This window comes from Barbatula barbatula (assembly GCF_947034865.1).
Source record: "Barbatula barbatula genome assembly, chromosome: 1".
Taxonomy (NCBI): Eukaryota; Metazoa; Chordata; class Actinopteri; order Cypriniformes; family Nemacheilidae; genus Barbatula; species Barbatula barbatula.
In genome coordinates this window covers 35,045,449-35,150,254 of record NC_136766.1, presented here as the reverse complement: position 1 = coordinate 35,150,254, position 104,806 = coordinate 35,045,449, and the positions used below count along the sequence as shown (strand labels likewise).

At 40.1% G+C, this 104,806-nt stretch overlaps 4 protein-coding genes across 4 annotated transcripts; all 4 read right to left on the bottom strand.

The window, feature by feature from the left end:
- Window positions 1-7,308: 7,308 nt before the first annotated feature.
- On the bottom strand, window positions 7,309-51,189 carry chsy1 (chondroitin sulfate synthase 1). Its single transcript, XM_079462663.1, has 3 exons — window positions 50,513-51,189; window positions 47,568-48,063; window positions 7,309-10,042 (listed from the first exon to the last, which is right to left on the bottom strand). Exons 1-3 carry the CDS (start codon window positions 50,815-50,817, stop codon window positions 8,447-8,449), a joined length of 2,397 nt encoding a protein of 798 aa, XP_079318789.1. The 5' UTR covers window positions 50,818-51,189; the 3' UTR covers window positions 7,309-8,446.
- Window positions 51,190-51,619: 430 nt separating this feature from the next.
- selenos (selenoprotein S) lies at window positions 51,620-55,156 on the bottom strand. The gene is made up of 6 exons (XM_079463186.1): window positions 54,897-55,156; window positions 53,715-53,846; window positions 53,534-53,640; window positions 53,362-53,451; window positions 53,212-53,278; window positions 51,620-52,624 (listed from the first exon to the last, which is right to left on the bottom strand). Exons 1-6 carry the CDS (start codon window positions 54,976-54,978, stop codon window positions 52,545-52,547), a joined length of 558 nt encoding a protein of 185 aa, XP_079319312.1. The 5' UTR covers window positions 54,979-55,156; the 3' UTR covers window positions 51,620-52,544.
- Window positions 55,157-55,404: 248 nt separating this feature from the next.
- Window positions 55,405-58,681, bottom strand: snrpa1 (small nuclear ribonucleoprotein polypeptide A'). Its single transcript, XM_079463054.1, has 10 exons — window positions 58,423-58,681; window positions 58,051-58,304; window positions 57,817-57,964; window positions 57,479-57,557; window positions 57,354-57,400; window positions 57,171-57,273; window positions 56,811-56,890; window positions 56,413-56,485; window positions 56,086-56,179; window positions 55,405-55,696 (listed from the first exon to the last, which is right to left on the bottom strand). Exons 2-10 carry the CDS (start codon window positions 58,130-58,132, stop codon window positions 55,548-55,550), a joined length of 855 nt encoding a protein of 284 aa, XP_079319180.1. The 5' UTR covers window positions 58,133-58,304; window positions 58,423-58,681; the 3' UTR covers window positions 55,405-55,547.
- A 4,072-nt stretch (window positions 58,682-62,753) lies between these two features.
- On the bottom strand, window positions 62,754-104,371 carry pcsk6 (proprotein convertase subtilisin/kexin type 6). Its single transcript, XM_079464717.1, has 21 exons — window positions 103,880-104,371; window positions 99,571-99,675; window positions 95,088-95,192; window positions 93,721-93,864; window positions 93,491-93,567; window positions 92,085-92,173; window positions 89,456-89,628; window positions 87,414-87,626; window positions 86,449-86,549; window positions 86,070-86,173; window positions 85,324-85,441; window positions 80,776-80,964; window positions 76,748-76,884; window positions 71,119-71,301; window positions 70,558-70,660; window positions 70,244-70,440; window positions 69,498-69,585; window positions 67,386-67,489; window positions 65,864-65,993; window positions 64,163-64,275; window positions 62,754-63,342 (listed from the first exon to the last, which is right to left on the bottom strand). The coding sequence occupies exons 1-21, from the start codon at window positions 104,036-104,038 to the stop codon at window positions 63,242-63,244; spliced, it is 2,733 nt and encodes a 910-aa protein (XP_079320843.1). The 5' UTR covers window positions 104,039-104,371; the 3' UTR covers window positions 62,754-63,241.
- Between the last annotated feature and the right edge of the window lie 435 nt (window positions 104,372-104,806).

Here is a 104,806-nt window from a genome sequence, read left to right as displayed (position 1 = left end):
CAAACTAGCTTTAGCAGCCTTTAAAAACGTCCTGGTGCACGTCCTGAAATAAAAGGAAGTCAAGTCCACTGAACTGTGAGTGAATGTATTTATCACGACAGTAAAACCGGCTGACTGCTGCAGTCGCTGCCGTAAGAGACTTGACGTTTGTTTAGTTTGGTGCTTGAAAGAATGATTGTGTTTTTACTGATATTTATTTATAGAATAGTTCGCTACTCCTAAAAGGGAAAAATTGTAACGGGGTTGACGTTTGTATATTTTTGACATTCTCGGATATGGGACTCAAACAAGTATAACCAAACAAGTATGTTCAGACAGATGTGCTCACGTCTGTGGTCTGATGTTAAAGCGATGATGACAGGACACACAAGCACCTGGAGGAACGTCTGCAGGCGCTGAAATTACAGAGCACCATCACAACTGTTGAGAAGTCGACACACTCCGGATTGATTTTTGTGATCGGGGGAAATGGAAGGAAGGTTATAACCCAATTGAAAGTAAAGACTGCCTGATTCTTTGTAAACCAGCGGCTGGATTCACTGCCAGAGGTTCACTTAACACTGAACACGCTGGCCTAGAGACTTCAGACTGGATGAATCACACCTCGTGACCCGCCGCTGTCTAGAAACATAAGAACCATGTCATAACTTAAACTTAGGCAAGGCTGAAATGTCCATGAGTTCTCTTTTCACTGAACATTTAACCCAAATTAGTTTTTACACTGAAAACGAATACAGTACAGTACGGTTACTTTACATCAAGAATGCGTTGAAGTCAAGTTTGGCTATACTTCGTTACTACCAAAGTTTATGAAAGTGTATTGTTAAGCAATCTTAGTGTAACAGTGGTAGTCTACACAACTAGTTTACTACACAACTAGAAGAGAACATTCACAAAATTTTGTAAATTTTTTATTTTAAATAAAATAAGACAAAGATAAATACATTGCTGTTATGCAGTTACCTTTACAAGAGGCTGAGGGTGTTCATTGTTTTTCTGAGGGTAATATTTGTCCCTTTAATAGATTTTCAGGGTCCTTTGGTTATTGTGTGTAGTTCAGTTTAATCATTGAAACCATCACTGTTGTCTAAACCCATATGTAGGCCTTAAATAAAACATTTTCAAATCTATCGTTCGATGACATTTCTATCATCACCGTATAGAAATATCATCATAGCCCACAAGCGCACTCAATAAAACAGACGTCCAAATTCAATTCCCACTGTGAACATGAGACATCTATTAAACGTGAAGCTGTAACTCCGAGTGAAATTTAAGCATGTCGGAAAGATCAAGGGCTTCAGAGAGTCTGAAGGAGCGATGCGTTACACCCTGCTGTACGTCACTGTAAACATCTTTCTGTAGGTGCAAAAGCAGATGTTTGCTTTATTTATGAGCCAAAGAACACAGTTCCGTCCAAAGCTTCGTGTTTAACATCAGGGGTCCTCAACCTTTTTGACTCAATATGACTCAACAATATTCAAAGGCCTCCCCCTTGCAATCACAAAAACCCAAACAAATATTTTAGAGCTTGTCGTTAGTAGGAGAAACGCTTGTTCATTATAAAAGTGGTCGAATAATAATTATATATGTATTTTTTATGTATTTCAATGCTCAAGAATTTAGAGGCCCCCTTGGAAGTCAGCAAGGGCCCCCCTGAGGGCCTCGGCCCCCCTGTTGAGAATCACTGTTCGACACCGTACGTGATTTACTCTGGCCTCACAGGTTGTAGATTTCACACTGTAATTTGTAAATGTTGGGTTAATGTTCTCTTGGCAGAAATGCAACGTTTAAATAACACTGATTTTACAAGGATTTCCTATCTGCTGGATATACTGTACAGCCAAGTAAATCTTTAAAGAGCACGAGAGGAAAACTTCATAGGAAAGAATGGTCACAACTTTGAAAACTTGTTTCTGTAAAACCACAAATCAATGTCATTCATTTACAGAGTGGCCCAAATCCCTGTGATCAACGCTTGTTTAAACTGTAATCCCAAGGAGTCTGGTTGGTTTGATTCATGGTAAGATTGAATGATGTTGAATTGATTCGCTTAGTTTCAACATTATTTTTAAAGCGTCTGATTCATTAACACGAAAAGTAAAACGTAGAGAGCGTTGAGTAAACGTCCCACTACCCCAGTGACCTTGGCATGAGCGGTGCTTTGAGAAGCGGAAAACTCATTGCCATTCCCTTCAGTCAGCTCCTTTTCCACGGCTCTATTCGGCCGTATAACTATTCTCTCGCTGCCTGGAGCCGTGTCAAGCTCTACCAGAGGCCTGTCCACATGAAGAGGGGCGGAGATTCACAACGCCACAGTAATGGAGTCCAGGTGCGTGGCAGCCGGTCCTGGGGAACCAAATAATAAAGACTCAGGCCTGTTGGGTAAAAGAAGCAATGAGAACTGAATACACTACAAACACACAAAAATCTCTTAAAGGAACAGTTCGTCGATAAAGTGAAATGATGACAATGTCTATGAGTGACTTTCCTTAGAGAAAAGGAGAAATCTACTTGAAGTAGGATCATTTTCAATGAGCTGCCAATCATCATTCATGTTTATAAAGTCGTTTTTACAGTTTGTCTGCTAAATGCCGAAATGTATTGTAGATTATACAATTATACAGCATTTGTATTGTTCTGTGTGCATGGAAATACATCTGAAAACAATTATATTACAGAATATTTTGGCTTTCATTTGTTTAGTCGAAGTCTACAAACAGGGCCCAATATGAGCATCACAATATACTGCTCTGTATTATTTGGATGGAAACTTACACCTGTTGAGAGTTCCTTTGACATTTTTTACCACCGAATTTACTTTGCAAAGCTGAATTAGACTCACATTCATGACCACGGTACAGTATATTTCACACCAGTAGCCCAAAACCCTCACGTATGCAAAACATCACACAGCCTTCTTCTTGAACGCCGGCCAAAAAACACTGTTTAATCTTTATCAGCACTAACTGTTTCCTTCACATGACCCCTACAACGATTCAATTGAACACAGATATTTGACATCACAGCATACAACAAACACGTGTTTCACATTGACGAAACATACAGGCATTTCACTGTACATGTAACACGAGGAGAAGGCTTTACATACAGTTTCGCCATGTCTTCCACGTAAAGTCTTACCAATGAAACACTTAAAGATTTAATCCGTTATACTTTACTATCTACAGCTAGTGTAAACAGCACGAACGTTGTCTAGACAAAATGCAAAAATCCTTTGCGTTTAAGACATTGATATAGCAGATTTCCATGGATTTTTCATTCAAGCCTTCAGTGTACAGTCTGATGTCTGGATGTGGCGTCAGGCTTTGTGTCGAGAATGAAGAGGAAATGTTTGGCTGGCACTGATGTGTAAGACGAGCGCTGATTCACAGGGACTTAAAGCCACATCAATAAAGATCTTTGCATATCCTCAGACAGAAACAATGACACTGTTGTTTAACGGTATAATGTGGGTATGGGGGGGTTGGCGGGCTACATGAGCAGATTGCCCCCTGGATGCTAATAACCTACTCCAATGACCGTGATGACATCAGTGTGTGTGTGTGTGTGTGTTGAACTTCATGACTTCATGAGCGTGTGAAACGATCCCATACAGTCGGTAAATACAAGAATCAAGATCTTTGTAGAAGTCTGTATCCTAAAATCCTAAAAAATTTGGGTTATTTCAACCCAGCAAATGGTTTGAGCCAACAATCCGAGCATTTTGGGTTAAAACATCCCAGCATAACGGGTTGTTTCAATATTCTGGGTTCATTTAACCCAAACGTTTGGTATGTCCATACTTGACTCAACGATGGGTTGAAATAACCCCCAAAAAATGTGAGTAGAAATGAAATAAAATGGCAAGTTGGGTATAATACATAGAAATTTAATAGAATTTTAACAGAATTTAGTATTGTACAATTATTCCCAATTTTTGTGTGATGCTTTGGATCCTTGTGTTTTATTAGAAGTCTCTTGTTGCCAGATTTTATTTCAATTCGATATACACACACAAAGAGAATTGATTTTAATGTTGAATAAGTTGTAAAATGGATGTTTTCTCAAACTTGATTGAACATTAAATCACTAAAACAAAACACCGAATAGATAAAACAAAAATGTACAATTAGCAGATACTGAAGCCAGACTCCAGTTTTTCTTAAACACATAAATGAGATCGTATGAATTCATAGAAATTAGCCATCTCACAAAACAACTAGAAATGATCACGAGATTGTGTTTGAATTAACAATGTTTAAAGAACAGTTTCTTTAAAAAACACAGATACATGTTGAAGCACAGTAACCTTTGATGTGGGACCTGGAGAACAATGCCATAACATTTCATCCAAATTAGAGGGATGAAGAGAGTCGCCTTTGAGGACCAGTTCATTTTGCCGTCGACTCTTTCATGAAAGAATATCACACAACTACATTACACGAGCTTGCAGACCTGAGCTCATGGAAAGAGTCGAGGGTTTTCAGCTCTTGTTACTCATTCATTACTGAACATCATGCGCTCGCTCGCTCGCTCGGCCGGCCGGTTGTATCACTTTCAGTTAAACCACAGAACATACTGCAATTACAAAACACTGCAGTTAACAGATGTTCAGGAGACCTGGTGAAATAAAGACAAGCAACATTACAACACAACGCCATCAGACTCACTCATGTATGTGTGTTACAGAGAAATGTCACTTCAAGATATGGACACATTAACGGCACGTCTTACAAACACAAAAATCAAGAGTGTACTTCGTTTACTTGTCGTTTACGTTAATGTACTTCGAGTATACTTCAGTGTCATTTAAAGTATATTTGCTCTATACTCAATGTTGTGATGGTACTCTTAAAGGCATTATGATGTACAATATATAAAAGCACATGTTCACGATTACAGGTAAATAGCAAACTAGTTTAGCGTTGGAATACTTACAAATAAAATGTGTGAAATCAATTGACTCAAGTAAACTTTAAGGTATCATTTAAGTATTCAAATGAATACCTACATAGGAACATATGAACTGTGATGTTAAGTGCACTTACAGTAAAGAAAGCTTACAAGTATGCTTGAAGTATACAAAATACTAAACTAGTAGTTTGCTGACAGTATACTGAAAGGTGTACTTGTAATAATTAAAACCTAAAAGTAACATAGAAGTAAAACATTTCTGTTTACTACTTTTACACTTAATGTCTACTTGAAAGTGTACTTTCATAACCTAAAAAGTGAGACTATTTTTACATGTATATTACTATAACCAAAGACCGCTTACGGAAGTCTGTTTACCAAAAGGCGGGACTTCCTTCGCTAGAGCGGCCATCTTGAGCGTTGCATTCCTCGCCCTTCATTGTTGTAACTACAGTGGTGCATCTTGTTAATATTAATATCTTTGATGTATTACTGATATTTGTATACTCAAACTTACTAAAGTTCTGGAAGTATTTGTGTAAGTGACCTAAAGCACCATGTGATTGTAGATTTTTGTGGGCACATATGTTTTATAAATTCTTAGCACAGCCGTATCGTATGTTCACATTTAGGATGCTTTCACGCATGTCATGATAATTACAATGCCAGATTGTGAACCACTCGGCTGCATCAACTCAATAAAAACACCAAAGTATTGAAGTATTCTAGCCGAACGCTCCAAACACACGAGGACCAACCTCAGTAAAGATATGCCAGGAAATATGATGGAAATCAGAGCCCAGCGCTACACAGAATACATCAAATCCAATTGAAGGGTGCTGAAGCGTGACCTTATGAGGGCCGGTCTTCATTATTAATGTTATTCAGAAAGAGTTTGTGTACTGGTCAGCATCAGTGATGGGTGATGAGGATGAGGATGGTCTTCTTTTTAGGCCTATGTATATTACCATTTAGACAGTTTCCAGTGTTGTGCTAGAATGTGTGATCAATTAACAATTTGCCCCATTGTGAGAGAAAATGATCTCTGATAAATTCACATCGTGACTTACTGTTTTATTTCAACCAAAAATTTGAAGAAATGTGTGTGTGTTCTGAATTTCACTAACTAGACATTTGAAAAGGAGGTCTCAGCTCAATGTGGTTCTGTATTAATGATGGGTGTAACCAAACGTCAAAAAGAAAATAAACTCACTAAACTGATACAGTTTGAAAGCCGCGGATATTTCAAGTACAGACAAGTGTTCCACTCACACACACACGTGCACACACACCTTTAAAATAACATTCCTGAGGTGTGTAAGCCCCTCGCCGGAGGACAGAAGTGGGTCAAATATTGAGATATGTGCTGAATCACGACTATAAAAAGCATTAAACAATCACCGCTGTGAAGAGATGACGCAGGTTAGAAGATCAGAAACCATTCCTGACGTGTGAATAAAGGACTTTGGCTTTGCAAATGGTAACCGTCCAAAAACACGGTTGCTACACCTAAAGGGCGGGTTTGTGGGAGAGGCCGTGTGGATGAAAATAACGGTTCATTTGGAAAATTAGCAGCAGACTCAGAAGACACACGTTTGCTTTGAATTGATCTGCAGATGTTTCTGCCATGAGCCTTACGGTCACACGTGTGTCTGTCAAAGCAGAGAATCCATGAAAGTGATGCTTGTGTGCCAACTTCAGATCGTGAGCCTCCTTCCCAGCTAGCACGGGTACGTCTGATAAAGATATGGGGCGTCCTTTATAAAATGTTGCGTGGAAACCGTCCTAAATTAGATTTTGCGATCATTCCTCGATTCACAGAACGAACATAGGCACAGAAGACACATGTACGCCTCTCTATCAGATAATCGTGCAGAATGAACGCAGATCAGACAGTTTCAGATCTCCATCTTTTAAAGATGTTGAATTAATATCAATGATATATGAACGAGCATCTGTCGGACAAGACGTAGTGCTGAGCACTTTTTCACGTAAAAGACCGTTTTTATAAATATGAACGTTGCCGTGGATTTTTTAATCACATTTGATATGTTTAGATTCAACACCATGTTGATAGTTTACGATACTATGATACGTGTACAATAACACTATATATATAATTGTGCTAATTACTATTACGATTTTTGACGGGATGTGTATATTGCGACACTCTTAATTGTAATTGTGTATAACTGTAAACATGATTTACTCACATTAAATGAAGGAATCAAGATGATTGTCTGCGGTAATGAAACTCTGATGCTGCCAATGGTTTAAAACACTAAATGTTCATTTAAAGTTGCTTCCTTGCTTTTCCATGCTCAACAAATGATGAAATCTTCAGTCAACAAAGTAGAATGGTAAAAACATGCACAAGACAAAGGTTGATAAACATTTCTCATTTTATTAAATATAAAACTTTTTTCCCAGTTGTATGGAGGCTAACAGAGAACAGAAGAATGCCGACGCCCCAAAAACCCCCAAAGAAACAAACAAGAGATCTGTGTTTAAATGTGATCAGAGGGATGAACGGCCTGTGTGTATCCTTACATAACAATTCAAGAACAAAACAGGAGTGAAGTACTCGTCCATCAGATTACACAAGAAAAGAGTTTTCTTCATTTTGTTAAGTGGCTTGTCGTGGGTATACTTTCAGAGAGCTGTGTGGTATAGAAATCTGATCAAACGTACCGCTTATCCTACAGTACAACATCCTGCTCCATCACTACACGCACACACACAAACACAAACACACGCAAGCATTCTCAAACCTACAGCAACTGTGCAAAAAAGTCTTTGGTAATCAAAGGAACTTGAGATAGAAAGAGTTAAACAAAAACATCATCCATGACTGAAACGGTTATACAATCTCTAATATACACAACCTCAGTCTGATATCAAACGAGACTAAACCATCAATAAATTAAACAGTGGGAATGAGTTGGAAAGATCTACATCCAGCAGTTTCGTTCACAGAAGTCAATAAAAAATGAAGAACAAAACAGTGTTATTACGCGTCGTGACAAATAAAAAACCAATGCAACCCCCCAGAAAAAAAAACTCAACAGGGAACAAACGAAATAAAGGAAATTTTCGATCAATGGCCCTTAATTGTCACAATTAAGATTGTTGTTTTTGTGTTCGAAATCACTTGTTCATAGCTCTCTGTAAACATTCACGAAAAACATTTACCGTTTTGCTGGACACCACATCATATCTCAAACTCTTTTGTGATGCATTGACTGGTGCGCAGACAGCGAGGTACACAGCAGTCATAAATATAATGCTCAGTATTGGATTCGTAAAATAGATCTCTTACGCCGTACTCCCGTGTTCCTTTCATTTTTTGCAATTTGCAACATGGCTAAAAAAGGTTGAGTCTGAATACTCGGGATTTGCTCTTTGCTCCTGTATACGTTACAAAACAAGTCTTTTCAAAATAGATCCACAGTCTTTTCTGTAAAAATAAATAAGGTAGTAAAAAAAAACATCATGAAGAGGAAGACAGACAAATAGGTATACGGCGGGTCTATTCTGTCCTCGTGGATCCATTATTAGAGTTCGTGATCCTTCGGAATCCCTGGTCGTTCTTCTCCAACCACAGCTCGGCGAGTTGCTGCGTGGAGCCGTGTGAGGACGCTTTGGAACCCAGGCACATTTTGTACTGTTTGGGATCTAGATTGGGGTCGCAAATGACGGTGTGATGGACGTGAACGATACCGTTGTCCGTGCTCCGGAACAGCTTAATCCTGGACTGTACGAACTTGTTGAAAAGGTCTACGTCCTCCAGTCCCCAACCTTGAATGGAGACGTCAAAGCCGCCCGCTCGAATCAGGTCTCCTTTGTATACGCAGACGATGCCAAAACCGTAGTGTCTCCACAAGCCCGTTTTGGATGTGAACACGTAATGGTTGTCGCTGGGGACCTTGCCCGCGTAGACAACCTTGGGGTCGTACTGGCTGAAGATGATGGGAAAGTACGTCTGCTCCCCGAGCACAGTGTTTCCCCGACACCTGCTCAAATAGTCAGGAGTGAACAGTAAGTCCACGTCACAGTAGAAGAGCAAGGAATCGTTGGTGAAGTGGGCCGAGCCGACCTCCAGGGCCAGGGCACGAGAGAAGGGGCCGGAAACCGGCTTGATCTCCATGTCTGCTTTGGGATACTTCATGTGGTACTCCCTCATGAGCTCGATCTGTTTGACGCGCTCCGTATTGTTGTCCGTGCTAAAGAGCAGAATGAGAAGCTTGACGTTCTGGTTGGGGATGAGGCAGACCTTCTCAAAATTGGCCATGAAGCGGGCGAAAATCTCGAAGCGTCCCGCCAGCGGTACAAGAATGTTGATCTTCTTCTCTTTGGGTTCATGCGGTTCTACGCCGGGACCGCTAAGCTTGAACGGAACGAGCATCTTCAGAGAGTTGGACAGGAAGGAGAGCGAGTCCGAGTCCTGGTTGATCCTGGCGGCTAGCACCCTGGCGTCCATCTCTTCCTCCTCCCGGAACTGAATCTTGCTGAAGGTCTGCTGAAGGTAGGCATGTCTCCTGACAGGCACCGTCATGGTCTTGCCTTTGTGCTTTTTGTAAAGCAGCAGCAAATCGAGCACGTACTCTGCCCCATACATGGGGTTGACCCTCCGGTAGCCGTACTGGATTTCTTTGAAGTCGATGACTCTGCCTCGCGTCTTGGCATTGGCATTGATCATCTCCATAACCTGCATGATGATGTCGTCCAGCGCCATCTTTTGCGAGGAGTCGATGCCGCGGCGTGGAGGCTGTCCGTCCGATGAAGAGAAGATGTACTTGCCCGTGAGGAACTCCCATTCTAGGACCTCGTCTCGTTGATGGGGATGGAAGCGCATGAAAGACGGAGGCATTCCCAGCTCTAGGTCTTCCTTGTGCACTTCTGTGTTGCTGTAGCGACTCATCTGCACGATCTCGCGGTGGAGCTGGATGGTGCGGTGCCGCAGTTGGGCGATCTTGCGGCTCAGTATGTAGCTGTGCAGTCGGTACTGGTATGGTGGGTTCTTGTTGGGGTGAAGAGTAATGGCCCTGTGTATTTTACTGTTGTGGAGATCACGGATGTAGCCTTTCTTGTTTGGCTCATAGTTCTCGTAAAACAGTTGCTGCATCTAGAAAAAAAACAAAGGAAACGAGTATTAATACTTGGAAATGTGTTAACTTTCTACACAGGGTAGACTTGAATGTTTTAGAGAACGGACAAAATCATTGTTAACATTTACAAAAAAATCTACTTAAGACATAGGAGAAGGATGGAAAGTGGCCACAAGGCCAATTGTGGATTTAAAAGTGCTCCAGTGATATGGGTAGAATTACAAGACAAGGCCTGTCTGAGGACTTTGGAAGTTGATACACACACTAGAAAAGTCAGAGGACCTGAGTGACCCATTTTTATGCCAGTCTTACTACTGTGTGTGCTTCTAAAGACCAAGAAACACAAAAGAGACCAAACTTCTTCCGGACACTGGTGCTACATATGCCAAAACAAGACAAAAGATAAGAGAATATAGATTTAAGTAAGCGGGCATGTGTGCAAACAGCATAAGACGGTCCTGAATCGATAAACAGAATCAGAACAAAACAATTCCAATGACACCCAACCCTAGTCACATTACACGATGTTGGATGCAGGGTAAAGATCTCCCTACTAAGTAATAATGTACCATACCTAAAGACAAAAACAGGTGTTTGTAAGTCATGCTTTATTGAGCGGAAAGCATTAACGGTTGGGAAGAACACATTGTCAATGATGAAGGTTAGGCTGACCTGAGAAAGCCTGGGAAAAGTCACTGCATCATTAACAACCCCTCATTTCCCAACACCCCGGGTCACTTCTTCATTCTTAAACCACTTTATGACTCGTTATTAAAATTCCATCAATCATGTTCATTAAAGCTGCAGGTAAAACACCATTAAGCAGAATCACAGTAATCCAGATCAACAGCCAAACACCAAAATAAACCCAAGAGCTCTTAGTGGAACTAACTGTTCCAACTCAAATCTGAGCTTCACATGCCAGGACAAACAGCATGACTGTTATTAACAGAATTACACAATCTTCTCTGTGCCCTAAAGCAACCACTTACAACTCACTCTTTTATCTCTCAAGTACACTGCATTATTATTAGAACGGGTTCCCACACTTCTGACCCACTTTTCTATCCATTGTCTAGTTATTGGTGACTTGGAAATAAGATGTTTTAAAACTATATTTAAAGATTTGTATGTATAGCTTGGAATCCATCTCTTTTGATTTTGCAGCTCAACTCCAGCTGTCATTACCATCTGTTGCGGTAATGATGCAAGTTACATCCTGAAGGTTCAAAGCACATCACCTATCGAGCAACGAGATGGATAAACTCTTCACTGTTCTCTAGAAAGATTTTCCCATCCACATCACAGCGGTAGACACAAATGAAAACATCACCTTGACGCTCAGATAGCGCACTCATCTTTATAATAAACAATGCCAGAGAAATGAAGTACATGCGCGTCATGGAGCGAATATGCTGTCGCTGTGATAGGACCGTCATCCAACGTCCTGGAGCCTAAACAAATATATTACAACAAGACACAATCACTTTCAACAGATAAGACTATGAATTCCCACGGCTACATGATGACATCGCTCTGCTTTTCGTCAAGGGATGCCAGGTTTCCATTTCAGTACGCTTAAAGGTGAAAAATCCCGTCCAGTTGTTCCAAATCTGTATAAATGTGTTTGTTCTGATAAACACAGAGAAAGATATTTGGAAGAATGTTTATAACCAGACAGTTTTTCCCCCCATTGACTCCCATAGTAGTTACAATGGTTGTCAAAAGTGCCGCAGAACTGTTTGCTGTCCCACAGTCTTCAAAATATCGTCTTGTGTGTTCAACCGAACACAAAAAGTGATAAAGTATTTTTTCCTACCATGGGAGTCAATTGGGGGCAAAATCTGTCTGGTTATAAGCATTCTTACAAATACAGACTTGGAACAACTCAAAGGTGAGGAAAGGATGAATGAACCAAAACTTTAAAGTGAAAACCTATTTTTGATTTAGCCGGTTTACACCTTCACACTGACCCATTGACTTTGTCGTAAACCACTGTATTTATACATTTGCTGTGAAATACTTCAGTATATTTATAAAGCCCTTGTTATACGATGCATGCGCAAAGCATTTATTTTCTTGCTAGTTTGCAAAAAAAAAAACAATCCGATGAGCATCAGACAAAAATGGAGCGCTACCTTATCTGACACGGTCCGGAACATTCACACAGAATCAGGCTAAACCGGCTCAGACAGGGACACGTGTATTACTCTTACCCAGGAAAACTCAGTTGCCCTTTTAATTCGGATCTGAACGTTAACCACATAAAAACACAAAACCGGCCCCATTTATGTTCTTAACACACATTCATGGTTTTATGTTTAACCAAAACCTCTCCAACTGCCTTGATTCTAGTACATAATCCCACTGTTCATGACCCATACAAATCCAGATTATCCAGACTAGATTACAGAATGGGTCGTAACTGCATTTTCGTGAAATGCATAAAAAGAATCTTCTGGCGTGTAATCTCTCTCTCTCTCTCCTGTTGGATGATATCTGAAGGCTCCGCAGCCAGCGACAGACAGACGTCTGCTCATCTGTGTCGGGTGGATTTGTTCTGGCATGGTAATGTACGGTGAGTAATATCTGACATGGAGAAGCGCGTTGCGCCTCTCAGGCTTGTGATTCAAGATTACACCTCTGATTCAATTCACATTAACTGACTACAGATCAGATAACAGTCGTTCGAGAGTCACTGAGATAACTGCACATTTAACCCATACCACTTCCTTAAAATAAGATTAAACATTGCGTCGTTATATAATGTAATTCTCTCATAATTTTGATGGTTTGGTCTACAACCTACATTAGATTTGTGTTCTAAAAGGGTCTTTAAAAGCTTTTCGAGTCTTATATGATTTTTCATATAAATTAAACAATTTATCCAATTGAACGGTTTGTATATTTATCATTAAACTGCATGACTCAAGAAAAAAATACTGAAGCATATATCATATTTGCTGGCATTGAATTGCAGCTTTAAAACGGAGGTAAAGAAACTTTCAGATGCGAGGGACCCCCAAATATGTTGAACGCTTTGTGAAGACCCTCTTCCTGAAATACATATCCATCCATGTTTATTTTGTAGATAGAAACAATGGCGCTTTTTTTTGATAAATAATACGTGTGATATCGAGACGACATAATAATTGGCAATTATAAGAGTAATGTTGGCTGTACTAACCTGAGGAGAAACATTATCAATTCAAATGATTTTGAAGATTCCCAAATGAGAGAAATCTGTTTTTGAACCGTTTCAAAAATCTTGTTTTTTTTATTGTGCATTCCAATGAATATCAATCAAACGGCAGTCGGTTTGGTTTGATTTAAGCCGTTATAACTCAAAATATACAGCCAACTAACACAATAAAGCATGATGATATCATAAACTCTGGGGGTCTCAGGACCCCTGCTCTTAAAGAAGGGTTTCCATCTTTTACAAGCATGACCATACTTATGTGAGGGAACACTATCCTAAAATTGAAAAGCCTTTCATCTATTTTTAAGCGGACAATTAATATATCAAAAAAACGATTTAACACGTCAATTTAGCTTGTCCGACATTTTCTTCTCAAAACTTCAATGTACTAATAAATGATTCATTACTTGTGTTTATTTAATTTCAATACATTTTTATTCAAATGAATCTGTTTTATTGTTTGCATGATGCTTATTGTTAATCTTTTTGTTTGAATCATGTGTTAACTCGATAACTTCAATGAAAAAACAAGCTTTCCGTAACAAATAGCAATTGAGCGTACAATGAGGAATTGAGATATAAACAGGCCCTTCAGTATCATTACTTGTGAAATGTGTTCATCTTTCTATTTCCTCTGTGTGTGTTAGAGGAGTCTGTCTCATAAGGTCACATTAGTCACCCGTCCCACGGCTGTAATGAAATTTATCAGCAAAGTCTTAAAACTGCCAGAATAAACACAACCACATCAGGATTTATCTGCTCACGAAGAAACAACAACAACACAACCGTCTATAAAACAGAAGCGACCAAAATCACATATAACCAAACAACTTCACTGGAAAAGATACAGATAGAGAACACGAACATTCACTGGAGTATGAAAGACGATGATAAATGTTTCCACTCTTTAATTGGAAGCGATTACCTCTGATGTTAAACACATGTCTGATCTGACGTCCTACGACTTTACACTTCTGCTGAGCATCAAAAACACATGTTTCTCTAAAATATCTGATGAAGAATTACTGTACGAAAACAAAAATACTTCATTTACTTTCCAAACCTGTATGACTTACTTTTCCTGCAGAACACAAAAGAAGATATTTTGAAGAATGTTGGTAACCAAACAACACTGACTTCCATTGACTTCCATTGTATGAACACAAACAACACGGACGCTTCTCAAAAGAGGAAGTTCATCCAAAAATCTACTTTGACACGTATCGTCATAGCCAGAAGTTCTCTAAACATGTTTAACGTCACGTGTCAAAGTAGATTTTTTGCTGAACGTCCCCTTTAAGAATTGTCAATGCGTTTTACCAACTGCCTCAAATGAAGAAAAACTCTTCAATAACAACTCAAGGACATTTTCCACAATATTTTAACAAAATGTATCTTTTCATTCTTTACATCAGCCATTTTCAAAAGGGATATGAAATACAGCCACAAACTTGCGATGCAACTACTTTTACACTCCATGCAAACTTTGAAACATGTTTAAACACCAAAAACAATCATGATGTGTTGTGCTCCGAAGAACATAAATACAGATGATCTCACAGCTGCTGTCATTCTGTGATCCATCACGTCGGTCGGGGAGGTTTTGACGCTATTTTCCTTTCTTGCTCTCTCATGAAAACACTTCAGCGAGCCATATTTAAACACATGGTTATGCAACAGCTGCGATGACGCAACGCAACACATGAAGCAGCTTTCATCGCATTACTTTAAAAAAGGATTGTTGACAAGAAATGTCCTTCCTCATCCACACAACAAACATCGACATGATACAGAATGTCAGAAAGAATCACTTTTAGACGTCTTTTCTGGCCAGAAATACAACTGCCAAGGTGAATGAAACCGAGAATACCCAAATTGAAGTGTGTAATTTCTTACGTTAAATCTGCCGTTCGTAACTTTGGCCTCTCTATCGCCATCTCTGTTTGAAATAAAAAGTATTTTACGCGTGTTAGTCAAATGATGGCAAACTGACATTTCACAAGATTATAATCCCTATATGAATAAGAATCGCCAACCTTCTTCATGATACAGTATCTAATCCTCAAGTACAAAGACTGTCTTTGAACAAAAAGCCAATAAATGATCCATCAATGTTTATGGATGGGATCACTGCGGGCCTTAATCGGCCTCATTGACAGGCCGCGGGTCTCTTGACAAAGGACAGACTCAGAAAGTAATGAATGGTGATGAAGAGATGCCCAGCAGACGTGGCCGTTTCTGTCACTGCCCTCTTTATTGAATCAATTCACAGATCTGGACACAAATACGCACCTCGGACAACTGATGGCCTCATCCAACACCTATCAACTAAACGCTGAGGAAAGAGCAGCGGAGCGGGACGATAATAGATATGGATTCCTGAAGGCCGAGCGGACAGTCAAGGTCTCGCGCGTAACATCCGCTGTAGCACAAATCAATTGTGAAACGTCAGGTGGGTGTTACTGATGTGACCCGCATTCACTGGTGTGTATTAAAAAACTTGTTCTTAACCTATTGGGGGCGGGAGCCTCATAAAAATGCACAATATAATCACCTAAATTATCAATCGGTGTGAGAACGGAAGACAGAGTCGCTCCTGAAATTATAAGGATTTATATTCAAAGCCACATTTTGTGTTACATTTAAAGGTGCTGTCTGGATTTTTTTAGAGAATCTATTGGCAGAAATGCAATATAATATACATAACTATGTCTTCAGAGGTGAAGAAAGACCTTACATAATGAAGTGTTATGCTTTTTCATGATCTTAGAATGAGCATTTCTATCTACATACCCCGCGGGTCCCCCTTCATGGAGTTCACCATGTTGTTTCTACAGTAGCTCTAAAAGGACAAACTGCTCTACAGAACGCGTTTCGTAAATACGTGATCTCCTTCGGCCAAGAAGTGAAAACGCGACGTCATCTTTGTCCAGTTGTCAGCCACCGTAGGGCTTCGAAAGAGAGGGGTGGAGTGAGCCGTTGGTTGGGATTCGCTACCTCGCCACTAGATGTCGCTAAATTTCGCACACTGGGCCTTTCAAATCTAAACCATCTGATTCTCAGAATTGAAGAATGCAGAGCCCAGACAAAGACACCAGATGCCACCATGAATACAAGTGTTACGGTACAGCCAAATTTAGGTTTGACAGACAGGACATCTAAATCAAATCCCTATCTCTAGAGATAAATTGAGTATTGTCTTCATAGTAAACTTAAGATAAGCAACATGGAACAAGATAAGCAGCCAATGAGTAGAGGTCTCACGAGGTCTGGTCTTCAGACACTATATCACGTCATTCTAAACACTCGACCCGAATGTCCCGATGCCTAAACACACACTGATAACTGTGAGCACGACAACCCATTCAGATAGCACAACAGGGTAACTATGATGATACGCCCAAACCGCTGGCAATCTCAATCTATTGTGAATTGTGAAGAGGGTCTGATGGTCAGCTCAGGACTCAATTCACAACTACTCACATGTGATCAGTAATAATGGACAAAATAATAAAATGCTAACAATATGAAACCACAATATCTTTAAAAACAAGCGCTATATCATGTGTGTAGTTTCACGGTATGGATAGACATAGTTATTGGTATCACGGTTATCGCCGGAGAGGGTATATTGTGACACCCCTAATTCCCAGATGTGTAAATTAACTATTTCAGCACGGCTTTAAATGTGATTTGTCCATTTTTAAATTTGATATTTTAAATACAATTCAATATTTGACAAAAGGGATGATAAATGTAAAAACCTTTTGTTTATTATAAATTACAGCTTTTAATTTGCATCCAGTTTTATAATAAAAACAACAAAAGATCTTTCATTTGGAAACTAAATTACTTGAAAATAAACATATCTGCATGCTTTACTTAATCTTTAAACCGTTTTCACTGAATTTCCAGCTGAAACAACTCGATCATGAGTTAAAATGACTATGATAGAGCTTTTCATTACACATCACCGCTAAAAGCCACTTAAACTGAAGATGTGCATTCAGTCTCAGAATCAGGGCAGACGCAGGGCATTTGACTCTACATTACTCACAATGATGGAGGCTTTTCGTTTTGTACCGGCGGCCCGTACCATAGCAATCCATTTTTAAAACAACTGAGAATTTTCTCAGTCGACAGAACGAATACTCGAGCTGGTTCTGCTTTTTATCTTTAGCTAATTGAGTTACAAAGCACTTTAATTTGTGATAAACACCTCGGTGGGACAGTGCCGTACTCCTAAAAATACAGTCAGATCGCTGTTCTTGGCAGTCGTGACATCCGCAGAGGGAACACAAAATCTATTAGACTGCGGGAGTAACGGGAGACGAGATTAAAAAAGAATAAAAAGCACAACTTTGGAAAGTCTGACCGGTCAAGAGAGAATAAAGGAAATTCCATATCATCACAAAGGCTGAAATTGAACCGCAAGCCGGACAGGCAGAAAAAAGAACGGTAGCTACATGATTGGTGGTGACTGAATTTGTCTAAAAACAGTCAGGAGTAGGAAAACGCACGAAAGAAAAATAAACTGTTGCCTGGTGTGGATTTCAAAGCGGCGGCATGAATCACCAGATACATATCAAAACAATGGAAAGCGACCAAGCTCTGTGCTTCATGATGCCTTCAATACAGAGAAAAAGGCATTTTATTTCATCTGACAGGTTTCCGAGTCATCGCCATATTGGAACGATAAAAGATAATGAAGATTTTGTTTTCTTTTAAGAGGAATGCGTCCAATACATTGGAAATTGAATATCAATAGAGCATTAAAGCGGCCCTAACTCAGACAGTTTCTGTATATCTCATGTTAATCTTGAGTACTTACAGAATAGTATCACACCCTTCAAATATCGGAAGAGTCTTTAGTTTGATCACATTTATAAAAGACAGATACAGCTGTAGGATTATTTCAGAAAACACGCAACTCGTGTGGGGGGCGGAACTAAAGCACATGCGCACTCAATGCCAACAAAACCCGGACATCAGTTTCCCTTACAGCGTGCGGCTCCTGTTCAGCATCTTTTAGCTCCATTTAAAACCATCTCTAGTTCTGTCAGGACCACCACCGTCAAAGATTTAAACAATAGCAATATTTAAGTTTGGCGGGATGAAACTGTTCTGGGCAAACTCGCTTCCTGTCCATGCACAGAGCAGGAGGACAGCAATAATAATATCCCCCCCCCACACGGGGAACCAGAACAATCCCTTGCGCATCAGCGATATGCAAAATGAATATATTAAAAGGATATACCTGTCAGAAGGGAAAATAAAAAAATCTGGATGAATACAGGATATAATTAAAGGTTAGCTGATAGATGCAGTCGGATGAGGAGTTGGGGATGGAGGTGGGTTTTTTTAAATCCTTTCACAGGAGAAACTGGATAAAATGTTGATCTGTTCACCACAAAAAACCTCAAAAAAACTCCCAATCTATCTGGATGTTGTCTGAGCTTCTGTGTTTTTGATGAAAGAAAGTGTCACACTAATGACGACCAAATTTCCATTTTTTAATGAGCTATTCCTTCAAATCTCAAGTGCATGTTATTAAGACATCATGAAAAGGAGCTTGTTAGTCAGCGAGGTCTGAAACGATACCTCAAACATGTGTTATCTGACAGCAAATGATGAATCAGTCTAACTGACCATGAGGAAAGAGAGAAAAGAAGGGAAGACTGGAATGAAGTAAAGCTTACAGGCTCATCATTCAGGTTAAAACCCAAAGAGAGCTGGTTCCGGAAATGAGATCACACTGCACAAAGGTACATTACATTTTTCATTTCATGGTGGGCTGAAGCGATACGCAATAAACGCATTGCATCCAATATAATTTATGACTGCCTCACGCTTCCCTCGCTTCTTGAATATCTGGACCTGGATTTCAGCCTGAAGGGTGTTCGCTGGTGGATCGACGTGATCAGATTTAGAACATTCACAACTGGCCACCAACTGAAGAGTCCTGAAGCCCAAGTTTCATTTCAGGTTTGGTTGTAAGGTGGCCTGACTGGTTTCATGTGAAATGAGGAAGATGAAAACCAGATTGTGAGTGAAAATAGGGCGTCATAAATCTTCAGAACTAGTGATTTAAGGTCTCAAAGTCACAGTCTTCTTTCAACTTTAGAAGTTAGCAGTTGCTATAAAACTCAAGCACATACTAGCCTTGAGTGTGTCAGAGAATTTTAAAACCCAAATACGCCCGATATACAAAGACAAGTTATTCAATAACCAGAAATCCCTTTTGTCCTCTCTGGCTCTTAAATGCCTTTGACAAACAGGGTGAGAAAGATACCCATAAACCCACAGAACACCCGCGAGTGTAATATATGATGCATTAAACTTTTGTTGTTGTTCCTCTGAAGTGTTTGTCAAAGACACGCCATCAATCGTCACCATGCCGAGACCAGATCGAACAATGTTAGCTAAAAGACACGTACAACAGCAAAAGCAATATCAGGTTTTATCTCTTTGGTAATAATTTACAAACGTTCCTACCGTCTTACAAACTAAAGCAATAAGGTACATGTACTGCTTAAGGGCGTCATCCACTGTGACTATTCTTCATAGCGTGTGGCCTCCTAAAGGAATATTTAAGGCAGCACACGTTCTAAGAAATCATTACATGTATCCTCTATAAAGAAAGCGACCCCAAAATGCATTTCATGATCGACGAGGCAAAATCAATATTGAAAATGTTAATATTCCTTCAATTCAGTCATTCAACTATGACGACTGACAAAACAGAAAAGAAAAGTTTACAATGTCAATTTTGAATGGGGCTTAATTTCAACTGTGTGTTGTTTATTTATTGTTTACATGCTAACACAGTGCACTTCACATAAAGAAAACCGTTTGATGTTGTATGGAGTTGTTATGTACAGAATATAGTACGTTCTCATTTAAAAAAAGGATTCTGCCTCAAGGCCTGTTCAGACCAAGGACGAGACTAAACTTATAACAAGGATTCAAAAATTGTTCTACATTTAAGATAATAGCTGCGTCGACATCACAGCTATAACGATAACGATAAAGAGGAATGATATCAGTGGAAACACTTGAGCGCTTTTAAGCCGATGAACGGTACGATTCAATTCAATGTTATTTATATAGCGCTTTTCACAATGTGCATTGTTCCAAAGCAGCTTTACAGGAGAAAATAAGAAAAAACGAAAAACATAAAAAAGGTCAAACACAGTACACGGTGTTTAAATAGCTAAATCATTCTAGTAAACAATACATAATATATATAAACGGCCAAAATTAATGTCACGTTAAAACAGCAGTTTGCAAATAACCATAAGCTCAGAATATTCAATATTTATCATTTTAGTTGTAGTTATCACTCTCATTGGCCAGTTGGCACACACCCATCTAGGAGATCTCTACTGTATATGATGTTTGCATTTACGTCTTCAAGACGTATTCTTTTATTGTTTGCTCATCTCCAATAAGTCTCTGAGATGTCTCCAGTCAGATGTCTGTGTGATGTTTATGATTAAGAGTCTGTATAAAACTGATGTTTATGTTTTTACAGGGCAAATCTCCAGATCTTCAACAGACGTCCCTGTGCTATGTAAACAGTGCTCATGGCTTTTATGAAACTGCTTAAACATTACCAAAATATGAAGTACGCAAATATTAATACAAAATTCTCATTGGGCGCGTGCACCTTCCATTGGCTTACATTTGTCACAAACATGTTATAAAAAAGTACCACATTGTTTCGAACAGACATCTTACAGATAAACCTGCATGAGTCTTTGAAACGGGGTTTAAACGTTAAAGTCGGTTCTGTTCTTTTATTGAGAGCAGTAATAACAGTGTAGAGGAAAGCTGTGGCACACACTGACGCTCTGTTGGTCTGCTTTGAGAGGTGCCGCCCATGGAAAGGAGGAGGACGGGGACCGAAACTGCTGCTGGGAGAACTGAAATGATTAAAGCGAAACAAAGAGGGAAATGCAGTTTAGAAAAGAGTCCCAATTGCATATAATCGGTTTAAGTGCGTCGCTGACTTCACTCCCACAACCAAACTTTTGGAGTTTGCCTCAAGTGCTAAGTTTATAAAGTCTAAATGTAAACCGAGAGAAGACCACCACAAATGGAAGATTTGTTTATATAGCTGCAAGCTGGACAAAGTTGGATGATTATATCACTGTCACTTTCCAGCTCTCATATATTCCATTGTGAAAGGGTGGCAAAAACTTCTGTTTTAATATTAGTCGCAGCCTCTGGCTCGGTTTCGGTATGGCAAGGATTCACAGTTGAGCGCATTGTTAATATCTCAAAACTTTTTCTTTCAGGTAGACAAACAGTCGATGGTCTTTGCGTGTTGCATTTTAGGGCGGTGCGCCCAGTTGAAAATGGTGCTGCTTATGGTAAAAATAGTTTTAAGGAATGCTTTCGTTCTTTTGAGCTGATCCAGCTGTTTGTGACCTCAGAAAGGTAACAGCTTATGTGTTGTCTAAAACAAGTCCTCAGAGATTTAGAAAGCAAAGGTATGAGGAACTTTTGTAATGCAACACAAATCCTCATAGCCCACTCCAAGACCAAAATAATATTTACATACTAGTATAAACTGAGTCTTTGTTATTTATTTTAAAGTGTAGTTTTATTTTGCTTCCTGCCTTAACTGTAATATGGCCGAGCTGAAAAGTACACGAACCTTTCAGACTTGTTGTATTTTGTGAGGCGCAGGAGGATTACGCTGCTAAAGTTGACATTTTCCATTTAAACTCACAAAACAGATTAACTCTAAATCCCACAATGCTTGCGCAAAAACCGGCTCTGTGCGTAATAAAAAGGTTTCATTGAAACCATGAATACGTGCCTGTTTGATTCGGCACGTCAGCAGATGTGACACGATTTGAAGAGTCAGACGTGTTTAACACATCCTGAATCTGTGGTGTGTAAACGGAACGTCAAACTCACGTTAAAATATCAAACTGTCGACGTTTGTGTTGCGTAACTGCTGCGACACTATACAGACGGCATTGCCACATCCACTTTTTCCTTTCCCAACCAGCATTAGAAATGATCTACTGGGAATCATTACAAACTCAACCGTTGTGAAATATCACTTAAACAATTAATTTAATCCAAATTCAAACCCAAAAGCGGCCGTCTGGATTCATTCAGACCGGATAAACAGAAAACACTTGTGACGGGTGTCTTCTTTCAAGCGATGGCTTGAGTCGTAAACCCCGTTATGTGCCGATTCACCAAAGCCAAGCCTATTGAAAAACGTTGTGTTTACAGACAGATTCCGGCTGCGTTCACAATTCGGCCGTATTTCCAGCACAGCCACAAAACAGACAGAGATTCAGTGTGAAAACTGAAAACTGCTAATACACATCAATTAACCTCTATGAACAACATCTGTGAAACTATTCCCTTCAAAGAGACAGCACAGGTGCACAGGTGAGAGGTCAGCATGATGAACCGCCGGTTAGACGGGCAGGTGGCTGATGGGAGGTCAAAGGTTTTGCCGTTTAATCAGAGGAGACACTGAACTGTTTGACAACAGAACAATCGACGCTGTTGTAATCTCCACAGGGGCTAAAACGGATCAACAGCCGATATCGCAATACGTGTGTTTCTCACTGATCTATAAAGTGCCACGACATATCGCTCAGACATATTGCACGTTTGCACTTCCGGTTTTGATTGTTAGTCATTCATTTAATCTTACATATATAGTTAAATCTTAAAGATGTTTAACGTTTAAATTGGTTATAAATATATTCTTGGTTATATTTCGTTCATCTGGACCAGCCTTATTTACATCATCCGGCGTTGTCTTTAAAGCTACGATTATTTGTTTCTACATCATGACATCTGGTCGTATCAACATTTTTATTGGATTTTGAGCTTGTACCACTATATTCCCGGTTAGGGTTTAGCTTTCTTAATTCCGTTTTCATTTTATTTTAAGTTGCAATAAGCAACAGTGGCAGATCTTGTCAGAAGGTTGAATAAAACCTTGAACACAATACAATTCTAGTAATTCAAGGATTTATTCTAAATGTAAATTCTTGTAATGCTGAACCCAGTGCCATGTATCGTGTCCAACAGTGAAATAAATCAGACAGATTGATTACTATGATTCAGTACAGCTTTCTTGATGAATAATTTAAAAACAAAAATATATCAAAATATTGACTGAAACTGTCTTTAGTCAAAAAAGTGTGTACTTTCCATCAACATAAGATAGTATGTTGAAAATGTTATGATGGAAAATGCATTAGCTGTGTCTGATGGCATGCCCATGACAGGAAAAGAAGGTCGAGAGATGCTGACGGTAATGATGCCAGATGAGGACACAGAACTAACTGACAGGGATGAATTTACCAGACATTCCCGAACATGCAAATGCTTTCTCTACCTCACCAAATGTCACGGGCGATATGCAAAACTGTGACCGCTATGCAAAACTACCGCAGGAAACAGCGCAGGCAGACATACAGCGTTTTCTACACCATTACTCACCAACATTAATTCATAAGGTTAGGAGAGAAGTGTGTTAATATGCATTCCTTTAATAATATATATGATTCTGTCCGCTTAAGACTGACAAAGTCCACACAAGCACGTGACGTGAACCACTACGGTTTTTAAGAAGTAATAAATATTCACATTGGTATTAGGGGCCGTTTACACGAGACAGGTTTCAAGTGAACGAGCAAAACAATTTATACGTTATGGCTGTCTGTTTACATGGAAACAGCGTTTTAGGGGACTGAAAACGCAACAAAGTGCAAATTTTTGAAAACAAGCCGCTTTCCTTTCCATGTAAACTGCAAGACGGAATTATTGGAAGACGATGACGTCACGCGTATGTGTATTCGTATGTGTATTCGTATGTGTATTCGTATGCGTATTACGCAGGCAGTTGCGCAAGTATGGCCAAAACAATATAGCGGAGTCCCGTCCTCTCGCTGCTCGACTATGTATGAGTGTTTCCTCAGCAAAATGTGGATCTAGTGCACCAATAAGACCAGCAGAAACACGCTATTTACATTCGCCTGACTTTAAACACACATATATGTGCCAAGGCACGTCCTATTTCTAACAACATCGCCCTCCACTGGCCTGGCGTGCATACTACAGTGTTTTATCGTTTTTCCTTAATCTGTGTTAACGCAGACCGATTTGATAACGCTGTCATGTGTATGTGACATTTTTCAAAAACGGAAAGGAAAACCTTCTCGTTTTCCATGTTGTAATCGTGGCCTTATGTACATAAATGTATTTGGTGGCTAAAAGTAAATCCCTTGGCAAACAGAGATGCATTTAAATTTTAACAGATAAAAAGAAACACGACCGGCCAGCTGTGCTCCACAGGTTCCTCGCGGTGGAAAAGTAAAGCCTAATGAATGGTGTTTATCAGCGTTCACGTAAAGCCGCATTCAATGAGCCTCCAGCTGTGTCCGAGGTACGAGCGGCATAAAGAGCGATAAGCTGCTTTCCATCCCACCTGCCGTCGTCTCACCTCCCGAGAAGGTGAATTGCTAATTTAATTTCTTGTAACACAGGCCAGGGCATTTAAGGGCTGTTGGCTGTGTGTTTGGGGGGGACAGCTGTGTGTTATCAAACGCAGCCGGATGCACACGTTCTCATATTTTAACAGTTCTCGGCCTTTTTCCAAGAGCGTTTCCAAAGGAGTCCCAGAAAACGAGAGGAAAGACGTTGTGAGCGAGTTGGAAGTGGGGCACTTTGAGTAACCTTAAAAAATTTTAACGTGGTATTTGACAGAACAAATTTATAGACATAACAAAACGCGAAGTCGCCATACTATTATGAAGTACGAGGTCCAGATATATTGACAAATTAATTCAACATAGCAAATAAAAAGTTTAGATTTCTAACTTCTTGCAAAATGTAAATAGCAATGTGTGGTTGTAAAACTTTTTTTACAGTAAACGACCATCAAATAAAAGTAAAAGACTGCAAATTTACAAAAAAAATGCCAGCTGCCAGATTTGTCACAGGATTTATTTACAGGATTACACAAGTCAAGACACAAAAAGCGATTTAGGCCAAGAAAAGTGCATATTGTGCTTTTTTAATAAGGTTAATTGTTTATCGTTAATTGTAATTGCACTTTATCAAGTAAATGGTTGGTGGAGGTCCTTACCCGTTCCTAACAGAAGATACGTTTCGGGTACTGACCGCCCTTGAAAATCTCCTCTACATATTTGTCATACTTGGAGAGATGTCAAGCTGGCAGTGAATTAAGAAACAAAACGTGTTAGGAAGTTGGCTGACCTTTGAAAAAGAATGCAGTCGCTGGACGTAGGCGAAATCCATCTCGTGCCAGAGTAGTTACTAGCTTTTAATATGATATAAAGGCTGGAGTTAAAAACATCACAAACAGAGATACAGTAGAGAAATCGGCTTGGCTCACACTTATCTCTGTAAAACAGTTTGCCAAAAAGCGTGGCATGAATTAGCCGAGGGACCCGGCGTACCTCTCTCTCTCCCTCTCTATCTCTCTATCTGTCTGAGTTGGTGCTCTCTACCTGAGCAGAAACCCATTTGGATGCGGCTCATGAGAGGCGTACGAGCATCAGACATCCATCTTTCTGTCAGGACACAGACACGGCGGTCTCTCCACGCGCAGGTGAAATCAAATAACGTGCCAAGACGCGGAAACAAAAGACAATGGCTCTCAGTATGAGCCATGTTATTTCATAATACCGATGCTGAAAGTGAAGTAAGAAATTTGTATTCTTTCTTCATGATATAATTATAAATAATTATCTTTAACAGACCCAAAGCTGATCTGCTCAATATTTATTAGCATTTTGTGAGCTGTTCTGAGTAGGAAGACCAAATTAGGTTTTTGCGTCTGACTGAAATCAGATCGGATCACATTTAGCAAGTGTGGATAAAAATTAAAAGTCTGCTTTATAAGTTCAATGAGTGGTTTATAATTCTATTGAAATCGTTTTTGGAAACCTGTTTCACCCTCTGGGTTTTTCCAGCATAGAAACATTGGAGAAGGCCGCCTCTGTAAAATGTCGTGCCGCCTCCGTCTTGCCCCAAAATGATGTCAGGTGTCTTCACAAAAAACACTGAATCAGTGTTTTATTGTAAACAGCACATTCCGAACAGAACGACTCACAAACAAATGACTCCTTTGAACAGATTAGTTTAAACTGATGAAGCTTCAGTCCCTGCTGAATATAAATCGGTGAATCATTTTCAATTCCATTTTTGAGTCATTTGCAAATTTACTGGTTACTTTAGTTGTGTATTGTGTATATTTCTGTTTGGTGTTTTATATAACTTAATAATTGTCATTTTCATCTCATTTTCATGTTTTATTATGTAAAGTGTTTGGTTATGGCACTTAAAGGTACGGTAGGACATCCATCGCCGCCTCATTTGGAGCCAGGAAAAACTTCAAAAGTTGTTTTGTTTGCACAATGTAAAACGTTTTGGTGAACGGCATTGACATAAACACCAATGTATTCTAATAACGAAATGACACAAATCATGACGTACAGTGTGACCGATCAATAATTTACATGAAAAATGAAATCAGATCTGGACTGACAGTGTGAACACAGTCAAAATGATGAAATGGCGAAAGTGTTAAGGACCTCAGGACTGAACACGCAGAATCACATGTGATAACCAGAAGGCCAAAAATAACAATCTGTTCATCATCGCTGCATTAGACAGCATTGATTCCATCATACAAAACCACAGAGATATCTCAAAAATATTTTCTGTGTTTCACAGAATGAACGGTCACATGCATCTGCTAATACACAAACATAAAGAACATCCCTTGTGAACAAACCTTTAGTGTGGAACCAGTATGAACACATCACATCTTTCATAACCACAGTCAGAGACAGCACCAGAATATTCTTTGTTTGATGTTGCTTAAGGCGTATTTATTTTTGTTTAATTTCTTTAATACCGTCAGAGACTACATCAACGGTGCCATGATTCTGTTAGCAGTCGTTCTGCCCTACTTCTAGGTTTTTGGCACTTTCAGCAGTGATTCAGAAACACAGAAAGGAAACCAACGTCTCCACATGAGATGAAAATATCATCACTACGTCTGACACATTAAGAGACAACCACAGACTGGACGATTGAAGACAACATCAAATATATCTACATCCCTGTCTGCTACATTTATGTCATTTACCTCGAAGCGCAATAGTAGAATCCTGCTCCTTACAGTAAAAAGAAAGGCCTAAAGAAATACATATTTAGGATGCGTATCGATGAATGGCACTCTGTCATTAAGCTTTAGATTCAAAGCTCGCGGAAAAAGATTGCAAAATCGCTAAATGTTAGACTCTGAAAATACCACAGTAAACAGATTCTGCAGGCCAACGTCAAGATTACAGGGAACACGAAAACGCTTTTGATGAACAAGCAGATGCACATTACGCTGCATTTATGTTATTTTTCCTTTCAAAATGCTTTGATAACCTCTTGGGAAAAAGCAAACGTCTTGACATTTTTATATGGGAATAAAGGAAAGATGACATCACAACAGCCTTTGATAAAACTTATAAACAGCAACAATGGCTCTGTTACTAACCAAATGTAAGCACGATAGAAACAAAACCTCGGTATTTGAGTATAATTCAACACCCCAAAAAAGATCTGAATAGTTTATAAAAAACTCATCTGACCCTTAGATATTTATATCTCAATATCACTCATATTTTGATCATAAAGAATATCAATCATCTTTTGAATATTTTGAAAATGTTGCGAACCAAACGACATTTAACCAATTGACTTTCACTGTATGAACACAAAACCTCTCAGACATACATTCTGAAAATATCTTCTGTCGTGTTCAACTGAAGATTCATATTCAGATTTTAAATGACATGAAAGGTGAATAAATGACAGCATTTTGATATCTGGGTGAAACATCATGATATGCTACGGTCCAAACGTTTCCACGTCATCTTTGCTCAGCTTCTCTCAAAACCATATTAGTGACCATGGGATGCCCTAAATTCTCAGCCGGTTTTGAGTATCGAGCGCCGCTTCATCGCATCCAGTGGGATTTGGTGAGACGGCACTTTCCGAGCAGGCGGATGAGAAAAGCCTGGAAAAAGTGAGCGAGGGTTGAGGCTATCCTCGTTGGAAAAGGGAAAGTGCCGTGTTTTTCCTGGAGGTGTGCGGCAGGTGCCATGCTGGCACTGCAGACAACATGACGCACCGCTTCCACTGTCATTATCGTTTAAATACATAAACACTTTGATGACATTCACATTTCAGCACGTCTGAAGTGGCCAGACGTGTAGATTTATTAACCTCGATGAACCGTGACTGTATTTTACTGTCTGAAGGAAATTGCTTTTATTACATACGAGGATGTTCATTTTTTTCTTTTGCAGTAGCAGATCGTCTGGCACGCTGGAAACAAAGACTTCATTCTCTTCTGGTGTCACAATCTGAGGTCTTTTGTTGAGAGCGACAGCGAGGACGTTTGAGGAATCATCTCAAAGACAGACGACATAATGAACATCACCAGTTCATCAATATGAACCCGTCCGTCACATTCAACACAACCGGCTTTCGTGTGTCCTTCAGTCTGACTGTCAAAAGGGAATCTCAGACAGTAAGTCGGTCTTTTGAATTTCAGATTACACAGACCATAATATTGCTCTCGGTACCACGTAACTACGCTTCTATATACAGTATGAGAGCATTATAGATATAAGGCTCGAACAGATTAAACACTTAAGGACAAATAAATAGAGACCATTCATTCAAGTACAAGAAAAACACAGTTAAACTCATCTACATCCAGTTGTGTGGCATATCAACAATCTGTAAGGAGGAAGTATTCATGGTCACGTACAGCCAATTCGTGTTCAGCCAACACTGAAATGCCATTATCACGCTTCGCAATAAACAGGCCGAGTTGAACGAGTATGATGTACGGCGTCTGTTTTCAAAATGAAACATTTTCCTGTTGAACCGCTTCACTCTGTGATTACCGCACGCGTGAAGACGTTTCATTATCAAAGCCATTAACAGTGATTGTAATTAAAAGGGTTTGTCGTAAGAAGCTGATATCACGCTGTGCTACCACACATTGGCACCATCTCGCAGACCAACACACAAGGTTATCCCAGCGTGGGCTCTGATAAAACTGAAGGTAATCTAAGGAATTAAAGGATAAACGGGATCTTCTTCACAGCAGGGAATGAGTTACGGTCCCTGCAACTAATAAAAACATCGTAGCTAAGCTCGGGCAAACAACAACTTGGCTCTTTTGAAAAGCAAGTCAAAGCCAGGACTATATGATGTTTATTTCATGAAGAGCTGAAGAAACGTGTCCGATCAGTTTTCAGTTTCGAGTATTTCACTTTTTTCAACTTCGTAATGTATAGAATTCATATTGACCTCCCACCTTCGATACCCTAGACATTCTAGTTAGGAAAAACTCAAATGAAATAAAACATTACAGGAGCTACAACTGTACCCAAAACATCGAAAGATTTTCAACAGGGAATAAGACTTTTCTTATATAGACTTGATGACAAATGATTTGCAATTTCCACTCAACTCTTTGATGCGAGCGACTACACATGAAACGGTCGTGTCCACGTTTCGTTTGAAGAGCTTCGGAGGAAACTCTGGGATATATTCTCTCCTCTGTGTGTAAGAAGTGTAAAGTTACAGATGGAAGCAAGGGGTCGAAAGTTAAGAAAACAAAGCAAACCCTGGGAAGGTACGCAAATATGCCCGGGGCTTTTAGTTCACTTATCCCAACAAATCACCCACAATGACAACAGACCCACCACATCTCAACACACATTAATAGAGTATATCACAACAGCAAGAATGAACGACCGGTGACTTCTCTTGTCAAGTCGTTTTATTCGAAGTTATCTTTAGGTTGTGAACATGCGCAATGAAGTCATTATTACAAACTAAAATCAACATAATAACGTAACAAGCCCTTTCGTAATAATACAATAAAATATATAGCCTGCTTTTTCTTGCAGTAAAATATATAAATATGGTCTTGACATGCACCTTTTCTGTTGGTTCAAATGAATTCAGAGTCATTTTCAGAGTTCAGTTGCATGAATCAACAACAACACTTCTCTGCCTCTTTTTAAATAAGCAGAACCAAAGCTGCTGTCATCTGCCTTTAAATGCATAGACCGGCAGCATTTGTGTAAAAACACGTTTAAAACGGTTCTGTGGAATTCTGCAGATTTTTCCCAAAGTTTAGTGTGGTACAAACAAAAAAGACTGTATATCCCGCTTGACCCTGCTAATGAGGGAAGAAAAACTCGATGTGAGCCCAACCTATAATAGGGAAGATTTACACAAAACAGGATAACAAAGTATGCGAAAGCAGGTGCCAAATTCGTTTTTTAAGAGCCAATGTGAGCCAATGGCTCTTTAACTGATCTGTTTGTCTGGAGCCCTGCTATCATTACCAATACAGGTAGCTTTCCACATTTAAAATTTTAAGACATCGTTAATGTCTTAAAATGACATTTCTGTGTTGTTTTGAGAAACGTAAAATGAATGCTTTTACCCATGTCAGGCCTTGTTTTTAATGCCTAAAAGGATTGTCATCTTGGAAACCAAGATTTCGGGAGAATCACCTTAAGACAAATGGACTGTCTTGTGTCTACAGATGGATTCGTGTCTCTAATGACTGAGGATTGACGGTGATAAATCTGTGCCAGACTTTTCCAGCGGGTCTGAATTGCAAGAGCCGGACAAAGTCATGTTTTCTTTTACATGCTTGAGTGCATGTTTAAAAACAAAGGCTTCGATCTTTCACACTTGGACGATCACCGGCCAGCTGAACCTAAACGTCGATGGAGCATGAAGACCTTAATGGATGCCTGTGTGTTGCATTACAATGAGGCTAATGGGATGAAATTGTTCCGACTGGTTCTTATATTGTGAATTGAGCTGTCTGTATAGCAGAGACACCTGGTGAACAGCCTGTGTGCTGTAAGACTCTTACGGAGTAATCCTGTTTAATAGGATCCAGAGTTTAACCGTTACACAGCGACTGCTACCAAACAATGTCATAGCCAAGCAACATTTAAACTGATGGACGAATGGCCTCAGCAATGGTTCACGGGTTTATAAATTGCGACGGTGCACAATGGGTACACAAAACCGGGCGAAGCTCAGTTTAAAGGTATAGATCACCCAAAACAAACAATCAGTCTCATTTATTCACCCTCATGTGGTTGTAAACCTGTTTATGACTCTTTTAGTTGAACACAAAAGAAGATATTTTGAGAAATGTCTCCTTGGTTTTGTGTCCATACAATTGGAAGTCAACGGGGTTCTGCAGAAGAAACATACGGGTTTGAAATGACACGAGAAAGAACTTTCATTTTGGCTGAACAATTGTACATTTCAGCTACACTGCAGAGGAAATGAGGAAAAAATGATTTTTTTCCTAAAACGTTCATCGCTGAAAGAGCTGGCACTATGTTGAAGCATATTTTAAGGTAGGACATTGGAGTGCCCATCTGTCGCAGTGCCAAAAAAGGAATGAGATCCCCCTCCTCTCCAGGACGAATGCTGCTGCGGAATACGGGACATTCGACAGAAAGGTGGAACAATGCTGTCGCTGGTTTGTGTTTATCCTGCTGCGAAGGTAATTACACTGCTGAGATTCACACGCTCGTGACAAGTGGAAGTCACACACAGCATCATAAGCTCCTGACGTCTAAAGGACAGCCCTAAAGATAAACTTCGGCCGTCTGACCCACAAACATCTGGACTGACGGATAGGAAGGATTCCAACATTAAGTATTACACTTGTTAAACCAAGTACTTGTGACTCTCCCCACACCATGTGTGGAATATATTGTATTCAAATATATGTGACCCTGGATCACACAACCAGTCTTAAGCAGCATGCCAACATTTTAAGGATATCATTAATGAAGGAAATCATTAGGACATTAAGTAAAGATCATGTTCCATGAATATATTTTGGAAATGTACTACCATAGATTACAACTTAACTTTTGTGAGTAATATGCTATGCTGAGGACTTGATTTAGACTACTTTATAGTTGATTTTTGCACCTACAGATTTCAGAATTTCAAATATTTGTTGTAGCTCGGCCACATATTGTCCGATTCTAACAAACCACATATCGATGGAACGCTTATTTATCAGCTTTCAGTTGATGTATAAATCTCAATTTAAAAAAATTACCCTCAAGACTGGTTTTGTTGTCCAGGGTCACATATTTAAAAACTAAATATCAGAAAACTAACATCTTGTTTTACATTCATTCTTGGAAAGAATCACTCTCTGTTCAGTTGTTTTGAAATCTTGCAGCCCTAAAGTAGATGATTTTAAGATGAGCTTAAGCAGTAAAGTGGTACACAATCTCTAGAATCAAATCCACATGATGGTCATTACAATCAAGCTGCCAACAAGACTGAGATGTAATTCTGCATAAGTGTAATTAAAATGACTGCAAAAAACTCCATCTTATATATTGTGAAGTGGACACAATGCAGAGGTTTCCCAAATGTGGGAAAGATTCACACTTGAATTCGACAAGTACTCTAAAAGCTCGTCTTCAAAATGCCATTGTCATTGGTGAAAGCTCTTTTTTAACATGCCAGCAAGTAGGAATTTCAAGGAAGTCCCATATTATATGGAGCAAAGACACCACACATCGCCCTTGAAATGCCACAACGTCAAAAAAGTCGGTCTTAATATGAAACAGGCAGCTGCACACATGGGGACTTGAACTGAAGAAATGTGAAGAGAATACACAAAATAAAATGGTTACCAATGCTACATTTAGTTCATTTATTTAGTTACTGAATCGGATTGGTCTACATGCGTCACTTGTTAAACTCCAAGCAGCTATTCACAAATTCACATTCTTGAACCTTTTAATCAAGACTCTGGGAACTGGTGTCCTATAGACATATTAATAGCGGATTATAAAACCTGGCTGCATTATCCTAGCAGTACCATCAGCCCTTTTTTCCTCATGGAATCTAAATATAAAATATTGCAGAAGATGAGCGTCGCTCAAAGGCCAAAGAGAAAATGATTCACCTAGAATTACCCTTTATTTAATGTTCCTCCTTTTTATAACTGAATTATCCACTCCCACGGAGGCTTTAGACAAGCTTGCCTTTATAGTCTGTACGTAGCCACTTTTGATCATGTGAGGGATGGTACAAATGCAAGCCAGCGACGGAAGCGAAGACTTAACTGTTTATTATTGAAAGGAAATGTTAGAGTCTTTATTTTAGATATCTTGATTCCACCAAGTAGGCAAAGAAAACATAATGTTGCTTTAGGATTACAAGGACCCTTCGAACTGACAACCGACCGTACTAGTAAGATCAGACCGAAGAAAGAAAGTTCCTGCAGGTTTACTAAAACTCTTAGGCCCGGTTTCACAGACAAGGTTTAGCTTAAACAAGGACTGTGCCTTAGTTGGATTAGGATATTTAAGTCACTTTTTTTAAAATGCTTTAGCAAGAAACGTTACTTTTGTGCACCTTTACACAAAACAATAGCACTGACACATTTTAAGACATGTTAGGGCACGTTATTTTCAGTTGAGACCGCTCGAACATTCATTTAAGTCAGGGACCAGCCTTAAGCATTTCAACATGAGGGTTAGCAAAACACATATAAACATTGGCATTTAAACATTTAAAAACAATAAAGACATTAAAAATACATCAAGGGAAAGTACGGTAGGGGGGCAGCACAAAGAGCTTCCACGGTTTTATGCTAATGAGCATCCGGTCTCGCTATCCAATCGAATTGAACTCTTTTGTGTTTGTCCAACAGCAACACACATGAGAGATTGAGAGGATGAAGGAATGAGGAGACTGGAGCAGCAGGAAGACAAGAAAGATCTGGAAAAACAAAGGCTCTCAGGGCTTTGCTGGTGAACTGCTAGCACACTTTCTGACCGTCGTGACTCTCAACAGACTGTCAGTCTCACACCTCCATACATAGCTGAAAGAAAACCTGAGCAGGATGTCACCACTCTCTAATTCACTCTCCTCCGAGAGTTCACTCCAATCCCGACTCTGAAGGGCTGACTTTGTTTTCCACAACACACACACAGATGGCAGCACACCCACCCACACATACGTGCCGCAGATAACAACACATCCCCTCATCCGCATGTTCTTCTGCCGCCACCGGGCGCCAGATGTTGCCTGACTGGCTGCATCGTCCCACAGATGTACAGATCGAGTGAGAAGTCAGCCCCCTCCATCACTGTCACAGCCCGGCTGGCGCTCGACCCGTCGTCGACAGATTTAAACAGAACAATCTCTGCCTATTAGATCAGCATGCAGGTGGACGCGGGCATGTAACGCTCCCGCTGGGAAGCAGCACTCAATGCGGCACATTTGCATTTTACAGCTCTCGCTCTATTGACGATCTCAGTAAGTGACTGATTTGGAGTTAGTCATAAGACAGCAGGAGGATTGCTCGCCTTTTACCACAATCTGCACTAAATTATCCTCCAAACACACAGAGTATTCTGCATACTATGCAAAATAAATGTGGACGCCAATTGGTTAAAGACCTTCGACTGTGTCTCCAGACACACTCTGTGGGAAATCTGTCAAAATGGCAAGCTGCCTAAAAAATTTAAGTAAAGGAAAGTGTATAATACAATATATTAATAATAAAACGCGTTTGTAGTAATAGCAAAACAGTTGAATTAAATAACCACTTCAAATAAACTTTCTTGTGAATGACTTCGGTTCCAATTTTGCAGAACCTGCGGAGCTTTCTACCATGTAACTAGCAATAAATCATTCAGCAAAAAGGCAAAGCCTCAAGTCATCAAGTTTAAAGCTCCATCACAATGCAGAGTGTGACAAACATCAGTAATTGAATGACTGCAGTATTTCAGCTACACTTCTGTAGGTACACAGGGAGCTGAGCTGCCACTGGCGGGAACTCTGCCAAAACTTTAATGGCCCTATAACATAGCCTGCTCCTCAAACCCTCTTAAAACTCACAACCACTGGCTACAACGTTCTACAGCACCTCTTAAAATATCAGAACTCCATGCTTAAAGTTGCCCAACATTTCCAGCATTGCATTAGACACTTTTAGACATGTAGAAGTAGGGCATTGCAAAGGGCATTAAGGGCACTCCATCCTCCTTTTCGGTTTCTCACTTGTAAGAAACTAAATTCTGTCAACTAAGCAAGACATACGCAATGGAAGACGGGAGAAATGAGGCTGTGGTTGGGGTGTGCCAGTAAGATGCCGGTCTTATACCCACAAAGATGTGCCAACACATCGCCATTGCCAGTCAGTCTCTGGGGCATGAGCGCCAGGGAAGAAAAGCCACCGGACCTTTTTATGCAACTCCTAAACGTACTCTTAACAAGGCTGCCCAGGAATGAAAGGAGACTGTTAAAGCCGAAAAAGAGACAAGCAGGATGAGTAACTTGGCAAAGCCTGACTGCGCTAAAAGCGGGAGACTTGGAAGACATGAGTGAAAGTCTGAGACTTTGCCAGCGAAACTTTCAGAGATTGGGGAGATACAGGACGGTATGTACCCACTAATATTCTGAAATCATGCAAGGCTCTTTGAAGACGACGAATATCTGATACGTGTGGTTTTACGAAAAATTTATTCGGAAACCCAAAGTAAGCGCAGAACATATTTATTTTTGTGTCAGAAAAATAAGAGTATGAATGTGAGCTGTTTGCACAGCCAGCAGTGGTAGCCAGGCTCCACATGTAAGAATATTTAATCCCGAAACTAATGGGTTTCACCTGCTTCAAATTAATTAGAATTTTTGAAGGAAGCAGGGCACTTCCAGAAAAATTATTATCTTGCGTGTCTTTGCTCAAATGTCTGCCATGCATAAAGAAAAACAAACAAACAAACAGAAACTCGTTTTCTCTGGCATGGGAATGACCTCGACGGTGCAGAGTAAAGGTGATTATAGTTCTCTATGCTAGTAGAGCGAGCCAAGAAGCACATTAGATTTGGTAGTAATCCGATCCGTAGTCTTATTTCCTGAGGCTTTGTGGCCTTTAAAGCAGATCCAGATCACAGTGTTCCTCAAGCCTACCGCTGTGAAACGCGGCAACGGCTTTTACAAACAGATCGGTTTCAATGTAGATACAGTAGGAATCAAACCATCATCGAGCTTCGCTTCTACCCTTTAAAAGCTAATCCAATCTTTCCTGATCCCCTCACCAGCTTAATCCCAGGCAAGATGACACCCATACAAACCTTTTGTGGCCATGGATAGCGACCATTTATAAAGAAGTGAATGCAATGGCCTAATTCACGACTGGGTGACTGCGTGTCTGTATAAAAGGTTCGGTTGCGTGAACTGCACACGTAATGCAGCGGCCCGTCAAAATAAAAGTCTGGTTAACTTGAATACGTTTTAACACCATATTGTTAACCCATATTTGACCACAAAATCACGATTACTTTTTTTATAGAATTCGAATATTATTTAATTTAGTGAAGGTGGTTAATGTGCTAGTAATATGAGAAGAATTTTACTAATTTTTATAAAATATTACTTTCTTAAAAATACTCCAAGTTTAAGTAGACCTGAAAAAAAAGAAAATGTACTGTTGAGATGGTTTATTAACCTAGCATTCAGCTGGAGAAGCAGACGATTTCTAAAAGAGGAAGAGGGAGTGACCGGGAGCGCAACTAAACATGGACAAACACTGAGACGTGCTGACCTCAGCATCTCCACGGAGCCTCTTTTTTTCCTTCTCCTGCTTTAAGATCCCTCACTTTCTGCTTCTTTCTCATCTCTTAGATTGTCCGTTTCACCTGTCTGGCGTGACATCCATCTCGTTTGTATTTTCTCTGCGTCCTGCTTGACTTTCTCTAAACTGGCCGGATCGCTCGGATCTTTTGTTCACATTCTTCTGTCTGACCCTGTCTGGTCCTCAACAGGTCAGACGTGATCCAAATAGTCCAGTGCTGGGACTCGGGAACAGGGGTTTTACTAGCTCAATGGCGCTCATTCCCAAAGAAATCTTAATAAAATGATTAAAATAAGCATTAATTGAACGTGTTTGTAGTTTAAAGACGGAAACTACAAATAAGGTGGATAAGCATATATGACTTAGTTTGTGAAACTTCTCATAATCATAAGCCACACTAACCATAAATGAACTATGGTTTTAGCCATGACTTCAGCTCGATATGTGTATGAACAACGATAAAAACTTTCACTAGAATTAAACCCTTCACATATTAGGCTTCACATTAAATATGAGCTAAAGACAGACCAAAATACACATGGAATAATAATTTCTCCTTTATACCATTGAATGAACCATTTTGAAAAGCAAAACACAAACAAATATTAATGACCCTGTTGAATCTCTAATGCGAGTTATAAAACCCCAAAAGAGTACAACGGCCTTATTTATTTGCTTTGGTTGTGACTTGCGTCTTTGGATAAACTATGGAAATGGCAAGATAAACTTCGGCAAAGCCGTATCAGAAGTTTAGTCGATCTCTGACCGAACAATGCAGAAAAAGAACCAAAGAGAAATATAAACTCGCCCAAACATGAAGCTGCAGCTCCGGGCCGAGTTCTGATAAAGCGGCAGGACTTAATAAAGCCGGCGGAGGAAAAGGCGGCTTCCAATGGCTTCCTCTAAAACAAGGTGTCAAACAGCAAGAAATATCTGTGAACACAGCTAACAAACCAACACCAGAAGTACTTTATTGACCAAAGCCATCCGTACAAATAAACCAGAGATGAGGCCTGGCTATTGCATTTCTACATGAGCATGAGATATTGAGAATCGTGATAAAGCAGATGATTAAAAAGTATAATCTACCGATACTTCCTCTCAGACAAACTCTTAAAACCACAGGGCTGTTCAAACCAATGCCTGTTTCAGAACAAACGACATTGTGTCATTACACAAGTCATGTTACACAAGTTCCTCAAAAAACAAAACCACTGTATTACAGAAACAAAAGAGATTTTCAATATTCTTCAATACAAATAGAAACATAGCTGCAAGCAGCGATTCCCGGGTTAGAGCAGTCTAAAGCGTCAAGATTGTTCAGAATGAAGAGAACTAGTGGCCAAAAGGCGCTGCCTTTAGTAGGTGACCTCGGAGCTAGTTCTTTAGTTATGGCCATTTTAATGTAAAAGGCTCCGCCTATTTAGAACTTTTGGCGTGCGTCCCTTATCGACCTTGAAAGGAAATTTCAACTTTTTTTCGATAGTTATTGACATTCACACTCCACAGAAGTCATCTGCTTTGGTTTGGTTCCGATCGGTCGAAAAAGCAAGGACTAGTTCGCGAAAGTAGGTTTTTGATAACTCACGAAAGTGGTTCCAGAGGCAAAGTTGTTCAAAATGAGAAGAGCTATCATATGATGTAAATAGTTTGAGTATATGTCAAATGTCACGTGATACACAATTGTTTTTGCAACCAAAAACAGGTCAATTACGCCATTTTTACTGTTTTAGCGCCACCTAGTGTCCAAACGCCGCGGCCTTAGGTTTGTGACCTCAGAGTGATGGTCTTCACATATGTTTCAAGCCCCATGATGAAATCTCATATAGTTATTGAGTTATGCCCATTTAAAATGTAATAGGCCCCGCCTATTTTTTTATTTTGATGCCCCTAAGCAACCTTGGAAGGAAATTTCAACTTTTTTTCGATAATTATTGATATTCACACTCCACAGAAGTCATCTGAATCGGTTTGGTTCCAGACAAGCGAAAAACCTAGGACGAGAAACCTAATAAAACTAACAAATACAATAGGTTTCTGGCCCAAATATAAAGAGTACAGAAACTTCTGGAGCTACACGATGTATAGAAAGCGTTTTTTGCGTTTGTCTTCAATATTGTGCAGCAATATGGATGTTGTTGTTTTTAAACGCTTTTATTGGCCGGATAGAACGTCTATTACCGTTAACATTCACGTCAAAATAAATCCCTCTACTAAGGTCAACCTGTATTGTTGCCGCACATGATGTGTAGGTCACATTTTCACATCAGCGTCAAGTTCATAATTGAGGAAGTAAAGTGAAGTCAATCTGTCGTCAGCTAACAGCCATCGGCTCATTTCCTCTCAGCATTCCTGAATCACCAAACACTGAACTCACTGTGAGAGAGAGAACCGACGGGACCACCGAATGACACAAAGTCAAGTTTAGCGATTGTCTATATATACGACGAGCCATATTCAACGCTTCTGTAGACCGAAAACACAATTTGTAAAAATGCACACTTACAAGCGGAAATGTTAAATGACACCTCGTCCACCACTCCTTGGACAAACAGGTAATCCCGCCCAACACTTGTGCCATTGGTTAAGCCAGTATATTTGGGCTGGACAATAAGATGATAAATGTGCATGTATTTACACATGATGTATAAGTAATACAGTGAAGTTATGCAGTATTTTACTATACAAAACAGATCGAAATCGTTCTGATTTGCAAAAGAATCAGAAACGTATATTTTAGAAGCAAAGCACATTTCAAGAAATGTTAACTTCACTGAAAAACATCATAATATTTATGTTTCTATTTCATCTTTTTCCACATGAAGCGGTGTGGTTAATCATTCCTTTTGCTTTGCCATCGAAAATAACGATGATTTTTTTACCGGTTTTGGCATAAAACACTGACGTTTTGGTTTTGAGAAGTGCACTACCCGTCCAAAAAGCTTTAAGAAAAATACTAATTAATAAACGTAACAACAGTGAAATGTGAAATAACTCATTCCTCCAGGCGTCCAATCAAAACCAAGCATGACCTCAATCGTCGTATATTAGACTCCGGTGCAAAAACAGCCAATCGCGTGACGTTTTTATCTCGAATCAGGTTGTGTATTATATCAGTTTATGACTCCATGTACACGTTTCTCTTTTGACCTCCACCCCTGATTAAAGGACAGAAAAACCTGAAACGAAAGACACAAGGTTAGCGCTTAAGAGGTAAAGTACACTAGTGAGGGAAAGTAGCGGGTAGGCCAGTGCCACAAAGACGCTCTTGTTTGAGAGTTTGGCCATGGAAACGAAAGAGAGAGAGACAGCGTGTGGGGTGAGACGTGCAGAGGGTCAACAGATGCTGAAGAAAACAGAAGCTGATGATTTTCATTAGCTGGTGCCACGCGCTAAAAACAACAACCAATCCTGATTCACCGTTTTACTCCAGCATACGGGGACTTTTAACTTGTATAATAAAGTCAAGACATCACACAGACCTTCATACAAACTAGAAAACATCAAACAAAGTATTTGTTATTTATTTAAGGTTTTTAAAAATAAATAAAACAAATGAAATAGAATAATAAAAACAGAAATAAAAGCATTAAAGTGGTTAATATAAAAAGCTAGAGCAATAATAGAAAGTAAATAATGACAAATTCTGTAGAAGCAGTGCCGTTATGTTAAGATGCACTCAAATGTGAACTTAACCTTCAGTTTCACATCACCTTTCAGTTTCCAACTCAAATAAATACGACCTCGTTTCAAGGAGACATCTTTCAGCCATTCCATGAAATACTCCAAATGTGCATTTTGGCTCTGAATGCTGACATTTCAAAATCCAGTGAATTCTGACGATTAAAAGTCCTTTCCTCTTAAAGAATTATTACTCATTGAACTTATTTACTTTGAAAAACATCCCAATCCCATTACAAAGAAGTAAAATAGTTTGCAGAAAAAATTATGGACTTGATTTTAACCATCAAGAATGAATTGGACTATCAAAAAGCAGCAATTACATAACAGAACAAAGCCAGGTGGTTGGAGGGGAGGAGCTGAAAACGTGGGAGGATTTTGTGATGTAATTTCACAGGGGGAGCGAGTCTTACATTTAAACTCACCATGAACTGAATGATTGTTTTTATTTCCGAATTTTGGGGTATTTCCGAGTGAAACTGGATTTCTAATGAGAACAATGCTCGGCGTGGCTTTTTGTCTTTCTCTGCGATTTGATTGGATGCATAAAAGCAGCCGTTTCATTTTGAAATTGAACTGCCAGCAGACTGACAGTTGAAAGGGAGGAGTTAACGGATGCCCCGCCCAAGCCGTCTAACATACGTCATTTAAGATGGATAGTCATTACAGGAAGTGCATCTTCAGATTAGAAATTTCACTGGGACTTTAAAGCAAGAATGCACAGATAATCATTTGTTTCTTTTGAATAACATGCGCCATGAACATATGAATAGCGCAGAGTATAGACAAAACATTTAATGTTGAGCGTTAGTGCAAATATCCAACTATTTATTTTAAAAATAATTATTGTACTTCACAAAAGCTTTTTACACAGAAATCACGTGGGCAAGGATGACGCGACATGAATGATGGAGATATCGTTACTGCATGACAATAAAAAGAGCCGTTCAGACTAGAAAATGATCAAGTGCAGAATGATAACCCCGCAGGCAAGTGAAGACACAGCTTGAGTCTCTCTGTAAACCCTGAATAACGTCCGGTGGACCCAGAGGGGGTAAGGACATACTGAGACCGTTTCCTGGAGTAAATGCCAAAACTCCCTCAACGTGCCGGACTAAAAGTGTTACGCTCATTTTCAAAAGCTTTAACAAAAATGGATGTGCTGTGATGAACAAACCAACGTTTATTCTAAATTTTACCTTCGACGACATTGCCCGTAAAATAAGAGATTTTTTTATTTCCTGGAAGCTGTTTCCGTTTAAAACCAACACAGTAAACTCATAAAGCACATTTTCTGAAATGCGCGCAAACAGCTGGCGAAGTGTCCTCCGTTATTCCCTCTTCTTTCATTTCAATCGATTTAATTGACATGCAGAGAAGTTTGTGTTTGTTTGTGTTTATTTTTGAATAAAGCTAGTAAACATGTATGTGCTTACTCCAACAACAGTTCTTGCATTTTACGAGGGTGCGCTGAGGAGAAACAGAATAACAGTCCAGCTGCCACCGGATGTCTGAAAATACACGAGGTTCACCACATACACGGCACACTGCTGCTAGGAGAGAACCACCCTCAGACCTTTCATTCTGAAGGTGAAGATGCTCGGGTGTCATCTTCACAACTTGTAAAGCCTGATTACGGAGTATTAATCCAGGTCACGCAGTCCTGGTGAACCCAATTGCGTCTGAATTGTGGGGGAATTGGAAACTAATATAAACCACAAGAAAGCAAAGATATGAATGGATGACGCTGTAACTTTAAACGGTCAAATAAAAATCCCACTCATAGAAGCAAATAGTCAATTGCTCGGTTATAGACCTGGGTGAGTTGCCGTGCTGTCTACATGGACAACTACCTACTACCCAGGGCTAAAGAAGTCAAAAGTGACAGATTTGGAACGCTCACATCAACTTTATGTTAAGACACGGAGCCGTGTCAAGCCCTTCTTTGATTGATGGATGTACTTTTTGGAGCTTCAAAAAATTGTCCCCCGTTCACTCCCATTCTGCTAAATGGAAGAAAAAATATACCTGGTATTATAACTCCAACTGCATTATTCTTCAAAAAGAGAGTCATATTCAGTCAGGATGCCTTGTGTGTGAGTAAAACATGTGGAAATATTGTATTGCCTGTGAAATAACGCTTTAAACTGAATTAATGGCAATCAGTCTACCAAAAACAGTGTTAAAGGACTTTTACTATAATAAAACCATGGTCAATTTCATTACTTGATTTATCATTACCTTCAAGAAGATTTGCTTCACTTGCTGTGTTGATCTGATTCAGTTGCTGAACTCCTGCAGACTGACACACTGAACACTTTACGAATGCGGATCAGACCAGGCTGCACTTCCATTTCTCGCCACAGATTTACATTGGAGAATCATGGGGCGCTTTCAAGCAGTTCATTTAAACTGTTAATTTAATTAACTGTTTTCGGAGAGACAAAAATGATGCGGTTTTAAGTGGGCATGCTCAGTGGATGTCTCTGCCCTGCTTGTTCATTATATTGCTAACCTATCTGCGGCAGCAAAGCACTAAAATTCTGCGTATATTCGTCTAATTTAATAACTTAAAAGGACAAAGGAGCCCCGAATCTTTTTTGTTGAATTCACAACACATTTTGAGTTAACAAATTAGATTCAGTTTATATACAGTTCTATATTTCTGTGGAGTAATATTGTGGAGGGACACTGCCCCACCTGCCCATACAGATGTTTTACTTTTTATTTATTTGTCTATTTTTATGTGCGTTGTGAACACCAACAGCGGCAGCGCTCCTAGTGCTGTTGTATACAAGGCAATACAAGCACTAGATTAAGCTCAATTATCTGTGAAGAAAAATGTTAAAAGTTGGCCAAAACAAGGTACATTATCTCACACATTCTGAGCATTCCAAGGAGCAATCCATCCATCATTACAACGCCACAACAACACATAAAAATGTGCAAAAATCTAAGAATTGTTTTACCATTACATGGGTTAAACATAGCTGCAAAATATAGAGCCGAGACACTATTCGTGCTTTTATGAAGAGTTGCCTCCGATCCTCAAAATACTATAACGGAGCGCAATAATGACCCATCTCATATAAATGTCCAAAAAAAGATTCCATGAAAATACCCACAAAATACCGGACTGCACTGGCTGGATAATTCCTGCCCTCGCTGTGGGGCAACAAATAGACACGACTACAGGCAGTTGTTTGCGAGGCCTCGAAGAACAGAATGTGTGTGTGGGAGTTTGACTTCCTGTAAACGTCTGACCAGAAAAAAAATGATATCTTATCTACACGCTGTCATACAAGAGGAATGTGAGATACGGATTTTCATTTTTGGGTGAACTATGCCAATAAGAAAGTATTTAGGTACATTTTAGGATACACTTTGAGTTTTCCTTGCATACTTAGACTGTAAAAGCAGACACACACATGCAGTCACAGCCTTAACGTTATGTGCCGAGTAAGCGCAGAGAGGTGAATCAGCATCCAGAATTGAGAATTCACAGATAGGTGCAACTATCATATCACTGGAACAGGAAACCAATAAGACGCATCATCGCTGCAGTGTGGTGACAGAAACCACAATGACCGGAGGCCTCACATGACAAAAAAATGAAGGCCCTTTCACACCAACTGTGACGATAAAGAAACTTCAAAAGTCAAAAATTGCAAAGCAGAAGGATTGGCTATTATTCTTTGACTAAATAAATCCACACTGACAGTTTAGTGACACACGCCATAAATCAAGATGGCAGACGGAACAAATTTGGAACTCAATACTAACTTGGCGCTTCCATTCTTTGGTTGTCATTTACAGCCGTTTTCAGCAAACAGATGGGCTGACAACTGAATAATGGGTGAACAACAGCTTGTCAAAATCAATCAGAATGTAAACGTTCATTTAAAATCACACGACAAGACGTGAAACAGGATGAGCATCGTCAAACATTGTTCTCGCTTCAGATCTTCAATGGGTCGAACTACCACTTTATCACACTCTTAATTGCCGCATTTGTTTGTAATAACGAAGACGTTTGTAATGTGTGTCTTTCTGTGCAGGCCTACAGTACCTTTAAGTGGCAAACAAACAACTTGTTAACGCCCGGTTTCACAGACACTTAGCTTAAGCCAGGACTAAGCCTTAGTTAAATTAAGATTTTTATGTCGCTTTTATAAAAAAGCCTTGGAAGAATACATTACTGGTGTGAACCTTGAGACAAAACAATGGCACTGATATATTTTAAGATATTTCTGGGCAAGTTATATTGAGTTAAGACAGGTCACACATTCATTTTAGTCTGGGACTAGCCATGAGCCTAGAAAAGCCACTGATTCTTGGGGCTTATTACTTTAATAAACCATATTCAGTGATAAGAGCATCAAAATGGACAAGTTTGTGTGATTGAACGGTTCGGGAAATCCCTCACAATGCATTTAACAGATTCAAGGAAATATACAAAAAGAATAAAGTGTGACTATTAGAATATGAATTTGATATACAACTGTATTTACAAAAGTGTCGCTCCGAACCCAAGGCAGAGGTCAAATTAGACCGTTTACACTTAGCCCATAAACAAACTGAATTTGTCCAGCACCACAGACACAAACACGTCTCAAAAGCTCCAACAGGACAAAATTGCTTAATATCAGTATTTAAGAGTGTAATAGGCTGCCATTTTCAACCGTGAGGTCTTTGAGGTCACTTTACAAGGCCCTTATTGGACGTGTTCAGACGTGCCGTGCAGTAGGTCTCTGCTGTTTCCATAAAGAACACAAGGCTAAATGTGCCAACATTAATAGCAGGTTGCCCAGCTGTGCCGTCTCTAGCTAATCCGGCACGGCTGTAATTAAAGTACACATCAAATGCACATAAAAATCCCAGCGGCCCCAGTCACAGCGGAGACTCATTAAAGCTGCCAATTCCGCCCCATTCCACAAGCCCGAAAAGATTCATCCAACACCTCTGATAACTTTCCAACCCCTTTCATTTTCCATTTTGGCGAATTTGTGAAAACAAGCGATGACGAATTATGCGTATGGCTCGTGCAAGTGGAATGGATGGAAAAGAGAGATAATCTTGCCTTGATGGATGATAGTAGCAGACTAAACGGTACACAAAGACTTATTGAAGATGTTAGCGAAAAATGCACCTCTCAAAGCCAATTGTGGCAAATGAATAGACACAAAGGAAATCCAGATAAAACATAAAACCCTGCAGAAATATCCAGATCAAACATAAATAATCTTCCATGGTTTCCGCTCCCTTTTCCATAGTAAACATCTTCATAATCTTCCATTTCACCCCGTAATCAAAATCAAATGAAGCGAATGTTTTCCCTAAACTAAACAGAAGATGCATCAGTTCATTGACAATTGAGCACAATACCTAAATTGACACATTACCGTAATGTTGTGTAATTACTTTGATTATCAATAGCGATTCATTTTAACAACCACATTACAATAAACAAAAAATACTGAAAGTTATTTTATTTTAATTCCCTTAAATGAAATGGAACGCATGCTAAATGTTTAAATAGGGGTCATATGGCACGAATGTGTGTTTTTCTGTGTCTTTGGTGTGTTATAAGTTGCCCATGAATGTATTAGACATGTAAAATAGCAAAAATTTAAGTGTCGGAAATGCCTCAAATCTACGTCAGTTTCGTGGTATGATTTGACCGTCCAAATGTAGACGCGCGTAAGGAGGGTGTACCTGTCAGTAAAATTGCTTTGGAACCTGATATTTCCAAATATGGAAAGAGGCGTTACATTTCCATCACACGCTTGCAGTATTCGACCAATCACTATGCACTGGTTAACTGGCCAATCATAGCAAACCTCGCTTTTCAGAGTGATGAGCTTTGTAACAAATCTGCGCGGAGCAAAGATAAAAACAAAGATGCAGGGTATGTGGAAAATGATAACATTCGTTTTAGCCATGCATATTACTCATTTAAATACAGGTTTTATTGTATAACAGACAGCAAGAGTTGAAGCGAGAATGAAAAAATAGGAATTACACAAAAATTCAAGTGTAAAAAAACACATTACGGTAATGACAACTTGGAGACGATCTGTGCCACAAAAGTCCTAAAATAGACTTCTTTTGATGCTCTTGACAGGTTTGGAGATGTTTACCTGTCCACACAAGCACGGGTATGTTTTCAATACGGATTGGCCGTTCGTCCACACGCAAACATAGTACTCACCGAACTGAACTTTTTTAAAAACTCCTGCCAGGGAGAAGATTTATAGAAACTCTGGTTTCAGTGTTGTCGTGTAGACGGAGATTTAGCGTTTGACGTTGGAATGCGTGCCATTATCTACTTTGTTTGACATCAGATTCCAGGCCTCTGATTGGCCAACACCTGTTGGTTTGGCATGCTTTTGAAAGCGTTTTATAGCGTGTTTTCGCGAATGTAAGAAACCATCACACTTCATCTCGTAGAGAGCTGATGACTCATCTAAGGTCCAAAGGTCAGCCTCTCTCAAAATGGCAGCGTCCAAAGCTTCATTTCCTATGACTCAAAACCTTTATAAAGAGCCGATGTGAAGAAAACAACCCTGTACAGCTGAAACGCACAACATTATTACACTGTCATCCAGCTCTGATGTCTGCTCAGGTATGGCTGAACTCTTTAGATGGATCAAAGCACTGGAGAGGCCTTTCTACTGACAGCCAACCTATAATTTACCAGCCTGAAAATTGCAGCTCTTTGAACGATCGCTGATTTTTAAACAACGTGCATTATAAACCCGTACCCTGGAGGCAATAGAGGACACTGATAATTATGGGAAAGGTCACCGTTCGCCCCGAGCATGTTATCCCACCATAATCATCTTCAAGCATGAAAGAAAAGCGGGTCCATAACCTTCATAAATCTGACTTCAACATCACACGTCACATTTACCTCATAGGACCAGACGCACTGCACGCCGGCGAAACGTCGCACGCAGCGGCCCACCTCCACATCCTCGTGTGTGGTGTACATCTCCTGCAGACACTGGCGGATGTGTGGCACCATCCTGCGCAGCACCTCCCGGCTCATGATGACGCCAGGGCCGCCCATGCAGAAGTTCTCCCCGGGCTCCAACGCCAGCTTGCCCAGTTCGTCGCGGGCGCCCATGCCCGTCTGGCCTAGAAAGATGGCCTCGCTGCTGTTCAGACTCCTCAGGAAGCTCTCCAGCTTCTCGCTTTTGATGTAGACGTCGTCGTCGGCTCGCATGAACCACTCGTACTGGTCCAGGTAGTGGTCGTGCATGTACTTGAGCATCATGAAGGACTTCTTCTGCGGAGGGTACGAGTCGTCCACGTTCTGCAGCGCCACGATGGGGATGGGGATCGACGTGTCGGAACCCTCGCTGGAGAAAAACTCCACTTTGCCGGGAACGGTTTTGGCCCAGGTCCTACGCAAAAGATAAGGCAGAAAAATAGATGTGTGATGTTCTTCCGTTAAACTGTTTTACTCTGTGACCTGAGATTGTCTGTATCAGACCAGTTCAACAACCTTATTGACAGATAATAAACATCTTCTGTAAATAACATGTTTGGGATTTTTTGGATAAATATAAGGCGGCTCGGTTGTGACAAAAATCATTATCACTGTTATTTTCGAAACGACAGATTACAATTATAATTTTTTTAATGTATAAATGTAAAGAGATAGCACAGCTGTAGCGCTGTAAAGGAAAGGTGGATTTATATCACAAGAAAAGAGCAAAACGGAATGCTGCACAATAATCGTTGTACCTCGATTCTTTTGTTTTTGTAATTGTTGAAGGCCAAAATTGACAATTTACATAAAGTTTGGATTAATTGCACAGCCCTAAATAACTCCAATCGATTCAGTTTTGTATACGTCTCATATTATCAGACATCCCCTATTATTAATTTTAGCACAAATACAAATAATATGTCTGATCGTGTTCAATTGTATCAATTATTTAATGGCAAGATATGAAAACAAAAATTTCACGAATTATTATTCAAAATTAAGGCACGAACCAAGACTGAAATATTCCCTTTCAATCGAATTCTGAAACAAAGTGTTTTATTCACAACAAGTAATCTATTTATTTGTTTTTGTATTCAGTTTTCACTAAATGCATACAAATAGTAGAAACAACTATAAAAACAGGAAATGATGAAATGTTTACAAGGACAAAGAATAACATCACCCGGCAATAAAATGATTCATAAACTGATTTACTAGTAACAAAAAATGTGAACAAATCAATAATCCAAATGCAGTTGACAAAAGGATATAAAGTGAAAGAATGCCATAAGCTCCATGCTGCTGTGACCCTTCTTGGCAAAACTGAATAAATCAGAATCAAATCTACTCTGTGCAGTCAAGCATTACAGATGCATTTAATGCAACATTCCTGTCCGGACAACATGTGAAAAGGCAGCATTGCGTGTTCAGATAACGTCTGTTCTTCTCGCCAACACCTAATTGTACCAAAATCCCGCTTCCAGCAAAAGGGAAATCCAATGATACGCATGTTAACCTTTTGCACACGTCTGCAGTTAAGACACGGTGTCGACCTGACATTGACATCTTCACACACAGACACACACACACGCATCCAAACGAATTTGGCAATCTCTTCTATACAGAAGAACGGAGGATGAGCTCTCTTCAGCATTTCTTAGTCGCCCGTGCAATTTAATTAGTGCACTTTTAATAGAACGCCATCTCAAACTGCAAACCAGGGTGAGCAGTATGACATCATTCTCTCATCTCACCCTCGTGTCATTTCAACCCGTTACGACTTTATTTCTTCCGCAGAGCACAAGAGAAGAAATTTTGAGAAAGGCTGATAACCAAACAACACTCAACCCCATTGACTTCCGTTCCGTACCGATATGTACCTTTTTTGCCGATAACCGATCATTCTTTAACATTAGAAGTCGATAACAGATTTATTGGCCGCCATACAGTATCTAAATATGAATAAAAAATTCCCTAAGACTGAAACAAAAGGCAGAAAGTGGACGACTGCTTTTGTTTGAAAACATTCACAGCAGAAAACAAGGTAACCCTTGAAAAATCTGCCTACTTTTCGCTAGTTAAAGATTCTTTAACCTTCAAACTTTTCTGGTTTATTTAATAAACATATTATAGATGTTCTCTTCCAGGGAAATGTTTTCAATAGGTCTCAAGACAGACAGCGGTCGTATTCAAGCAACATGCGTCCTATAATTCACACATTCATAAATACTTGATCTACATCAACAGTGCTTTGCTAATAGCAGCTAGTGAATGATCACGACAGAAAGATACAGTACTGTACCGTTTTTGAACTGCGAGCAGATCGCAGATGAAGTACTTTAACCAGAGGAAATTATTGAATATAACGGCCTTCATGTTATTATCGGTCGATAGCGAGAACTTTAAAAATGTCAATTTATCGGCCGATACCGATATTTATCGCGCCCCCCTCATATTTCCATTGCGTGAACACAAAATATTTTCTTTCGTGTTCCACCGAGGTTGCATGAATGCAAATAAATATCGCCAATCGTTCGAAAGGATTACAGACAGACACACATTCACAAGAAATACAACGTCAGGCTTCTCCAGCAAGGGTCATCCTGGCCATTCACCAAAATATAAACTCGCTGGCAAGAAATGACTGGCGATTTAACACCTCAAATAAAATGCTGGTCTCAGCAGAACTGTCTCCAAATCCTTCCAGAAATGAACCATGGCAACCCAAAAATGACCCACCGGGTAACATCCCACCCAACGCATCACCCGCAGAGATTCCCACTGTAACCATTGACACCAATGCACTGCGATGCTTTCTATTGTTCATTTCAACACGGTTCCCATGGTGATTTTTGTATTACCTATATGCGGCCACGGCGCGGTTGTTCAGGTACTTCTGCGCGGTCATGACGCCCACGAACAGGAAACTGCCGGAGCGGGACACCGACGGCTTCTCCGTGGCGGGCACCAGCAGCCCTCCGTGCTGCTTCTTCATCATCATCATCATCGCTCCTCCGCAGCCGCCCGCGCCGCCGCTCGCCCTCCGCTTCTGTCCCGCTTTCTTCAGCTCGCTGGCCCGGGGCAAGATGAGCCTGGACGCAAGGGTGAACCCGACCACCAGACCCAGCAGTACGCTAAACCAAGACCTCCGACTTCTGCCTGCCATGTTCGCACCTCCGACCCGAGTCTTGGGCTCTTTAATTCGTCTTCGAGACGTGTGTTTAAACGCCAGTAGAAGCAGCAGTCCCGTCCAGAACGCTGGGTTCGGGTCCGAGCATGGTCACCGCTGCCAATCGCCGTTTACCGCCGCCGCCGTCTGCTTACGTTGCATCGCTCCAGTCCCCATATATCACCACCCACTGCCATCTAATCGCCGAATATCCGCTCCGCGCGAGTCATGGCCGGATTTACGAAGGTCGCTTTCGAGCCTCAGTCGACGGTTAGTCGCGGGGATTTAACAGTCGGTCGTGTAACGGATCGCGGCTGCATCCTCCTCGTCGCCGTTTACCTCGCCATTGAGCGAACGCGTCTGCGGTTTGACCGCGAGAGGCTTTCTGACCCGCTTGAGGCGCCGTAGCCTGATCCCGATTGGACGGAGAGCGTGACGTCGCGCTGTAGGCGGGGGGAAAGCGTCGCGTTTTTCCTCTCTGACTGTACGATAGGATTGAACACACGTCTTTAATAATAGTTTTACGGTTGTAAATTCATGCGAATTGACGAAAAACGTTGATAAAATGCGCTGACCGTACAGCGATGCGATTTTAGTATTAGTCACTCGTCATAAAAAAACGTCGAATAAATCATAACGTGTTTCAAAATAGTTGAATCAAATGTTCGATTAATCTAAATAAACATGTCGATTCATACTGTAATATATAAAAAGAGGAAATGTCTGAAGTATGTTATTTTTTTAGAGTTATTTCTGATAAAAAGTATTTGATTTCGTTTCGACTTTTATGTGATATGATCATCATTTTGTCATTTGTAAGAGTATCACGTGCCACATCATGTCGTAATCATGCCACCTAGTGGACCTCACATCTGTACACTCGCATGTTTTCTGCTTTACCATCACATATAATAATAGATTTCTACAATATATAGAAGTTATTCAAAATTGAAATAAGAATGGGTTTAATGTGTTATTGATACAAAGATTCAAGACTACACTATAGTCCTGGTGACTGTTCTCAATGTACCTATACTTTGAATACACCATTTTTTATCTAAAAATCGATATAAAAGCTCAGTTTGATACTCTGATGGTGTCTGCTCCATAAAACACAAGAGCGAATTTTATTACTGTGACAAATAAAGACGAACACTGAGCGAGAATGACTTTATTCAGAGAAACACAGTGAAATAATCTGTGACACGACAACTTAATTTCCTAAACAAATCACTCAAAAAACACCGCTAAAGATGCTATATTACCAACAACCGCATGATTTGATTTGTTGTAAAACATGTTTTGTATAACCGAAGACAAGCACTTTAAAGATATGAATGCAGTCCTTGAAGCGTTTTCTTACTACTGCACAGGAACATATTTAATAACTGAAAGTCATCAGCCTGCCACACTGGTATTAATACCTTTACTGAGGAGGCATCATTACAAGCTGTCAATCACACACAGACACATAACGTCTAAGAATAGGCACAAATAAGAGTCTTTTTTCACCACTATTTCTGTTCTCAACCAAAAATGTAACACAAACCATGTTTTGGAAGTTGCTTTTTTAGTTGTTCTCGTGAGTGCCTACCAGAAACTAAAAGCGTGAAGATGATGATGTTCCGTATAGCGTGCTAATGTCACTGACAGCTTCATTCAGTTATTTATATGTTCCTGTATGTCAAAGGGTCAGAGGTTTGGGTCCGACCCTCACTTTAACCTCATCCACCAGCGGAAGGCCCTCTCCTGCCGGGTCTCCAGGAGCACGTTCCTCCTCCATCTCCAGTCAGAGGATTATATCCTGAACGAAAGAAACAGAATAAACCTAATAAGACTAATAATACACAACACATTGACTCATTTAGGGATTCAGCCTTTTATAGAGATGTTAAATTTAGAAACTGGGACAACAATCTTCCGCTGTGAAATGTAGGGCTACGCTGAAAGAGAAACAGACCTCTCGGATAATAGAAATAGTATAATAGTGCTCTGGTATCCAAAAGGTACAAAGTAAAACACATGACCCCTTTACAGTGTTTATACATCGACTATTTTACGAAAGCGTGACTCAACTAATCAGTCTTTAAAGAACTACATGCTTAGTTATTCTGTTTTTAACTTGTGAAGTAATATTCACGCCCATTCACTGGATTATCCCAAAAAGGATATTTTTCTAAAAAACGTCTTTCTCATGAATAACAAAATGAGTAATATATATTACACTAACTTAAAAACTACAGTATGAGGCGTAAGGCATGTCCTTCATAACACTCATGGTATATAATGATATTGTGAACTTTATCTGGTACACTTAAATAATTATATAATTGTAAGTGTCTGAGTTTTACAACTTTGTCCGGACTTTTCTGGGATATCAGAAATGCATACCACTGTTACGAAGCCTTTGATCTGTCTTTGGTTTCAAAACGGTGGAGGACGAGGCCTCTTCAGTGTTCTGCAGGAAATAAGAAAGATTATGTAAAACCAAAGGCCTGCAGATTTAAGTCTCAGAACGGCGCAAAGTCCCAAACGTCTTACTTGTGCAACTTTTGCGTTGCCTTTGAAACTCTTTCCTTCCTTCATACTTTCCCACTTCTCGATTTTCTGTCGTCTTTTCTCGTCCTCGAGCTACAAAGATCAGATAAACCAGCATGAGCACTAATCACAAGATCTCAAATGCATGGCATGATAACACGTTTCTGCAGCTCACCCTCTTTTGCTTCTCTTTGAATTCTTCAGCTCTGGCGTTCAGTTCTTCTTGCATTCTCTGCCTGGACACCTCGAGAGCCTCCTGACGTCTCGCCACAGATGAGGGGTCTGCGGATAAACGCTAACATGTTCATGTCTGAAATATTTTACGTTTTTCGAGATCAGACATTCTTTATTCTGACCTTGGTTCACCGCTGAGGCAGACTGGCTCTCATTTCCTCCGGATCGCTTCTTACTGAGATGTTGGATGAGAAGATAGACTCCCACGCCGAGAAACAAAAGATACCAGCCATAGTCAGATAGATAAGCAGCAACTGTTGAAAGCGAAATATTATTACAGTAAAGTTTGTTTTTGCAGTACATGTTTGTAGAATATCTTGAAAATAATATACTGTCCAGTTTTTATATAATATAAAGTATGAGAGACTGTGTTAGTCTGACTTTTAGTTAAACTATTATGAATCCAAGCCTTATTCACTATAAAACAGATGAATTATTATAAAGCCATTAGGAACATTAACCAGGTGTGCTTGCACCACTATTAAGAAAAAGACAGAAAATTATAAAATAGTGAAGGTGTGCCAAAAATGATTAAATATTTGTAATAATTAAAAATAAAAACTTGAAGAAAATAAGTATTTTTTTTGGAAAGAGAGGATTCAACAACAATACCTATAAAATATTGAGTTTTTTTGCTAAATGAGAGAACTCTCTTTTTAACATTTTTCATGTTTATTTACTGTGCATTCCAATCAATATCGATCAAACCGCAGTTGGTTTGCCATAATAACAAAAATACAGTTAACTAACACAGTTAAAACATGATTTTAGATTTTTTGAGTCATCTCATTTTGGAAACAAACACATCATATATATATATATATATATATAAAACCAGTTCAATACAAAAATACCTTTGCTAAAACTTTTTTGTATTATATTCATTTAAATTGTTTTTGTTGTGGTATAGTGAACAAAAAGCACCCAACAAGTGTCTATAGTATACTGGACCTAGTGTCCACAGTATTACACTTAGATTTAGAGATCGATGTCATTATTGAATATAGTATTAAAGTAAGAATAACACCGAAATCATGTCGATTAAAGACGTGTTTATACACGTCAATGAAGTGATGTAATGCAGTGTATACTTCAGCTTTACTGTTTATGTGCAAGTCATTCCGTAGTTCATCTCTGCATCCATCTAAAAGTGATGCTAACATTCGAGCCCTTTATAACCCACATCCGTAGAGACGATATCAAACCACCTGATATATATATATTAGATAACTTCATATTATTTGATATCTTAATCAATGCTAAACTGACGCTCGAGTGAACGGCGCTCGCTCGTGTTTACATACCGGATGTGTGAATTAAAGTCAGATCTTGGTTTTGAGGAGGCACATCTTCATTTCTCACATGTGTATCGTCTGTCGCTTCCATCCTCAAATGTGTTATTGTGTTGTTATGAAAATATGTAATAATCACCACATGTTTACAGCCGACGGTTTTAACGATGCTAAACTAAACGCAGCATGGACTTCCGTAGCCGAGACCTCTCAACCAATCAGCTGTGAGATGACGTGTGGCACGCGCGCCAGCTGTACAGATGCCAGCTGGAGACATTACACCGAATACGCACTACATATTATACCTTATAGATTTTTGTCATTATTTATTTTTCCTAATATTTACATATTTTTAGCTTAATGTAGATTATAGAATTAATTCAAATTGAACAAAAATATTAAGGTCTAATGAAACGCCTGGATTCTATTCCTAGTCTTTATTCCCGTTAATGACCCTTAATATCCTATATGGTTTTAATAAAGAACTGTCTTGGAAGGACACCATGTAGTTAAAAACAGCTCATCAAGCATAAATCAGTTTATTTTGCCCAGATTTAAACCAAACAAAATTCACATTATTTTAATAAAAAAAAGTTTAATACACTTTAATTTACAACCAAAACATGTACTGCGTCTCACACAGCTTTGAAAACAACAAAATCACTATGATCCATTAACATGCATTTCTTGCTGCATGTCCTCGCCGTCTCCATTCTCTCCCTCTCCCGCGCCCTGCATGTCACCAAACATCATGACTGATTCCTGCATTTCCTCCTGCATTTCCTCCTCTTCCTCAACCATGTTTGGAGCTCCTAAAAAACAGCAAAAGGTTCAAGAAAAGCCAAATTGCCATTTGATTCGATACTGTCGGGGTGGACACATAGTGATAGTTCGCCTTTCATCTCAATACTTTCTTCCACAGAACACAAAATATATTTTGAAATTGGTAACCGAACGGCACTGGCAACCAGTCACTTCTATTATATGGACGCAAAACCAATACGGGTGCCAGTTAACAACATTCTTCAAAATATCTTATTTTGTGTTCTGTGGAAGAAAGACACTTCGAATGTACATGAGGGCGAGTAAATGATGAACAAATGTTTATCTTTGGGTAAACTAGCACTCTAATGACTTGTATGTTCATTGCCACATGCTCACAAATATAAAAAGTGTTTTTAATCGAGCGTGATAACTTTACCTGATTTCATTTCTCGTCCAGGAATTTGTCCGGACTGCAGAAATCCCTTTAAACGCTCCACTTCAGCCAGTGACGTGGCATTAGCAATAGCATTCTACAGGCACACAAAGCGATACACAAATATGAATAACCCATTACACTAACATTTCAGACAGATATGCACATCTCAGAGGTTGCATCCACTTTTTAGAGAGGTTTCTAAACCCTGCACCTGCATATTGTATAGTCAAATGATCGTTCTATAGTATCACACTATAAAAAGGTTCCCCGTGTTTCACAACTCAGTCCATCACAGTGAGCAACAATTATTTGCATATAATGCCATGCCTTGATAGCTTCAACATCTGCAGCCGAAGGTCCTGTTTTCTTCTCAGCCTGAAGTCCAGCTCCCGGTGTGAACCTAAAAACAGAGCAAATATGGGCTTGAAATCACACACCAGCGTTTCCTTTTACAGCCTTTCAACTTCTGTTCTCCCAACCACAGTGTAGTATCTTCACTTTCTTATCAATATTAATAAACAGATACAAGAGAGAAATGCCTTGAGCTAGCTCTCCTGAGAAACACAGTCGTGTTGTGATTGTTTTGTGTAAGCTTCATTATGTTTCAGGTGGAAATGTGAGCATTGGGTGGCCAAATCTGCACAGATTTTAAAGTGCGTTTACAACCCACTTCCACAGTCCGGTCATTCGGGAGAGCTGAGCTCGATCAAGGACTTTCGTCTTACGTTTTGGTTCGCTTGGCAATATCCTTCGCAAGCTGAGCACCGCGTTTGCCTTTGAACATTTGTTCGGCCTCTTCACGTTCCTACGGCGATACATCAGAAGGTTCAAGCAAACGTTGACAAAACGCTACATCATGGACCAGGGTGCTACACTCCATTGAGAAGTGATTAGTACTAAATAAACACTGAACAATGTGTTTCCAGAAAGAGATTCATGTAGACGAGATCAAACCTCTCAAAGAAACACCAAAACATAAAATTAAACAAACACATCAGACACACACTGCACAAAAACTTCGGTCATGCCCCATCACACCCCGCCCCATTGAACAGAACCATAAACTCATCACAGTCCAACGCTACCTTCAGTTTGACCTTCTGGAAGTCCAGAACACGGATCTGCGGAAGTTTGTTGATGACGTATAATCTGTAATGTTTTTTGTTGGTAACAGGATTTCTGAGCAAACTGAAAAGAAAGTAAAGGTTCGATTATTTGACGTTAACAAGCAGCACGTTACATAAATTGATGGTTAATTCAGGACAGACCTGAGCAGGGTCAATGTTTTCACTGATGCCAGAGGATCCAAATCGCCCTGTTAAACCCACAGATTTATTTTCAGTGAATCGGCTCACAATATTAGATCACGTGAAACACAGGCGTCTAATCTCACCAGCTCTTGGATGTTGTTGCTTGTGAGAACCAGCTCCCTCAGATTTGTTAAAGCCAGCTCCAGGTTCTCTCCAATTCGGCTGCAACACATGCAGGAAAAAAAGCCTTCAAAATGTGTCTATATGAACGATTTTCATGAAAGTACATTTGAATCTTTTCATCTTTTGTCTATACTGGATCAATATAGCCCCTCGGTGCTATGCCACCACTCCCCCCATCATTAACAGAATACTGCAGGTCCTAAAACAAAGATTCGCATCACCGGCGGTAAACCGCGGTATTTAAATTAAACCGCGGTTATCGCTATACGTTTCCGCTAAGGGAACGTGTCTGTCTCACCAAATTCTGTTATTGTTCATCATGAGTGTCTTGAGTCTCTTCAGCAGTGGAAACCCGTCCAGCTTTCTGATCTCATTGTCCGAGAAATCGATGGTATCGAACTGGTCGAGCGTGGCTCCCAGATTCTCCAGCACCGGGATTTTATAACCTGCGGAGACACCACGTGAAGTTTTAATGTAAACACTGTTAAAGAAAAGCGACATTGAGACGCCCGGGCCTGCAGCGTCGACTCACCGCGCAGATCTAACTCTCGGTCCCGCACGGGGTTCGTGTACTGAGCCGCCTGCTCGATTAATTCCGCCGTCAGTTTCACCATGTCGACAGGTGACAAGAAAACAAACTCGAGAAAACTAAAATCAAACTCTGAAGAGAAGTTTATTGTCGTCTGCGTTTCACGCACGCGAAAAGCTGCCGCCAACCGGAAACGTCTGTTCTTCTTTTTTTTCTCGGAGAGGAAGTTGAGTTGCGCTACAGCGCCACCGGGCGGACTGGAGGGATGGACCGGAAACACAAACGTAAACACGTGGATCACTTTTACTAAATGTCAAAACTACTGCAAAAACGCTATAATTTTTATGATATAACAGTAAACATAAAATCTACTACCATGCAAACTCTAATGTATTAAAGCAAAAAGCCGTTTACAAATGCGACGTTTAGATGTGAAGCAGAGTGACTGAAATGAATCATAAGACCGCTGACATGTGTATCAAGTAAACAGGGTCATGTTGATATAAAGCACTAAAACAGTTGAAATTAATGGTTATTGTTGTTTTCTTATAATCTTTATATTATGTTCACAATTCTCAAAGTAAACCTGAAATCATCAGTCTAATAATTTACTGACAATAATAATCTCTGTGCCACAGCTGTAGGGGAGACCGGGTATAGTTGTAACACGGGGAGAGTTGTAACACTACCAATTCCACGAATCGGGGATACGATAGGAGTCATGTGACCATTTCAGTTAAATAAGGCTTCCTTTATGATCCCACATGGAGATTTTTCAGTCTGTGCTGCTATCTCTCCTGAAGCTACAGCAGAAAATCTAATTCTGAGGTAAGAAAGTAAAAAAAAAAAAAAAGATAACATTTTGTTTAGTACTTCTACTGTTGTAGATAATGTTGTATGAGTTATATCAGGTCAAACTGTAGTTTCTCTAGTAAAGAATGGTGTATCAACCTCCTCCCAATTTCAAAGCACCATGCTAATACAGCTAGCTAAAGAATGGGTGACAGTGGCGGGGTAGTTTGTAACACGTGTTTTGAACACACACACACACACACACTGTCATGATTCTGCTGCATCATGTCATGTTTCTCTTAGTGTAGTGGCAGGATCATGACAGAACCTCATGTTTAATGTGGAGAGGCAGTTATTGTTGTAATTGCCTTCCATACGCTCTCTCCAGGTCTCGTCTCTGTTCCCATCCTCTCGTTATTGATTAATGCCCTACACCTGTTTCCCTGTTGATTTGCTCCCTTACTTAATGCCCTTGTGTCTTCTGTCTTGTGCTGGTTCATTGTGGGTTGTGTGGTGAGTTCTTGTGTCTTGTACTCTAGTTTAGTTATTTGTAGTTCATGTCAAAAGTTATTTTAAGTCTTGTTTAAGTGTAGTTAGTTTTAGTCCTGTCTTGTTATTGTATCCATGTTTTGTTATGTTACCCCCACGTGGGTCTTTGTTTTATTATTTATTAAATATGTTAACCCCTTACCCGCTGTCTGCACCTGGGTCCTTTCTCCGTGTCTCACCACTCGAGAATCATGACACACACACACACACACGTACAGACAGACATGCACACACAAATGTTCACATGTACATGCAGAAAAACACACAATATGCTCATGCACTCCCCATATTTTATTTTATTGCAGCCATTCATTTAAAATAAAACTGTTGTTTTGGCATATCACTTGGAGTACCCTAAGTTTTTGTGCATTTTGTCTACCTGTTACAATTTACCCCAGTATGTGTTACAACCTACCCCAGTAGTGGGGTAGGTTGTAACAAAGGACCACCTTGTATTTGTCATCATCTCACAAAGTCTGTGATATAGTTGAATAAATTTAAAGTGTTGTCATTTGTAGTAGACAACTGTGGGTACTTTGCCTAAAAGTTTCAGATGTGTAGCCTAAACAAAAAGGTAGTTTTAGGTCCTGAAGAAAAAAGTGTTACAACCATACCCGGTCTCCCCTACTGATTGATGGATTCTGTCTTATGACTGTTTTTGTAATATGCTGTTACTCTTCATCCCTCAGTATAATGAATTAAAAATGCCCATAAACCTGTCAGTGGTGGTTGTCTAACATGTTTCTTTCACCATACATTTATTATTCAATCAGAATCACACAAGACCTGTGTGTGCGCGCTTGTGTGTGTGTGTGTGTGTGATACGTTCTTGCCTTTTTTACCTTTAGTTAATAAAAAGCAAAAATCAAACCTGCATATCTGCATATTAAAAATGATAAAAAAATCATAGTTCTATCCGAATAACATAATACTCTGAACAAATAAAGAACATATGATTGTGTTCTGTTCAAATAACAGAACAATGAAAATAAAGAAATAACGTGACCTGATATAATCACAATAACCTCTAGGCTAATAATAGATAAATAAGTAAAAAAGTCATTTTTGATAGTTCATGTATTTGTTTTATGACGAATGAAACAACAACAACAACAACTAGACCTGGGGGGTCATTTTCAAAACAAACCATTCGGCAGCCATGTGAGTATCTATGAGCATCTTTTTCCAGTTATGCAAGTTAGTTCAACCTTATAGCATCACATTACAGATATTTAATGTTGACTGCAGTGACCAATATATAAAATGATCACTAGATGGCTCTCAAAGACACAGAAACATCACTTCTCTCTTGAGTCAAACATCCATGTGAGAGTGAGTGGCTCATGTGGTGTGTTGTGACAGACGTTACATTACTTGTTTGGTACTTAAGTGGGTATGCTTTATGTAGAAAGTAATATACAGTAAATGTACTATTAGGATGATGCTTTTAACCAATATTTTCACGTGGACCAAGGTGTGTGCTTTTATGATATTCTTTAGGTGTAACAGTAGTTCACTTTAAGTACACAACCACTTTACAACTAAGGTTTTTGTTTGTGCTTCAACTATACTACAAGTGAATTTACAGGTAGAGGTTTATAGTTCAATACTTAAATAAAGGTGATTCACGATGCCACAGAATAATCTTTTTTGTCTAAATGGTTCCATAAATAACCTTTAACATCCGAATAACCTTTCTGTTTTACAAGGTTCTTTGTGGAAATGTAAGAAATGGATGATCCTTTGAAGAACCTTTAGACTGAATGGTTCTTTGTGGAACCAATAATGGCTCTTCTATGGCATCGCTGTGAACAACCTTTTAAAGAACCTTCATTTTTAAGAATTTAGCACATTTGTAATTAATGAAACGTAACGTAAACTCTCAGTAGACTACTAGTTTTTATACAACAAAGTACTTGTACAGTTATTTTAAGTGAACTCAACACAATAATTTATATGGTATATTGTTACAATATAAACCGAAATCATGTACGTTTATTTGACAGTATTAAATAGCCTGCTCAATCAAAAGAGTAAACACAAATAAGTCTTCATTATAGACCTCTTTGGATGACGTAAACAGTGCTGGTCCAGAAGAACTTCCTTTTTCACAAACGTTTGAACAAAATACAACCAAAAGAAGATTTACAATTTAAAAGATTAAACCAAAGATTAAATTACATGTAAGATAAAAACAAAATAATAATAAAAAAATGAAAACCTTGCAAAGTGGTCTATACTGTAAAGTATATCTCCATCAAAGAACCGAGTACAAGTAGATGAGCTAATATGGGATTGCATTTAAAAAAAGTATGGGGTGGCAGCAACAGTACATGAATAAAGCACCATATAGTTTTGTGTTTTGGCAATAGTTGTGTTTGTGTATCAGCATCATCATTAAAGAGATGATCTATCTGTGAAGAAACACTAACATGCAAGCTCAAGTGAAAGCATTATCTGAGAAGTGTTGTGCGTTAAGTGTTATTCAGAACAGCTGTGCGTGTGTGTGATAGCATCTTCAGGTCACTACGGGTCACACTGTCTAAGACTCGTCTTGAGGACGTGTTCCAAATAGTTCTCTAAATAATTACACGTTCTAATTTGGGAAATCACCGTAAATGATCAAGTGATCATTAGTGTTGAAACGCAGACCACCAGGACAGGCACAGTCCTCGTCCAGATCCGGTCACAAAACACAAGTGCGCTTTTAAACTGCCAACCAACTCCATTGTCTTCCACTTACGTCCAACACAAAACGGTCGCATGTGGACACTCACGTGGAACCTCCGGAGGATTGTGATTGGTTTATTCAATGTAGTTTGTTGTAGTTTTGGTTCATCATCCACAGTTGGTGGCCGAATATTTTGTGTTTTGGCATTTTGTATGAAAAATACGAGACTAACCCAAGCTCACGTGAAAAGGCACAATCTGATGTCAGAACAGTTTTAATAGGCCTAGTTACTAACATATATAGAAAGTCCTGCCGTCCTCAATCACAGGTCAAAATCCAGCCTACTTGCGCCCTAAGCCCCTCCCACTTGGAGGTTGTGGCGTAGGTATATTTTTGACTGCAAATTTACATGTCGGGTGCCTTTTTATTATACATAAATATTATTTTAAGTTATTTTACAATGTAGCTATAACCACAAAGTCACGATGCACTCATTTGTTCTAAGAGAAAATAAATTAAAACTACGAATCTTGCAAAACCATGTGGATTTGTGTGTGCGTTTCAATAAACTTGATGGGGTTTTAAGATAAACAATCCGTAAAAGTATTTGAAAAAATCAGATGCGTGTCAAGATATTGCATCAGTGTAGATGCTGTGTAAAGGTTACTTAAGAAAACAATAAAAGAACAACGGATGACAAAGAAATTGAGGTTTATATATCACTGATGTACCTGTTCCACCTTCAAATAACATAAATGTACAGAACGTTCAGAGTTACATATCAAACTTTTCTCATGTGACCAGTCTCACAAAATCAGTCTCTCTTAACATTCCAATCCATCCCAACGACGACTACAGACGACATCCATCCATTGAATGTGTGTCTCTGGAAACCAGCGCTCCAGATGCTTTCCATCACATACAGCACAATCATCATATCATAAGATCTATTTCACAGCGATGCCTTTGGATAAAAAGTCATTTATGCACGTACTGCATGTTTAAAAAACGGAGAATCTTAAAAATAGATCTGGTTTAAATCAAAACCCTAATGGGGTTTTCTTACGATGAGAATAATGATGTTTCATTCCTATCACACTATACTAGCTTATAATGTACATTAGAGAATACAACAGAAGAAAGAGAGAGAAGAGGTCAGTCCAACGTTTCTCTTGTTGTCTTTCATCCGGCGGTCATCAGACATGTCCTGCAGCAGAACTGACGGAAAAGTTTCTTCTCGCATAACCGATTTGACTTGACCATCTCGCAGAACACTTCATCCGCTGAAAGTGAGACAGAGAGACATAAACCGATCAGAAATGCTTAGAGAGCTAAGGCTGGCGCTTCAGTCGTGGTGCCAAATCTTTCTGGAGCTACACTCACGTTATTATCATTATTTTCAAGTCTGTCAGTCACGTTCGAGCCGTGCATTATCATTTTTGATCCTTTACGTCACTGTGGTCTGAAATCTATCTACTCATTGTGTTCCCTCTCTCCAACCATCAGCGTTTATAGTTTCCAGCTGTGAGTTGTGTGAGAATCTGTGTTTGAGAGAGAAGATCTGAAAGTCCAGTAAAACCTCTCAAAGCTGAATTTGATGCAACATTGTAGTTTCGCCTTTCCGGAACGCTTGCCAATTATTTTGTTTTCATTACACTCGCAAAAACTTGAGATGAGATCTGAGAACGGCGGCATCCACTGATTTGCGGTGGTTTTTTGTCTATAGAAGTGAATGGGTGCCGCCGCTGTCCGGTTACCAACGTTCTTCAAAATATCTTTTGTTTGTGTTCTGTGGAAGAAAAACTTGAGGTGAGCGTGACTAAATAATGACAGAATTAACTTCTGTCTCTTTAAATTTAAGGTCGATTTATACTTCTGCGTCAGACCTACGGCAAAGGCTATGTGTCGGTTTTCGTGTATACTTCTTCGTCGTTGTCCTCATTGTTGTGGACCACGCTAGGATGCCGTGTCCACGGGCGTATGTGGAAATGCGGCGCTATCGCAGACTTTTCTTTTACCTGAAAGGGTGGGGCCGTAGCAGACCAATCACAGCGCTTGTGGACCGCATAGAATTTGCGATACAAAAAAAGCAAAGGAACGTACCGTTGTTACAGGTGGCGTTCATGATGCACGTCCGGCTGGCCAGACTGTATCCGTCCTTACACTGCGTGCAACTCGTACCAGGACCCTGACAGCTCAGACAGTTCTCCTCACATCTGACAAACAGACAAAATACACACAGACATCATCACACAATAGTCCTATAAAATATAAATGACACATTGTATTCTTGCTGTTTAATAAAACAAAAACACACAAGGATCCAATAAGAAGCACGATGAAGATCAAGATTTGAGCTTTATTAGACACAGACTGTAAAAACTTTGAAATAATCCAAAAATAATCTAAATATTGAGAAAATCGCCTTTAAAGTTGTCCAAATGAACTCCTTTGCATTACATATTACTCACAAAATGAATGTTTTTAAATATTTATGGTAGGAAATATATTTATGGAACATGATAGATCAAATCTATAATAATGACCCATACAATGGTTTCAAAGTCTGTGCGACTTATGACAGGTTTCGTGATCAGGGTCACAAGTGATTATGCTTAAGAATAAAAAGGTAAAAAAAAGTGTTGATAAGCATGAAATAAGATAAAAAGAAAAACGATGTAAATACATTACTATAGAAAAATCATTAACATAGAAATATTAGTAAATAATACTGCATAACACCAGGAATGCAGTACACGCAACATTTGATACAGTCTCTATTTATTCGTGTTCACAAAGCACTTGTCTATAATCTTTATAAGCTCAAGCAACCGCTGCAATGCATTCTGGGAATAACTGTAATGCCATTGTCACTCTTCACAGCAGTTTTTTTCAAACTCTGCCTTTAACTGAGACCGTAAGGTGACATGAGTCATATTGTGCCATAAATGGTATATTGGAGCCACGTTTATGGAGCTGAACCTGGTTTAGAGCGCGCTAGTAAATCTGTCCCATATAACCAGCCCAGCAGCCTGCATCCCACAATCTGAAAACATTTAAGTGTAGTCAAGACAATAAAGATTTAAGAATAAATACTGTTGTCTTAAATATGAGAGATGGTTTATTATTACTTCAAATATGAGGGCAATATGAGAACAGCTCTGCAGTCATCCCTCACACTTCTTATGATGTTCAGTCCATGGCATTTTCTGTTTGACCTCAAGGCACTTGTACAGTATTTATCATACGTGTCCGTATGTTCAAGTCCTTCATTCAGGATGGGTTACCCTCAAGGTCACACCTTTCTAACGTTTTATGACTGTCTGCTTTATTTGCCTCCAGTGAACTTCCGTCGCTCTCTCTCATTCTTACCGCAACCACCATCCGTGACCTTAATAAAAGCCTCTATTTGCTTTAGACAACGTTCATAAAGCAAAAGAGCCCGGCATTAGAAACCGTGGAGTGCAGAGGCGGCGTTCCTCTCCCCACATTACAGACATCTTCAGTAAATCTCTCACACAGCCAGAAAGATTCGCCTTCTGCTCTCATCTGTTTGCTTTTATTTGCTTGTATCCACCGAGCAAGTGGTTTCCTTCAAAATACGAACATAAAAACATACATGATCATATCGTACATATGCTAGCTGAAGTCACAAACAAAACACAAATACATCTTAAATCTTGGCCGTACTTCTGTCCATTCATTCATATTTTCTTCATCCATGCGAAGAAATGAGACGCGTTGCTCCTGTTGGTGTCAAAAGATCAAACATATAATGACGGAGAAGTAAATAAAAAGGCTCACTTGCGACACATGCGTTGGGAGTATCCCGTGGATTCTTCTCTGTAGTATCCGGGGGAACAGGTGCGAACGCAGCGCCACTCCTGCTGTAAGAAATGAGTGGCACATTGAATGCACTCCTCCATTCCCGGCCCTGTCAACACAACGCACACACATTACTCTAATGATGCATCTGGAAACGCTTTCACTATTTAGGGTTTAATGGTTTTTGCCAGAGGCAAACGTAAAAAGGCACGACATTAAACCAGAACATCCGGAGGGCTTTCAATGTATTGGGTTCAGCGAGGCGACCCTTCCCGCTTGCTTCCAGGTTTCTTTCCTGTGATGCGTTCACCTCTTAGATTACTACCAAATTGTGAGAATTGATCTTTTTGAGAGAGCACAATAATGTGAATTCCTTTCAAGGTTCAAATGTGTTCGTTCCCACACATTTAACAGACGAATATGTGCTATCAAAACTACCGACACAAAGAATCACGAATCTGTTCTGTAACCCGGTGTCACACCGCAAGTGCCTTCAAACAACGACATGTCTTACAGTAGAAATGCAATGAAATATTTGTTTTAGAACGACGGACAGGTGCAGTGTCCTTTCAGCGTAATGCTTTCTTTTCATGTGTTTCATGTGTTATTCTGTCCATTGATTTCCCGTCGTGTCTATAACATCTCCGCGCATCAGAGGAGTTTGAAAGCAAACAGCTTGTGTGTTCTCAGTCGTCTCTGGTAAGTGTGAGCTATAATGAAGTAAGTTAATTAACTTCTACGGCTGAGCAGAAACACCCGTGAAAACAATATAATCAGTTTATGTTTGAGTCTATCCATCTGAATTGGTTCTGCCCCGGTGATGGGGATGTCTGGCAAACGTTGTGTTCTGCAATCTGTTCATTTGTCGGCTTCTGAATTCACTGTATTTCATCTATTTGTGACTTCAATTTGATTCTGCTCTGAATTCATAATAAGAACAGAAGGATCAAACCAAGACTAAACAAAAGAACAAAAACTTCTAATGTACAAAAATCTGTTTCTTGTTTTGCAGATGCTGTTAGAATAGATCAATTCTATTGCATGTGGTCGTCACGCTTGAAACTGCCGTTTGTAGGTCATGCAGTAGAAAGCATTTAGGTGCAATTCATTTAAATACAATAGAGTTGATTAGAGTAGAATCCAGAGAACAACATTGCTTTCCTGTGGCTTAGTGCTTAGAGCAGGGCGCTAGCAATGCCGAGGTCATGGGTTCGACCGCAGGGATTGAACATACTCAAAGACCCTCCCAAAAATGTTATAGTATCATGCAATTTAAGTTGCCTTGGATAAAAGCGTCTGGCAAATGCAAATGAATAGAAAGACCCTTACAGAATAGAAAGGAGGTAACTGAGCTAAAGAATAGAGTACATTAGAAACAGATCAGAATAAATATTAAAGAATAGAATAGATGATCAGAACAGACTAAACATCATAGAACAGAACCGAATGAACATTATAGAAAAGAACAGAATGAATATTATAGAATAGAATAGAATCAGACCTGTGCATGTGGAGCAGGAGACATGGCATAGGCTGCATTTCATTTCCTCCAGGTTGAAATAAGTCCCATTGTCACACTCAGGAACACAGGTCATTCCTGCCAGACTTTAATCAGAAGAGAACGACAGAAAGATTAAAAGCAAACATTCACAGTCATGTTTTCACAGTTTCAACATTACATCCAACTGTACATTTACTATTAAAACCAGATGCAAGTCACAAGTGTGATGTGTATTTCTGTCTGCATCTGTGAAATGTATTTGTTTGCGTTCAGGTATGTGAACACAAACGAATACAACCACATCATTTATATGCTTTATAGTTATGTATATGCATAATTTACATGCTATAATTTATAAACAACTACATAATTTATATGTCATATATCATCACTGCATGTGGAACTGAAATCTCGAATCTCCAAAACTGTCACTTTACAGGAAATAAATCAATAATCAAAGTTGACATGCTATCATTCAATACTCTTTATTGTTTAATATGTGCAAATCAAACAAACACGAAGGGTGACCAACAGTAATGATTTATGAGAAAAATCTAACAAAATGTGATTTCAGTCCTACAGCGAAGCTATATTGCAGTTAAACGTTATTTAATATGCAGACCTCAAATGCACATTACAGCATTTTTTGTTGTTTTTGAGGATCTGCGTGAAAGGGGATTGCTTTGAAAACGTTGTACGTATGCGAAAACTAAAGGCATCATGAGCGAATCTGATAATAGATTAGGCTTGAGAAAGAGCGAACGGAGTACGTGAAACTAAAAGCTTCAAGACATGCAGACTGAAATATCTTAATATACAAACCACAGTGCATGACAGTACGATATATGACCCTTACAGATAGAATACCGTAGACGGGTCACAGCGTAAAGCATGCAGCATTTTAGCCTAGACACGACCAGGCAGCCTTTCAAGAACTAAAGCCTTATGTGCCTCAGTCCTCTCGCTCTAAACCACAGCAAAGCCGTCAAGCATAAAGATGACCAGATGTACCCTAAATGTTCTAAAACTCAAAGTCTGACTTTCTTCTGTCATTTAATCCAAACTCCTCCCGTATGTTCATAACTCACTATAGGCTACAATAAAAACACGCTGGCATGCGAGATAAAGTTGAGAGGTTACGAGAGATGCAAATGCTCAATAACCCCAAAACATTTGGTTTTCATTACATGCTTCTCTCTAATCAACAATCCGGCTACAATGATCAAATAATACCGGAAAACATTGCAAAGTACCACAATCTGAAGCCATTATAGTTCAGAACAAGACACGCAAACATGCTGGCAGTAACAAGACTTTGTATCTGGAACTTTTTGTGGTTATTGAGCAAGTACATAAAAATCTTTTCTAACTAACGATTCTCAACAGTTAGTTTATGATAATTATTTATCATTCGAGCCGTCTAGTGAGATTTTGTGGGAAATGTCAATTTGATGTCATTTGACGTCAACATATTTAGATAAGTATGTAAATGAACCTGCAATTGTATGTTTTAAACAGAGATGGTGACAGAGAGGCAAGCTGTGGACTTTAGCACAAATACGAAAAACTTCTTTAAATAAGCTCCATACCTCTCTTTTTCTTAGCAGACTGTCAACAGTTCCCTAAAAGGTGCCATTCCCTGTGATTTTAAAACTTTAGTTAGTGTGTAATATAAATAAAAAGTATCCGTAAAATGATAAAGTTCAAAGTCCAAAGCCAAGCGAGATATTGTCTTTAACAGAATTCGCTTTTCAAGGACTACAGAGAACGGCTGGAATCGGACTACAGCCCTTTACTTCCCGGGTACATGATGTCACTATTCCGAGTTCTTGGATAATCTCCGCCCACAGGAATATGCCAAGAAAGGGGCGGGCCTTCCTTAGAGAAGAGGAGGAGCCACTGGAGTTGTGTTTGCTCATCAGCGATTGTAAACATTTAACTAAGTTACGCGCTAAACTACTTTCACTTTCATCGCAGTCCTACAGCTGGTAAAAACTATATTTAATCAGTTTTAAATTAAAGTTGAATCATGGTGACTGGCAGAATATACAGTATAGGGTTCAGTCAAAAATGTTGATGAAGAAAATGATTTCATCTTTCAGAATGAATTACCCGAAGCCACTGTGACATGCTGTACATCTGTCTGCATCTCTGAAGCATTTTAAACAGTTCTCATGACACTTCAGACACCGCCTCTGACCTGAAACACACACAGACAAACCTTATGGTTTTGTGGTCACGTATAGAGTTAAAATATAGACATTTCACATACAGTGAGAGCCAGAGAGACATTCAAACTGTAAATGTTTTTTATTATCTAAAATTTCTGCCATTTTACAGAAAATATCTGGAGATCTGGCTGCAGTTCATACATGTGTACGTGCAATTTATATCCACTCAAGAAAAATCTGCTCCACGTGCGCAGCTTCGCATGTGTTCAACGGCTGAGACACAAACAGCAAAGTCAAAGTCGCGACTGGATTTGATCATCTCTCTACACAACACAGGTGGAGAGTCAAAGAAGGCCGTCCACACGCTCTTTTGTGGAGAAAACAGGAGCCGCCCCATCCCAACATCTGTTCTAAGTGAAATAAAAACACATGCATACGTATAATCCTAATCTTCTGCTTCCAGAGGATCACTGACCTCATCTGATTTCTCCTAGACGCCGATAAGATTACTTTACAGTCTGTCTCAGATATTTCTCCGGAGAGAACGAGTCAGGAATCTCAAATTTGTAAGCAATACAACAAAACTGGGGCGATATCGAGCAGATTTCTTCCGGGCCAGTGAACGGTACTGCAGACTCTCACCGGTCAACAAACTCATGATGAGTGTAATGACCGTGCGTCCCTCACCCTCATCGTGGTAATAGCCGGCAGGACAGCTTTCCGCGCAGCTGTTCTCCTCTGAGTTATAGTAAAGTCCTCTCCTGCACGACCTGCATTCATTGGCTCCACGTCCGACACACTTCTCACAGCCCCGATTACAGCGTCTACACCGCCTGGCATCTCTGTCTTCAAAGTAACCCAGTGGACAGTGACTCACACACGTCCTATGATCAAAGAGGTAAACATGCCATCATGTTCATGAGACTCAACGTGTCGGGATGGAGCTCATGATAAATAAATGAAAAGGGGAACAGGTGTTGAAACGTGTCATGGGTGCAGACCTGCCAGTCTTGATACTGTCGAGACTGAAGTGAACACAGTTCAGACAGTGATCAGCGGCTGGTCCGTCACATCCTTGATCTCCGCATTCATGATGACACGATCCTGAAATACAGTCACAAAACAACCTTCACCTCATGACACCAGAAACATTGCGCTGATGCTGCGCGGACACTAGTCTTTATACAACGCGAGCTGCGCAGACACACGTCTTCTTTATACAACGTGGGCTGCGCAAACACAAGTCTTTAAAAACGCAGATGCTCAGACAGGAGTTATCTTTATACAACACGGGCTGCGAAGACACACGTCTTTTTTATACAATGCGGACTGCGCAGACACAAGTCTCTATATATAATGCAAGGTTATGATAGTTTTGTGATAAATAGATAAGTAGAAAATGCTGTCGCTTGAAACTATTTTTCTTTAAAACGAATTCCGGGAAAAGAATTATAAAGTATAAAGCTCAGACTTTGATAATAAGAGCATTAAAGTCTCAGCATTTTACATAATTCCGCAAGATTTTTACACAGAAAACATGCGCCGGGTATGACGAACATTACCATTATATTCCTCCTCTTCCTCCTCTTCCGGCTCAGTGATGCCTGGCAATGAATCAGGAATTTTCATCTCTCTTCCTGCTGTGGGAATCTCTAACATCCTTGAGCGAGAGTGATGGGAATTCTGGGATTGGTAGGGGTGCTCAGACGTGCCGTGAAGGATTAGTGTCCACTCCTTCAGCTTACCTGAGAGAGGAGAAAGAGACGGAGCGTTGAAGCACCACAGATGAAGATCTGTTCTGCATTACAATGAATCTGATAACGGCAAACCAGAAACAGACTAAACATAAACCCGCCTAAACTAAACAAAAAGCAGAAACGTTGCCGTTCAGGTAGGTAACATACTCGACACCAGTATGTAAACACCCTTTCAATAAAAAGCAAAAGATCTAGACCACAGTGCAGCATATGGACGCCACGAACCGCTCGACTCTACAGATCTGTTATATCACTGTTAGAGACACAGTTCACCCCAAAACACTTTCTTCTTCAGAACACAAAAGAAGATATTTTGAAGAATGTTAAAAACCAAACCAACTTCCATTGTATGAACACAAAACCTGTGCAAAAGACCCACGCTTAGGAGATTACCCACCGGAAGGTAATAGGGATATTCGCTACTCCCTAGAGGAGCTTTGTTATGAAGGCGAGTATTGCTCGTCCGGATGTAACGGAATCATCCGTGCCATGTTAAACACAGTGTGCTCATGTGCGTCTAATAAGAGCAAACCACATCTGCACACATCTGCACACAGCTGCATTCCTCAAGAATCTTTGGAACGCTGGCTCTCCCTTCTGGTGATTTGTTATTGTGGGAAGAATAAAAGGTTTCAGTTGATTCAACGCTCCCTGTTGTGTTCTGACCGACACCCCGGTTCACTGCTATATTCATCCAAACTAGCCCCTGCCCTCTCAGAGTAGTTCTTCGCTACATTTGTGGTCCTTCGAGCCGGATAGCAGTTGTGCCGGGAGTATGCAGCTGAGCGATGGAGCAACGTGGGCTATGCCTGCCCGGCCTTAGCGCCAAACAAGACAACCAGAGTATTTACAAGATTATGTGGTCGGAGCAGCACCACCAAGGAGGTCTAGCCCAACACGTTACAGTACGCCCTCCTTCACATCCGGAGCCGCTGAGTGGATCCCACAGTCTCATGTTACATGGAACAAGACCCCTTACATGAGGGATGAGTCCTTCACCGACTCAGGGGAGCATCCCCTAGACACGGACCTAGCATGGTCACGCGCCATACCTACCTTTACCCGAGAGCCGAGAGTAGAATGCCGCACACGGTCCGCAGAACCGTGGCCGATGCCTCCGCCCTTCAGGTCCGATGACTTCCAATTAAGGGAAGAAGAGGAGCTTGAAGAATTACCACCACCGCCATGGCCACCATCTGAGTACCCTTCTGTGCCCTCAAGGGTGGAGGAGAACAGAGTGATTAACATGATAGATAGGATGATGAACGAGCTGTAGCTCATGAGAGACAAAGCAGTGCCCGGCGCATCAGCTCCTGATCTCCAGCACTCTCACCAATGCGATCCTTCCTCATACAGATTACGTAAGGAACACTGTGATGCACGGCCTCGAACACAGAGGTCAGGATCCTTCTTGCCTATGTCTCACGCAGAGCAATTCCCAACTAGAGTCGACATGAGCTATCCGCACCACGCTCGAGGCTTACCTCAGTCGCCAGGAGGAGGAATGTCACTGGGAAGAAGAGAATACCAGGGACCAGCACCAAGAATCCCCCTATTCATTCATAAAGACCCGATGGAGTTCTCCAGGCTGAAGCTAGCCCTAACCATCTTCTACCTGTTGATGCCCCTGAGCTCTTCAAGTACCAGGTCCTTGTGGACCATGTGAAGCTCGAGGAAGCCTGCCTAATAGCTGATTCCTTTATAAACTCACTCCAGCCTTACACAGACACAATGGCACCCCTGACAGAGAAGTTTGGCCAGCCGCATCATGTAGCCCTAAAGAGGATTGCGACCATCATGGACTCACCTGAGATCAGACGTGGAGATTTAGCAGCCTTTGAAAGATTCTCACTGCATGTACAGTCACTGGTGGGCATGTTAAAGACATTGGGTCCAGATGGAGATGTGGAGCTAAGATGTGGTTTTCATGTAGCTCGGCTCCTCTCCAAGCTTCCAGCAGAGATGAGAGCGAACTTCCGGCGTCAGATGTTCCACGGTCATGGGCATACCCACACGTTACGTGATCTGGCAGACATTCCCCTTGAACCCTTCGAGCATGTGAAACCACTTGTGCTGATCGGGGCTGACTATCCCCATCTACTCACCCCGGTTGAGCCGGTGAGATTGGGACCGCCAGGAGGACCGGCAGCTGTCCGCACTAGGTTGGGGTGGGCCCTCCAAGGACCTGCGCAGCTCAAACAGTGGACAATGGGCACAAGGCAGTGTCTCTTCACCAGTGTTTCTCCCCAGACCGATTTAGCACAGGATGTAGAGAGGCTCTGGAAGATGGATGTGCTGCCCTACCAGACCAGCACACTGGTGAAACGATCAAAGCAAGATCAGGAAGCAGTGGAGCTCCTCGAGACAAAGACAAGGCGAATAGATGTTGCAGGTGTACTCCAGTATGTCACCCCACTGCTGCGTAAACGAGGTGTTCCCACCCTCAGTGCACCTAAAGAGGCAGTCCTACCAAGTCTCAGAGGTCTGGAGAGGCGTCTAGAGAGAGAGACCCCCAAAGGGCTAACGAGTACTGTTCCGCAATCCACAAGCTGGTGGAAGCAGGTGCTGTCAGAAAGATTGATCCACAGGAAGCCTCACTCACGGAGGAATCTTGGTACATACCCCACCACCTAGTGAGCCACAACGGGAAGAACCGCCTAGTCTTCAACTGTTCATACCAGTTCCAGGGTAGGAGCCTTAATGATGCCCTCCTTCCCGGTCCTACGCTGGGACCATCCCTGCTTGGGGTTCTGCTGCGCTTCAGAGAGCAGGCTGTAGCCATCAGTGGAGACATCCGCAGCATTTTTCACCAAGTTCGACTCCCTCCTTAAGATCGAGCACTCCTCAGGTTTCTTTGGAGGGACATGAGGCGTAACGAACCCCCAGACATCTTTGAGTGGCAAGTTCTGCCGTTTGGTACTGCGTGCTCACCATGCTGCGTTACTTTTGCTTTCCAGAAGCATGCGAGAGACCATGGTGGACCAGACGGAAAAGTCAGGCAATCGGTGGAGCAGTATTTTTATGTGGACAACTGTCTCCAGAGTGTGCCCACAGCCGAGGAGGCCAAGGACCTGGTGGACCGACTCCGAGAAGTCTTAGCCGCAGGCGGGTTCGAGATTTGTCAATGGGCCTGCAACGTGCCTGATGTCCTTAAGCACCTACCCAGAGAAGCCAGGTCTGATGGTATGGAGAGGTGGCTGTCACACAACAAGTCTAGCCTGGCAGAGCCAACCCTCCGACTCAGCTGGTATTGGGAAACCGACACCTTAGGCTACAAGATCCGACCATTGGACTATGGATCATTGACTATGAGGAACGTGTACAAGGTGCTAGCCCGGCAGTACGATCCCCTAGGGTTTATCTCACCCTACACGACTCGAGCTAAACTGATCGTCCAGCGCATGTGGGACAAACCCCGTGATTGGGACGACCCGATTCTTCCCTCTGACCTGCAGAAGACATGGGAGGAATGGGAATCAGAGTTGCCTTTGCTGTCCCGCATCTCCTTACCTCGTGCATATGTTCCCGCACATGCAGATCAGAATGTTGTATCCAGATATATTCACGTATTCAGTGACCCCTCCGAAAGGGCTAACGGGGCGGTATCTTACTTGAGAACCGAAGATACTAAAGGTGAAGTCTACCTGGCATTCCTAGCGGCTAGATCCAGAGTGGCCCCCCGCCAGCAACACTCGATTCCCCGCCTCGAACTCTGCGGTGCATTGTCAGCCGCCCAGCTTGCCCAGACTATAAAGAAGGAGCTGAGCATCAGTACAGATGGGACAATCCTCTGGAGTGACTCAACTACGGTGCTCACATGGTTGAAGTCAGAGTCTTGCCGCTTCAAGGTCTTCGTCGGTACGCGCATAGCCGAAATCCAAGAGCTTACAGAGCAAAGTTCATGGCGTTATGTGGACTCCATACAGAACCCAGCTGATGACGTCACGGGAGGCAAGACCTTAGCAGAGTTAGCCATGCCTAATCGTTGGAGCCAAGGGCCAACTTTTCTCCTCAAAGGACCCGACGACTGGCCCACCTGGCCGGGCATGGAACCCAAGCATGACATGGCAGAATATAAGAAGCTGACGACATGCAGGGTGATTAACCGATTGGATGGAACAGAGACCCTGCCAGTGCACTCACTGTCATGGAAAGATATGGTGCATGGGGCGGCAGGACAGGAGCCGTTGAGCACAGCCGACTATCAGAAAGCAGAGATGATGATTTTCAAGAGAGTCCAATCTGAGTGCTTCGTAGAGGAGTTGCGCCACCTGAGGGCAGGGAAGGCACTGCTCAGGAGCAGTCGCATACTTAACCTCTCACCGGAGTTAGATCCTAAGGAGGATATTATACGAGTGGGAGGACGACTCCGACGTGCTGAGTGGTTAGATTCGGCTTTCAAGCACCCCATTGGGTTGGACCCCTCTCATTCAGCCACAAAGCTTCTTATCCGGGATTACGGTGCCCGCCTCTGTCATCCAGGCCCTGAGCGAGTATTTGCAGAATTGCGCCATACCTTCTGGGTTCTTCGTGGCAGAGAGGCCGTCCGGAAGGTGCAACATCAATGCGAGGAGTGCCGAAGATGGAAGTCCAAGCCATTGATCCCAAAAATGTCCGACCTACCTGAAGCCCGTCTGCGTCTACACAAGCCCCCGTTCTTCTCTACAGGTGTCGACTGCTTTGGACCTTTCCACGTCAAGATGGGACGGCGTTCAGAGAAGAGATGGGGAATCATCTATAAGTGCCTTACCACCCGAGCGGTGCATTTGGATCTCTTGCACAGTATGGATGTGGATTCCTTCCTGATGAGCCTCAGATGGTTTATTGCTTGCCGAGGAGCTCCTGCAGAGCTCTATTCAGACCGGGGGACGAACTTTACGGCTGGTGAGAAGGAGCTACGTGAGTCCTTCAATAGCATGTCCTCAGATCTACAACAACTACTGGCTGAATAGAAAATGTATTACCGCTTCAACCCCCCTGCAGCTCCTCACTTCGGGGGGACGTGGGAAAGAGAGATCAAGTCTGTGAAGTCTGCCCTGTGTACCGTCATAGGGGCTCTACCTATCTCTGAAGAGGTGCTCCATACTACTTTGCTGGAGGTAGAGGCCATCCTCAACGCAAAACCTCTGGGCTATACCTCATCTGAGATGGCCGACCTGGATGGAGTAACCACAACGTCCTTCTGATGGGGCGGCTAGATGGATCACTGCCGCAGGTGGTGTACATTTCTCAAAAATATGAAATATTTCTAAACAGACAAAAAAGTGCTTTGCATCATTTTCAGTCACCCTATACTTCTTTCTATGGCAAAATTGTTTCAGGGGGTCACATGCGGTGTTCATATCAATGACAAAACTGAAGTAAGGTGTCGTACAGACTTCTCAAGTGTTTTCCACACTCCTGAAGAAACGGTACCAATCCACACGATGCTTACCCAACACCTCTGGATTACGCAGCTGAGAGGGTGAGTCGGTTATCTCCAGGGTCCACGTGCCCTCCGCTCTCTCACCCCAGCAATGCACAGTCATGAACTCCCAGTTCCTAAAGCCCTCGTTGGAGTTATCAAACGATCTGGAACACAAACAGAAATATTAAACGTTCGAGAAAGAGTAACAGCTTTCTCTGCTTTACCCACCGATCATTGGTCAAAAACTGCGTACAGACCTGTCGACTACACACGAGCACTGATCCTGATAGCACACTACATCTGCCAGACGTCTATTTGACGTCTGCAGTACATCTCGGAGACGTCTGCTGTCAGATGTCATATAGACGTCTAGAAGACGTCTGTGAGATGTTTATGATTTAGAATGAATCTTAAACTGCTCTTTCTAGGATGTTTAGCAGACGTCTTACAAACGTATACGTGCTATCTGGCGCTTCAATTTTCTGCAGATGTTTCTCATAAATCAGCAGAGTGAAATAATAGTCACCTGATTGTATCTCGGTTAGTGATGAGCAAACGATTCATGTTTTTTACATTAAAGATATGCTAGCACTTCGTGTTAAAGTATAAATTCAAGCAATATAAATCTCTCAGAGAAAAGGAATCAGATTTGATTTTTTTTAGTTGCATATATCAAGAATGAGAAAAGTTGATTGCTCATATTGGCATTCGCATGCTGACATCGCTCAACAGGGTTCACAGGGAAAGATTTGTGATGTGACGTCACGGGACTGTATCACAGGGATGGAACAGATGGGCGCTTTGGCTTGGTTTGTGTGATCTCGGGGCGGTTGGCATGACACGGTGTTATAAACTTTCTCTGGTTACATAACAATCAGGTCGTTCGGTATTTACGGTTCACTGCAGTGAGCTGTGAAGTAGATGCTTTCTAACAGAGAATAGTGCTAATCTGAGACAGTTACATCTGGTGCTAACTTGACGCAGAAAACTGAATTGTCTGTGTACATTCCCTACAATTTCTATTACAAAAATGTCACTGTAATGCATTAAAAGTAGAAGTTAAAGCAGATAAGTGGGTTTAAAAGCACAAATTTGTCGAAATCGTAAAATGAGGTGAAACTGTTTAGTGTCTGGTTATGTGGTAGAAACACAGTTCACCAGGATCATATGTATTCCAGCGGTTTTCACACAGATCTTAAGCAAACATTTATATTTTTATGTTTAAGCAGATTTTCCATACGGGATGTTAACACCATTGTAATGTCGAGATTATTGTCTAAACGGCAACGTTCTACTGATGTTGTTAAGTGACATTAAAGTTGCAGTCTGAAACATTAGCTTCTTTATCGCCATCTTTGCTTTCAGCATATAATTATATAGAGCCATTATTATATAGACAATTTTAGTTTATTTTAAACCCAAAAAGTTACGATGGGCATTTGCAACCCACTTCTGTCGTCTAATACATAAAGGAAAAATCCAAAACTCATGAAAAGTGGGAAGTCTATTTCAGTTTGCTACTGAAACACAGCACACGCACTTCAGAAATACTTTTTAACCAGGACATTGAGGCTTGAAGGTGAAGTTCAACTTTAATATATTCAGTGATCCAGGTCATCATCACAGCATCCTCTCTCTCTACGCGTCGGACGTTCAAAAAGAAGTGAATCTCATTTGTAAACGCACCCCAGCGACCAGTTGTGAGCCGGATTTTCTCGAAACTCTTGTGTCTCTCTCGGCTTTCAGATGAAAACACGTGTTAGCCCTTGGGCTCCGTCCACAATCCCACTGCTCTAATGAGTGCTCCACGAAGCCCACTTCTCTGAATCTGGCCCTTGTTAGAAGGCTCTCTACGCATTAGATGTGTACACTTTCCTCTCTGGCCTCCAAATAGAGAGGGTTTTTGCAATGAGGAGATGGTACATTTGGCCCTGGAAGAGGTCTCAGACTCTCCAAAACCAGTTATAATTCAATGCACATGTCTTTCCTGGCAATTCGCGGGAGGCTCTGTCAAGCGTATTATTCATTCTTCCAGCGGCGAAAGCCTGGGGTGAGAGAGCGGGAGCGTCGGGCGAATGCCGGCTGTTAATAAATGGCCTCCGAACGCGGGAAGCCCCATTAGACTGTCATGCCGGTTACGGCTAAAGCAGACGCTCGGTGGGAGATGTTTGTACGGCGGTGGATTTATAAATCATTGATTTTGGTCTTCTGTAAATAAGACGTAGAGCTCGCTGTGAAGAGAATACTGAGACGTCCACCTAGACAGAGATTGTTTCAGAAATAAAGCATTTTATTACAACAAAATCACATCAACAGGTTTTTTGAAAAATGGCTCTCGAATGATGGGTCGCAACTCAAAAATAACACAGCAGGTGGAATATGCTACAGCATGAGGATTTAGACATTTATAAACCAATTACTTTCAATTCATGGTCATATTAACTCATTTCAATGTTTGATTTAAGGACATTTGGACTCGGTGTGGGTCCTGAAGCAAACACCGTTGGAAACTGGTTGTGTGAGAGTTTTATTCATGAAGGCCATAAGAATGATGCTCGGGATCTTTCAGGGCCGGTGACCGTACAGATGAAGCTGCTAAGAGAATACAAAACTATAGAGAGGAGAGATTTGAGAAAGAACAGAGTGTGAAGACATACAGAGAGAGTTTGAGACTGCTGTGTGATTGACTATTTATTCTGCTCTGTCTTGTCCGTGTATGGTGCGCGTTCACGAGAGCACTTGGATGCATGCGCATTCAGATTGTATGCCGAACGCCACGAGGCGCATGATAGAGGAGAATATTTTGATTAGTCGTTATTTTGGTTTGTTTTTGCACATTAAGTATTCTTAACTCAATTGAGCCACTATGAGCTGATGGACCAATTTAACAATGACTTTCCTGGACCATGACAACAACTATAACCATGATGTCTATGAGGAGGCCTAGAAATCTCTCGGATGTCCCTAAAATATCTTTATTTGTGTTCCAAAGACGGCGGACTGTCTTTAAACATGTTGAACGTCATGAGGGTGATTTTGAGCTGAACTTTTCCATTAAAGACTGCGCCAGGTGATGAATGCTGAACTCGCTGAGATGGAGGAGGCGAGTCTAAAACTGTCTGTCACTAATAAATAGCTTAGAAGGGTATTTTTGTAAGAAAAGAAAATTTTGAACTGAAATCAATTAAACCGTACAAAGACGAAATACACCGAAAAACATAAAATAAGAAAAATGAATAAAATAATATATTAAACTCAAAATATGAATAAACTACAACAAAACAAAAATGCTAAAATAACTATGGGCTAAAGTTAAATCAACTGCCTCGTGTAACCACACCCCCCACAAATCTGTGTCAGTTTGTGGTATGATTTGACTAAGACCGCCCAATTGTAGACGCGCGTAAGGTGGGTGTACCGGTCAGAACAATTGAAGAGGAACCTGATGTTCCAAATATGGTAAGAGGTGTTACATTTCCGTCACAGGCCTGCAGTATTCGACCAATCACTACGCACTGGTTAACTGGCCAATCACAGCACACCACGCTTTTCAGAATCTGCGCGTTTCAGAGAGACAAACATGCACGGTATGTGTCAAATACAGCGTTTTTTTACCTAAAACCGTGTATACACATTGCATTTTTATGTATTAGACACGTAGCTTTGTATACCGTGCTAGGCTTTAATGCACTTATGTATTTTGTTGCCTATGTTGTTATAATTGCTTCCAATGTTTCCTCATCTGTAAGTCGCTTTGGATAAAAGCGTCTGCTAAATGACTAAATGTAAATGTCATCTAAAGCAAACGCTAATATTCGTTTTAGTCATGTCATATGACCCCTTTAAACAAACCCCATTTTGATTGATGTGCTGTAGTTTACCTCTATGCCAAATCATTCGTCCAACAAATATTTTATACTGTGTTGCTCAAATCAAACCCGAGGAATCTTTAACAAAACAATCCGCACAAACATGCCCGTCCAACAACACATTTGTTAACTTCTTTACATGTCTACTTGTGAGCTGAGATGTCATGATCTGTAAATGAGGCGTACCGCTGAGCTAGCAGCTGAGATCGTGTCCCGGACGGTGAGATGAGGTTGATCTCCAGGTCTCCTCTGCGAGGATGAACGATGAGCACACGCACCTGCACGTGTTCCAGAAACACGACGTGATGATCGCTCTGTTCGCTGCAGCCCGCGCTCGACATGCTGCTGTTGAACTTCTGATCCGGTCTGATGTACCTGCACGAGGGGAACACACCTTAAAACTCTCTCTTCATTCATATCTATGAAAGTCTTTTAGTGATACTGCATAATAAATCGCACACTGATGTTTGTGAGGATGAAATCGGCTCTCACTTACAGAAGGACTGCTCAAAACTACATTGTGTTTAAAGAAAATAGTTGACATCAAAATGAAAATTCTCTCTTCAGAATCTTCTGTAATATATCTAAACTGCGCTGTTAATCATATGGACTACTTTCATGTTTTTTGAATCTTTTAAACTTTCGAGTATAAGGCGTCCTTGTTATTTGTTGAACGTCCGAGGCCAATGACAGCTGATTTGTGCAGCTCTGCCTAAAGACACAAACTCCCTGTTTTCTCTGTGTTCTGGAAACACATTGAGCAACGACAGAGATCAAATGTTTCTAAAATGATGTTTTAAGGAAAAGTCTTCTTCTGGGAAACGTTCTGCCTCTTTTGCGTCAAACACTACGGACCACATCACTTTGTTTGACTTTTGTAAAGTTCACCGTCTGTCCGCAAACACAGCGTCACTGTCTTCTTAATGCTTAAAGTCTTCATGTCTGAATCTTTTCTATTTACTGTATGAGATGGGTGCATGTTTCAAACACATGTTTCAAAGAATAGGAATTCAATATTCTTTGTTACAGATTGGTAAAATACAAATAAGAATCTGATTGATCACACATAGCATTAATGATTTTAAAACATTCTGATATTAGTACTGCTACTGATGTCTCCATTAAATTGGTTCATCTAAACGGATGCTGCGTTAATTACGTAAAATATTTTTAACGCATTCATCTGAAAAGAATGTATTGCATGCGTTAATGTTGACAGCCCTGTAAAATACAGAAATCATCCAAGCTTGCTTCTTGGAAAATATTCTTGAAGTAATAAAGGAATACACACAATTTCTTTACCTAGACACAAAGTTTGTTTATCTTTATCTTGATCACAGTTTCTGGATCAAAATGAAACACCTTAAACTTAGAAATTAAAGGTGCAATGTGTAAGATTAAGGATAATCTATTGACAAAAATGCAATATAATATCCAAAACTATGTGTTTAGAGGTGTATAAAGACCTGACATAAAGAATCGTTTTGTTTGAATTACCTTAGAATGAGCATTTCTATCTACATACACCGCGGGTCCCCTTACATGGAGTTCACCATGTTGTTTCTACAGTAGCCCTAAAGGGACAATCTCCTCCTTCAGACAAGAAGTGAATACATGACAACATCTGTTCTGTGTCAGCCAGAGAGGGAAGGGTGGATTGAGCCGTTGGTTGCAATTCACAACCTCACGCCGCTAAAATATCCAACAGAAACTTTAAGCCCCGCTCACATTAAAACCGATAACTAGATGTGCAAACCCTTTAAATTTGAGTCGATCTCGATTTTGGCTCAGTCTGGAAGTGATCGAAGTCGGGAACGTTCTGTGGTTTTGTTATACTTACACGGTGCTATTTTCTTGAATTTAGAACAATTAAAAAAATTATACTTATCATCTTTGTTGTGAACGGGCCTTAAGAAAGTCCCAGAAGGACAGAAAAGCTTAAAACTGAGTAAACTGAGTAAACCTCCATAAGGGAGGAACACATTACATTCCAACTTCACAGTTTTCTGATTCACACCACCCCAGAACAGAGAGATCTTCACTGGAGACTTGCTGTCATAGAGAAAAGCGTTAGAGCCTTTGATACTGTGAAACACCAAAACAAACAGGAATATCATCATATTTACGGTGAAGGATCACGCATTCGGGAGTCTTGTTGGTATAATATTGTTTTTCAAGGGCATTCTAATAGCGGCAGGCCTTTTTTATGGCTCTGATGATAAACAACACAACGCAGATGGCGGTGAAATGACTCACTGGAGGTTTGAGCCATTATTTAGCACATGTTAAATCAGCACAGAAATAAAGTGGGCGGTTTCACGTGCCCCGTTTTAAACTCGTGACTGACATTTGAAAATTTAATTAAAACCCCTTGAATAAAAACCTGCGATTGTGTAAAGCCATCTGTGACATTTTCACTCATTTACATGAAAAGGGTCTTCTAAAGAAATCTACAATTAAAATCAATCATTGTTGGGGTTTTCAACACAAGTTATTGGATTGTCATTTGAATCCTGATGACTGAAAGAATACTTACAATAAAGAGAAATTCAACACAACCCCGCAATACTTCATTGGTCCAAAACAACATTTTGCGAAAACTGAAAATATCATACTCACAAACCCAATACAAATACATTACTACAACATAGTTTTTTCCTTTAGTTGAGTTATTTAGTTAAGGCATTGACCGCTGATGCCAGTCGGCACAGACACCGAGCTAAAATGATCAATAGCTGCTGCTTTGTTTTGACAACTTTTTCACACGCACTGCAAATTACGTGTGCGCGGACAGCCGGGACAGAAATCAAACCATGTGATGTCCTTGGCAGGGGACAGAAGATGTCATTGCGAATATTACCCCTTAAAATTTCAAGACAATTACGTCGACCGAAGTGGATTTGCATCTATTGGCCTCTTTGTATTGACTTTGAACGTAGTCTACCCTCGCGAACAATCACATTCACTCTTGTTGTGCAAAGTTGTGCTGCATCATTCTAAAATGCTGATCATATAAACGTAATGCAACTGTTTACGTCATTCCTTACCCAGCGTATTTTGCAAAAACTTACAGAACAGCGCATTCGAGGTACAGCATACGTTTCGTACGTAAGAATACTTAAAGAAATAATGCATGTTTTCTGTATCAATGACATCATCAGTCCTCTGACAAGGACACCCGGTGGACCGATTTTTCTCTACCTTTTGAGATCTGAAGATTAGATTCATTGCTAACGTTAGTGTCAGGACTAACATGTCTATCAAACTTTTATTATATCAATGGTCATGACTGGGATTTGGAGAATTTGATCTCTTTTCAATGACAAGACCAACAAAACAATCAACCGTGTATCAAAATCAGCATCACATCCCGTGACAATTCAAAAATCCATAACTAACTAAATTTCTCTCCCTCTCATGTCCGGATTCAGTGCTGTTCTCAACCCGCTTTAATTCCTTGACGCACGTCTGAATGGAAACAAGATGTGCGACAATGCACAGATCATAATATAGAGAAGTTTCATCATGCCCTTTGACACATCAACACCACAATCTGCCTTTGAATGCAGTGACAGCTCATCCTCCGAGGCCAGATAGGAGAGGACCCACAATCCCTCAGGAGATATCGCACTTTAAATGAGGCCACGCAGAACAGTCAAGTATTCAAACTGTGTTTGGGAACAAAGCCGCAGGACACCACTCCAGCCAACGACCCTTGAACCAGCGCCAAAGCATTCCGGGTTCGATGGTGACCCGCGCGTTCCCGGACACAGCATTGTGTCAACATGCTTTTCACGAAAAAATACAACAAGATAAACAGGCAAACAACTGTCACCAAAGCACAGATGTAGACGCGGGCGCAACGCAGGATCATTGTGTCGATGGCTGGTCGTATTATGACAGCAATTTAGACTTCTGCAGGGATATGAACTTCAAAGGTTGTTTTTAGTGTTGAAATGACATCTTGACATGTGTACTGATGGGACGCGTCCTCTGCTTTAAGGGCTAAAGAAGAGCAGATTTCGAGCCCATAATGTTAGACATGCTCCAGTTATTACCAATGGCCTCCTGCTGGAAACAAAAGCCGTTTAATCAGATATAGTTTTCAAAGGAAAGAACTGGAGTCTTTCAAATTCACAGGGACTGATTTAAACACACCAGACATCGCTCTGCTTTTATTCACTCACTCTCGTGTCATTTCTCTCCTATTTGGGCACATTTTAAAATGGTAATGAATCCTAGAAGTTCTCCTTTCGGGTTTAACGATAAAAGAAAAGACCTGGAATCTCACAAGAAGATCTTTAATATCTCAACACTTTTTCCTAGACATCAAGATTAAATTAAGAGCAAATGGGATCTTTCTCTTAAATCTCATCTGTGTCTCAGATATTTCTCTTGAGAAAAAGGGTCAGAAATGGCTCAAAAACGGCTCAACATCTCAATAGGAACTCAAACGTTCCTACACAATCTAAATCCATTTTACACCTCCATACTCTTCTTGTGTTTCTTATGACAAATTTTAAGAGAAAAATCTGAGATTAAGTTTATTCTCAAATGAAACACAACTCATCTATGAAACCATGTATTCCTCAGAGATGACCTGGCGGATGCAACATGACAAAAGAACGCATTATAATTTGATATTTTGTCCACAGGGTGTCAGTTAGAACCGATACTGTATGTATGGTGAACTGTTCCTGGTGTATATGGAGTAGAAGAAGTTTCTCTCCTCACCGGGTTCGGCGCTCCGAGCTCTTGGTGCACGTGTGCTGAGCAGGAACGTTTCTCCACCTCTTGGCTTCCACCACCATGGCCTCGGCATCAATCAAACCAAAGCCATACAGATGACTGACTAGTAAACGAACACACAATTTCATTCCTTATTATCTTCCTTCATTTTTCCTGCGAGAAAAGTCGTTGTTGCTTTATTTGCCGTTACTCGTTTCAAACTTTACAATACGGTACAAAACAGAATATCAACCTCATCACATGTAAAGTACTTTTTATCAAACGTTTACATAACGTAGGCATTTTTACTCTTAAGTACATTAAGTACTTTATTTTTACTTTGGAAATGTTTTATTTCCTGACGTCACAAAGCATACATCATACTTTTTACTCCTCTACATTTCATGAATAAATGGTTTTACTGTTATACTTGAATACTTAAAGTACTAGATTTGAGAATGTAATGAAGTATTTTTACTTTTAAAACTGAGAAAGTACTAGATTTATCATCTGCATTAAAGGTAAATAAACATGTAAAAATGTATTAATGAAATGTGGGGTAAAATATATGCTTTTTTCCCCAGTAAAAACACTCTCATAATGTACAGATACTTGAAACATGTATTCGAGTAATACAAATACTTGAGCACTATCCACCTCTGCTTTTGTAATTATAAAATCACATTCTAGAAATGAAAGAAATGCACGTTTATTGTTTATTGTTTATTGATATTGTTTTGTGAAGTGGTCACCTTTGTGTCCAGCTGCGTTGCTTTTCCAGTCATTGGCTTTCAGGTGAGCCGGTCTTGACGTCTTCACCAGGAGATGCTGGACGTCCCTCCATGTTATCAGAGGACTGAAATATAACAAGATAATGCGATATTAGAAAATATCCAAATCATTTTAAGTCTATAGACCGTTTCCGCTGCAACAACAAACTATATACTATTAATAGAAATCAAACCACTTAGTTTTATATCGTAGCATAAATGTGTATTTAACTTGATCTTTTTGAGCTTTTTGACTCCTTATGCCTTTTATATGTTTGCTTTCAAATGAAAGCTTTTCATATTTGAAATGATCTGAGATCAGGTTGGCTGGTAACAAACAGAAGGATGGAGAAACACTGACTTTGCCTCCAGAGCGAGAGCGATGACTCCCGCCACCATCGGTGCAGATACTGAAGTACCCGTGTGACCATCTGTGCACCTCTGACGCAGATCTGTGGTCACCTGCCATCACAAACACACAATAACACCTGTGAAGAAGTGCAAACGGATCACGTGAACTCAACAAACACCGCACGCTTCCATCTGTCATCTCCCTTGTCTCATCCAAACCTGTACGCTTTCATCAGGGTTTGGATAGAAAACGCTTAAAGTTCATTCTTTGCAGGTCTAACCGTCGCTAACTGAATGTTTTGTAAGTGAATTTGTTTGAAGAATGCTGATGTTTATGTGGTTTGTGATGAACAGGTATGTTTGTCTGTCTGCATCGGTGTGTGGTCTCCTATTCTGTTTAAAAGAAACGACGGCACCTGTTTATTTCTGCATCGCATTAAGAGAAAGAATGTGAGAGAATGTGTGTCCGTGAGGCTTCTCGCTCTGTAAATATTCTCTCTCTTTGGTTCTTCTGAGAAACAACGGGACACACACAGAGCTCTGCTGGTGAGCCGCAGGCAAACAGAACGTTTCAGATCAATTAAAACTGAGCTCGAGTCTCACAAGATCTGTGTTTCCTTAAGATACTGTAAGAGACACACACGACAACAACATGGCATTCGGCAAAATGCGGCTAAACGCATATATGATGCAGTGTAATAAAGATACGCAATTCACCATTCGAGAACCCAGCATTGATATTCATCATGTGTTTTCTTGTTTACTTGCTTTTAAGAAGCTACTTAGCTACTTTTGAATATTTGTATTACTTTTGCATTAATCTCAAGGCCACGTGTGCAATAAAGATATGAGAAAAGCTGATCATACCCGCATTTTAGAATAATAGTCATCTCAGAGTTTATGTGGGGAAGCTGAGTAAACATGTTCATTCAATATTCAGCTCACGTTTACAGAAAGACAGAATGGATACTTTACTATTTTGCGGTCGTAAAACTCTCCGCTGCTGTATGTGGTGGCGAGGGTGGATGTGCAGACCTCCAGGTACCACGGCTTGTTGCCGTTTTCAGTAGTGCTGCTGACAGAGATGGTGTAGATGCTGTTTGTGTAACCGTCACAGGAGCAGTGGTCGCTCTGTCTGCCTCCGTTACCAGACGCCCAAACAAAGATAGAACCCAGACCTTTACGACCCTGCAGAGACACAGGCGAATGTGAAGAAAGAACGTTAGATCATGCAGAAATATATTGAGAACGTCATTCTCCAGATAATATGTAAGAGATAATGTACAGGCAGCCGGGTAATATTGCAGAAATAAGCCCCGACATTGTCTTGTTCACACTGAAGGGGTTTATTTCGCGATAACAGCCGGGTGCTTGTACATTATCCTGCTTATTACACGGCTACTTGCCACATGAGGAAGAAACTGGACATGAAATGTGAATTTGAAATATTGTATTAGCTCATTTTTACCGAATGACTTTACGTGAGGAAACTTTCGTTTTTAAGGTAAGAAAGCACGTTCAAATGTCACGAACAGGCAAATTGGTTTAATCATTTGTAAATATAATGTCATATATTCAATTAATGCAAAAAAAACTGTCAAAATGATTTCCGACTAAACTGACCAAGTGAGGTCAACTTTTAACCCATTTAAAGACTTGCGCCAGCGCCTCGGAATGGATTTACCACCTTGAATAGCTGCCACAAATACAGCTAGATGACAAGTTGCTAAAACAAAAATCAAAAGCTAGATAAAGGATACAAATTATTTGTTGAACAGTATTTGATTATGAAGGTAAGTGTTTTATTTTTGCGTTAGCGAAGGTGCTAGGATAAGTACTCGAATAAGTGTTCTGTCAGTCAATAACGTTACGAAATGCCCGATACTAAACACAATAATAATCTTACCGATATCTTGACCACTCGTATTTTCAGTCACTGTTGTTAAATTCTTGTGCGTCGGCAAAACTGAAGTTATGATACACTGCTGTGCGAAAGGCAAAAGTTGAACGTCGTCATTGTGAAAAGGGCCTATGACTCTGGGAATAACAAACCTGCAAATGTCGCGACTGGCCAATCAGAATCAAGCATTCCAACGAGCTGCGCAATAAAGCGTATTACAGCTGCAATCCGTAACTTCATTCGACTCAAAATAAACCAGTTATTGAACAAGTATAAATAAAGATTTCCTGTTTCTCAGTGGCGCTAGGTATCACCAAGGTCATGGGCTCGATCCCAGGGGATTGCACATAGATAGAAACAAATGTATAGTACAATGCAATGTAAGTCGCTTTGGATAAAAGCGTGACCTGTGAGACTGGCACAGACCTACTGCGACAAGTCCAGGATGAAAATCTGGGCAAAAGTCTTGTAGTGAATTTTAGCCTTAAGGCTATATTCATGACGAGAACTATACACAAGACGGGGAAGGGACAATTTGGAATCATCGATGAACCTACAAGTTTATACCCCAACAATGCAAAAGAACTTCTTCTGACTCAGTATTTTTTATTAATTTAGTCTTAATTGAATCGTTTTTGCATTGTTATCCAATAAGAAATGTCTAAAAATGCTTAAATCAATATACGTTTATTTGAGATCTTATAAGATTTCTAGTCTTGATTTGGGTCAAGTGTATGGTTAAAACAAGCAAATACATCGGCTGGGGTAAGCAAAATAAAGGAAATGTATCTTGATTTAAGAATTATTAGACTTTTTTTACTGGAAAACACTTTTCTTAGTTTAAAACACTTTTAGAAAGAAGCACTACAAAATCGCATTAATGTGTCACATATTTTTACAACGCAACAAACAATTATTGCCACAAACCAGCTTTCCATATAAAGCATTGACTCTTAAGAGGAATTCAACTAAAACAACACTAAAACTCAGTTTGTGATTCATCTTCTGTTTTTCCATCTGAAATGTTATGGTTGTAATTTAGCAGCTAATGAAATCTGGAATCCGAATGACAACTCATGTTACGAATCGCATGTGTTTGTGTTTTTGAGTCAACAACCTTCTTAATTCCCAGTTCGAAGGCTTGTTTGGCGAGAGGTCCCGGCCCGTCCACGGTCTTCCCGTCATCGTCTGGACCCCAGCTGGCACTGTAAATGTCAATGTAGTCTGGCCGTATCCCCAGAGACTTGGCTTCCACCACATCCGTCACGTCTCCATCGAGCATTCGTACACCTTGAAGGGATAAAATTAAAATTTTGTTTTTGTATTTAGGTTCATTAAAAGTGCACGCCGATGGATTTGCCCTTGAAGACAGTCCAGATGACTGAAATGAAAATGATTATTTTCCACTTTTCTTTACCTCACTCGATCAGAAAGAAGAGTGACTCTATCAGAGATGCAATGATGGACGTCACCAAATATAGTCCAAAACAACTCTGTCAGCGATAGATTTGTGGATGGCAGATTGTGTATGGGTGTGCTGGGTTTACAGAAGCCCTGCAGGTATCTTCACCCGCTCTCGGCTGTGTTAAACAGCAGATGGTGGCGCTTTAATTCATCTTCTTGAATGGGAGATGCAATCAAACGAATGAAAGAGAAGACACAGAGCACACACACCTGTGAAAGAGCAGCGACCGCTGATGTATTGTGTGTCAGATCTAAATCCTAATGAGCTGCCTAAGTGCTACGATAAGTTAAAGCATCAAGACAACAAATGCAAAGGCCGCATCAGATGAATCGTGAGTCCTGTAATGCACTGTGCAAACAAATAAAACAAACAATTCAACGCATTCAAGCAGCATCGCATGCATTGGTGTCTTTCAACTAGGACTGTTCATCGATAAATCACAACCAGAACAAATGTTTGTGTTTATAATAATATATGTCTGTGTACTGTGCATATTTTATTTGTATTTATAAACACATACGCATACATCGAAATCTTAAAACTGAATAAATGTTTATATTTCAAATTATATTTAAATATGAACATGCAAATATTTAATTAATATATACGTGTAAGTGCATGTGTACGTGTTTATAAATATGCACAGTTATTTTAAACACAAACTTTAATTATGGATGCGATGAATCATGAAACGCACAGAAACACAGCTTGAAAACTGCCCATTTCTGCATCATTTACAGAAATTCTACACTTTCACTATAAAAACATGGTTGAATCTGCACTGTTGCTAATTTTGTTATTTGTACTGTACAGGATTGGATCGTGGCATTTTTATTATTAGCATTTTCTCCAAAACATCACGGTGTTCCTTATCGATTTTCTATGGTCACACATCGTCATGTGATACGAATTCGCAGGTCAGAGTTCACCAAACTTGATCTTTGGAATGCAGCCAAACGTGATTTTTTTCGCTGAAGCTTATGACTACATTTGCATATGTATGAAAATGTCAATAAAACTTAAGTCTAGTGTGACAGCAACATAAGTTTAATTCAAGTCAACTTGATAAATTTGCTTAGTTTAAAGAAGCTGTTTGGAAAAATTCCACGTCATTGACTCAATGGACGAAGCCCAAGTTAGTTGGAAGGAACACGAGAGGTAAATAATGAAAGGTGAACTGTAACTTGAAATAAAACAGAAGTCAACGAAACCCAATGTAATTTAATAACAAGCATGTGTGTTTGTATGTCTGTGTGCTCGTGAAACTGAACATAAATATGGGAAAGTTTCTTCTGCAACATAATGTTTCCTTCATTTAATACCGCCAAGAAAAAACATCAACACTTCATGACGTTCCTCTCACGTCTAACAAGCTGCATCACACCTCCAACTGATTTTTCAACTTCAACGGCACCACATAAACAAGCTATAAACACTTTTCTGAGAAAAAAAGGAACCTTTTCTTCAATCCGTTCCAATGAAGTCATTGACTTGAGTCTCACCCAACATTTAGCATTGTGCAATCTGTAAAAGTGATAGAATAAAGCTCTTTTCAGCTCAAGATGGAATATTTTGAAAATTTTGATTTGATAACTGGGTTTGCTAAGGCTTGCATCGTTATTGATATTGCTCATATCTACGGTTATGTGACCGACATGATATCTCAGATGGTTTCTAATCGAAATTTGGGAAACCAAATAAAATGATAAAGCCATGACACTGAAGTGATGATGATGCGCTACTAAGAAATGAACCTCTGTTACTTCACTTGTTATTTCAGACTGACACTGCCTGTCCCACCAAAAATCCAGGTCACCGTACAAACGCCCTATTTAGCGCACACAGTTACATCACTACACTTTTACGCCTCTAATGATTTGTGTGATTACAGCAACAATGACTTGTACCCTGGCGAGTCCAAGGTTAGGTGATGTGGTTCCCGCCACCTGCTAGTACAATAAGGACATATTAACACCCGCATGCACAGCTGCAAGCAATCAGAAAACCAGCCCAGATGGCTGCTGGGATATTACGAAACCGCCGTTCTGATTAAAACCCATTGGCATTTTCATGGGTTTAATTGCTTATGAACGCGTGAATGTCAAGCCGCTAAATTAATGAACTCTGTTTCTCTCCTCTGTGCCTCCGGACTTGTCGCCGGTTTAATCCTGCACACACATGCGGAATTATCCTGTTTTATCTGCTCCCGCTGCATCTAAGTTTGGCCGTTTGGTCAGTTCAGGTCTGAAACAAACAGAGTAAAGTAGTGAACACAGATTACCTCCTATGCGGGCGTTGTAGGCGATACCCACAATGCAATGCGAGTTGTTGGCTGCAGCTGCAACTTCCCCTGCACATCGCGTCCCATGCCTGAAAAGAAAGAGAAGATTATTTCACACCAACAACACTGAGAATCCATTGGATAACAAAACTGAAGCCATGAACTTAAGAGTTGAAAAATATCACCGCCATCATCACTTCAGAAATGTGTTTTATAGGCAGAACAAGAAAATACAGTTCAAGGACCGGATAGTGAAGAGATGACAGAAATCATATGGGATGAGAGGGAGAAAAGAAAACAAGCCGGGACTTTAACTTGTGACGCCCAAAGCGCTGTTGCGCAACATGTCAACTAACAGTCCACTTGGCTATTGGCGTACAAAATAAACACAATTTAAAGACAATCCTACAAAATGAGTCCAGGAATGTGCGTCATGGCTGTTTACACGTACCCATTTTCATCCATCCAACTAAATTTCAATCCAATTGCAGATTATGAACGTACTGGTTTATATGAAACCAAAACACTGCAATCCAGTTCCAGTTTTCGAGATGAAATCTTTTTTAATCCCGACTAAAACAAAACACAGATTTAAGTGTTTTCAGATAAAGATATTTACAAACAGACTTCAGAATATCTTTCAGCAAATCAAATAAACGTTATATGTGGCTCCAACCGCTGTATCCAACATACAGTTAACACAGTGAATACAGAGCACAGCATCACAAAGTCACTTTCAATAGAGTCCTCACAGAACCAATGTTTCTGCTCCGGGAGACATGCTCCCCATCTGAAAAATTAACTGAACATTGAACGCATTGTTTTCCGGTTTCACATATCAGGATGAGTATTAAGAGAATAACGCTTTAAAGTTTAGCCGGAGCTCTTGGCAGAGTTCATTGGTAAACAAGTGGCGTGGCTGAAGAACAAGCATTAAATCAGGTGTTTAGCAAAGACAGAGGCATTTTCAATTAAATCCACACCGCCCTAAATCCCGCGGGATTGGATCGGCTTCAACGCTTCACCACTAAAGAAATCCGTCTCATTCTGCTGACATGCGAAACCACAAACGTCCAGCGCAACAGCTTTATTTGCATGTCTCTAAATAGAAATACATCCATTCTGCTTTTAGCAAGATGAACAACATGTATGCCGTGAAGTAAAGTGTCAAAATAACGTTCAATGTTTCTTCTGTACACTACTGTTTCACTTCTAGATAAAGCTATTTTCGCCTGCATGTGAAAGAAAAACAGTGACGCAACTCCTGGTGTATTTTAAGTGTAACATTTAAACTATTGAGACATCATTTGTGACACTTTCTTTCTTGTAGGATTAAACGATAACAGATTTTGTGTTTACGCCAAATGAAATGTCCCAATAACACAAGGTCAGAGTAAAGGACTCACTTGTTTTCGTTGCTGGAGTCGTATCGTGGAGTCGGATCGTAGTCGTTGCCGTTAACATCGTAGCTGGCAAGCTGATCCTAGAGGTCAAGAGGACAAATGCATGAATAACTACAACATTGATAAACTTAAAATGCATTTATGTGATAATTTAATAAGTGTATACAAAGGTTTCGTTATTAATCGAAAGGTCTGTTAGCGAATGAACAAGGTTACTGAGAATATAATCTCACATAGTTCTGGGCCAGATCCGGATGGCTTCTCTCGATACCGTCGTCTAAGATAGTGACGACCACATTTCGTCCCGTGTAGCCTCTCTGCCAGGCCGCGTGGATGTTCATTTCTGATCGACAGCGGTTGTTTTTATCGCTACAGTGCTGGAGGACAAAATCACAGACATCAATGCACGTTCAATGCATGAAAACTGATATTTCCCCTTTCATGTAATCCAAACATTAATGACTTCCATGACCTTACGACTAAATCAGTCTGTATGGAAATATTTCAACGCAACCATCGGTGTAAAGCTGTATATTAAAAGGGACAGTGGATGTTTATTCAGTAGCAGAGGTTTGTGTGTCCTTGAAATTCTCATTTCGGATGCTTTCAAGGCAGTCCTTGAGGACACAATCAACAAAGACGTCCCGATGTGAAGTCAACATCAGAGGACGGATGGGACGCGATCTCCAATCCCTTCTGCTGTTATCTCGTAAGCACAAATAAACATGGAAACGCTTTAATGGATGAAGCATTGATCATGTAGAGTTTGATTTCAGTGTATGGACAGCTTAATATCTTGGAAAGAAAATTGGTATATTAGGAAGAAGAATTCAGATTTTAAGGTGCAAATAATTTTTTAACGCTACCTTTTTAGGTTTTAAAACGTATTGTAATGCATTCAGGAAATAAAAAATATTGCATATCGCTGCTGTCCTTCTGAAACCTTGTGTCTTCATTTTTCGTGTTTTTACTTTGTGCCATTAAGCCGGGTTTCGCAAATATCTGATCAATAAAAGGTACAGTGTTTTTTCTGAAAAACAGCGAATTTGGACATACAAGGTTTCAGAAGGACAGCGGCGATATAATACAGCGATGAAATATTCAGGGCAAAAATGATGCATAGAGAATCTCTGTTTTTGATTTTGCTGAGAAAAGGGTTTGAATTAGACAAAATCAAAAGCATAAGTCTGGTCATATCATTTCTTTCCTGAGGTTCATATAAAATTGTGAAGTCATGTGATTAAGTTAGTATGATGTATATTGTACAAAAAGTATGATTTTTAGAAAAAAGAAATTAAATATCAAATAAATTGTGAATCTAACCGTTACTGGCGTGACATCATAATCCAATCGAAATATATGAATGAAAATGGTATGTATTTATACGAAATGGCCACCTCGTAAAATAGTTTTGGATTGCCATGTGATTGTAATCATGTAATGTAATAAATTATTGTAATAGTGAAAAACAACAATGAATTAACCTCTATATAGACTCATTGTAGAAAAAATCTGAAATGTTAAAAATAAACAGATGCTAAGTTTCTTAAGACAATAGCGCACATGTCTAACAGGTATCTGAAATATGTACTGTACTAACAGTGTACCACATGTTGGACCATTTGGGATCATTGAACTGAATATGGTCGCTCCTGGCGTGCCGCTTCACTCGTGACTTCACCACCTGCTGCTGAGCCCAGTCCACCTGCGGGAAGAGCCGGCGTTTACAGCGTTAGTCTGCCGCTCACATCAAACGCTCAACGGTTTACAAGTCCCGCTTCCTGCGCGTAAACATTTCCACCTGTGTTTAACCACACTTCAACTTTTCCTTTACACAAAACATGTGAAGTCATCGCATTTCCAGTAGAAACAAATGATGGTCCTGTATTCGAAAACACGCTCGCTTAAATCCTGTCACCCAAGAACTGAAATGTTGACTAATATTTGATAGAAATGCAATACTCACTCCCATTATAATCAATGAAGCTGACATCACAGCTAGAAACAAAAACGTTCTGAATCTTTTCTCGAGAGCTTGTGTGTAAATGGAAATAGCGCACGCAATTATTACTAACTAAGATCCAATGTTTCTATAAAGTCGGCATGAAATTAAAAAAATTCTAATTGTATTACACAGTGGTGAAGTGTTTATTATAAATAATTGATCTGTGCACATCAATATAAAAAAAAGACTTAAAAAGGTTAATCTTTCTTCACTTCTGGACACGAGGAATGGTGCGAGGGCCGGGCTGCAGTGACGAACGATTGCAAACTGGCGTTCATATATTTCACCTTTCAACGATCGAATCTAATAAATTTCGTTTCATTGGAGTATACGTCACGATATACGTCATGCCGACTTTAAAAGTAAGTTGTAGTTCTAGAGGAGCAAAAACTGCATTGTGCAATGTAGCTACACAGTATAATACTTCATAATAACATATCATTTTAAAATGTATTTATATTTATTATTATGAAAACATTTAACTCCTAACTCTGATTCATATCAAGTCTTCCAGCATCCTTTAATTGTGGTAAAAAAACATTGTAATGCACAGCCAACCGCATGTCAGAACTAAAAGATGTCCTTTGTGAGGACAAAACAAAAAATGTATTGGAAGTTTGTTTTCATTTGAGCTTGACAGCTCTTCGCTTGCGGGGACAAAACATTAAGCGAAGCCTCGAATGGCCTCTGCCTGTGGTTTGACACCGCTGAAACGGGTTGTTGGGTATTTGCCACACCACACCGTTTGTACACATGGCCTGGGGCGGGATATGATCAGAGGGCCGGCATCAGATGCCCTCCAATAGACCTGGACTGTTTTATTACTTCTGAGATGCCGGAGATAATCTTAGCAGGAGCGGGCCGCCTTCCAAAACCAGAGAACAGCTTGACTCTGAATGCCTGACTGCTTTGTCAAATGAAGTCTTGTGCGAATATATATGAATACATCTACGATCGGAGAGGTTTTCAATTATTTTTTGGTTTTGTATTGTGGTTTTCAATGGCGAATAGTTTTGCTTTGTTTTTTCTTAAATCTGCGTCTGAGATATTTCTCCTGAGAAAAATCTCACAAATGTCTTTAGAGTTTCAGAAGAGATGTCAACCAAGTCTTAAAGATTTGTCAAGTCTGCAATCAAAAGTCAATGGCCCTCATTTATCAAATTAATGTAGAAACCAGCGTTCATCCTAGTGAAAGGATCTAACGACAACGCTCACGAGTGATTCATTAAACTTTCGTATATGTCCTCCAACTCATACGACCACATTGGTTGTTTTCAACGTTCCCAAAATACAAACTGTGGAGGGTTTCCTAAAATAGCACCTCTACAAGCAGCAGGATACGCTTTTGTCTACGTTCATTATATAAATTATATATCATTTAGCAATCATGAGACGTATTGGAGTGGGATTTTCACTTTAAACCGTCAGGATAACCTGTATTTACATTACAAATTACACCATTTACGCATTTTGAGCAAGCAACGTAACCCATTTTTTATGTATAACATAAAACACAGCATATAAAACAGTCACAATCGTTTTTCATAACGTACAAATATTCCAAGTGTACCGAGGTCACATGGAAAAATGCTAAAATGAGCACCATCTGACGTCCTGTGAACATCCGGTGTTAACACACATTACCACCAGACGGAAGTGACAGGTCAGCTGTGATTGTGAGAAAACATGTTCAAAGATTCGACAGGTGGATGACATCAAAGTAGAGCATTTCGAAACCAAACTTTATATAGTTTTTCTAATTGCTTTCGCGGTACTTTGATGTCATCCGCCTGTCGGAACTTGCGCCGCCGCATTAAGTTGAACAAGCCTATTGGTTCTCGTGTGTCTTGTGACCGGTGGCGTCATCACGTCTGCCCTGAATGTGAAGTCTTATTAGGCTTGTTCGAGTTGACCCGTACTAGCTTGCCACCGACGGTTGAGACTAGCCGGGGCGGGGGACAAGCTTAGGCTCTCGATTACGTCATGACATCAGTCTGAACGAGCTCTGCCTACAAGCGTTGCATACATGGAAAATCTTACTCTAAACTTATTTCTGTCTTAAAATAATTGTACCGTGTAGACGCCTTGGCCCTAGATTAAGCTTACTTTTGAAATGCGGAAACAAAGGAACCTTAAAAAAGGTTTGGAAAGACATGTGATGATAGAGCTGGATAAAGAAGGATGCGGCGACTTGACACATCTTCACTACACAATTCCAGCCGCTATTAGATTATTAATGATATACTTGAACCAATTTTTTTATTTTGCCTTGTTGTGCAGCACTGTCGAGCTTGTGCAGAGGCAGCAGTTTTTGCCAGAGAGGAACTGGAATCCCCTGGTTAGGCCTGGTTTCCCTCTGAGGGTTTTTCTCCTCCAATGGAGTTTTGGGTTCCTCTCCACCGTTTGCATACTGTTTTGCACTGTTCGCCTGGCCGGGGGGCTTCTAGAAATTTATAGTTCCTTTTAATGCTGCATATAGGAATTTATAGTCTGTCTGATATTTGACCTGTGTTTTGACTTGCATAACCTCATATGTTTTGCTTATAGTCAATACTGTATGTTTTCTTGTACAGCTGCTTTGTGACATGAAAGTTGTATAGCGATATATAAATAAAGCCGACTTGACCTGACATCACTGCTGCGGTCAACACTGATGGCATAGTGAACCGAACTGCAGCTCTGATTTGAATTTTTTATTGGATATATTTTGTAAATATCACCGCAAATGATTATTGTTTCACTATTACTTGTACAATAAAAAAGAATCGTTGTTTTAAATTACTTTGTTTGTGTAGTGCATTTAAACAAAATTATAATCTGATGTCAGTCTTGAAGAACTTGTTTGAGTTAGCCTATTTGTCAATGTAAAAAATGAATGTATATTTTAAATTACTGATCATTGTTGCAGCGCAATTAGAGAATAATGTTTATAAGTAAATGTTTTTTAAATTTTCTTCATTAGGGTGAAGAAAAAAATTTCTTTTTGGCGGAGAAGACAGATGCATGTTTCTAAAGAGATAGATACATGTTTAAAATCTAACGCTGATAATCTTGCAGTTCAGGCAGCTTAAAGCAAGCACAAACTGTTTTATGTTTGCTTCATTTATTTTTTCTCTTTCAGATCTGTCGGAGGCAAGAACCAGCGGTCTTCAGCCCCCACAAACCAGCCTAGAGCCTGCAGGCCAGCTCGAGCTGTGACCCGGTGCGCGTCTTTCACAAATAAACATCGTGAAAAAACAACATTAAAGCATGCAATGTGTTGACTGTTTTCATTAGAATACATATACAAAGCTATCACCTAGCAAATAGATACTCTTACCCATTGCTTGTAATTATATTGATTAGTGCAGTTTTTATTTAATTACTGTAATTGTTTATTTGTGTATATTAAGATTAAATTATCTTGGAAATAGCTAAAATCTCATCAGTTTTTTACTCCAAAGCACCTTGTAGTTTCAGACAATTAAATGTTCATATAAATCGTCTAGAAAAAAATACTTTATTAATGTGATGAAAATAAGAATCACATTTGTTATAATTATTATTCCTTTTCAGTTATCAAAAGGATAAAGCGTGTACGAGCCTTTGATAAATGAGGGCCACCATTATTGAAGATCTCAATATGAACTCAAACATCTTTCATCGCATTTACTCAAATCCAGATTTGCTTTACCTCTACAATCTACATTCATTTTACACCTCCAAACACAAATAAACATCCGTTTGTTTCCTTTTCCTTTTTATTTTATTTTAGGAGACATACTTGAGACTAGACAGAGAACTCCATCAAATCTTGTGTATGAAAGAGCAACATTTTCTCAACGTTTTTATCATCCTCCAGATGTGAATCACATGTCTGCATACCAATCCTCAACAGACATCAATCATTCATGTCATCAAAGGTTCAGCAAATTCACATTCCACCATATTTATGAACAGTTTGGAGTGGATCTGTTCAAATCGAACTCGTTTTTCTACCATGATTCTCTGTAATGTTTACACTAGAAAAACAGTTGAAGCTCTTGAAGCGAGCAGAGGGTTGGGTGGGTGTGGAGTGGCCACGGGAGTCCGGACTTACTTTCGGGTCCATGTGGATGAAGCTGTGAGCTCCTCTGGTGGTGAAGGTGGATCTGCGGACCACTCTGCTGTGGTGGAAATGGTAATGATGCTCCAGACCTCCGATCTACAGAGCAACAACCACACAAGCATGAAAAACAGCAGGGAAAAGAACAGCAACGCTTCCGTGGAGGGCATGAAATGATCTGGTGGGTATCTCACCAAAACCAACATATACAGCAGTACAGATTTATTACTATTCTATCAGCTCGTGAATCTGAGTTACGGCAAGCGATGGGGAGGTGACACAGAGAAAGAACAGGACTAATGCCCTCAAGAATTCAATGAAATATTCTCATTTACAATTGTTTTCCAAGTTAAGTAAACACAACTACAAGTCAAGGATACTTCATTATACTTTTATAGTGAGTATATCTCCATGAAAAGATTAAGTATATTTTTGGGCAAATTCTCTGTCAGAGTAAGTGTAATTTGAGTTGAAAGAAAAACTGTGTATACTTTAAAAGTTTACTTTAAAAAGAAGTATACTTATAGCATCCATGAAAATGACATTTTTTGAAAGACTACTGAATATTACCCAGTTGTGCTTTAAGAATAAATGAACCAAGTTTCCAAATGATAATAAATGACCTGTTAAATCATTGTATGCATCAAATGCATTTTTGTTTTCAAGCTAATTTATGTAACACAAGGACACTTAGATTAATGTACCACAAAACTGAATTTCTTTTTTCGACCTCTGTCTCTCTTCACTGACATGACGATAAAAACGAAATAATGCATTTGCTTAAAATTGATGTGAGCAAATAAAACCTCGAGGAACTACTCTGAGCTTTTAGGAGAGAAATGAATCATTAAATGCTGTGATGGGGCACTGAGCCATTTGCAATTTCCTATCTTCTCCAAACAAAGCTTCACGGCTGGTGATAAAGACTTGAGGGATTAGTTTGAAGATAAGTGACCTCACAGCCATTAATGTATCTGCAAGCAGTAATTACAGGGCCAAGCACCGAGAGCACAGGTTCTTAGGGAATACAGTGTGACTGCAAACATTCAAAAGAGGTAAACTGGTTGTGAACATAAAGCCAACATTTTTGTATTTAACACAGCGTGTATTGCATAAGAGTAAAGTCAACCGCTTTGGTCCTTCCAAATAATCCAAGGAAAGATTGGAAAACTAGCATAACATGGACACACATATCACAATTGCAATGTGTATATACTGTATACTAATGTGGGAGGTCACACAAAGTCAGATTCATACGTTTTCAATACAAAGACAATATAAGCCCCCTGTTGCCCAAGATTCTGGGATAGGCTCCAGTCCAGACCCATCGTGACCCCGCAGAATGAATTTATTCATACCACAGTAAGTGTGAGCACACATTATCAGATAAAAGGCATATGGTTTTTAATATAAATACAAGCCTTATGTCTATAACTCTGTCTGCATACATTTCCTCAGACCAATGTAAAGTCAAGAATATGAGTTTTTTATTTCAGACTAGGAGCAAGATCTGACCACATAACAATGCTTTTCATGCTTTATCAACCATAGGTGTACGTGTTTGCCAAGAATATATAGCCATGTTTTGAATGCGCACACAACAGTTTTAGTATGCTACAATTTTGGCATTAGCGTAGAATGTTGACCAATCAGCATGATACGATAGCTTACAGTATGATGACAGAGTTAAAGCATTGAAAACAACGTTTGCTTCAGTTCAGTTGTGTTATTATGCGTAAATTAATATCATTCGGTGCAGTCAGTTCTTTGCTTATCGTAGAAACTTTAAACATAACGCTGCACCAACCCTGACTTCAGAATCTAATATGGCTGCTCAATACATCAACAGGAAGTGAAGCACTAGCATATATTGTAACATGATCTCATACCAGTGCTGTAGCAATGTTGTACAAAAATGTATAAAATACATAATGCAGCTTTAAAATGAGTGTTATCGGCTAATGTTGCTGCTATTTCCTATCTTGGTTTTCCGACTCAACTCGGGTGTGACGTCCAATTACAAATCATTACGACAGGCAGGGGTTTGTCGCACCACACTAAAAAACTGCAGAATAATTGACTCTTCAATAAAATTAATAAATAAAAATTAAATGTTTTAATGCAAAAAGGTTTTGTATTTTGATGTGTCTTCTGTCTTATTGGGGGTGGAGGTTAGTCTCGCAATATACAATTTTTACAAAATACACAATATATTTGTGTATCATAATATGCATAATTATATAGTATTTATTAAAAACAGGCTTACATAAAATAACAGGCTTCTTTTACTGTATTTTAAATCAATGCAGGCTTGGTGAACAGAAATGACTTTTGAACAGCAGTGTACGTCCAACAGAAAGATGTAGTATTTACTATTTTCCCTAAAAACAACTGGATGATTGACACTTTTTGATAACAATGTTTGATCTAAAAGAATTGTTTAAATGTATAATTGTTATTTTTTTTTAAATATAATTAAAATATAAAGCTGTGCGTTAGTGTTGTGGGGATTTTTCAACGTTCAGTTCAGTTTATATAGTTACGGCAACGGACTGCTATGACTGTGTCAGCCAGCAGACTATTCAACCATTTCAGTCCAAAAGTTTGCTTTATTCAGGAACTAACTCTAGCTTTCAATATGTTAATCACAGCTATTCCAAGAGTGAATCCCGCATTTATATGCCGATGTAATTCCCCAAACCTGGCAGCGTGTATGTAGCCGTTGGTCTTAACAGCATGAAAAACAAGTTTTATCGCATTCTGAATGGAATATATATAGCACAGAAACCGCACATGAGCACTCCCTTTGTAGTTACTGAAAAGCTGTCACTCATCTTCATCGAGATCTCTAGCACCCCAGAACCAGGCCTAACATTAATTTATACAAGGAATACAAAAGCCCTGACATGGAGTTGATAAATATAGTGAGAATATATATATAGAGAGAGAGAAAATGACCCCACAAAAAAGTACAAGTTTATTCTTCCTGACTGTGAGTGGAGGTCTATTATTCTCCATCTTTTAGCTGAAGTTATAGCTTTACAGGAGTGACACCAATCAAGCAGCCATGTCAACTGTGGCTGCCTCCAAATAACCACACTTGCGGTCTTGGCCACTTGAAAGTGCGTACACGTGACAGGAAGTAAAAGCGCAAGTCTGTCCAATGTCTTAAAAACGCCAAAGTGTATAGTGCCCTTAACGCATACATACCAACACTACCGCTTCCATGGTGGTATTCAGGGCTAAGTGTATCCCTTCATGCATAACGTTCTGGATATATCATGAGACTTTTTGCTTGGGTGTCGCGAGATGTTACGGAAAGCTTTCCAGTGTACGTTATAAACTACTTTTACATCTATTTATTCTATGTTTGGCTAACTTCAGTTTTTAACTTTTTTGGGAACAGCCGCTTTGACACAATACAAATAAAGCGCTATAAAAATAAATCTGACTTGACTATATTTTTTGATATTACATTTAATTTCGCTGTGAAACCTAGTGTTACCCATTTTATTTGTGAAAACTCCACTATTATGTATTTTGTAAAACAGTTTTTGTCACATAATTAGAAACACCACATTAATTACCGTTATATTTTTGCACTTGCTAAGTGTGTCCCACCAGGGTGCTCACTTGGGATCTCCACGCCCACTAGAACACTTGGGCCAAAAACAGGAAATACGTCATGAAAGTAGTCAAGTGCAAAGACCGCAAGTGAGGGTATTTGCACGCTTAGTGGGGCGGGGCGTTTAACATTTTGAGAGACATGACAACTAGCCAATAAACAAACTTAATATGAATTATGGTAAATAATTGATTCTCGAAAGTCACCATATCCATTGCATGAATTTAATCACATTTGTCGTTATAATTTTTACTCCGATAAAAATATCCGAGGGACCGGATCCACCCCAGCCCCCCTTCAATTCGAGCACTGCACAACACCCACTTCCGTTACGCTGTAGGTCGCACGAGCGCGTACGAAAAGAGCAAACACTTCAACGGAAATTAAAAGGAAGCTGAAATTCGATTATCAATTTCGATTAAAATGTCAATTTTACCTGCACTCAGGTGCGAAAACACGATCTCGTGATGCGTGTTTACGAAGGTAAGGACCGTTCGCGATGGGGTCTCTGCTGCTAAATGAATTTAAAGCAAAGCGTCATTGGATGTTTATTATTTTACTACACGCGTGAAAGTATAGCCTGATGCTTAAGAGTAAAAATACATTATAGAGAACTTTACCTCGTTTTTGATAACGGTATGCATGTCGTTTATAAATAAAGCCCGTGGAAATGCTCACCTGACCCAAATTAGTAAAGCCATATTTTGCGGCGAGTGTCTCCGCTTGTTCTGGTCCTCCCGGGATGCGAACAGCCCAGTGGTTCGTGAAAACGCTCCGAGCGCGCGACGCTTCCCACAGACCAAAAGTTGACAAAACAAAAACAACCAACACGTTCATGTTGCTCGTGCTTAGTCCAGGCTGTTGTGACTGCAGAAACGCTTCAGGCAGAGCCGATGTCGCGGAAAACGACGCTGTAGACCTTTAAACTGCAGACACGCGACGCGTCCGAACCATATGGTGCCAAAGAGGCATCCTCGGCTCGCTCCTGTATTGTTCTCCCTCACACACAACGCGATCCCTTTAGGACACAAGTTTAGATAAACCTCAAAGCCCAACTCCTTCGGGATCAGGATGGATGTCAAGCCTGTAGAAGAGAGGAGGATGCGCGTGGATTGAGGTTGGCACCGCGAGCGATGCGCGTCTTTATGAGTCTGAAATCTCTGGATGAGCAACTTCACATGGACGCAAACAAAGGCGTTTTCAAAACTAAGAAAAGTAGACTTTCACTTTATTTTGAATAGACTACAATAATATTGCAAGTAGGAGGGTGCAAACGCTTTTTATGAAACGCACAATTCTCAGTTCTCTATAAAGTGTAGGAAAAACACACTAGCCGACTTCATCTCCTTTTCTTTCTTGTTCAGATCACAACCCATCTTTTGAATAACGTTGGTAACCAAACAACATTGACTTTTACTGTATGGACACAAAACCATTTCTCAAAATATCTTCTCTTGTATTCCACAGAGTCACATAGGCCTGCATGTTTACACATGATGGTGAATAAATGATAGAATCGGTGAACGTCATAGGTGATTTCGTGATCCCTCATCTTTAGTTTAGTTTATTATCTCAAGCTGCGTTATACAATTGATTCAAATGAAT

What these genes read in the sequence shown, in the direction of transcription:
- selenos (XM_079463186.1), bottom strand. Translation starts at nt 54,978, where the DNA reads ATGGAAGCGACAGACGATACACATGTGAGAAATGAAGATGTGCCTCCT. An exon ending in TGCCTCAGCGGTGAACCAAG is followed by an intron (nt 53,641 to 53,714) that starts GTCAGAATAAAG and finishes GTTTATCCGCAG; the next exon opens with ACCCCTCATCTGTGGCGAGA. An exon ending in GCAACGCAAAAGTTGCACAA is followed by an intron (nt 53,279 to 53,361) that starts GTAAGACGTTTG and finishes TATTTCCTGCAG; the next exon opens with AACACTGAAGAGGCCTCGTC.
- pcsk6 (XM_079464717.1), bottom strand. Translation starts at nt 104,038, where the DNA reads ATGAACGTGTTGGTTGTTTTTGTTTTGTCAACTTTTGGTCTGTGGGAA. An exon ending in TCTCAGCTGCTAGCTCAGCG is followed by an intron (nt 76,885 to 80,775) that starts GTACGCCTCATT and finishes TTTGTGTTCCAG; the next exon opens with ATCGTTTGATAACTCCAACG. An exon ending in CTCCTGCTCCACATGCACAG is followed by an intron (nt 65,994 to 67,385) that starts GTCTGATTCTAT and finishes TTGTGTTGACAG; the next exon opens with GGCCGGGAATGGAGGAGTGC.
- chsy1 (XM_079462663.1), bottom strand. Translation starts at nt 50,817, where the DNA reads ATGGCAGGCAGAAGTCGGAGGTCTTGGTTTAGCGTACTGCTGGGTCTG. An exon ending in CGCGCCGTGGCCGCATATAG is followed by an intron (nt 48,064 to 50,512) that starts GTAATACAAAAA and finishes TCTTTTGCGTAG; the next exon opens with GACCTGGGCCAAAACCGTTC. An exon ending in AGTGCGTCTGGTCCTATGAG is followed by an intron (nt 10,043 to 47,567) that starts GTAAATGTGACG and finishes TTTTTTTTCTAG; the next exon opens with ATGCAGCAACTGTTTTACGA.
- snrpa1 (XM_079463054.1), bottom strand. Translation starts at nt 58,132, where the DNA reads ATGGTGAAACTGACGGCGGAATTAATCGAGCAGGCGGCTCAGTACACG. An exon ending in ATGAACAATAACAGAATTTG is followed by an intron (nt 57,558 to 57,816) that starts GTGAGACAGACA and finishes CATGTGTTGCAG; the next exon opens with CCGAATTGGAGAGAACCTGG. An exon ending in TGGACGAGAAATGAAATCAG is followed by an intron (nt 55,697 to 56,085) that starts GTAAAGTTATCA and finishes GCTGTTTTTTAG; the next exon opens with GAGCTCCAAACATGGTTGAG.